Source organism: Globicephala melas, chromosome 12, assembly GCF_963455315.2.
Source record: "Globicephala melas chromosome 12, mGloMel1.2, whole genome shotgun sequence".
NCBI classification, from domain to species: domain Eukaryota; kingdom Metazoa; phylum Chordata; class Mammalia; order Artiodactyla; family Delphinidae; genus Globicephala; species Globicephala melas.
This window is the reverse complement of record NC_083325.1, coordinates 30,573,610-30,690,737: the sequence shown is the minus strand read 5'-3', so window position 1 is coordinate 30,690,737 and position 117,128 is coordinate 30,573,610. Positions and strand designations below refer to the sequence as shown.

General features: G+C 39.8%; 3 protein-coding genes, 1 non-coding gene and 1 pseudogene across 16 annotated transcripts; 2 read left to right on the top strand and 3 right to left on the bottom strand.

Annotated features, from left to right (window-relative positions):
- Positions 1 to 18,270: 18,270 nt before the first annotated feature.
- On the bottom strand, positions 18,271 to 60,703 carry C12H2orf42 (chromosome 12 C2orf42 homolog). Of its 4 annotated transcripts, XM_060309285.1 has the most exons (11): positions 60,652 to 60,672; positions 47,751 to 48,046; positions 42,739 to 43,014; positions 41,111 to 41,945; positions 40,286 to 40,396; positions 38,220 to 38,324; positions 35,497 to 35,601; positions 32,445 to 32,552; positions 28,757 to 28,857; positions 27,261 to 27,423; positions 18,271 to 19,388 (listed from the first exon to the last, which is right to left on the bottom strand). In XM_060309285.1, exons 4-11 carry the CDS (start codon positions 41,931 to 41,933, stop codon positions 19,180 to 19,182), a joined length of 1,725 nt encoding a protein of 574 aa, XP_060165268.1. In that variant the 5' UTR covers positions 41,934 to 41,945; positions 42,739 to 43,014; positions 47,751 to 48,046; positions 60,652 to 60,672; the 3' UTR covers positions 18,271 to 19,179. The 4 variants fall into 4 exon arrangements, with proteins under 4 accessions (XP_060165268.1, XP_030733332.1, XP_030733333.1 ...); XM_030877472.2 differs by lacking the exon at positions 47,751 to 48,046 and having other exon boundaries at positions 60,652 to 60,703; XM_030877473.2 differs by lacking the exon at positions 38,220 to 38,324.
- Positions 45,503 to 45,912, top strand: LOC132598236 (small ubiquitin-related modifier 1-like). The gene is made up of 2 exons (XM_060309528.2): positions 45,503 to 45,764; positions 45,827 to 45,912. Exons 1-2 carry the CDS (start codon positions 45,602 to 45,604, stop codon positions 45,895 to 45,897), a joined length of 234 nt encoding a protein of 77 aa, XP_060165511.1. The 5' UTR covers positions 45,503 to 45,601; the 3' UTR covers positions 45,898 to 45,912.
- Positions 60,704 to 70,858: 10,155 nt separating the features above from the next.
- TIA1 (TIA1 cytotoxic granule associated RNA binding protein) lies at positions 70,859 to 100,008 on the bottom strand. 10 transcript variants are annotated; one of them, XM_030877476.2, is made up of 13 exons: positions 99,707 to 99,987; positions 91,795 to 91,891; positions 88,474 to 88,572; positions 87,698 to 87,752; positions 87,495 to 87,527; positions 86,263 to 86,350; positions 82,963 to 83,038; positions 77,459 to 77,567; positions 76,976 to 77,071; positions 76,783 to 76,867; positions 76,195 to 76,318; positions 74,481 to 74,623; positions 70,859 to 73,547 (listed from the first exon to the last, which is right to left on the bottom strand). In XM_030877476.2, the coding sequence occupies exons 1-13, from the start codon at positions 99,730 to 99,732 to the stop codon at positions 73,421 to 73,423; spliced, it is 1,158 nt and encodes a 385-aa protein (XP_030733336.1). In that variant the 5' UTR covers positions 99,733 to 99,987; the 3' UTR covers positions 70,859 to 73,420. The 10 variants fall into 10 exon arrangements, 8 of the variants coding, with proteins under 8 accessions (XP_030733336.1, XP_030733335.1, XP_030733339.1 ...); XM_030877475.3 differs by having other exon boundaries at positions 74,481 to 74,626; positions 99,707 to 99,985; XM_030877479.3 differs by lacking the exon at positions 87,495 to 87,527 and having other exon boundaries at positions 99,707 to 99,986.
- Positions 100,009 to 100,267: 259 nt separating this feature from the next.
- TRNAG-CCC (transfer RNA glycine (anticodon CCC)) lies at positions 100,268 to 100,338 on the bottom strand. The gene has a single exon. It is a non-coding gene; the product is annotated as a tRNA-Gly (tRNA).
- A 1,982-nt stretch (positions 100,339 to 102,320) lies between these two features.
- LOC115864181 (phagosome assembly factor 1 pseudogene) lies at positions 102,321 to 103,490 on the top strand (annotated as a pseudogene).
- The last annotated feature ends 13,638 nt before the right edge of the window (positions 103,491 to 117,128 follow it).

The window sequence follows — 117,128 nt, the reverse complement described above, 5'->3', positions numbered from 1 at the left end:
TGTGGCTAAGGTAAGGATCCTGAGTGGGGGGATCATCTTTGTGGGCCCAATGTAATCACAAGGGTCCTTATGAGGAGAAGGCAGGAAGGTCAGAGAGAGAAAGATAGATTGGAAGATTATACATCACTGGCTTTGAATATGGAGGATGGGGCCATAAGCCAAGAAATACAAGTGGCCTTTAGAAGCTAGAAAAGGCAAGGAAACAGATTCTCCTCTAGAGCTTCCAGAAGGAACCGAGACCAGCTGACACCTCAGTTTTAGGACTTCTGATCTCCAGAACTGTAGGATAATAAACTTGTGTTGTTTTAAGCCATTAAATTTGCGGTAATTTGTTACAGCCGCAATAGGAAACTAATACTCCTGCTAGCTGAGAAGGATCCAACAATTAATTTGTTTTTTCTCATAATAAAGTGGTCTGTTCCTCATATCTTCCCTGAACCCCAAAGCAATCTTCCAACACAGAGGCACACAACCCACAACCTTCAGAGCATCTGGATGCAATCCCCTTTTGTGTTGAGGACACAGGTTAACAGGTGGAGAAGAGTGTTTCCAAAGGCCTGAATACAGTTAGTCATAAGAGTAGGTGTTTAGGGTTATGAGAGGGACTGGACTGGAACTGAATACAGGATCCTGAGTGACAGAGATTCCTGTGAGTTCTTTAAATAATTTATTATTTTATGTGTTTGTGATACATGGGGTCCTCTAAAGTATAGGTTACAGAGTAGGCACTTCTTGCTTTAGTCTAAGCTCTAAAAGTAACAATTTGTTACAATTCAGTAACAAAGCAGGAAAGAGTGAATTAGTTGGGTTTTGTTTGTTTAGCACTGGTCTAATTAATTTCAAATCTAGAAGCAAAGGTATTGACAGAAGACCTCTTTTTTATGCCTGAAAGATCATAGAATTGTCTTGTAAAAGTTTGCAAACCAATAGTTTGATGATACTCAATGGAGTAATTCTAGAGTTATTCCTTTAAAGGCTAGAACAAGGAAAGAATGCTCACTATTTTAAAACACTGTTCTAGAAATTCTAGCCACTGCAGTAAGAAAAAGAAATAAGATATTTGAAAGAAGACAGAAGTGTCAATATTTTCAGATGATATGCTACTTTACCTGAAAATATTAGAAAAATTTCTGAAAAACCACTAGCATTAATAGGCAAATTCTTGATTATGTATATCCCAATTACAAAATATCTACAAAATAAACATACACAAGTGATAGATTTTCTATATGCCAATAATATAGTTAGAAAATATAATGGTAAAAAAAACCCCAAAACCCTCAGAAACTTGCAGAGCCTATGTGAAGAAAACTATCAAACATTACCTAAAGACTTAAAAGAATAACTAGAGAAACATTCTGATTTGCATGGAAAAACTAAATATTATTCCAATGTGTGTGTTTCCAATACCACCAAATACTTCTCTAATTCTTAGTGGACACTGACTACAATTTAACTCAATTCTGACACTATCTTCCTGGAGGTGGTATCAGATCCCTCAGGTTAAGGGCTCAGTCCCACAAGACTGCTCCCACTTCAGACACCAATTGCAAGTCCAGGTTGCTACCTGTGCTTCTGAGTGACCAGCTATAAATTGGGAGGCTCTCATGACCCCCTCCTTGGGTTCAATTAGTTTGCTACAGTGGGTCACAGAATGCAGGAAAACAATTCACTTACTAGATTACTAGTTTATTACAAAGGATATTAAAGGATAGGAATGAACAGTCAGATGAAGAGATGCATGGGGCAAGGTTTGGAAGGGTCCAGAACACAGAAACTTCTGTGCCCGTGGAGTTTGGCATATGCCACCCTCCTGGCAAATAGATACATTCTGATTAAGCAAATTGGAAGCTCTCTAAATCTCATCCTTTTGGACTTTTTATGGAGGTTTCATTACATAGGTATGACTGATTAAATCATTGGCCATTGGTGATTGACTTAACCTCCAGCCCCTCTCCCCTTCCTGGTGGGTGGGACTGAAAGTTCCAACCTTCTAATAACTTGGTTGGTTCCCCTGGCAACCAGCCCTCATCCTTAGATGCTTTCCAAAAGTCACCTCATTAACATAAACTCCAGGGGACTTCCCTAGTAGTCCAGTGGTTAAGACTTCTCCTTCCAATGCAGGGGGTGTGGGTTCGATCCCCTGTCGGGGAGCTAAGATCCCGCATGCCTCACAGCCAAAAAAAACAAACAAACCAACCGAAACATAAAACAGAAGCAATATTGTAACAAACTCAATAAAGACTTTAAAAATGGTCTACATCAAAAAAATCTTAAAAAAAAAAAAAACAAATACACATAAACTCCAGTGTGGTTCAAAGGGGATTGTTATGAATAACAAGACACTTTTTTGCTCTTATCATTTAGAAAAAAATTCCAAGCATTTTAGAAATGGGATGAAGACAAATATATTTTTTTATTATAAATCACAATAACCCAATTACAAAGATGTCAATTTTTCTCTGTGGTAAACTGAGAAATGGTGCCCTCAAAGGATATACACGTCCTAATCTCTGGAACTTGTAAATGTTACCTTATTTGGAAAAACAGTCCTTGCAGATGTGATTAAATTAAGGATTTTGAGATGAGGGGACTGTCCTGGATTATCCAAGTGAGCCCCAAATGCCATCGCAGGTGCCCTTATGACATAGAGGCAGAGGGAGATTTGACACACACTGAGGAGGGGATGATGTGACCACGGAGATCAGGGTGATGCAGAATTTTATGTTATATGTACATCTGGTTAGAGAAATAACTTGAAAGACAGATCAAAAGTTAGCAGTAATTTTTTGCAGTGGGACGAGTATGGGCTATCTATATTTTCTTCTTTTTACTTACCTGGATTTTTTTTAAAAACAATAAACATGCATTGGTTCTAAAAAAAAGTATTTAAATTTATGTGATTATTCTATTTAATTAGGAGCAATCAAAGTATCTTCAAAGTCAAGGAAGGCCAGTAGCCACCAGAAACAAGAGGCAATGAATGGACTGATTCTCCTCTACAGCCTCCAGATGGAGTGTGGTATTGTTGACACCTTCAGTTCTACCCAGTGACACTGATTTCAGACTTCTGGCCTCCAGAACGATGAGAATTAATTTCTCATCGTTGTTGTTAAGCCATAAAGTCTGTGGTAATTTGTTATAGCAGCCATAGGAAACAAATACATCCTCAAATGGATGTATAAATTAAATATAATTCAATTTTTCATCCAATTCCATTTTTCTGGAATCTGGAAAAATTATTCTAACATTCTGAGAGAATAAGAAAATCAAAATGGCCAATACATTCTTGAAAAAAGAACTGTAATGAAGAAGGACTTATACCAGTAGATATTTAAGCGTACGTTAATGAAATTGTGATTACTACATGAGAATAGAGAAGCCAATCCGCAGAACAGAATAAAGTCTAAAGTCAAATCCATCTATATATATATAAGGATTCAGAATATGATTAAGACAGCATTTCAAACTGGTGGGGTAAGTGTGGCTTGTTCAGTAAAGGATGTGACGCTGGGCAATTTGCTAACTACCCATTTGTAAAAAAAAAATAATAATTTAGATTACTTACCTCATACCATGTATCACCATTAATTCCAGAAAGACTAAATATTTATGTGTAAAAATATCTACCCAGAGAGAATTTTTAATAAATTATTGTAAATCCAAAGGATGACATACTAGGCAGTCATTTAAAACAATGAGAAAAATATTTTATGACACAGAGAGATGATTGCAACAAAAAAGCATGTACGGTACCATTCCATTCAGAATTGTATATTATATGCACATTTGGTTAGAGAAATAACTTGAAAGACAGATCAAAAGTTAGCAGTAATTTTTTTCAGTGGTACAATTATAGGCTATCTATATTTTCTTCTTTTTACTCATCTGGATTTTTTTTAAACAATAAACGTGCATTGGTTCTGAAAAACAGTATTTAAATTTATGTGATTATTTAATTAGGAACAATCAAAGTATCTTCTTTTTCAAGATTAAATTCTAATATGCCCAGTTGTAAGGTATATTTTTTCACTGAGCACCTACTATCTCTCAAGTTCTTTGTATATTATTTAATCTTTCACAATAATGTTATGGGACAGGTAATAAAAATATAAAATAATCCCCATTTTATGGATGAGGCATTGAAGGCCTAAAATCAAGCATCAGACTAGGATTTGAAGGCACATCTGGTTTTTTTGCTTTTAAAAAATTAATTAATTAATTTTTGCCTGCGTTGGGTCTTCATTGCTGCTCACGGGCTTTCTCTAGTTGCGGAGAGCAGGGGCTACTCTTCGTTGCGGAGCTTCTTATTGTGGTGGCTTCTCTTGTAGCGGAGCACAGGCTCTAGGTGTGCAGGCTTCAGTAGTTGTGGCACGCGAGCTCAGTAGTTGTGTCTCGTGGGCTCTAGAGCGCAGGCTCAGTAGTTGTGGTGCACGGGCTTAGTTGCTCCGCAGCATGTGGGATCTTCCTGGACTAGGGCTCAAACCCGTTTCCCCTGAATTGGCAGGCTGATTCTTAACCACTGTGCCACCAGGGAAGCCCGGTACATCTGTTTTTAAGGTCCATGCCGTCATTTGTAATACCAAAAGACTGGAAATAACCTAACTGTCCATCAGGTGAACCAGTTAAATTACAGTACATTCATACAATGTAAAACTCTGCAGCCATAAAAATAAAAATGCGAATGCTCTCTATACACTTATAAGGAAATGTTTCCAAGACATAAGTGTTAAGTCAGGGGAAAACCCAGCAAGGTGCAGGAGGTGTGCACAGCATGGCACCATTTATGTTAGAATGGAGTAAAGAAGAGTATATGCCTGTTTTAGATTGTATATGCATAAAAACATCATTAGAGGGATCAACAAAAACCTAGTAACAGAGTTATCTATTTGGGATGGGGGAAATGGACAGATGGGGCACAGGAACAGGAGAGAGACTTTTCACTATTTACCTTTTTATACTATTTTAGTTTTGAGCCATGTATATGAATTACCAATCCAAAAAAGTAAATACATATAAACATTTTAAAAGCAGAATAAAATTTTAAAAAACTCCTGTCCTTTCTGCTCTTCCACATGCCTTAGACATCTTTGGAAGGCAGTCTGCATCCGCTTTTCAATGAGACACGCAGGGCAGCAGGCCTCTGCACTCCTCCGGTGGCTAGAACAACAGCGTCAGCACACAGACCAGGAAGACCGCCTGGCCAGCAAACTGCGCCAAGCCAAGCACAACCTCTTTCCTTATCCCTGACTTAGAAAAACAAAACCAATACACAAATCCTCTCATCAGCATTTCTGTAGCCAGCTGTTAACCAATCCTCTTCCTGCCCTTTACTCTTTCTTTTCTTCCTTTTTCCAGAAAAACCTGGAAAGCTCTGCAAAACTTTGTAAAAGGACTTACTAGCTCTGGCTGCCTTGTTGTTTTCCTTCTCTCCTTTGGCCTGTGTCATCCTCTCAGGCAAGGGCTGCAGTCTGACTTCCTGCCAGTTCGCCTGCTGGGTTCATTTCAGTGTCTTAAAAAAAAAAACAAAACCAAAAAAAAACCCACTATATTTTCCTGAACCTACAAACCTCAAGTTAGAGGTCATTATGTTCAACTTCATCCAAAGTAGAACATCCCAGTTGTAAAATTTAGCAGAGTAAATGTATTTGGTTTTAAAAACACAATCCCTTGGTTCCACTTTGTCTATCCAATCAACTCGGAGCGACAGCTCTCATAAAATATCTGCTCTTGCTAAGAATCCCACGGGGCAGGTCTATTTGTGTGTGGAGTTTAGCAGAGCAGAGGGCCCCAGTAAATTTCCATTTAGTAATTCAGTGACTGTCAATCGACACCTAATATGTATCCATGGCTGTCCGAGGCCCTGGGCTGGGGACAAAAACAAACATGACACTCAGCTCCAGCCCTCAATCTCTAATAACCCTGTTAGGGCACCTTCAGTTCATTAATGTGTCTGGACTCATTCGTTTTGTTCTTTAAATCCATTTGCAAGGTAACGAGTATACCACTAAGTTGTGGACATTTTCATGGTTAGCTGTGTGTCAGAAATATGATGTACAAGAATGGCTTTCTCCAGCCTCTCCCTTTTTTAAGATTTTGGGGAAATAGCTTTTACATTACAAAGATCAGAGTCAGAGTTCAAACTCTAGGTAATGTACTCCACACAAGATTCTCTAACCTTTTAGGGTGTTAATTAGTTGTAACAGTGTCAGAGCGTTCAGCTTTCATTAGCTATAATTCCTTGGCTCATATGCAGGAAATTTGAGACATATGTCAGGTGCATTCAATGAAAGGTTCTGCTCAAATCAAATGTGAGTCTAAAAGCAAGTCATTCTCAGTGACACTGAGCTTGGCAGGGAGTCAGGTGTCTAGAACCATACCATATACCTCCCCTGAGGGTGCTGGGCCAGAACGCTGCCATCGAGCGAGTGATGCTAAATTTGCTGGGAACACGGGGCAGAAGGCCCTACGGAGACTGCAGGACCGCTCCCTATTACACGGTGTACAGCATCACCACGAATGCTACCATGAGATTCATTCTGTGCTAGCTTATTCTCAGAGGAAAACCCCAACCAGATTGAGAATAAGGAACGCCACAGACTGAAAGCAGCAGCCAGAAGCTACTGCACCACTGTGGCTTCCACAGATACATACAAAACACACTGGCAGGAAGGAGTGTTGTGTTTCTCAGGTTTCCTGTCAGGACATCCTGGCTTGAAACACAGTTTGTCACTGAAAAATATAAGCTAATCGACAGATGGGAAACTGCCAGATTGTGTCCTTGAGAATCTCAGAAATCTGTCAGCTTGCAAAAGACAGCTCAAAAGCACGTATGAAAATCACCCATTTCCATTAATAACAGGTAGATTTTCTTCCAGGTAAAGAAGAACATGGGAACATGGGGGGTATGAATTGATTCAAGGAATATGGCTTGGGGAAGGTTCCATGTATGGATCCTGAGCAGCAGGGCCCTGTCAGTTTTTTTTTTTTTTGGCTGTGCCTCAAGGCTTCTGGGATCTTAGTTCCCCGACCAGGGATCGAACCTGCGCCCCCTGCAGTGGAAGCAGAGAGTCCCAACTACTGAACCACCAGGGAATTCCCAGGGCCCTGACTTAAACAGCCTTGGACCAAATTTACAATAATATTTGACAAACTCGGGACTTCCCTGGTGGTCCAGTGGTAAAGAATCTGCCTTCCAATGCAGGGGACGTGGGTTTGATCCTTGGTTGGGGAACTAAGATCCCACATGCTGCAGGGAAACCAAGCCCAAGCGCCACAACTACTGAGCCCACACGTCCTGAAGCCCACATGCCACAACTAGAGAGAAGCCTATGTACCACAACAAAAGATCCCACACGCCTCAACAAAGATCCTGTGTGCTGCAACTAAGACCGGACGCAGTCAAAAAGGTAAAAAGAAAAAAAGAAAAGAAATTGTTAAAAAATAAAAAAGATTTGACAAACTCAGGGTACAAGCATTACAGCACAAGGTGGTAGGCCCCATTTTGCTTGTGATTCTGAAGATCACCTGTGAATTCCCCATTGCCCCATGGACTTTGCTACCCGCATTGAACAGTTCAGTTCAGCATAACAGTATAAGGCTATATATTGAACACTATAAGCCATCTCCCTGGGAGAACTGCAAGATAAAAAAGGATCCATTAAAAGGAGAGCGTAGGCCAGGGCCCTGTACTCCAGGTTTGTCAAGCTCCGGATTACACAGGGCACTCATACATTAATTAATTTATTCAGTTACTCATTCAACAAACATTTATAGAACTCCTCTGAGGTTGCAAGCACTATGCTAGGTACTGGGAATGCAAAGGTGCATAAGACCCAGATCCCTGTCTTTGAGAAGTTTACGGTTAAACGGTGGAGAGCCAAGAACACCAACACTTAACAGTAAGGCAGTATGTGGATGTTTGCACAGAGTGTGCCTGCCCTGTTCCAAACGTGGTGGCACAAAGAGAGTTAGGAAAGAGTGATCAGAGACTGCGATGCTTGAGCTGAAAACCTGAAGAGTAAATACGAGCCAGCCGTGGGAAGCAAGGGAAGGAAAGAATGTTCAGGCAGTGAGACCAACATGTGCAAAGGTAGAAGAGAGAGAGTAGGCATGGCTGTGTGCAAGGAGAAGAGAGGGTGGGGTGGAAGAGACGAGGGTGGATGAGGAAATTAGAACCAGGTGACCAAGGCTCTTGCTGTCATGCTTAGGCAGAGGCTGGGTCTCACGTCTGTTTTGTCCCCCATGGGGCTCAGAGACACTGGTAGATACATATTAGTTGCCAATAAATATCTGAAGACAATGAGGGGCCGCTGATGGGTTTTAAGCAGGGGAGTAACATGACCAGGTCTGCATAGGAGACAGGCATCTCCGGGGAAGACCTGAAGAGGCTTAGAGTGGAGGCAGGAAGACCATGGACGCACCTGCAGTGACTGAGGTAAGAGACGAAAATGGGCTGAACTAAGGTAATACCAGTGGGAGTGGAAAGAAATGGGTGGACACAGGATGGGTACATCATACAGGAGAGAGGGGGCTGCCGGTTTTAGATCAAAGAGTATGGATATATTTATCATGTCTCATGGGCACTGCCAGACCACATGCAGAAATCATTGGTCAACCTGAAGATTCTTCAAAACCAGAGACTGAGACTATAAAGCTGGTGGTGTCCACTGCCCATTACTGTGTCTGGGTGAGATGCCACTTCTCAGGTCCCCACAGAACTTCTCTTGTGCTTATACCCACTGCCTCTTCTGTGCAGAGGAAGCAAAAAGGGAAAACACTGTTCAGAAAAGAAGGACACCTAATTATCTTTAAGTGATCAACCTCTGTCCACATGAAGAGGTTGGGTTATAAATGAAGAGGCCTCCATCTCTTTACAGAATGTCTAAGGGAACAACAGGGATCAATTCAAGTCCTTCTCGCACAGAAGAGGAAGCCAGAACTCCAAGAGGGAGAGAGACTTGCCCAAGGCCAGAGCTAGAGAAGAACAGAGATAGCCAAGAACACAAGTGTCATCCCCATTCCCCCCCCCCCCGCCCCAACAGAGGAAGTCCTTTAACTTTCCCCCAACCTTATCATTAACAGAGGGGGGAAGAGGAGGGGAGAGGTGAAGCCAGGAACGTAAGCTGAGCCAAGTTCAGTTACGGGCCACACCCACTTCCCCAGCTTCAAAGAGAACAGAGATGACTACGGACTTTGACACTTGCAGGTCGGTGCAGACTTTTGAGGCCCTGTTGTGCATCCCTCAGCCTTGTTCCAGTGGGTACTGTCTGTTAACACTTGTAGTCACACTATCCACCTTTGAGCTCTCCCTCCTCAACCACAAGCTTCTACTTCCTTGACTATTCTGTCTTATCATGCTCATCAAAACATTCTCAGAATGCCAATATTTTCGTCCCAATTTCACATGTGGCACCGAGAAGGAGTATGATAAACTTTATAGCTCTGAAAGCCTCGGTCAGAAAACAGTGCTGTGACACACAAGGTGGGCAGGCTGAGATCCCTCCTCGACTTCGTATCTCCAGCCTCACAGCCCCATCTGTGAACAAGGAACCTCCTGAGGAAACACATGTGGTCTCTGCAGATTCCACAGCCACCCTGTCTCAAGACCTGACTTCCCCCCCTCCCTTCCCCCAACCCCCGAGCAGGAAAAGGAGCAGAGAAGGTGCTTCTTTAGCTCTTTCCTCTTCCCCGCTTAGCTCTATCACATCTCACGAGGTCAACACCTATGTTCTTAGAACCATATTTAGGGGTTTAGGGTACAATTCTGTTTTCCTCTATCATTGCACCTGGTTTTTCTGGCTTTCAGAAGAAGTGTCCCATTCACAGATCATGGCTTATTTTTCCGCAGGCGGTGGGTCATATTCACAGACAAATTTTATCTCCTCGGTCACAACTTGGTCAGCTCCCCCAACTCACAGAAAATGATCAAAGACTATGTGTACTTTTACTTTTATATTAGCTTGCACATAATTCATTAAAAATTTAGAAGAAAAACACCTCAGCACATCCTCCAACCTCCCCACCCCTTGCTTTAATTTTCTCCACAGCACATCTGACATACTGTATAGCCCTTCATCTAACCCTCCTTCTTTCCCTCCCTCCTTCCTTCTCTTCTTTCCTTCCTTCCTTTCAGAGTCTTTCTTTCTCCTCACTAGAATGTAAACTTTTTGAAGGTAGGGCTTTTGTCTGTTTTGTTCATTTCTATATCCCTAGGACACAGCTCAGCGCCTGGCACATAGTAGAAACTCGATGAATGTTGAACGAACAAACTGTTGAATGAACAGTTGATTTTCCTTCCTTTTCTCTGGAGCCTACCACTCCCTCTTCTGCCACAACAGTGTTTTTTATCTAACAGCTAAGAGATCAGATGGCCATGTATTTTATATCAGCTCTAGGGGAACTTCACTGAAACGGCAGGGGGTATTTCTTCTCCACCTCCAACATCTCCACCTATTGAAATCGTATCCATTTGTCAAGTCCTACCGAACTCTTCTGTAGCACCATCCTTTAACCTCCTACAGTAATCTCCCCTACCTCTGAAACCACAGCACTCAATGCCTGCATCACTCATCTAGAATTTAGCACCTTCTGCCTTATGCTGATAATATAATTTTCCTGAATGTGACTGCAACAGGAAGGTCAACAATAAGACAAGGGTAGTATTTCCTTGGCAAAGCTGGCTTCCTGCCCCTGCTCCCCTTCCTTCTACCCTCTTTCCCACAGATCCCCACTTAGCAGTGCTTATCTTGCTGAATTGAACAAGGACCCAGATCTGGGCCTTACACTTTCAGGCTGGCCCATGTGAAGGGACCCACCTCTCAAACACCTATTAACCAAGTTCACACAGAGGTCGCAGGGCATATAAACCAAATGCCAGTGTACTGATGCATACCAAGGAACAGTGGACATTCTATGGACTAGAATGCTTGAATTAGCCTGACTAGCTGATCTTTTCCTCATGGGCTAAAGAATGCTTGGTTAACAGGGACTCAGAACAAAAGTAACCGACCTAAAGTCACCTCTCTCCTTTACGGCAGGGCCCCCCTTCCCTGCTACAGGAGCAGTCTGACCAAGGCAATCACAGCGCTCAAGTCCCCTTAGTCAAGATCTGCCCTTCCTCAGGCAGTACCAGGTCCACTTCTTTACTTCAGAGGATGGCCAAGTCCCTTCTGCTCAGTTCTCCAAACTGCTTCATAACTTAACCTAAATTACAACCACTTTCCAGCCCTTCTTTCCTGAGATTGCTCCCAGACACCTGATTAGTGTTCAGAGTGTCCTCCAACATTTGGGCAACAAATTTAGACACGTTCTAGGTTTACTTTCATGGAGAGCTAATCATCCATTACATGTGGGTTTTACTGGTCTGAAAGCAAACTTATTTCCTTTCACTTAGGTATACAAGCTACATTGACAAAATAGAAGACATTTCTCCAAATAAGCACCTGAGGGCCCATGCCTTGTAGATTTCAGTAAGTTCCTGTGACAGTATAGAAAGGACTGCTTTGGCAGCAAAAAGGAAGAAAAAAAACACCCTCCATTTAAAGTGGCCCAGGGTGAACTAACAAGGCGCATCTGCTTTTTTTTTAAAAATTAATTAATTAATTAATTTATTTATGGCTATGTTGGGTCTTCGTTTCTGTACAAGGGCTTTCTCTAGTTGTGGCAAGCGGGGACCACCCTTCATCACTGTGCACGGGCCTCTCACTATCGCGGCCTCTCTTGTTGCGGAGCACAGGCTCCAGCCGCGCAGGCTCAGTCATTGTGCCTCACGGGCCCAGTTGCTCCGCAGCATGTGGGATCTTCCCAGACCAGGGCTCGAACCCGTGTCCCCTGCATTGGCAGGCAGATTCTCAGCCACTGCGCCACCAGGGAAGCCCCCATCTGCTCTCTTGATCTAAAACACAAAAGCTATCTGCCTTGCTCAAAACCAAAGAGTATTTACCTACAAAGCGCTGGGTTTTGAGGAATGACTCCAAAATACCTGGGCCCTTATTAGTTTACCTTATCTTGGGAATTTCTCTATCTTTTGCTCTAGCCAAGTTCAAGAATTTACAAAAAGAAAGAAAAGAAAAGAAAATGGAAAGGGGACTTCCGTGTTTGTTGTCTTTCTTTTGTCTCTTGCAGTTCCACATACAACTTAGCAGTGAGTATGGGCTGCCATTCTCAGGACATAACACAGAGAACACAGACCCCCCTGGAGGTAACAGTGAATCTAACTTACACAGGCACCACATTTCTGCCTTTCGCACCATTGACTGGCAAATGAGCAATGGTTTGTAGATAGAGCAGGTGCAGGAGAGGTGGCTCCTGCCAGATGGTGCTAAAAAAAGGCCCAAGTCTGATACACAAGAGTCCTTCCATTAACCCATCCATGACCAAGGCAAAGTGTGTGGGTGGGGTTGGTCTTTCTCTGACTTTTGGGGCTTCTAGAGTCTCAAAGGGTACCTTAAGTGTTCCATCGCTTAACCTGGTTTTGCCTTGATACAAATGGCAGGGGTGGCCAAGAGACAGGGGATATAGAGGGGAAGCCTTTAGTGTAATATGCCTTCACTCATACCTTCTAGATGGTCCTGAGCTTCTCATACCCCAGAAAAGGGCTGACTAGGTACTGCCGCTTTCCTGCCGGAGTCCTGCAGTGGAACTTTAGTATGGCCTCTGAGAGCACTTCGTCTACCATATTCTTGCTGTAAGACGTGATGCATTCTTGCTGTAAGATGTGATGCCATTTACCCCGCTGAACCTCCTCTATATAAAGGGATAATTCCACCTAGCTCACACGACCAGCTGTGGGAATCTAATGAGATAACTTGTGTGAAAAGGCAAATACAGTCTCCGATACATGCTAAATAAGCACTCCAGGATACATTAGTTTTCTTCTTTCCAGGAGATAGTCTTGCATTCTGTTTACTCAGACCAACTTCCTATAAACTACTGGAGGCTAGCTTGTCCCCAGGGCTCGGGCCATTCCAGGAAAGATGTCTTGACCATAGCAGTGTAACACGAGATGAAAAATTCCAGGAAGGGGCAGCTAGAGGAGAAAGACAACTGAAGGGTGCCACAAGGCAGAGTGTGCCCTAGACAGGGCTCCCAGCAGGAAATCCTGCGGCTTCTCACTTCAGCAGTATCACAGATGCTTGGGCCCAGAGAAAATCCCTCCAACCACCCTTCCCTAAATTCTGACCAGACCCCAGGTTCAACTCATCAGATCATGGATGAACCCTCTGCCTTTTCCTCCAAACGCACTGGGCAGGCTGTGGAGCTCATGCTAGGAAAAGGGAAGCTTCTGTCCATTAAAAATCAGTACCGGGAACCACACAAAGCCTTTTGTTTTAAGGACGACCCTGGGATTAATGCCCCTGAAAAGTGGCTCTAAGGATCCGGTGAGAAAAAGTGGAAAAGCAATTTTTATATTTTGACTGACCGACTACCCCGTGCTAGACCAGACTAGTGAGTCTGTGGAGTGGATATTTTGCAAAGGAGAAAACCGACAGAGATATGAACGACTCGCTCAGGGCAAACAGGCTGGCTAGGGCCCACGCTCCCTCTCGTTCCCCACCTGGCAAGACAGCCAGGGTGAGGCTCGGCCAATACCGGGAAAACGGGAGGGGCCCGGATCCCCGGGCGCAGCTGCTCGTTCCCCGCAGAGCCGCGCGGTCTGCAGCTCAGGGTGCGGCCCGGCCCCACGTGCCCCGCCGCCCCGGCGGACCCGTGGGCAGGAGTCCAGGATCGGCCCCGCCCGCGCGAGGGTGCCAGGAAGTCGGTGCCCGACCTCAGAGCTGATCTGAAGGCACCTGGGGCACGCCTGGGGGCCCGGCCGCCTAACGACCTCGGGAAGGCCTCGCGCCGGACCGCCGGCACCCCTCCCCTCCCAGCTCGCCTCGTCAGCACCTTTCCCGCAGCCCGGCCCACCCCAGCCCCACAGTGGGTCACGAGGCAGCGCCTGAGCTTCGTCGCCGGGTGCGGCCCGGTCAGTCCCGGCCGGGCCAGCGCTCGGCGCCAACCCCCGCCCGCGCCGCCGCCCGGCGCGCGCCACGTCCCCGGCCCCGCCCCCGCGAGCCACGCGGGGAACCCCGGTGACGTCACCGTCCTCCAGCTCTCGCCTTCCCGCGCTCTCCAGAAAAGACGCGAAGGTGGTGACGTGTCCTGGGGTTTAATGCGGCTGCGCAAGAGACGTCCGCAACAGAACGTCCTGCGGCGCCGCCTGGTGGAAGAAAAGCACCAAACCCGCCGGAAAAGGCGGAGCGGGCGAGAGGAGAACGTGACTGACATCAGCTCGCGGAGCCGAGGGGGCGGCTGCCGCGTGACCAGCCCCCGCCCTCGGCGCCGGGAGCCTTTCTCTTCCTCTTTTTTTTTAGTACAGTGTGGAAGCTTGATTATTATGCCCCTTCTTTTAAGGTTAAAACCTCGCCTTTTCTCAAACTTATCAACATAAGTTATATTGCTATAGAAAATTTGTGGGGGAAAAATAAAGGAAAAGATATGAAGATAAGGAATAGCAGTACCCCTTTTCATATTTACTCCCAGACTTTCTTTTACTTTAATCTTGCTGTATGTCAGTGTAAGTACAAAAGCTCTTAAGGAGGGACAAAAAGCAGCAAAGCCAAGTTAGAAAAACACGGTAGAGACTTCTCTGGTGGGGGCAGTGGTTAAGAATCCACCTGCCAATGCAGGGGACACGGGTTCGAGCCCTGATCCGGGAAGATCCCACATGCTGCGGAGCAACTAAGCCTGTGCGCCACGACTAAGCCTGCCAGCCACAACTACTGAGCCTGCCTTACCTACAGTCTGTGCTCCGCAACAAGAGAAGCTACTGCAGTGAGAAGCCCGCGCATGGCTACAGAGTAGCGCCCGCTCACCACAACTAGAAAAAACCTGCGCACAGCAATGGAGACCCAACGCAGCCAAAAGTAAATAAATAAGAAAACACGGTAGAAGAGAGAAGTGCAGAATAGGCGAGACGAAAGGGTAATAGTATTCAATAAGCGTTTAACAGACTATCTTATTTACTCTGCACATCATCCAGACGAGGAAACTGGGGCTCAGAGAGTTAAATAATTTGCCCAAGGTTGCACTGTTAATAAGCGGGTAGCAGAGTGGGAGTTTGAACCCAGGGGTTAAAATCTGAACCTTAAGATGGTGGTCTAGGGAGAAGGGCGAAAAACGGCAGGGAACATATATGGTAGCAGACTGGCTTTGTACTTCTGTAACTGTCGATGGGAACTAGTTCCTAGGAACATGGCTACTGCCTCCATCAGTTGGATCAGGTTTGCAGGAGCGTGCCATAAAGCAGCCCAGACTAATATGCTGCCTTGAAACACCTGGCTATATGCAAGGGCCACTAGTTGCAGAGTGTCACCGACCTCCAGCACTGCCAATGAAAGGTGGGGGTCAGCACCTGCTCAGGTATTAGGTCCTGCAACTCAAAGTGAGGCTTGCAGTCCAGCAGTGTTTCTTCAGTCCATCAACTTTCTTTATTCAGCTTGATGTTACAAATGCGGAGTCTTGGACCCTACCCTGGAACTTCTGAATGAGAATATGCTTTCTAACTAGATCCCTGGGTGATTCCTATGCACACTAAAGAACTGTTGTTATCATGTCACCCTGCTCCCTTGGTGATACAGGTGGGATGGTAGAAAGATGTGAAGGGAGCTTGTGGCGCTGGATGGTGGGAGGGCTGGGATAGGGAGGAGGTTTTGGTTTTCTGTTTTGGCTGTGCCACGTGCCCTGTGGGATCTCAGTTCTCCGACCAGGGATTGAACCCAAGGCACGGCAGTGAAAACCTGGAATCCTAACCACTAGGCCACCAGGGAACTCCCTGTAAGGAGGTCTAAAAAGAGGATCAAATACGGAGTATCAGCAAATCTCACAAGATGTGAAGGAAGAAAACTAGGAAATCAGAATCTGGGAGATTAAAAAACAAAAAAGAGTATGTTGAGGGGGGAAGCAGGTCCATCTTGGGAAAATGCACCAAAAAAATAGACACAAGGGCTGTTCTCTGTGACTGACTTTTCTATGTTGTCTGTGACTTTTGCCTGAGAGGGTCCATTCACTCGAAGGGCTGGAGGAGGGCAGTCCCTGCCCATTCCCTCACCTTCAGCACATAGAGTGGGATTTCTCTGAATTCTAGTGGAGGGCAAATTTTGGCCTGTTTCTGACATGGGACACCAGGCAGTGACAGCAGAGTGCTTCTTGGATGACATATACAGGTTGTACTCTGTAAGCGGCCAGGCCTGGGGGCTGGTGTGGGTGCATGTGTATGCACATGTGGGCTGGAGGGAAGGGAAGTGATTGGCAGATCAGACATGACAAGAATCAGTGAAAGATGGGGTGGACATATGCGACTGGAAATTGCTAGGCCCAGAGAGTCACAGAGCTGATGACATCTGGTACCTTGAGAGAGCCAGGTGGCAGGCCTACAGAACTCCACTTGGGTGCTTCTTGGAGTCAGATTTTCTGGAGGCCTCTGAGTGGCCTATCGCTCCTCTAAATAGTAAGTAGCAAGCTGTTGAGATGATAGCAGTTCTGGTAGAGGCAGGTGTGAACCAAAGTGTTCTGGGTGTAGGAATAGCAAGCTGTTCTCATGATGCCCATCATGTTAGGGCCCCCCGCCATGTTGCCTGGAGGGGGAGTTAAGATGCCATCCATCTCAGACCCATCAATACACTCAGTCTGAGGACGGTCCGTCTGTCTGTGCAGTAGACAGGAGGCTGTGTGGACCTGGAGGGTCTTGCGCTGCTCACTCCAGAACACAAATAGTGGCTGCAGCGTGGGAAAGCAGCAGGTGGGCAGCCCTCAGAGCTGGGAGATTCCAACGCCTAATGGAGGTGTGCAGTGGATGGTACAGATGGGAGCATGTATGGGTGGGTGCAGGGTTTGAAGAACACTGGACTGTTGGGAGTAGCTAGGACCACTCTACTCTTCTGGCATGGGGCAAGTCTGAAATGAGGTCAATACTGATGGTGTCCCAAAGGTGTCTGGATGCTGGGAGTGGGTGTAGCGACCCTACTGGTACTCCTAGGACCATGCTTGACCTGGTAGAGAGGGTATCAATGTAGAAAAGGTCAATGTAACTCTGAACCCCATTTCAGATTTTGATGAACTGTGTTGGTGGGCTGGGGTGGTCCTGGGTGGAAGATCTTGGCGCTTGAGCGGGGGCCTCTTTTGGTGAATTATTTGCCCCAGGCATGTGTCTTATGGCTCCTGTGGTTCTTCTGGCCCCTGTGGTTGGAGTCAAGTACTGCTAGACCCAGCCAGGATTTGCCTGTCACTCACAGGTTTGGCTTGATCAAGTGACTGATGTCCTCAAAGTACTGAGGTTGAAAGACTTCTCAGAATAGGCCAACCACTGTGTTTCCTCGGGTGTTTTTGCTTTTAAAGCAAACACTCTGCCGCACCTAGTTTTAATTTCTCCTCTTCTCTATACCTATCCAAGCCCTTCCTCTCCTTTATTTTATTTTATTTTGTCCGTGTGGCACGGTTTGTGGGATCTTAGTTCCCCGACCAGGGATCAAACCCATGCCCCCTGCAATGGAAGCGTGGAGTCCTAACCACTGGACTGCCAGGGAATCCCCACCTTCCTCTCCTTTAAAGCCCAGCACAGGTCGAATTCTCCATGGACCTCCGGACTCTCCTCAAGGATTTTCCCCATTGTCAGAAGCACTTGGGAGCTCTCCACACAAGCTAGCTCTTCAATCGTAGATAGACAACCCTTAATTTGCCTACCCATCCCCCTCTTGTAGGGGCACAGCTCCCCCTTTCACCAAAAATGATCACAGACTCCCCCACCCCCACCCCAGTTAGGCCCAGCAGAGCCTTTCTTTTGGGGATTTTGGACGTTGGATCAGGGAGAGTAGAGCAGTCAGTCCTGCTCTATAGTGTGGAAGTGAAAGCCATACTTTCAGGTGCATTAGGAGCCAGAATTCCTACCAGAAGGAGATGCTCTGTGCTGAGAGTGAAGCCTCAGGAGAGGTGGAGATGGGTCAGATAGACCCTGGCTGCAGGGGTTCTGAGGCCTAGCCACACCCCAGCTCCACCCCAGGATGGTTGTCCAGCCCTATTTTAATGTCCATGAACCGGTCATTCGTTCGCATTTTGCCTGAGCTGGTTAGAGTTGGGTTTTTGTTATGTGCAAACAAAAAGCCTACCTAAGGACTTTTCTTGTCTTCCCAAGGACAGTGAATTATAAGGAATTTATATTATAAGGCAACATGACACAGTGGAAAGAACATGCACTTTGGAATAAAATGAAACATTTTTAATGCTGTTTCCAGCAAGATACTTAATCTCAAAGAGACTGTTTAAATTCATAAAAGAAGGGGTGATGGCTAAACTCAAAGAATGATGAGGACTAAATGAGAAAAATGATCAAATGAGAATCTAAATGAAAATGCCTGGGATGTAGTAGGCAAACAGGAAATGTTCATTCCCTTCTTTTCTCCTTAAAGGCAGGCTTTCATTCTGTGTCTTTCAGTGTATCTCCATTCTGTGATCAATGAATTAAAAAAATAGGAATTGAATTTTACCACCTGTTAAACTTTTTGGAGAGTAAAGAAGGAAAGAAATATCAAGAAAGCAAGCAATTACAAGCATTAGTTTGAAATGTCAAATACTGCCTTGACACCTGGATCTCTTTTTCCTGTTTTACTATCACCTGAATCTCCCAAAAGGTTTATAAGTTTATAATTAGGCCAACATGAGATATAATTTGGAAAAACTAGTGACACTGTGCTTTGAGAAGAGAATAAAAGGGCATGACTGGAATTCTGCCAGGATGATCATCAACATTCTGCCCTAACCAGGGTACTATTAACTTTCCAACACTGTTGGTGTTAAGGCAAGTGCTGCTAACTTCTTAGAGAATTAGGAAAAGGTTGAAACAAACTCTAAAGGTGAGTCCTTCGAGAAGGTATGTGGGCTGGTTTTCTTTTTGTTCCTTCAAAAACTAGCCAGGAATACCACCCAATTTATAATGAAGCCTATACACAGCAGCACCAAAAGGGCTATATGTACAAGAAGAGTTTTTCTTCAACAGAACCCACTTGAATGTGTTGAGAAACCGTATCTTAGCTAAGAGTAGTTCACTAAGGAACAGAGCCATCTAAGTGCCTAACTAGTATTTAAAGTTGTCAAAGGGTGGGGATGTGCAAATTTAGCAGCGAAAGACTCTTTTGTTTTGCCTCAAGGGAAAGTGATGGTGGTCAGAGGGGCCAGTTCCAAGGGCTGGTCCAGGGGGGGCCGCTGTTCTTGGTACTCCGCCACATGCCCATTGCGGTGGTGACCATACTCAAACTTGATCCGCAGCTCGCCAATCTTGGATTGGGGAAGAATATCTGGAATCCACTCAATGATGAAAGGTGTTGGCTCCTTTTGATCTGGGGAAGTGTTGCCTGAAGAAAAAAAAAAAAAGAAAAGAAAAAAGACTGATTAGTACAATTCCAAAATAAATTTGAGTCTGGACAGGACTTCCCTGGTGGCACAATGGTTAAGAATCTGCCTGCCAATGCAGGGGACATGGGTTCGAGCCCTGGTCCGGGAAGGTCCCACATGCCATGGAGCAACTAAGCCCGTGTGCCACAACTACTTAAGCCCTCGTGCCACAAATACTGAAGCCCGTGTGCCTAGAGCCCGTGTTCCGCCACAAGAGAAGCTACCACAACGAGAAGCCCGCGCACTGCAATGAAGAGTAGCCCCCGCTCGCCACAACTACAGAAAGCCTGCGCGTAGCAACAAAGACCCAATGCAGCCAAAAATAAATAAATAAAATTTTTAAAAAATTGAGTCTGGACAGATCTTACCCTGTTCACAAATTTTAAAAGGAAATGAAAAAGAAGTTAAAAAAAAAAACTATATGAGGAAAAAAAAGGCGCGGGGGGCCAACAAGAAGAATCAAGGGAAGGGAAAAGTGACCACTGCTGTACCTATCCAAAACAAAGTTTCAGGGAACTGTCTGGCATCCTCAAATAAAATAAGACCCAGCTTTTATGAGAATAGGGCCAAAAGAATCACAAGGAGAGCCCAGCCAGACTAAGAGGAAAAGACAGCTGGATGAGGTTAAAAAGGGAGACTATCAAGAAAAGGTCAAGGTTTCAAGGAAACTAGAAAGAAACAGACTTAAAATCTACATGGTTCTAAAACATATTACAAATCCATAGTAACAAAAGAGTGTGGGGCTTCCCTGGTGGCGCAGTGGTTGAGAGTCCGCCTGCCGATGCAGGGGATGCGGGTTCGTGCCCCGATCCGGGAAGATCCCACATGCTGCGGAGCGGCTAGGCCCGTGAGCCATGGCCGCTGAGTCTGCGCGTCCGGAGCCTGTGCTCCGCAGCGGGAGAGGCCACAACAGTGAGAGGCCCGCGTACCGCTAAAAAAAAAAAAAAAAAAAAAAAAAAAAAAGTATGGTACTGGCATATGTCTACACAGATTAACAGAACAAAACAGAAAGATCCAAAATGGATACAAAAAGAACAGGAATTTAAAATAAGGTAAAAATGGCATTTTCAATTAGTACAAGAAATACAAGTGTTTTTGTTTGTTTGTTTTGCGGTACGCGGGACTCTCACTGCCGTGGCCTCTCTCGCCGCGGAGCACAGGCTCCGGACCCGCAAGCTCAGCAGCCATGGCTCAACGGGCCCAGCCGCTCCGCGGCATGTGGGATCCTCCCGGACCGGGGCATGAACCTGCGTCCCCTGCATCGGCAGGCGGACCCTCAACCACTGCGCCACCAGGGAAACCCACGAGTGTTTCTTATAACAAATGGTGTGCATCAACTACATAATTATCTGGAAGAAAATAAAAGGCAGAATCTTACCTCATAACTTACATCAAGATAAAGTCCAGAAGATCAAAGATTTAAACGTGAAAAACTCAGGTTAAAGAATGCTTTTGAAAAAATGTAAAATACTAGCAGAATTAAAAATAAGCATACGGTATCACCTTCAAAACTATGGAGACAATTAAGCATAGAAAACATAGTCCATTTAGCAAAAAACAGAAGAGCAAAACAAGGAGACAGAAGACCAACTCTATCAATTATAATAAAGGGGAAAAACTATTGAAATTGGAGAAAAATCAAAACCAACAATATAATATTGATAAGAGATTCAATAAGAACAAAGTGTCACAAAAAAGTTAAAAGGATGGCAAACATCAGAAAAATGTAAAACAAAAGAAAGCTGGTGTCACTGTTGTAATATTGAACAAAGATGAATTTAGGGCAAATGTTATTTTTACATTGATAAAGTATTGCTATATACTGAATCTACATTCTCCCAAAATTTCTCCCAAATTTTGTATCCTCCCAAGATTCATAAATTGAAAACCTAATCCCTGATGTGATAGTACTTGGAGGTGGGGGCTTTGAGAGGTGATTAGGTCATGAGGGCAGATGAATGAGATGAGTGCCCTTATTTTAGACCCCAGAGACATCCTTGCCCTTTCTGTAATGTGAGGACACAAAGTGAAGACTGCTGATGGCCGTCTTTGAGCCGGGAAGCAGGCCCTCACCAGACATCGAATCTGTTGGTGCCTTTATCTTGGATTTCCCACCCCGCAGAACTGTGAGAAATAAATTTCTGTTGTTTGTAAGCCACCCAGTTTATGGTATTCTGTTATAGCAGCCCAAATGGACTAGACAATATATTTACATTGACATCTGTCAATAACTCTGATGTACCAAAAACACTGCATTACAATACTCAAAGTCTTTTTGCAATATCAGAAGACATTTAGAGAAACATAACTGTAGTAGGAAACTGTCTCACAACTCTGCTAAGTTGTATAAGTCTTAAAGCTATATAAGACTTTACATTGGATAAATAATAACATCTTTGCTAGCACAAATTAATATCATACATTAGGTTAGTGAGAAAATATTTTTAAATCCCTAAAATAAATAGAAATTGAAAGGCACATCTTCTCAAAATAATAAAAGTAGAAATTTATAGCTAAGAATATAAAAATCAAACCAATTCAACCAACTGGAAATTTTAAATACAAAGTGTTGGGGACACAGAGAAACTAAACTACGATTAGAGACTATTTAGATATTAATAATAAGAAGAACCTTAAATGTTCTTATTATCAAATATGAATTTTAAAAATTAACTGATAACTTCAAAAGGTATAAAAATTTAAAAATTCCAAAAAAGTGTTAGAAAAAAATTTTAAAGAGTTGGGAGAAATTTTTACAGACAAAAGCATAAAATAGTTCAAAACAGACATTCAGATAAATACAAGAGCCAGTTCCTTGAAAAAGACAAAAAATTCTTGGAGTATATAACTATAGACCTAGGTTTTAAAAGTTATGTGATTATCCTCTATACCAAAAATTATAAAAATGTACACAATTTAAATTTTGGATGAAAACAGGAGAATTTTTTGGGAAAAAAACAATTAAAATTGACTAAAGAAGAGGTAGAGACTGTGAGTACAAATATAAATCAGAAGAAATTAAACAAGTTTTTAGAGAACTGCCTGCAAGTAAAGTTTAGGTCCAAGAGAATAAATTCTTTCAAACATTCAAGGAACAGATATTTCCTAAGCTATTTTTTAAAATTAATTTTTATTGGAGTATAGTTGATTTACAATGTTGTGTTAGTTTCTGCTGTACAGCAAAGTGAATCAGTTATACATATACACATATCCACTCTTTTTTAGGTTCTTTTCCCATATAGGTCATTACAGAGAATTGAGTAGAGTTCCCTGTGCTATACAGTAGGTTCTTATTCGTTATCTATTTTATATATAGTAGTGTGTATATGTCAATCCCCAAATCCCAATTTACCCTTCCCCCCAAGATATTTAATTTGGTCCAAAGCTTTCTAAAATCATTTTCTATATAACTATTACAAAACCCCAAAAAAGATAGCCTCCAAAAAAGAAACTGTAGGCAGTTAATACTTATGAATCAATAATAAAAAATCCTAAATAAAGTATTAGCAAATAGACTCTACATAATACATATCAAAATAAAAAAGACCACACAGGATTTATTCCAGAAAGGCAAGATTACTTCAATATTAGACATTTATTCATAAAACTCACATTGTAAATCAATTATACTTAAATAAAATAAATAAATTTCATTGCACTTGGGTCAAAACAGTTCATCTTTTGAGGTTTCTCAAAAGATGGTAAAAAGGTATTTCAAGGGACTTCCCCAGTGGTCCAGTGGTTAAGACTCCCCCTTCCAATGCAGGGATACAGGTTTGATCCCTGGTCGGGGAACTAAGTTCCCACGTGCTGCGGGGTGTGGCCAAAAATTAAAAAAAAAAAAGGTATTTCAAAAAATTAAATTCTAGGGAGTTCCCTGGTGGTCTAGTGGTTAGGATTCGGTGCTTTCACTGCTGTGGCCCAGGTCTGATCTCTGGTTGGGGAACTCCCGTAAGCCATGTGGTGAGGCCAAAAAATAATACATAAATAAATAAAAATAATTTAAAAAACAACTACATTAAAAAAAATCAATTCTATTTCCTAATAAAAATACTTAATAAACCAAGAATATGATATGCTGTTATAATAAAAAATTTTATCTGAAATCAATAACCAATAGTTCATTATTTAATAGTGAAACACAGAGCAGCTTTTCCCAGAAAAATTCTATGAAATGCTAATGGTATTCCCCTGAAAAGTGTTGACCGGTCAAATAAACCGGGGAAAACTTAAGTTAAATGAAGTTCAACGGTATTTTAATTTCAGGATCTTTTTAATATGCAAATTTATAGGATGAGTTACTAAGAGGGATACATTATATTCTAAGACACTTCTCCCTACTGCCTCCCTACTCCAGTTGTAACATTATCTGCAATCTGAGTATATCATACAACCAGGGAAGTTCTCATGTGGCAAAGTTTCTTTTCCCAGCAAAAAAGTTATTACAAAATTGACTGAACAAGGTTCAGGGAGTCTTAGAATCAAGGGTCTTAGAATCAAAGAAATACAGTATGTAGCATTTCTCAAACTTATCAGATCATGGAACACTTTTTTCACAGCATACTTATCACTATCTCTTCTTCAAGACAGAGTTGGAAAATCCTATGCTGGAGGAGTTTTTACTATAGTAAAAATGATAGTTTTACTATAGTAAAATGAAAATCTCAGCTGCTAGCTTTACTATTATTCATTGTTGCTCTTGAAGTTGTAGCTAATTTAACAAGAAAAAAACAATGAGATATAAACATTTGATAGGAAACAAAATTATCATTATTTTTCAAGTGATATAATTGATTTCCCAGAAACAACAGGTAAACAACTATCATCGCTACTAGGAACTCATTAAGGAGGGCAACTTGATAGTAATTATATCAAAATCAAGAGCTTTCCATACACTGGCAGTAACAAGTTAAACACATGATAAATACCTTATTCCCAAGAGCGGCCAAAAATATATTTCACAAGAATTTGACAAAATAATTATAAATTCTAAATTTCTTGGTGACACAGTTCACTGCCCTGACAGTGCTTATAGCCTAGTCAGTGGAAAGACAGGTGAATGTTGGATGGCTAGGAGTGAAGGCTCTGGAGTCTAAAACTGCCTGGAATTGAGGACCAGCTCCACCACTTTACTAGCTGTGTAACTCTGGACAGGTTACTGCACCTATCTTCACCTCAGTTTATTCATCTGTAAATGGGGATCACAGAATCTACCTCTGAGTGGGCTGATGAGCATTAAATGGATTAATCTAGGTAAAGAACTTAAAATAACAGCTGGCACAGAGTAGGTGCTCATTAAGTGCTACTTGTTATAGTTGTCATTATTATTATTAAATTATTATACCCAAGTTAAAAATAGACAAAGAAAAAGCAATTCATCAAATACAAATGACTAATATGAAAATTTACTCTCATTAACATTTGAGGGTAATGCAAATTAAAAGAATGATAGAACATTTTTTGGCTATCAAGTCAATAAAGATTAAAAAAAGAAACTCTTGGGGATTTCCCTGGTGATGCAGTGGTTAAGAATCCGCCTGCCAATGCAAGGGACATGGGTTCGATCCCTGGTCCGGGAAGATCCCACATGCCACGGAGCAACTAAGCCCGTGCACCACAACTACTGAGCCCACATGCCACAACTACTGAAGCCCGCGCACCTAGAGCCCATGCTCCACAACAAGAGAAGTCACTGCAATGATAAGCCCATGCACCGCAATGAAGGGTAGCCCCCTGCAATGAAGAATAGCCCCCTGCTTGCCACAACTAGAGAAAGCACATGGGCAGCAATGAAGACCCAACACAGACAAAAGTAAAAAATAAAAAAGAGAAACTCTTTCATGCATGGCTAGCAGGAGTAAACTGCAGAAATATTACAATCTTTCTGGAGGGCAGTGTGACAAAAACAATCAAAAGTCCTAAAAATGTACATAATCTTTGACCCTCCAGTTTAACTTTTAAGAATTTACCCGAAAGAATATCCTAAATAAATTAGGAAATAATTAAGGCTATAAAAGGTTTGTCTAAAAGGAAGTTAATTATAAAAGGAAGCATTGTTCATAATAGCAAAAAGTTTGAAACAACTTAAATTCAGGATTGACTAGAGTGAGATAACTTAATGAATGAATTTTATGAAGCTGTTTAAAAATGTTGTATTCACAATAGCCAAAAGGTTGAAGCAATCCAAGTATCCAAACAGATGAATGGATACACAAAATGTAGTAGATACATATAATGAAATATTGTTCAGCCTTAGAAAGGAAAGAAAATTTGTCACATGCTACAACGTGGATGAACCTTGAAGAGATTATGCTAAGTGAAATAAGCCAGTCACAAAAGGACAAAGATTGTATGATTCTAATTTGAGTCGTCAAATTCATACAGACAGAAAGTAGAATGGCACCAAGGTCTGGGGGGAGGCAGGAATGCAGAGCTAGTATTTGATGGGTAGTTTCAGTTGAGAAAGATGAAAACGTTCTGGAGATGGACGGTGGTGATGGTTGCACAACAATGCAAAAGTACTTAATGCCAGAAAACCTTATGCTTAAAAATGGTTAAAATGTTAAGTTTTATACTACATGTTTTATAATAATAAAAAAAGTTTAAAAAATAATGTTGAAGACAGACATGGAAAGCTGTTCATGATGTATTTTTAAGTGAAAAAAGCTGCTAAGATATGATCCCATGTTTTAGAAACTCTTTATCTTTTCTTTTCTTTTTTAAATTTATTTATTTGTTTGTTTTCAGTTTTGGCTGTGTTGGGTCTTTGTTGCTGTGCATAGGCTTTCTCTAGTTGCGGTGAGTGGGGGCTACTCTTCGCTGCGGTGCGCAGGCTTCTCATTGCAGTAGCTTCTCTTGTTGCAGAGCATGGGCTCTAGGCACGCAGGCTTCAGCAGTTGTGGCACGTGGGCTCAGCAGTTGTGGCTTGCGGGCTCTAGAGTGCAGGCTCAGTAGTTGTGGTGCACGGGCTCAGTTGCTCTGCGGCATGTGGGATCTTCCCGGGCCAGGGCTCAATCCCGTGTCCCTTGCATTGGCAGGCAGATTCTTAACCACTGCGCCACAAGGAAAGCCCCTAGAAACCCTTTTCATGCACAGAAAAAAAAGTCTGAAAGGGTATACACCAAAATCTTAATGATGATGTCATCTATAGTGGGTGGGATTACAGGTGGTTTTTATTTTTCTCCTCCTTTATGCTCTATAATGAAATCTATGATTTCTGTATAATGAACAGGTATTACTTCTCTAATTTTATTTTTTTAAAAATAAATTTATTTATTTTTGGCTGTGTTGGGTCTTCGTTGCTGTGCACGGGCTTCCTCTAGTTGTGGCGAGTGGGGGCTACTCTTCATTGCTGCGCGTGGGCTTCCTCTAGTTGCGGCGAGCTGGGGCTACTCTTCGTTGCGGTGCATGGGCTTCTCATAGCGGTGGCTTCTCTTGTTGCGGAGCACGGGCTCTAGGTGTGCAGGCTTCAGTAGTTGTGGCACATGGCCTCAATAGTTGTGGTTTGCGGGTTCTAGAGCTCAGGCTCAGTAGTTGTGGCGCATGGGCTTAGCTGCTCTGTGGCATGTGGCATCTTCCAGGCCAGGGCTTGAACCCATGTCCCTTGCATTGGCAGGCAGATTCTTAACCACTGTGCCACCGGGGAAGCCCTCTAATTTTATTTTTAAAGTACTGGCTCAGATGAAACAAAACAACTTATCCCATGACTGCCTTTACAAAATGTGTGAATGTGTCTTCTTTGTTCAAGGTCAAGCCCCAAAGTTGAGGACAGCGTAATACACACAGGTGACCCTCAAAGGAAGGTGTGCTGTTGAAACCACCAATTTACTTACCAACTTTGAGAAAAGTTTTTAGTTCCAAGGGTCGCAGCACTGGCTGCTTTTCTATACGGCCATAGGTTTCTGCTATGCTCTCTACTTCTACTTTAGGGCATTTAAACAGCTCATAAGTCCCATCCCGGTTCTGGATAAAACTCCGGGTGATTTCCAAAGGCATCTGCATGTGGAGACAATACCAAGAAAGGTGAGAAAGGAAAAACTTTCAAAGTAGACGAACATTGGATGACAACAGATTGTATTCATTCTTTTCTAAGTACACTCAAATTAACTAAAATTTCCCCTTGTATTTTCAAGTAAATTTTTTCAACAGTTCTGCCTTTCCTTTTCTCTCTGTAACTTTCATTTGAACCCTTACCAAACCATACTGAACTGAATGCCTAATACCTTCATGGCTACCTGACTGCTACTGGCACAGACCTGCTCTAAAATCAGTTTTATTCCCTCCCCTACTGCTCTGCTAGCAGCAATCTTCTTCTAAAAACCCTACCAACAGCACCTATAGCTGACCTCACATCCTGTGTGTTTCCACCATCCTTGAGACTAAGCCAGAGCTTGAACTGAATTTTGCCTTTGCCACTAAACAGCAGGCTGAGCTTCTCATAGCCTGTTTCTCGTCTGCAAAATACTGTTAATACCAGTGCATGGTTGTGAGATTGAATGGGGTGATACAGGTAAGTAACGTGCAACACAGAAGCTCCACGACTTGACTTTGCTCTGGGGCTGCTGCAGTGCCTCCCTGAACCCCGCCCTTTTCAGGCTAGAAGCTGTTTCTGCGACATCCTCCATTTAAAGAAGTTCCTCAGGTGTCTTTAGTGCGAACATAGGCCTTTCCTAAAGTTCCCATGTAAGTTCTATAGTTACCAAACAATTTATTTTTCTGAACATAACAGTGCCTTGCAATTCAGCTAATCTTAATGTATTAAATCACATGATGCTGAGTCTTCCACACTATTCCATTATCATAGGAAGGGAAAATCCTCACATTTTTAGGATCTGCTTGAAAAAAATGTCTAATATTGCCCCTGTGAGAAAGGACACAAACTACTTAAGAATCATTTCTCTAGTGAGAGCTAAATTGCAGTTTGGAGAGGAACACTGAATTGTGCTGGACCCATGGACTTCACAAACAGTATATCATCTCAAATTATATATATACTTTCTAGCTGCTTGCCAGTTAACCTAGGGCTCACCATGGCTAGTAGGGCATCATTATTTAATTTACAAGAAAGAGCATCCCTGTTTTCTGATCCCAAAGGCAAAGAAAAAAGGATACTCCAATTTAAGATACATCCTCAAGCTACAGGGAATACCTATTAAAATCAGAGTTGGAACAATAAAGCCATGAATATTTCTGAATAATCTCTTAGTATGAAAAAAAGGAATTCTCTTTGGTGTCCATGACTCAAGGAGCTGGTGCAAACATACTTCCTGCACTTGCTTCCCTCTCTTCCCCTCTCTGCCCTCCCACTACTGTAGAAATAAACTCTTACCTCTGGGGTATCTAAGATTTGTTTAACTTGCAGGATATTCGTGATATGCCAGGTATACTTGGAAAAGGTTCCCAGTGGCAAAGCATCTTTGCGAACAAAAGCTTCAAGGTAAAAAGGGGGTAAAATTAGACTATCGAAAAATAACATGCTCTTTCGCTGAATTTGTTATCCAGTTTCTGGAGAGTTCAGTGAAGTGATATTCCTGCCTTATAGAATCTCAGTCCTCTAAAAAAGGTATTTTATACACACACACACACACACACACACACACACACACACACACACACAGTTTTGGGTTGGCCAAAAGGTTTGTTCGTTTTTTTCCATAAGATGGCTCTAGTATTGCTTAGTGGTCTTTTTTTTTGCGGTACACGGGCCTCTCACTGCTGCAGCCTCTCCCTTTGCGGAGCACAGGCTCCGGACGCGCAGGCTCAGCAGCCCTGGCCCACGGGCCCAGCCGCTTTGCGGCACGTGGGATCCTCCCGGACTGGGGCATGAACCCGCGTCCCCTGCATTAGCAGGCGGACTCTCAACCACTGGGCCACCAGGGAAGCCCTGCTTAGTGGTCTTTAACTTCATTTGAAACAATCTTGTTAGATTGTATTGTGACAACTGTCCTATCAGTTGCATTTAAAAAAAACTTATCAAAATTGGTGAATTTCTGTGTATCCATTTTAATATTGAAGATGGAAGAAAAAAAGCAACATTTTCCTTATATTACGCTTTATTATTTCAAGAAAGGTAAACATGCAACTGAAACACAAAAAAAGATTTGTGCAGTGTATGGAGAAGGTGCTGTGACTGATTGAATGTGTCAGGAGTGATTTGTGGAGTTCTGTGCTGGAGATCTCTTGCTGGACGATGCTCCACAGTTGGGTAGACCAGTTGAAGTTGATAGCGATCAAATCGAGACATTAATTGAGAACAATCAACATTATACCACGCGGGAGATAGTCGACATACTCAAAATATCTAAATGAAGCGTTGAAAATCATTTGCAGCAGCTTGGTTATGTTAATTGCTTTGATGTTTGGGTTCCACATAAGTTAAGTGAAAACAACCTTCTTGACTGTGTTTCCTCATGCAATTCTCTACTGAAACGTAATGAAAATGTTCTGTTTTTAAAACAAATTGTGATGGGTGATGAGAAGTGGGTAGTGTACAATAATGTGGAATGGAAGAGATCATGGGGCAAGTGAAATGAACCACCACCAACGACACCAAAGGCCGGTCTTCATCCAAAGAAGGTGACGTTGTGTATGTGATGGAATTGGAAGGGAGTCCTCTATTATGAACTCCTTCTGGAAAACCAGACAATTAATTCCAACAAGTACTGCTCCCAATTAGACCAACTGAAAGCAGCACTCAGTGAAAAGTGTCTGGAATTAGTCAACAGAAAACGCTTCATCTTCCATCAGGATAACGCAAGACCGCACGTTTCTTTGATGACCAGGCAAGAACTGTTAGAGCTGGGCTGGGAAGTTCTGACTCATCTGCCGTATTCACCAGACATTGCACCTTCGGATTTCCATTTATTTCGGTCTTTACAGAATTCTCTTAATGGAAAAAATTTCAATTCCCTGGAAGACTGTAAAAGACACCTAGAACAGTTCTTTGCTCAAAAAGATAAAAAGTTTTGGGAAGATGTGGGATTATGAAGTTGCCTGAAAAATGGCAGAAGGTAGTGGAACAAAAGGGTGAATATGTTGTTCAATAAAGTTCTTGGTGAAAATGAAAAATGTGTCTTTTATTTTTATTTTAAAAACGAAGGAACTTTTTGGCCAACCCAATATATATATTTTTTGGCCGTGCCGCGCAGCCTGAGGGATCTTAGTTACCCCACCAGGGATCGAACCTAGCCCCGGCAGTGAAAGTGCTGAGTCCTAACCAATGGACCGCCAGGGAATTCCCTAAAAAAGGAATTCTAAAAGCAAATCTATGATAGAGTTTTGGCAGAAATGTGATGAATCAAATGATAAGGATTTCTGCTATAAAAAGTCTCTGATGCTTCTTTTGAGATACTACTGATTTTTGACATCTTGGCAACTTGTTTGTTTGGTAAGTCTACACACAGAGGACTCTATTATAAAACAGCCTCTTCCAACTTTAGATAAGTCAGAGGTCAAATCATAGTCCTTAAAATAACTACATAGAGTTTAAGCCTGCTCACGTGGTTGCCAATCTATTGCCCTGCAATAGATCCCAGATTATAAAGGGGTTCCACTGAAGGACCCCAAAAGATCTAAGCAATAGGTTAAAATTAATGTATTAGGCCTAAAATGGTTTGTTTTTGTTTTTGTTTTGGCTGCACTACTCAGCATGCAGGATCTTAGTTCCCCGACCAGGGATCGAACCCATGCCCCTTCAGTGGAAGTGTGGAGTCCTAACCACTGGACTGCTAGGAAATTCCAGGCCTAAAGTTTAACCTGGAAGCATCAACACTGTCTCAAGGGACTTCCCTGGTGGCACAGTGGTTAAGAATCCGCCTGCCAACGCAGGGGATACGGGTTCGAACCCTAGTCCGGGAAGATCTCACATGCTGCGGAGCAACCAAGCCCGTGCACCACAACTTCTGAACCTGTGCTCTAGACCCTGTGAGCCACAACTATTGAGCCCACGTGTCACAACTAATGAAGCCCACGCGCCTAGGGCCCATGCTCGGCAACAAGAGAAGCCACCAGGCCCTGCTCGCCACAACTAGAGAAAGCCCGTGTGCAGCAACGAAGACCCAACATAGTCCAAAAAATAAATAAATAAATAAATAAATTTATTTTAAAAAAAATTCTGTCTCAAAAGTCAGATAGATAAGATAAGGTGTAAAGACAGAGATTTTTATGGCCCTAAACAGAGAGAGTCACAGCTTATACTATTAAAAGACACAATTAAACATCAGTCCTGGGAATTCCCTGGAGGTTCCGTGGTTAGGTCTCTGAGCTTCCACTGCAGGGGCACAGCTTCGATCCCTGGTCAAACACTAAGATCCCGCATGCTGAATGGCTCAGCCAAAAAACAAACAAACAGAGACACTTCAGTCCCTATTACATCATCAAATAACAATTTACTGAAGAAATAGCTCTGATTTCTAGCTGTAGTTACTCTTGGGCTATTTGTCCCTGAGCAATCTTTTCCTTCTCCTTTTCTCTCCCTTATTTCTTTATACTACCAAATAAGTATCTTGAGATCTCTAGTAGAAAGATATTATATAAAACCAAGAAATAAGTATCAGAATACTGTAATTATAAAATGTTCCAAGCCTGAGAATCACTCTAAAAATAAAATCTCCCTTCATCATAAATGGGGAATCATGAAAAACAAGTTTTAGTTTTTGACACATACTGTAATATGCTTCCAAGAAGCCAGCCCAAACAACAACTGGAGACTGCAATGCTTTTGTTGAAATTGGTTCATATCTAGAAAACATCCAACTTCTTGGTGGGCACCTTCATTGTGCTTCATCAGTGATTCTTTTACCAACATTGTGCTTTCGGAATCTTTCCATCAACTCTTACTCGCATAAGCATGGGGCCTTTGAAGAGTGTGATCATTATTCTAAGAGCTGATGGGCTAAGGCTTCATGCTCTGAGCCTGTAACTAGAAGTCCTAATCATGAAAATTCCACACAATTTTTCCAAACATTATTCTCTAAGGTCAAGACATCTGTTGCTATTCCGGAGGAAAAATCCCATACCTGTGGTAGAGTTGGGAAGCCGTTTTTTTGCACTTCCTATGGATATTCTCTGTTGCAGGGCATCAAAAAAGGACTGAGGAATGTGGAACACCAGTGGCTCTGGTTTGCCTATAGGAAATAAGAAGCAGCTCATTTAAAGAAACTCAGTGGGCTTTCTGGTGTGTAGGGGAAGGTGGAAGAAATGGAATTGATGGGTAGTAATAACTAAAGATACCACTGAGATTTCTTTCTTTTTTTTTTTTTTTTGCGGTACGCGGGCCTCTCACTGTTGTGGCCTCTCCCGTTGCGCAGCACAGGCTCCAGACGCGCAGGCTCAGCGGCCATGGCTCACGGGCCCAGCCGCTCTGCGGCATGTGGGATCCTCCCGGACCAGGGCACGAACCCGCGTCCCCTGCATCGGCAGGCGGACTCTCAACCACTGCGCCACCAGGGAAGCCCTGAGATTTCTTTATACAGAGGCAAAAAGAAGGCTTTGATTGACCTTTATGAGTCAAGCACTGTCGCCTGCCCTACTCTTGATCCCTTGCAATTATAACAAATACAGCACACTCTTGTCATCTACCAAAGATAACTTTTCAAATCCCTAATTTTGTAAACACTGCCACAGCACAGACTTCTCCCTTTAAAGAGGACATGAAACGAGATGAGAACATTGAGGCTGAGATGAGAAGGTAAACTTGATTCACTGCTGCTCACTATCCCAGGCACCTGCTGTTTGCATTCATTTTCTCAGATGGTCAGGACTGCCAATGCCAGAGACTGCAAAGTTAGGACACTTTATCCAATAAGCATCAGTCTCCTCTCTGATGTGAAGACAGGCAAATTGTTTGAAAATACGTAACAAATCTCTTTTAAAAAGTTGCAAGACACTAGGTCAACAGAAAGAGTGTTCAGGGGAGAGGGTGAAAGAGTTCAGTTTTCCTTAAAAACTCTGCCCAAGAAGCAAGCTCCAACAGAGGGAAAACATCCAGAACCACATGGCTTAACATGTAACTTCCACCTGCGTGTAGAAGGTGTAGTTCTTAAAGACAGTTCACCTGCCTTTCTGAAATAAAGATCAAGCCAAGAAAAATGAAAATGAAAGGCTTTCTAGAATTCCATATTAAGGTTTGACATTCTATCAATTGATTTTACCTACTTAATTGAATGCAGAATGCCAATGACAAAACTGTCACTGCTTTTGAGCCACTAAATTTTTTTTTTTTAATTTTTATTTATTTAATTTTGACTGCATCGGGTCTTAGTTGCGGCGCGCGGGCTCTTCATTGTGGTGTGCAGGCTTCTCTCTAGTGGTGACGTGTGGGTTTTCTCTCTCTAGTTGTGGCGCATGGGTTCCAGAGAGCGTGGGATCTGTAGTTGTGGCGCCTGGGATCCAGAGCGTGTGGGCTCTCTAGTTGAGGGGCTCGGGCCTTAGTTGCCTCACGGCATGTGGGTTCTTAGTTCCCCGACCAGGGATCGAACCAGCATCCCCTGCATTGGAAGGCAGATTCTTTACCACTGGACTACCAGGGAAGTCCCAAGCCACTAAAATATTAATATCGGGGCAGTTTAGAGAAGTCACTACAGAAAGGTTTTTAAAATCTTTCATCTTGAAATTATATTATGGGCTATCTGCAGAGATCATTACAACTCTAAAACTGCTAACTTACCACAACTCAGCTGATGGGATGCTAGGGTTTAGGTAAATTAATCTTGAAAAGCCCTTGTAAAAGACACAGGATCACAGTCCAGGAGAGAGCTGATGGTGACTTTGACAAAGGTGGTGGTAATGGAGATGGTGAGAGGGGGTGTTACAAGGAATGGGATGAAAAAGGACCACAGTTTATAGCTTACATTATTGTCAATGTTCTATTTTAAGTTCTGGGAGGTGGGTTAGTAGGTATTTATTATATTATTTAAAACAATATATAAATAAATTTTGAAAAGAAAAGAAAAACATAGACTTTCTCTTTAACCTTCCCTAGCTTATTTTGTTTTTCTAAATAGTAACTTCTGAAGTTTTATTTATTCTGAATTAATATAAATAAAACTAAGCATGTATTTCAACACCTCCATGCTTGTCCCTTTCTTCACCATGAAGCCACAACTGATCTAATCCTTCAAAACTCATGTCCTCCTACTGAGTGTCTGCTGTTGGGCTACTATTCAGTTTGGGGTGCTTTATTTTTAAAATGATATTCATAAACTTCAACATATTCAGCAAAGAACATCAAAATGATGTGAGGTTAGTAAATATGCCACGAGGAGTGTTTGAAGACCTGAGATGTATCACTTGGAAAACAGAAGACCTGTCAGGCAGAGCAAAGGGTGTGTGCAGGGGCAGGGACTGTTATTTGAAAACAGGAACAGACTTATTCCGTGTGACTGGAGCACAGAACTAGAACCAACAGGAAGTATTATCAGCAAACATTTCCACTTAGTATGAGGAAGACCTTCCTCACAGTTCTCACTGTCTAACAATGTCATGAGCTGCCTCCAAAAGCAGTGAGCTGTTCATCACTGCACAAAGCCTGGAAAACCACCCATCAGGGATGCTTTTAAGGCAATGGGCAAGGCTTGGGTGGATGGTCCACCTCTGAAACTGCTGAGGTTCTATGAGGCTATCACGATCAACCCAAATCCAGCTTGTGTTCTCCAATCTTCCGTAGCATGTCTGTGTAATTTTATATGACTGTCTTAGTCTCACAGGCTTAGATTTTTTCTAAACTATTTCCTCCCTTGCTTTAAGTTTGAGGATTAGAATGATCTTCTAAGGCTTTGGTATCTCCCTTACCAAATACACACCCATGCATACCCCAAGACCAAGGCTCTCTACCTTTACTTATTATTTGCTGTGGTTTTTCTCTTCCATCTCTAAATTCATTTTGCTGTTCCTGCATTTTGATTATGTGATTATTCCTTTATTTCATTTCGATTTCTACTCTCTTGCGGCCCAGTGCACTCTAGACTAAAGCCCAATTACTTTTTCTATCAAAACAGAGTAGAACTATAACGCAATTACTTTAATTTCTCCGACTTTCAGCAATAGCCCAGTTGGATGACCAATACTTACCATCAAACTGATAGTGCATGGTTTGATGGATGCGTTCTGTGACACTGGCCAGCCAGTCTTGGAAGGATAAGGTCACTTGTGCCTCATCTAACAGCTGACTACAGCCTAGGGAAAAACAAAACAAAACTCTTCATTAACGTTTTTCTTACAGAACTTAACAGTTAATTGAAGTTTGAAAAAGCTAAGGAGTTTATACATAAAAGAGGAACAAGCTGAAATTCAAAGAAAGTAGATACAATAAGTGAAATGGAATATCGCAGGATTCTTTTAAAGAATCCAACTAGAAAAAAAAAGGAATAGAAAGCTCTGAGAGACTAATGGGTTTAAGATTATTAACCACAAAAAATTTGCAGCCTTTCACATCAAACTGCAAATTGAAGAATGGCCTTGTATAATGGCTGTTTTAGAGCCATTAATTGGCCCTATTCCTGATGAATATGTCTATATACCCAATGACCTACCATTCTATTCTATTTCTTCTCCTGAAATGTTTTCATATGACTGAAGTATATATCCGCTTTTATTATTATTTTTTTAAAAATAAATTTATTTATTTTATTTTTGGCTGCGTTGGGTCTTTGTTGTGGTGCGTGGGCTTCTCATTGAGGGGGCCTCTCTTGTGGCGGAGCACAGGCGCTAGGCGCACAGGCTTTAGTAGTTGTGGCTCGCAGGCTCTAGAGCGCAGCCTCAGTAGTTGTGGCATATAAGCTTAGTTGCTCCGCGGCATGTGGGATCTTCCCAGACCAGGGCTCAAACCCGTGTCCCCTGCATTGGCAGGTGGATTCTTAACTACTGTGTCACCAGGGAAGCCCTATCCCTTTTTATGAAGAGCTAATGATGCCAAAACTACTATTCATTTAAGTTACAATTCTAACTGTCTGTAAATAAATGCATATAGTGCTAATTTGGATTAAAAGCTATTTTCTTTTTTCTTTACACCAAAGTGATAAAAATTTGTTTAAAATCTTCTACCAGATACTTTTTTTTTTTTTTGCGGTATGCGGGCCTCTCACTGTTGTGGCCTCTCCCGCTGCGGAGCACAGGCTCCGGACGCACGGGCTCAGCGGCCATGGCTCACGGGCCCAGCTGCTCTGCGGCATGTGGGACCCTCCCGAACCGGGGCACGAACCCGCGTCCTCTGCATCGGCAGGCAGACTCTCAACCACTGCGCCACCACGGAAGCCCTACCAGATACTTTTGATTTGTTTACTTCCTGACCTTCCAAAAACATTTATTCTTGAACTGTGTAAGTTCTTAATTAATTAATTAAGATTTGGTCTTGTATTGTTTGCTATTTATGTATCGGTCTTGTCTTCAAAACCAGAGTATGAGGGCAGGGATAATGTCTAATTTTTAATCACCCAGCCATATTATATGAAAGTTAAGAAAATGTCGACCCCCAAACATACAAGCTTAACTATTCTGAGTAGAAAATTGACATATATAAATTTATAAGTTATATTCAAATTAAGTCATTCTGTCTCTTAAATGTTACTGCTTTTAGGTGTTTTCAAAGTTCACTAACTTTGGAGAACAGACTATATTTGTCTTTCTCAACAAATATTTATCAGTATAATCGTAAGATATGTTTCTTCTTCAATTTGGAACCCCTATACCAAATTGCATATGCGTAATCAGCAACAAAAGGAAAATATTTTACAAAATACGTGCTGCCAAAATATGTCAGTAACTTTTGTTGCATTTGTTATTTAAAGACAATTTGGGGCGGGGGGGGGCTTCCCTTGTGGCGCAGTGGTTAAGAATCCGCCTGCCAATGCAGGGGACACAGGTTCCAGCCCGGGTCCGGGAAGATCCCACATGCCGCGGAGCAGCTAAGCCCGTGCACCACAACTCCTGAAGCCCGTGCGCCTAGAGCCTGTGCTCTGCAACAAGAGAAGCCACCGCAATGAGAAGCTCGCGCACCAAAATGAAGAGTAGCCCCGCTCGCCGCAACTAGGGAAAGCCTGTGTGCAGCAACGAAGACCTAATACAGCAAAAAAAATTTTTTTAAAAAATTAAAAAATTGGGGGACTTCCCTGGTGGTCCAGTGGTAAAGAAATCACCTTACAATGGAGCAGACGCAGGTTTGGTCCCTGGTTGGGGAACTAAGATACCCCATGCCACGGGGCAACTAAGACCAGGTGCCACAACTACTGACTTCGCGAGCGTCAACTAGGGAGCCCGTGCGCCGCAAACTACAGAGCCCATGCATTCTGGAACCTACATGCCACAACTACAGAGCCCACGCGCCCTGGAGCCTGTGCGCCACAGATAGAGAGAAGCCTGCACACCACAACGAAGAGCCCGCGCGCTGCCACGAAAGATCCGCACACCTCAACGAAGATCCCAGGTGCCGCAACTAAGGCCCGATGCAGCCAAAAATAAATAAAATAAGTAAATCTTTAAAAAAAAAGACAATTTGGTTTTGAGACTGATTTGAGACCAGTGGGACTGACAGCACAGATCTTGGCCTCAGTGCCTGCTAGTATTTATCTAGGGGGACAATATGCAGCATTTCTTTTGATTATATTGCTTTGGGCATCATTTTTTTTTTTTTTTTGCCACTCTGCTCAGCCTGTGGGATCTGACCAGGGATCCAACCCATGTCCCTTGCATTGGTAGCGCAGAGTCTTAACCACTGGACCACCAGGGAAGTCCCCTCTTTGGGCTTCTTCAGGATGATTTTCCAACTCTTTAGCCTATCCTGGGGAAGAGAAACTTACCCTGCCTTTTTAATGAAGAAGCAACCACAGGCTTTTTCAGGCCACTTTTCCTTAGATTACTGCTCACTGCATCTTGAGGCAGCAGTGAACTGTTCGTCTGTGCACCTAAACCACAAATCATTATAGTGTTTAATAAAATGTCTGCAGAATATAAATCGATTCAATATTAATTTCTGAAGTCTAAAACATATAAAAAGTCTTTGCTAATTTCTAAGTTAGCTTCAGTTTCTAGAAAGAATTAGCATTAGCCTTTATACATAACATTTTAAATGTCTCACACTCTTTACAGGAAGTTGGTGGGGGGACTAGAAGTGAAAGGAAGAAAAAACTTCACCCTTTGTTCCCACCTTTCAGACAATCACTATTAATTTTCTGGTGAACTACTGTCCATTTTCTTGTTTGTAAATAGTTTATTTTGCTGGTTTTGTGCTTTAAGTAGCTCTAAATATACTGGGATTGTCAGATTTAGCAAAAAAAATTTTTTTTGAACTTGAAACAAACAAATAATTTTTTAGTATAAATATGTTGCAAAGATTGCATGGGAAGTACTGATACCAAAAAATTATTCACTGTTTATCTGAAATTCAAATTGAACTGGGCATTATGTACTCTATCTGGCTACCCGAGTGAGCTAACATTTCTCCAAACTCTTCAGAGTCCTTTTTCATGGCTGCCTGGTATTCTATCAAGTGGTTTATCACGGGTCATTTAACTATCCCCAGTGGCTGGCCCTTAGTTGTTTCTAATTTTTCAATATTATAAATAACTACACAATAGGCATCTCTGGACAAAATGCTTTTCCTGTACAATGGATTATTTCCTTAAAAAAAAGATTATTTAGAAGTGGGATTACTGAGTTAGAGGGTAAAAAAAAATTTTTTTTAATTTCAAATTTTCCTGGGAAAGACCCATAATCAAACATTTAACCATGATCTCTGCTCTTTATTGCTGCCAGAATTACCCCTCAAAAACACAGAAATAACCACGTCGCTTCGTTTCTCCATCTTTCTCCAGCTTCCCAGCACCTGAACGCCTGTGCCTGACCATCTGGCCCACCTGCAGCAATACTCCCTCTATGGGTAGGAACATTTTGTAAGGTTCTTAACAGATACTACAAATGATTAAAGCAACTTACACTACACTAGCCATGCTGAAGAACACCGATTTTACCTTTGCCTGTGGTCTCATCGCTTAAATATCTTTGCTGATTTGGTATCCCAAAGTATCTTGTTTTAACTCTGCATTTATAAAATGCTTGCATTTCTCTCTTCACTAGTATATTTGGAGTTTGGTCCTCAGGTGCGGACTGGTAATGTTTTCCTTTTGTTTACAGCCTAGGTCGTTTTTTAAAATTATTTTTTAAAAGATTTATTTATTTGGTTGCGCTGGGTCTTAGTTGTGGCATGTGGGATCTTCGTTGCCACGTGTGGGATCTTTAGCTGTGGCATGCTAATTCTTAGTTGAGGCATGTGGGATCTAGTTCCCTGACCAGGGATCGAACTCAGGGCCCCTGCATTGAGAGCGTGAAGGCTTAGCCACTGGACCACCAGAGAAGTCCCTAGAGCCTAGGTCTTTTAACACTTACCGACTAGGACACGTCAGCATTTTCATACTGATTTATATGAGTCTTTAACTGACACTGATATATTTGAATTTAAAAAGAAAAAAGATACATATATGGAGCGACCTGCTGAAGATGCAGATAACAAACTATATTGCTAAACTATCGTGGAAAATATAATTAACCATTGTCACAAATTTAAAAAAATATATCTATTGATGAAAATTTCATAACACTGTCCTAAGGCAGAGTAAGGTGTAAGACTAGTCTGATTGATTAAGGGATGAGCAAACTAAAAGTGGAGTTTGGTCAGATCTTATACTTGGCCAGTAGAACCGACTCTTAGCTTCACTTGAGAAAGAATCATCAAGGGAGAGTAAAACTTTTTTCAGGAAACAACAACATTATTTCTTATACTTGCTGAGATTCAGTGAAACACATAAAACACAGCAAAACCACCTCTAAAGGTAACACCACCAAACAAACAAACCAAACAGCTTCTCACCAGATACTTCCTCCTTCCTCCTCTTCTTTGGCTTAGAGGCAGAAGACTCACAAGCTGATACTGTTGGTTCTGAGTGGCAACCTAGCTGGGGCACAATAACCTCCTTTAGACCTAAAATATAAGAAAATATCTGAATTATTAATACTACCCAAGAGTAAGTATGGGTCCCTATCTAGAGAAAATTAATTTCTAAAAATCCAAATCCCCAAAACAAATTATAGAGTGACTGTCTGCTTTAAAATCAGTTCCTTTAAAGAACTCTCCCAAACATATGTTTTTGTTCATAGACCATTAATACGATAAAAGGCTCTACAGAGAAATGTAAAACTAAAAAGTTGGGAGCTGCTGCCAACTAAAGATCGTTCAGAAATGAAAACGAAAAGCATCTACAAGATAAAAATGTTAAAAACATAAGATGATGTAGAAACATTTAAAGATCTTTTGAGCAAGGTACTAGTTTTCCCCATCTTCAAAGATAAGAAACAAGCAAGCAAGACAAAATAAAAGGGATTTTGTTTGTTTTTTCTTTGTTTTTACTAACATGGGGCATCTGTGGAGTAAAAAAATCAAAGCAAAGCTAACTTTGCTAGATTCATTGTTTCAATGAAAATGCACAAGTAGTCTCTTGATCATTAATTTCAACTAACCAACCAACCAAACTTTATGCAAGTATGCTCACTGGGATTAAAAGAAGGAATGCTTTTCATTTGATTTATCTAGCAACTGCTTCTGAAGGTTGCTAGGACAATCTCCAAATGCCACCAGTGGGACACTTTCATTGCCATTTTAGAAAAACAGAGTAACTGTGTCAACGACACCACCTACCGCTGGAATCAAAATTTAGGAAGTCTGAGAATTCCTGAGCCAATGTCTCGTCACTGGCAAAGGCACAGATGCAAGCAAAGAAATGAATGCATCTCTGGACCGCCTCATCCTTGGAGGCATTCGACTTCTGTGATTTCAGAGTCTGGCAGGAGCAGAAGAAACGGCGCTCAGGCAAGCTTTTGGCACTGATTTTCTGCACAAACGATGTATGCAAATACCCCAAACTATGCTTCTGGCTTGCCTTGCATTTCACCACCAAAATGTTTTTAGTAATCCTCTGTACAAGGGGACCTGTGGGTTCCGTGGCCAACTGCCAGATGGTTTGCTTGGTTTCTGGGGAGGCCTGCACTGCATTCAGGACCGAGCTCTTTAGCGTCAGAGGGGTGGCCTCTGCCTGGCAGTTCACAGCCAGCTTGATGTGCTGGCACTGGTTTTCCACAACACCCTGGGTGGCAGCTTTCAAGCATGCGGGGACGTAACACCGTCCAGAGCTCAGCTGAGTGATCAGCGTCCCATCCACTGTCTGGATGGTCGTCTCTGAAACACCTAGCTCCACAAAGCATCGGTAATCAGGGCCCCGGTCTCTTTGCCGCACCGAGTAGACTTGCAGATCAGAGCCTGTTATGATTTTGACAGCTTCAACACTAGGCTGCTTCCGTGCGCCATACCGGAATATGGTTCCACATGTCTTGTTCTTACAGCTCAGTCCCCGGGTTCCATTGTATGTGCCACAGCGGGGACACTTCCTGATTCCCCTCAATGTGGCCTTCCCCAAGTCAGATAAGAAAGCTGGGACCTTTGTCCTTAGAGAGTTTGGTTCCATTTTTCACAGGTCCTAGAAAAGGCAATAAGCCCATCAGCATGAGTATACATGCACACACACACATGAAGTTAAAATCACTTATGATATTTAGTATACAAAGTAAAATGTAAGAAGATATCCACTATTCTCAAATTGTACCCTCAAAGAGAACATCCACTTAAACCCTCAAGCAAAATAAAAATGGGAAGAGATACGGGGATATATGTATATGTATAGCTGATACACTCTGTTATAAAAGCAGAAACTAACACACCATTGTAAAGCAATTATACTCCAATAAAGTTGTTTAAAAAAAAAAAAGTGGAGGAAACTTTGCCTTTCACATTTCACATCGCTCTCTCTCTCTCTCTCCATATATATATATATATATATATATATATAAAATTTTTTTTTGGGGGGCCACATCTCATGGCATGTGGAACTTTCCTGACCAGGGATTGAACTTGCGCTGCCCCTGCAGTGGAAGCACGGAGTCTTAACCACTGGACCACCAGGGAAGCCCTCTCTCTCTATTTTTTAAGTCCTAATGTAATAACTGAAGCATTTTTCTAGATTCAGTCCTGTTCTATACAACAACCTAGATTAGTTAACCTACATCTTTTTTTTTTTTTTTTGGCCACGCCACGTGTCTTGCGGGGATCCTCAGCGGTGAAAGCGCAGAGTCCTAACCACTGGACCACCAGGGAATTCCCTAGTTAACCTAATCTTTACATGCACAGATGTTTGACTTGAGCAAAGACTGGAGAATGGGAAAGATGAGTTCTTTCCCTTCCACCATTCCCCACAAAACCCGGCCCAATCCTACCTCTATCAGTTGCCCGAGCATCCAGAAAAAGTGTGAGCTGAATTCATAAGACCTAAAAGGTGTTTCATTAGTTTGTGATGGTCATATAGGACAGACGAAGACATAATCATGTGCATGGTAAATGACACTGCTTAACTCAGTCTTCTGAAGTTTGAGCTCTGTGTTGTAACAGTGCAGACATTCTGCCTTCTCCTTCTCAACCAGCCAATGGCAAAGCTCATGTCCAATGTTCCACAGTCAAAGATTCTCACTGCCCTAAGTGGAGACCTTGGCAGTCTATAAGTAAAACAGGAAAAAAATATTAAAGTTATACAAAGACAGGATGATTCTTTCCTCCCAGAAAAGGAATCTAAGTCTTTCAAGAATACTTGAGAAATATTTGATAGAAATTGTTATAGTTGCTTTATACTTTGAATCGCAAGAAGGTAAAACAGTGTTAATGTCATTACACAGGGAGTTGTCAAGAACACCTAGAGCCATGGTATATAATTGGTTGAACACTCATCCTTCCTAATAGTAATGCACTGCATTTTTAGAGTACTTTATGCTTTTCAAAGTGATTTCACATTCATTATTTCATTTGAATCTCGCCATATTAGTATCTTATTTGAGCCAAACAATTGCTCTTCAGATGAAAATCAAAAAGTTAAGTAACTTGCCTGAGGCCACCCAGCAAAATCAGCAATGTGGTTCCTACTAACCCAGTGTCTGCTAAAAAGAGTGCGAATCTGTTTTTGATTTCCCCCAATATTACGAAAATTTTCAAACATATAAAAAAATTGAATTATACAACCTTCATATACCCACCCACTAGATTCTACAATTAACATTTTACTATATTTGCTTTATTACATACCTATCCAACCCTTTCTCCATCTATCAATCCCTTTCATATTTTAATGCCTTTCAAAGTAAGTTACAGGTATCAGATCGACATGCATATTATTAACTAAAGTTTAATAGTTTTAATGCTTTTTAGAAAGGTAAATCTGCTTGTGATTTTGAAGTAGGGAAAAGCTTTGCTTTTCCTCCCTGACCCCAAAGAATGGTCTTTTTTTTTTTTTTTTTCCGCTGCGTTGGGTCTTCGTTGCTGCACGCGAGCTTTCTCTAGTTGCGGAGAGTGGGGGCTACTCATCGTTGTGATGCGCGGGCTTCGCATGGCGGTGGCTTCTCTCGTTGCGGAGCATGGGCTCTAGGCATGTGGGCTTCAGTAGTTGCAGCACGCGGGCTCAGCAGCGGTGGTGCACGGGCTTAGTTGCTCCGCGGCATGTGGGATCTTCCAGGACCCGGGCTCGAACTTGCATTGGCAGGCGGATTCCATTCATTCATTCATTCATTCATTTATTCATTTACCTATGGCTGCGTTGGGTCTTCGTTGCTGCGCACGGGCTTTCTCTGGTTGCGGTGAGCAGGCGCTACTCTCCGTTGCGGCGTGTAGGTTTCTCATTGTGGTGGCTTCTCTTGCTGGGGACATGGGTTCGCGCCCCGGTCCGTGAGGATCCCACGTGCCGCGGAGCGGCTGGGCCCGTGAGCCATGGCCGCTGAGCCTGCGCGTCCGGAGCCTGTGCTCCGCAACGGGAGAGGCCAAAACACTGAGGCCGCGTACCGCAAAAAAAACCACAACAAAACCCTTGTCCCCTGCATTGGCAGGCAGATTCTTAACCACTGCGCCACCAGGGAAGTCCCAAGAATGGTCTTGATAAAAGACTCTCCCTTCACGTCTTCTATAGTCCACTGATTAACAAACTGGAAAGTACAAATAAAAAAAGCCTAAGAAGGCCCACCTTCTCATTGGCTATGAACTAATCCCCCAACTGTAATATCTGCTGAGTGAATAAAGCTTTGTGAAATACGATTTACAGCAGGGTTCTGCACCGTGGCACTACAGACATGTAGGGCTGGGTAACTCTTTGTTGCAGGGGGCTATCCTATGCATCACAGGATGTTTAGTAGCATCCCGGGTCTCCACCACCAGATGCCAGTAGCAGTCAACACACTTTCCCCAAGTTGTAAAAAAACAAAAATGTCTCCAAATATTGCTAAATGTCCTCCTGGGGGCAAAATCACCTGTTAAAAACCACTGACCTAGAGACATTAGCCTGTTTACACAGCATTTCCTTCTTAGGTCAATAAACTTCTTTGATAGGTACTGTCACTCAGCCAAACATGAGTTCTTAGAAGAAAATGCTGTTCCAAAGTCAATTATCTCTGTGACCAAGTCTTTTAACTTCTGAGCTTCAGATTGTTTTATATATAAATCAATTTTTTAAAACCCTTTTTATTTTTAATATTTATTTTATTTTGGCCGAGTCGGGTCTTTGTCGTGGCACATGGGATCTTCGTTGTGGCATGTGGGATCTTTCGTTGCGGCACACGGGCTTCTCTCTCGTTACGGCGTTTTCTCTTTTCAAGTTGTGGCGCGGGCTCCAGAGTGCACGGGCTCTGTAGTTTGCGGCACAGCAGGCTCTCTAGTTGAGGCACACGAGTTCAGTAGTTGTGGCGCGTGGGCTTAGTTGCCCTGTGGCATGTGGGATCTTAGTTCACCGACCAGGGATTGAAGCCACGTCCCCTGCATTGTAAGGCAGATTCTTTACCACTGGACTATGAGGGAAGTCCATATAATTCAATTTTAAAATTACACTGATGATGATGATGTCATATTATCATTAAAGTGTAAAAACAGAACAACTTTGCTCATTAAGGGAGGAATTATTTGCCAGTTATAGTTTATTTTGTAAATAAATCATGTAGAGCCGCTGTGTTGTGCTGTGGGGAAGGGAGACGGATTTGTAGACCCCAGAGTGAGGTTCTGCCTACCCGAGGCCGCTGCTGTGCGGAGACCCCAGGGGAAACCACAGTCACCATGTCTGACCAGGAGGCAAAACCTTCAACTGAGGACTTGGGGGATAAGAAGGAAGGAGAATATATTAAACTCAAAGTCATCAGACAGGATAGCTGTGAGATTCACTTCAAAGTGAAAATGACAACACATCTCAAGAAACTCAAAGAATCATACTGTCAAAGACAGGGAGTTCCCATGAATTCACTCAGGTTTCTCTTTGAATTGCTGATAATAACACTCCAAAAGAACTGGGAATGGAGGAAGAAGATGTGATTGAAGTTTATCAGGAACAAGCAGGGGGTCGTTCAATGATTTAGATATTTTTATTTTTTTTCTTTTCCCTTAATCCTTTTTATTTTTAACAATAGTTCGTTTGTAATGTGGTGTTCAAAACAGAATTGAAAACTGGCACCCCATCTCTTTAGAACATCTGGTAATTTGAATTCTAGTGCCCATTATTCGTTATTGTTTGTTTTCATTGTGCTGATTTTTGGTGATCAAACCTCAGCCCAGTTCATATCGCCCTCTCCTTTTTAAAAATTACATGTGTGCACAGAGAGCCCGCCTTTTCCAGGACTGTGCATTTACAGGCTTGTGATAAATAAGATTGACTAATGCGAGTGCTCATAATGACTTTCCAATTGGCCCTGAAGTTCTAGCATGTGATCGCTTCACTCCTGGACTGTGACTTTCTGTGGGAGATGGAAGTTTTTCAGAGAACTGAACTGTGGAAAAATGACCTTTCCTTAACTTGAAGCTACTTTTAAAATCTGAGGGTCTGGATCAAAAGAAGAGGAATAGCAGGTTGGAGTCAAGGTGGTGAAAATAATGACTAACTCCAAAGATGGCTTCACTGAAGAGAAAGCATTTTAAGATGAAAGAAAAATCTTGTCAGAAGATCCCAGAAAAGTTCTAATTTTCATTAGGAGTTAAAGTTATTCATGCAGAAGTGTATACAGCAGAGTGCTGCTCTTTTTGGCTTTATTTATACTTTTTGGCCTGGGATATGGGTTTTAAATGGACATTGTACCAGCTTCATTAAAATAAATAAAGTATTTGTAAAAAAACAACAAAAAAAATCATGTAAATCTATGATCTTTTCAAAAATGCAAATTGAAAAAAATGTTAAAAGACAAGTCATCTTACAAAATAACGGTGCAAAAGCAAACTAAAAAGCTAAAGACCCTTTTATGCCCCACTATTATCACTACCACTATCCCTACATGCCCCCCAAAATCCTCACTTTTCAAGAGTAAATACAGTTATTTGGCAGTAATACAGGCTGCCATATATCCATCAGATTATTTTCTTTATAAATAAATAAATACATATATGTATGGATGTGGGTTTTTGTTTTTATAAAAATTGAATTATATTATACTCATTGTTCTGAAGTTTGCCTTCTTAACATTTTTCCATAGATTTCTTCCCATGTCAGCACAAATGGCTTTAACACCATCTTTAGCTGCTGAACAGTAATCTGTAGTGTGAATAGACCATAGTTGAACCAGCTCTACCAGTGGGTTTTTAGTTCTAGACAATGCTGCAATGAACATCCTAAACATTGACCTCAGTACATAGATGCAAATATTTCAGTAGAAAAGATTCTGAACATTGTTTTTAGTTTTCTTAATTTATTGGGTACAGAATAAGATTTTATTGGGAGAAAAAAGTTCTACTTCTAAAAATATTATCATCATTAAATATATCTTCTTCATCCTATCTCACTTTCTACACTCAAATACATTCCAGGCAGATAAAACATTCAACTACAAAAGATGGAACTGCTAAAGCAGTAGAACAAAAAAAAGGAGAGAATTTTTTTCTTAAAATATTTTTTAAGGATATCAGATTGAGGATGGCCTAAATGACACAAAACCCAGAATCCAGAAAATATTAAATCCAGAAATGATTAATTTTTTCCTATTTATTTCAGTGGTTTTATTTTAAACTTCTTTTTTGAGGTATATTTTACATACAATAAAATTCACCCATTTTAAGTGTATAATTCAATAATATTTATAAAATTTACAGAGTTAGGTATCCATCCCCACAATTAAGTTTTAGAACACTTCCATCACCCCAGAAAGATCCCTCTTGCCTTCTGGAGTCAATCACCATGCCCACCCTTAGGCAATCACTAATCTACTTTCTGTTGCTATAGATTTACCTTTTCTGGACACTTCATATAGATGGAATCATACGATATGTGGCCTTTTATGTCTGCCTTCTTTCATTCAACATGATGTTTTCAAGGTGCGACCACATTGTAGCATATATCAGTACTGCATTCCTTTATATTGCTGAACAGTATTCCACTGTATGGTTATATCATTTTGTTTATCCATTTACCACCTTATAGATACTTGGATTGTTTCCACTTCAGGGCTATCACGAACACTGTTGAGAACATTAACATGCAAGTCTTTGTGTAGACAAATGTCTTCATTTCTCTTGGGTAGATACCTAGAATTAGAATTACTGGGTGGTAGGGTAAGTTTACGTACAAGATTTTAAGAAACCGCCAAACTGTTTTCCAAAGTGATTGTGCCATTATACATTTACACCAGCAACACATGAGGGTTCCTTTCTCCATTTCCTGGCCAACACGTGTTACTGTCTCCTTGGTTATAGCCATTTGCCTATAGTGGGTGTGAAGTGGTATCTCACTTGGTTTTTATTGCATTTCCCTAATGAATAATGATGTTGGCAAAATTTCACGTGCTTACTTAGCCATATGTCTATCTCTTTGGGGAAATAACTATTCAAATATTTGGCCCATTTAAAAATTATGACTCATTATATTTGATTACATAAAAATGAAATTTTTCTGCATGGAAAAAGGTACCTTAAACTAAGTCTGAAGATGAAAAGAAACTAAGCAACAAAAGCAGTGCAACACTTGTATGATGAAAACTACAAACCATAATTGAAAGAAATTAAAGACCTAAAAAATGGAAAAACATCTTTTCATGTTCATGAACCAGAAGACTTGATATTGTTAAGAGGCACTATTCCTCAAATTGATCTACAGATACAATGTAATGTATCCCTATCAAAAGCCCAGATACCTTTTTTTGCAGAAATTGACAAGATGATTCTAAAATTCATAGGGAAATGCAAGGGACCTGGAAGAGCCAGAACAATCTTGAGAAAGAACAAAGTAGAAGGAGTTACACTTCCTGATTTCAAAATGTACTACAAAGCAAATTAAGACAATGTGGACAGAGAAGGACAAATACTGTATTACATCACTTATATGTAGGACCTAAAAAAGCCAAACTCATAGAAGCAGAATAGAATGGTAGTTGCCAGGGGACTAGGGGATTGGAGAAATGGGGAGATGTTAGTGAAAGGGTACAAACTCTTCTAGTTATAAGATGAATAAGTTCTGGGGATCTAATATACAGCATAGTTATTATAGTTAGCAATACTGCATTTATACTTGAAAGTTGCTAAGAGTAGATCTTACATGTTCTTACCACAAACAAGAAATGGTAATTATGTGATGTGATGGAAGCGTTAGTTAATGCTATGGTGGTAATCATTTTGCAATATAAGCATATCACACTTTAAACTTTACACAATGTTATATGTCAATTACATCTCAAAAAAGCTGGAGGAAAAAAAGACAATGTGACTTAGACATACAGATATACAAATCAGTGAAAGAGAACTGAGAGTTCAAAAGTGAACCCTCACATTTATGGTCAATTGATGTTCAACAAGGACACCAAGATCATTTAATGGGAAAATAACAGTCCTGTCAACAAATGGTGCTGGAACAACTGAATAGCCACCTGCAAAAAAATGAAGTTGGACCCCTGCCTCACACTGTATATAAAAATTAACAAAGTGGATCATAGACATCAATGTAAGAGCTAAAACTCTTAGGGAGAAACACAGGCATAAATCTTCGTGACTGGGACTTCCTTGGTAATCCAGTGGGGAGGACTCCACGCTCCCCATGTGGGGGGCCCGAGTTCAATCCCTGGTTGGGGAACTAGATCCTGCACGCATGCCACAACTGGGAGTTCACATGCCACAACTAAAAACAGTGCCGCAACTAAAGGATCCCGCATGCCGCACCTGACACCCAGTGCAGCCAAAATGTATAAACAAATTAAAAAAAATTTTTTTAAATAAATAAATAAACAAATAAACCTCGAGACCTTGGATTAGGCAATGGTTTCTTAGATATAACACCAAAAGCATAAGTCGCAAAAGAAAAAAAATAGAAAAATTGGTCTTCGTCAAAATTAAAAACATTTGTGTTTCAAAGTACACATCAAGAAAGTGAAAAGATAGGGACTTCCCTGGTGGCACCGTGGTTAAGAATCTGCCTGCCAATGCAGGGGACATGGGTTTGATCCCTGGTCTGGGAAGATCCCACATGCCGTGGAGCAACTAATCCCGTAAGCCGCAACTACTGAGCACAAGCACCACAACTACTGAAGCCCGCACACTCTAGGGCCCACATGCCACAACTACTGAGCCTGCGTGCTGCAACTACTGGAGCCTGCGTGCCTAGAGCCTATGCTCCGAAACAAGAGAAGCCTCCGCAATGAGAATCCTGTGCATTGCAACAAAGAGTAGCCCCCGCTCGCCACAACTAGAGAAAGCCCGCACATAGTAATGAAGACCTAATGCAACCAAAAAATAAATAAAATTAAAAAAAAAGAAAAGAAACTGAAAAGATAACCTACAGAATGGGAGAAAATATTTGCAAGTCATATATATGATAAGGGACTTATAAGTTAACAATAAAAAGACAAACAACCCAATTTAAAAATGGGCCAATGAGACTCCCCCTCACGAGAGCACCAGATTCACAACTAACTGCTGAACAATCATCGAAAGGAAGACGCTGGAACTCACCATAAAAGATACCCCACATCCAAAGACAAAGGAGAAGCCACAGTGAGACGGTAGGAGGGGCGCAATCACAATAAAATCAAATCCTGTAACTGCTGGGGGGGTGACTTACAAACTAGAGAACACTTATACCACAGAAGTCCACCAACTGGAGTGAAGGTTCTCAGCCCCACGTCAGGGGTCCCAACCAGGGGGTCTGGCAATGGGAGGAAGAATTCCTAGAGGATCAGACTTTGAAGGCTAATGGGATTCAATTGCAGGACTTTGACAGGACTGCAGGAAACAGAAACTCCACTCTTGGAGGGCACACACAAAGTAGTGTGAGCTTCAGGACCCAGGGGAAGGAACAGTGACCCCATAAGAGACTGAACCAGACCTACCTGCTAGTGTTGGAGGGTCTCCTGCTGAGGCGGGAGGTGGCTGTGGCTCACCGTGAGGACAAGGACACTGGCAGCAGAAGTTCTGGGAAGTACTCCTTGGCATGAGCCCTCCCAGAGTCCGCCATTAGCCCCACCAAAGAGCCCGGGTAGGCTCCAGTGGCCAAACCAACCAACTGGGAGGGAACCCAGACCCACCTATTAGCAGACAAGCAGATTAAAGTTTTACTGAGCTCTGTCCACCAGAGCAACACCCAGATCTACCACCACCAGTCCCTCCCATCAGGAAACTTGCACAAGCCTCTTAGCTCCATCCAACATAGGGCAGACAGTAGAAGCAAGAAGAGCTACAATCCTGCCGCCTGTGGAACAAAACCCACATTCACAGAAAGATAGACAAGATGAAAAGGCAGAGGGCTATGTACCAGATAAAGGAACAAGATAAAACCCCAGAAAAACAACTAATTGAAGTGGAGATAGGCAATCTTCCAGAAAAAGAATTCAGAATGATAGTGAAGATGATCCAGGACCTCGGAAAAAGAATGGACGCAAAGATCGAGAAGATGCAAGAAATGTTTAACAAAGACCTAGAAGAATTAAAGAACAGATACCAGAAGAATTAAAGAACAGAGATGAAAAATACAATAACTGAAATGAAAAATACACTAGAAGGAATCAATAGCAGAATAACTGAGGCAGAAGAACAGATAAGTGACCTGGAAGACAGAATGGTGGAATTCACTGCCATGGAACAGAATAAAGAAAAAAGAACGAGAAGAAATGAAGACAGCCTAAGAGATCTCTGGGACAACATTAAACACAACAACATTCGCATTATAGGGGTCCCAGAAGGAGAAGAGAGAGAGAAAGGACCCGAGAAAATATTTGAAGAGATTATAGTCGAAAACTTCCCTAACATGGGAAAGGAAATAGCCACCCAAGTCCAGGAAGTGCAGAGAGTACCAGGCAGGATAAATCCAAGGAGAAACACACCGAGACACAGAGTAATCAAATTGACAAAAATTAAAGACAAAGAAAAATGATTGAAAGCAACAAGGGAAAAACAACAAATAACATACAAGGGAACTCCCATATGTTAACAGCTTATCTCTCAGCAGAAACTCTACAAGCCAGAAGGGAGTGGCATGATACATTTAAAGTGATGAAAGGGAAGAACCTACAACCAAGATTACTCTACCTGGCAAAGATCTCATTCAGATTTGACGGAAAAGCTAAGAGAATTCAGCACCACCAAACTAGCTCTACAACAAATGCTAAAGGAACTTCTCTAAGTGGGAAACACAAGAGAAGAAAAGGACCTACAAAAACAAACCCATAACAATTAAGAAAATGGTAATAGGGACATACATATCGATAATTACCTTAAATGTGAATGGATTAAATGCTCCAACCAAAAGACACAGGCTCGCTGAATGGATACAAAATCAAGACCCATATATATGCTGTCTACAAGAGACCCACCTCAGACCTAGGGACACATATAGACTGAAAGTGAGGAGATGGAAAAAGATATTCCATGCAAATGGAAATCAAAAAAAAGCTGGAGTAGCAATACTCATATCAGATAAAATAGACTTTAAAATAAAGAATGTTACAAGATGGGCTTCCCTGGTGGCACAGTGGTTGAGAGTCTGCCTGCTAATGCAGGGGACATGGGTTCGAGCCCTGGTCTGGGAGGATCCCACATGCCGTGGAGCAACTAGGCCCGTGAGCCACAACTACTCAGCCTGTGCATCTGGAGCCTGTGCTCCGCAACAAGAGAGGCCGCAATAGTGAGAGGCCTGTGCACCACGATGAAGAGTGACCCCTGCTTGCCACAACTAGAGAAAGCCCTCGCACAGAAACGAAGACCCCACAGCAAAAATTAATTAATTAATTAATAAACTCCTACCCCCAACATCTTCTTTAAAAAACAAAAAAGAATGTTACAAAAGACAAGGAAGGACACTACATAATGAATGATCAAGGGATCAATCCAAGAAGAAGATATAACAATTATAAATATATATGCACCCAACATAGGAGCACCTCAATACATAAGGCAACAGCTAACAGCTATAAAAGAGGAAATCGACAGTAACATAATAATAGTGGGTAACTTTAACAGCTCACTTACACAAATGGACAGAGCATCCAAACAGAAAATTAATAAGGAAACACAATCTTTAAATGACACAATAGACCAGATAGATTTATTTGATATCTATAGGACATTCCATCCAAAAACAGCAGATTACAATTTCTTCTCAAGCGTGCACGGAACATTCTCCAGGATAGATCACATCTTGGGCCACAAATCAAGCCTCAGTAAATTTAAGAAAATTGAAATCATATCAAGCATCTTTTCTCACCATAACGCTATGAGATTAGAAATCAATTACAGGGAGAAAAACATAAAAAACATAAATACATGTAGTCTAAACAGTACATTCTAAATAACCAAGAGATCACTGAAGAAAACAAAGAGGAAATAAAAAAATACCTAGAGACAAATTACAACGAAAACACAAAGATCCAAAACCTATGGGATGCAGCAAAAGCAGTTCTAAGAGTGAAGTTTATAGCAATACAAGCCTACCTCAAGAAACAAGAAAAATCTCAAATAAACAATCTAACCTTACAGCTAAAGGAACTAGAAAAAGAAGAACAAACAAAACCCAAAGTTAGTGGAAGGAAAGAAATCATAATGATCAGAGTAGAAATAAATGAAACAGAAACAAAGAAAACAATAGCAAGGATCAATAAAACTAAAAGTTGGTTTTTTGAGAAGATAAACAAAATTAACCATTAACCAGACTCATCAAGAAAAAGAGGGAGAGGGCTCAAATCAATAAAATTAGAAATGAAAAAAAGAAAAGTTACAACAGACACTGCAGAAATACAAAGCATCCTAAGAGACTACTACAAGCAACTCTATGCCAATAAAATGGACAACCTGGAAGAAATGGACAAATTCTTAGAAAGGCAAAATCTTCCAAGACTGAACCAGGAAGAAATAGAAAATATGAACAGACCAATCACAAGTAATGGAATTAAAACTGTGATTAAAAATATTCCAACAAACAAAAGTCCAGGACAAGATGCCTTCGCAGGTGAATTTTAACAAACATTTAGAGAAGAGCTAACACCCATCCTTCTCAAACTCTTCCAAAAAACTGCAGAGGAAGGCACAATCCCAGACTCATTCTATGAGGCCACCATCACCCTGATACCAAAACCAGACAAAGATACTACAAAAAAAGAAAATTACAGACCAATATCACTGATGAACATAGATGTAAAAATCCTCAACAAAATACTAGCAAAGAGAATCCAACAGCACATTAAAAAGATCATACACCATGATCAAGTGGGATTTACCCCAGGGATTCAAGGATTCTTCAATATACACAAATCAATCAATGTGATACACCATATTAACAAATTGAAGAATAAAAACCATATGATGATCTCAATAGATGCAGAAAAAGCTTTTGACAAAATTCAACACCCATTTATGATAAAATCTCTCCAGAAAGTGGGCATAGAGGGAACCTACCTCAACATTATAAAGGCCAGATATGACAAACCACAGAAAACATCATTCTCAATGGTGAAAAACTGAAACCATTTCCTCTAAGATGAGGAAAAAGACAAGGATGTCCACTCTTACCACTGTTATTCAACACAGTTTTGGAAGTCCTAGCCACAGCAATCAGAGAAGAAAAAGAAATAAAAGGAATAGAAATTGGAAAAGAAGAAGTAAAACTGTCACTGTTTGCAGATGACATGATACTATACATAGAGAATCCTAAAGATGCCACCAGAAAACTACTAGAGCTAATCAATGAATTTGGTGAAGTTGCAGGATACAAAATTAATGCACAGAAATCTCTTGCATTCCTATACACTAATGATGAAAAATCTGAAAGAGAAATTAAGGAAACACTCCCATTTACCATTGCAACAAAAAGAATAAAATACCTAGGAATAAACCTACCTAGGGAGACAAAAGACCTGTATGCAGAAAAGTATAAGACACTGATGAAAGAAATTAAAGATGATACAAACAGGTGGAGAGATATACCATGTTCTTGGATTGGAAGAATCAATATTGTGAAAATGACTATACTACCCAAATCAATCAACAGATTCAATGCAATCCCTATCAAATTACCAATGGTGTTTTATTTACAGAACTAGAACAAAATATCTTTTTTTAAACATCTTTATTGGAGTATAATTGCTTTACAGTGGTGTGTTAGTTTCTGCTTTATAACAAAGTGAATCAGCTATACATATATATATGTCCTCATATCTCTTCCATCTTGCGTCTCCCTCCCTCCCACCCTCCCTATCCCACCCCTCTAGGTCATCACAAAGCACTGAGCTGATCTGCCTGTGCTATGCGGTTGCTTCCCACTAGCTATTTATTTTAGGTTTGGTAATATATATATGTCCATGCTATTCTCTCACTTTGTCCCAGCTTACCGTTCCTCCCCCCATATCCTCAAGTCCATTCTCTAGTAGGTCTGTGTCTTAAAAAAATCTTAAAATTTATATGGAGACACAAAAGACCCCGAATAGTCAAAGCAGTCTTGAGGGAAAAAAATGGAGCTGGAGGAATCAGACTTCCTGACTTTAGACTATACTACAAAGCTACACTAATCAAGACAATATGGACTTCCCTGGTGGCACAGTGGTTAAGAATCCCCCTGCCAATGCAGGGGACACGGGTTTGAGCCCTGGTCCGGGAAGATCCCAGATGCCTCGGAGCAACTAAGCCCGTGAGCCACAACTACTGAGCCTGTGCTCTAGAGCCCGTGCTCCACAACGAGAAGCCACCGCAATGAGAAAGAGTAGCCCCCGCTCGCCACTACTAGAGAAAGCTGGTGCGCAGCAATGAAGATCCAACACAGTCAAAAATAAATAAACAAATGAATAAATTTTTTAAAACAAGACAACATGGTACTGGCACAAAAAAAAGAAATATCGATCAATGGAACAGGATAAAAAGCCCAGAGATAAAACCACGCACCTACGGTCAACTAATCTATAACAAAAGAGGCAAGGATATACAATGGAGAAAAGACAGTCTCTTCAATAAGTGGTGCTGGGAAAACTGGACAGCTACATGTTAAAGAATGAAATTAGAACACTCCCTAACACCATACACAAAAGTAAACTCAAAATAGATTAGAGACCTAAATGTAAAACTGGACACTATAAAAAAAAAAAAGAGGAAAACATAGGAAGAACACTCTTTGACATAAATCACAGCAAGATCTTTTTTCATCCACCTCCTAGAGTAATGGAAATAAAAACAAAAATAAACAAATGGGGCCTAATGAAAATTAAAAGCTTTTGCAAAGCAAAGGAGACTACAAACAAGATGAAAAGACAACCCTCAGAATGGGAGAAAATATTTGCAAGTGAATCAACAAAGGATTAATCTCCAAAATATATAAACAGCTCATGCAGCTCAATATTAAAAAAACAAACAACCCAATCAAAAAATGGGCAGAAGACCTAAATAGACATTTCTCCAAAGAAGACATACAGATGGCCAAGAAGCACATGAAAAGCTGCTCAACATCACTAATTATTAGAGAAATGTAAATCAAAACTGCAATGAGGTATCACCTCACACCAGTTAGAATGGCCATCATCAGAAAATCTACAAACAACAAATGTTGGAGAGGGTGTGGAGAAAAGGGAACCCTCTTGCACTGTTGGTGGGAATGTAAATTGATACAGCCACTATGGAGAACAGTATGGAGGTTCCTTAAAAAACTAAAAATAGAATTACCATATGACCCAGCAGTCTCACTACTGGGCATATACCCAGAGAAAACCATAATTCAAAAAGACACATGCACTCCAGTGTTCATTGCAGCACTATTTACAATAGCCAGGTCATGGAAGCAACCTAAATGCCCAACGACAGATGAATGGATAAAGAAGATGTGGTACATATATACAATGGAATATTACTCACCCATAGAAAGGAATGAAATTGGGTCATTTGTAGAGACGCGGATGGATCTAGAGACTGTCATACAGAGTGAAGTAAGTCAGAAAGAGAAAAGCAAATATCGTATATTAATGCATATATGTGGAACCTACAAAAATGGTACAGATGAACCGGTTTGCAGGACAGAAATAGAGACACAGATGCAGAGAACAAACGTATGGACACCAAGGGGGGAAAGTGGCGGGGGTGGTGGTGGTGGTGTGATGAATTGGGCGACTGGGATTTACATGTATACAGTAATATGTATAAAATGGATAACTAACAAGAACCTGCTGTATAAAAAAATAAAATAAAATTCAAAAAAATAAAAATGGGCCAATGATCTGAATGGATACGTCTCCAAAGAAGATATACAGATAGCCAATAAACACACGAAAAGATATTCAATATCACGTCACTAAGGAAATGCAAATCAAAATGTCAGTGAGATGCCACTTCACAGCCACTAAGATGACTAAGAAAAGATAGACAATAACAAGGGTATAGAAAAACTGGAACCTTCATACATTGTTGATGGTATTACAAAATGGTGCAGCCACTTTGGAAAACTGATCGTTCTTCAAAATGTCAGAGTTACCATATGACTCCCAAGAGAATCTTTATCTATATCTATCTATATCTATATTTATATCTATATATGCCCAATGGAATTGAAAACATACAAAAATTTGTACTGGTGTTCACTGTAGTAGTATTCATAAAAGTCAGAAAGTAGAATCAATCCAAATGTCCAACAACTGATGAATGGGTAAACAAAATATGATATATCCATACAATGAAATATTATTTGGCCATAAAAGGGAATGAAGTTCTGACACATGCTACAGCATGGATGAATGAGCCTTGATATATTAGGCTAAGTGAAAGAAGCCAGACATAAAAAGCCTTACCTTCCATTTAAATGAAACATCTAGGATAAGCAAATGCACAGAGACAGAAAGAGGAGTGGTTGCTAGGGTTGAAAGGCGGGACTGGGAGTGACTGCCATTGAGTGTGATGTTTCTTTCTGGGGTAATGAAAGGTTGCACTACTCTGTGAATATACTAAAAATCGCTGAATTGTAACATTTTAAAAGGGTGAATTTTATGTTATGTGATTTATGTTTCAATAAATCTGTCATTAAAAATAAAGGGAAAATATTTGGAACACAAATAACAAAGGGTTAATTTCCTAAAATAAGAATTTTTACAATAAGAAAAAAGCAAACCCACTAGAAAAAATGAGCAAAGTGCATAAAAAGACAGCTTATGAAAAAGAAAAAAAATGATTTTTTTGGCGATGTGGCTTGTGAGATATTTCCCCAACCAGGGATCAAACCCAGGCCCCCAGCAATGGAAGAACGGAGTCCTAACCACTGGACTCCCAGGGAATTCCCGAAAAATGATTTTAAACGTCCCAAATTCAACCTTACAATAAGCAAGAGGCAAATGAAAACAAGACTTCAGCAAAGTGACACAAAAGATAAATGTTATCACATGAGGATGTGGAGAAATAGGCAGTGTACACTATTGTGGGCGTGTAAACTGCAATATCGTCTTTAAAAGGATGTAAATAAACTTAAAACACACTTTGACTTAGCAATTCCACTTTTAAGATTTCATGAGTTCTAGTCTCACATGAACACAAAATATGTACAGGGGTACTCCATGCAAGGCTGTCCATAACTGCACAAGAACAGAAGCAGCCTAAGAGCTAACTAAATAAATCATGGTGTAACCATACAATATGCTACTATAGAGCCCCTAAAACGAATCAGATTTATATGTATTGATAAGGAACCAATATCAAGATATATTGTGGAGTAAAAAAAGGTATAATACTTCGTGTACAATGTGATACTCTTGATTTAAAAAAGAAAAAAGACAGGGGAGATACACACATATAGAATATGTTGCCTCAGAAGAAGGGACTGGGGACTTGAGAAACAGAAAGTGGGAAGGAGATATACATTTCACTGTTCCATACGATTTGAATTTTAAACTTGTACTAGTATCACTTATTACAGATTCTATATTGAAAGCATACATAAACAAGTAACACAATTTGTAAATGACAGGGATAGAGTAGGATTAGTTAGTTTAGAAATCCCACTAGGGGATTAAAGAGAGAAAGGGAATTTTAAGGGAGTTTGGGAGACTGATGTAAGCTAATGACCACTCAAGAAAAGAATCCAGTAACCTAGCAACAGTCCACACTATCTTGAAGGAAGACCAGGTGCATCCAAACACCAGACACACTCAAGCCACAAATCCTGGTAGTTACAACACAAGACAATAGATATGGGGTCTGAATCTTGTTACATGAAGTCAGGGAGTTAATGATCCTTGAAGAGTAGCATTTCTGCATGTAGCCAAGACAGGAATATAGATGAAAGGGGAAAGAAACTAGGTGAGAGGGGACATTATACAAAAACTTGAGATGGATTACCATATCTTAGTATAATTTACCACCCTTTTGCTAATATACATATGATTTAAATAGCGCCAAGGCAGTCCGGGTTAGACCAGATAGGGTCAAAGGAGGAACCGATGATGTAAGCCTTGACGTCTGCCCAAGACTGAGGAAGAAGGTGGTGTTCTCCTCTCCCCACTTTTTCTTTGATTATAAAAATATAGCCCTCTTTGTTCTCAGGGCTGTGCTCCCCTGCTGTCCAGCTCGTATCTCTCACAAGCCTCCTATGCTAATAAACTCACTCTTCACCTGCCACTTTGCCTCACGCTGAATTCTCTGAGCTTCAGTAAGTCCTGACACCAGGTGAGCAGTTTCAACTAAAAGACAGTGGGTTCGAGTCCCCTCCTAAGTCAGGGATTGTGGGTTCAATTCCCAATGTGAGGTGCAGGGGGGTTGGAGTCCTGGTCTGAGTTTTGGTTGGGTCCCACCCAAGAAGGAGTGCAGTTTCATAAAGAACCTGTATTTTTGAATCCTGCCTAGGAAAGCGTCTCCTCTCCCTGGCAAGTTTACTCAACAGCCTCCTCAGATGGTGTAAACGGACTGGTGCTGGAAGAGCTACCCCACGAACACTCCCTGTACTGCTGGGTTTTCAGCCCCGTACTATTCGGCTGTAGAGCTATATACAGTTTGGTGAATGCTGTTTAAGGCTTGTGAAGCACAGTAAGTGAAGAGAACGATCACCATAAATAAAACATAAACTTGCTAACGTTTACTGAGTACAAGTAAGCTTTTCCCATGCATTTACTCATGTATGCTCACCACGATCCTGTGAAGTAGGTATTATTTTATCTTAGAGATGAAGAAACTGGCTCAGAGAAAGTAGTGATTTGATTAATGTCCCTCAGCCGGCCTCTAGATAATCTAACGTGAGTTTGGAATCTGCTGGATTCCGTCAAACCACAAGTGAGAGGAAGGGGCAGGACTAGAAGCCAGGACTCTCAACTCCAGGTCCAGGGTGCTTCCATTGCCCCGCACTGCCTCGGAAGAGTGGAGAAAGGCCTTCGGGGCCACGCAGACAAGACCCCTGTCATCCGGCCTGCGGGACCCGCACCTCCCACCTGGCTTCCGGGATGCGGCCAGCCCCCGGACGCACCCACCCGGGGACCTGCTTCCCGGCATCCTCCCCGCGCGACCGCTCACTTCCGGTCCTAAGTAGGCCCAAGCAGAAGCATCACCTGCCTGGCACCCTGCTCTTGGGAAACGCTATCCGCCGGGATTCCCAGCTCTACGCCCTTGTCCCATTGCCGCCCCCGCCTTCTGTCAACACAGCCCCCTTACCTGCCCTGCGCCCCCCACCCCGCCGTCCCAGGCCCCCAGCTGATGACCGCCCTCACCTCCTCTCTCTTCGCCTGCCACGGCCTTTTACAAACGCGGCCAAACTGTTCGCTGTAACGACAGTCGTTATTGGTCAGAGCCGCCCACGCGCGGCGAGAGCCCGCCCACCTCAGCTAGCGTTGTCTGACGGGAGTTGTAGTTTCCTCCTCCTGGAGGCGGCTGACAATTGGGGAATCCCGTGGTGGAATCTGCCCCTACCTGGCGGTAGTACTACTTAGGTTCTTTGCTGTGGAAAGAGTGCTTCTGGCCAACCCTGCTGGTACTGGAAGGCACAGACAACTCTAGGGCTGGTCATGACTGTTTCAGGCCTGAGTGAGTCCTATTTCTGAGTAGAATTCCATTGGTCATTGATGCAAAAATCAACTTAGATTTTCTACATTATTAGCAGATGCCGGCTGCGATTTAGTGTTTTGTCAAGGGGATCTTGTCCACCAAAGTATTTGCTGCTTCTATCACTTGTGTGTTTGCATCAAGTTATCTTTTTCTCCCTTAATTATACTCTGACATATTACTTGAACGTTTTCCCGTATTAGGCGTTGGAATTGGGTTCTGGTATGACCTAGTTTTGGTCCTTGGAATCGCACAGAATAAGTCTAATAAATAAGTCTAATCAAATAAATAAATTCGTGCTCCTGAGTACAAATATGTTAAGGGTGAGGCCTGTGTGTGTGTGTTGGAAAACTCTGGAATGAGATTTCCTGCACCTTTAGCTTTCATCCTGATACTTATTAGTGGTGGCACTGTGGGCCGGTTGCCTGAGAACTGTCAACGGAAATAATAAAAATATTTAAAATAAAAAAAATGTGAGAGCTGTGAGTTTCAGTTTTATTCAGGGACTTACTTAGGACTATAGTCAGGGAGACAACCTCTCAGATAGCTTTGAAGAAGTGATCTGAAGAGGTATGGGGAGAGGTTAGTACATCTGTGATTTTGGAGAAGGGGTATGTGTAATCAAGCACACAGCTTGGTAGAAGATTGCTGCTGGTCACAAGGCACAGATAATGATTTCAGTGTTTTTCTAAGTATGGGAAGATGCAAGAAACTGGGTTCATAAAATCCCCCGAAAATATCTATATGAAGTCCTATTCTGCCAGTTTTCCCAGAGCATGGAGTGCCCCATTTCTGATCTCCACCCTGAACTCCTTTCAGGGTGTGTTGAAGGTCAGTGACTGCAGTGGCTAATGACTTAATCCTTGTTGAGCCAGAAGGTGAGTGACATTCTTTAGCTGGTAGAACCGTAGTCTTCTCAACTGTTAATAAGAGAAGTGGTCCCTTTCATGATTAAGGTTTGCTATGTTGTTTCTTAAACTGGAGGTAGGGGGAGACGGGCACATTTTTTTCCAGAAAATTTTTCCAATTTTGTCTTTCCATTTCAATTATAAGGTTTTAAATGATCATCAGTATATCCTGTATCATCTAGATGATCACCTAGTAATACTGTGGGGTTTCAATGCCTGGTTGTGTTTATGATTGTATAAGTACCAAGTGATTATCTAAAGCAGTTGTTCTCAACTGGTAGCACTGCTACACATCTAGTAGATGCCATGGAAGATCCTGCAATGCACAGGACAGCCCTTACAACAAAGAATTATCTGGACCAAAATGTCAGTAGTGCCACAATTGAGAGACCCTGTTGTAAAGAGTGTTTAAATTTTTTTCAGTGGAATTGCCCAAATGTGTCCTAAGAGATCTGTGGGTTTTCTGCTGAGACACATTATCTGTTCCAGCCAGAAAGGAAGCTATCAAGCAACCCCATTCTAAAAGAGGTTTCTTTCTTCCAAGCCAGACACTCAGGGTTCTTCCATTCCTCCTTCAAAGAAGGGTCTTTGAAGAAACATTGCCATCATCGAAGTCCTTTCTGAGCCCTCTTCTCATAAATAGGATTCTCAGAATTGCACAATATTCTCAAGTTATGGTTCATTATGGTATGTTAATTTTCAGTATGTTAATATTTTTTACCCAGTCACTTTACTTAATTCTCTCATTGTTTTTTTTGTTTTTAATATATATAGACTATTTTTTTAAAGTTTACTTTTGTCCGCGTCGGGTCTCAGTTGCAGCACGCAGGCTTTCTAGTGGCACACAGGCTCCAGAGTATGCAGGCTCTGTAGTTTGTGGTGCGTGGGCTCAGTTGCCCCGTGGCATGTGGGATCTTAGTTCCCCAACCAGGGATCAAACCCACATCCCCTGCATTGGAAGGCGGATTCTTAACCACTGGACCACCAGGGAAGTCCCTGCCCATTAATTTCTAACCTTTCTTTTCTAATATAAGCATTTAAGGGTATACATTACTTTCAAAGGGCCATTTTATTTGCATTCCACAAATTTTGATAGACAATATTTTTATTTTCTTTAAATTTTAAATAATTTAAAATTTTCACTATGGAGTCTTCTTTGACTCATAAGTTATTTATACATGCGTTTTCGTAACTGATTTCTAACCTAACTTCTTTATGGTCAGAAAACATGATAGGCTACTTTTTTTGATCTCATAGAAACTCTGCTTTATTTATTTATTTGTTAATAGATGAATAATAGCTTCTGATATTTAAAGGCATTTCCAATAAAAAGAATTTGTGTGGTATTGGCACATTAGAACAATTATTCACAGTTCTTTGATTTTTGCCAATTGGCAATAATTATTCTTCAACTTCCCTTACCCTTCTAACTCCTGTGACCTTTAAAAACCAATATTTTCTTAAGTATTCCATGTGTGCTTGAGAACAGATGTGTATATATTTTCTTTGCTATTAATTTGGCTACATCAGCTTCATTTACGGTTTCCTGGTATATATCTTTCTGCATACTTTTGTTTTAGATGTTGCTTCTAAGCAGTGCATCTAGATTTTAAAAATCCAATTAGACAATCTCTTTTATTAGCTTCGTACATGTATTATGCTTGTTAATCCATTTGGAATTATTTCTACCATCTAAGATTGGTTTGTCTGGCTTTCTCTGTTTCTTTTCTTCTTCTGCCTTCTTTTGGATTTTTTTGTTACCTCCTCTTTTGGGAAGTTATATGCTCTATTTTTATTATTTTAGTGACGATCCTTTACATTTTAACTCAAGGCCAAAGCTAATACATTTTTCTGCTATTCTCCTGAAAAAAAATACAGTGATCTTAGAACACTTTAACCACCTCCTGTCATATATATTATTATTATCCAGTATTTTATTTTAGTTCTCCCTTAGAAGAAGGCACTATTATTGTTGCTTTAGATTAAACTACATATGTATAAATTTCTTTGCTTACCATTTCTTTTTGCAGCTCAGACGTTTGTTTGGGGATTTTTTTCTCCCTGAAATATACGCTTTAGAAGTTCATTTAGTATTGGATTTATTGTTGGCAAATTCTCTTGGCTTTTCTTTTTCTATTTCATCCTCATTCTTGTATGATTGCTTTAAGTTGGTTGTTTCTTTCAGCACATTGAAGATACCCCTCTGAATTCTGGCCCATCGTCTTGCTGTTGAAACATTTGATGTCAATCTAATTGTCATATCATTGTAGTAGTCTTTTTTCTCCCCCTCTCTGCTGCTTTTAAAATCTGTCTTTGATAATCTGCAATTTGACTATATATGTAAGCATGGACTTCATTTTATTTATCTTCCTTGGGATTCATTGTGGATCTTGTCTGAGAATTCCTACCCTTCAATAATTCGGGAAAATTCTCAGCCCTATCTCTTCGAATACTTCCCATCCCAAATTGTTTTCTCTCTTTATGGAACTCCAGTTTAAATATATTTTAGATTTCCCATTCTATTCTCCATGCTCTCTTCATATTTTCTACCTCTTTGTCTCTGCACTGTTGTACTGTTCCAATTCACAGATGTCTTCAGCTGTATCTAATTTGGTTTTGCCAGTCCATTGAATTTTTAATTTTAGCTTTTGTGTTTTTAATTTCTACAGGATCTATTAGTTTCTTTAAAAATTCTGCCTAATCATTCAATAGTTACTTCTTGCTCATATTTTTACTGCATCTTTTACTTCTAAAGACATATGATATATAGTTATCACATATTCAACATGTGATTATTATAATGTCTTAAAGTCCTTGGAGGTCAAATGGACAAAGGATACAGACAGGTCACAGAAAAGAAACACAAACAGCCAACTATCATGGGAACAAATCACTAACTTTACTTACAATTAGGGAAATAAAAGAGATCATTTTACATGCATCAGATTGGCAAAAATAAAGGCTTAATAACAACCAGCACTGGTAAAAGTAGGGGGGCAAACGAGTGCTTTCGGACATTATTGGTTGGAGTGTAAAATGGTACAGCTTTTAAGAGCTGTACCATTATAACTGTACCATTATAAAGAGCTGAACGTTATAAAGTACCAATATAATTTGACAATATATATCATACAGTTTTTGCAATTTACATTCTTTAATCCATCATTCAATTGAGTATCCTAGAAAAACAGTACACACATGCACACAAACGCATTCTTTAACTGTTGTTCCGATTTTCTGTGTAAACGGAGGTGAATGTTTTTTGTTGTGTATTTCCGAATGAAGAGTGGGGTTGTTTTTTTGGTGGTCATTTACTTATCTTTGTGATTTATTCATAGTTTATTGTATTGAGATTTTAAAAAATTATTGCTTTTTAAAACCCATCTCCTCTTTCCTCTCTCCTTCCGTCTATAGCCCACTTAATCGGGAAGGCAGAGGCTGCACTAGTTAACTATCCCCACCTCCCACTCCTTTACAGTCCACATTTTGCTCCTACTTCTTCACTGAAAATGATTTTTTTTTTTTTTTTTTGCGGTACGCAGGCGTCTCACTGTTGTGGCCTCTCCCGCTGCGGAGCACCGGCTCCGGACGCGCAGGCTCAGCGGCCATGGCTCACGGGCCCAACCGCTCCGCGGCATGTGGGATCTTCCCAAACCGGGACACGAACCCGTGTCCGCTGCATTGGCAGGCGGACTCTCAACCACTGCGCCACCAGGGAAGCCCAAAATGCTCATTTTTAAAGTCACCAATTACTCCCTCATTGCTAAATCTAGTGGACTTTTTTTCACAACTTGTATTTTTCCCCTCTGCCAAATTTGACTCATCACTACTTGAATGTTTTCCTCCTTGATTTCTGCAACATCATGGACCCGCAGTATTTCTCCCACCTGTCTGGCAGCTCTTCATCATTCTCCTCTGCAAGCTTCTCTGTCTCTGTCCCCTTCAATACTGATAGACCTAAGAGTTCTGTCCTCAGTCCTCTTCTCACTCTAGTGTCTCTCTGGGTGATTGCCACTCCATGGGTTGAACTACCACCTAAATGCTGATGACTCCCATCTCTATTTCAGCCTGGACCTCCCTTCCAAATTCCATATCATTACCTACTGGCTATTTCTACCTGAATGTCACACATGTCCAAGCACCACATTTTGAAAGGCAGACCTCATTAGCTTTCATCTTCTGCCCTGTAACTAGCATCTATCCTTACTCACCCCCGCAAACTGCGCTTCTTCCTTTTCCTACCCCAGTAACTAGTCCCAACCATCCATCTAATTGCTCATGCCAGGAACCTGGAAGACATCTTGACTAAAAACAAATTAGATCAATGGCTCCCTAGGACCTTTAAGTTAAAAAAAAGTTCAAATTACTTGGCATGGCATAAAGAATTGGCCCTGGTTTGGTCCTTTAGTTTTAGCTCTCATCACCTCATACCCAGTACTCTAGCTGGTAGTACTATCAGCACATGGTAGAAATCCATTTGGTTAAAACAAGATTGAGATAAATTGATTGATTTACTACCTACTGGGTATATACAGCACTGAAGAAAAGTCACCAGCTTTTAGTGGGCAACACAGGTTTTAATGATATAATCGCACAAATACATAATTTAAAATGATGACAAATGCTATAAAGGAAAAGTAAACATAAGATGGCTTGAGAGCTACTGATTTAGATTGTGGGTAAAGAAAGGAAGGCATTTTAGAGGAAGGGACATTTAAGTGGAGAGTTGAAGACAAAGAGCAGACAAAAGGCATGCACATGGCAGGGCTCTGCAATGGGAGTCTCGGTCCCCAGTCCACTCTTCTTGGCCTTGCTTTGTGAAACATTTCTTCTTTGCCAGTTGGCTCAATGTTAGGCTTTGTCAATAGAGGGCACTGGGGGAACATGGCAAGGTGATGGTGACAGGAAGGCACATTCCTTATGGGTTCTGGTTCTCTTTCTTTTCAGCGTGCAAGCCAATGGATCAGTGTACAGAAGACCCAGTGGCGCTCGCATCAGTGGTTCTCTGGACCTGCCCCGGCTGCACCCTCAGGCCACACTTTACTTACCTGCAGCTGCTTCCATGGCAGCTTTGGCTGCACCACTCTCGAGGACTGACAGATAAAATACAGGACACCCAGTTAAACAACAAATGACTTTTAGTATGTTTCTTGCAATATTTGCGATTGTGCTTTCACTTGCTAATTCTGGCAACCCTATAGCTCCCCCACATGGTGGACCATTTCTAAAGATTATCTCCAGCCCACCCACCTCTGGCCAATGGCAGGCAGCTTCTAAGGACCAGGCCTGGCCCACGCCCTCTGGCATGTTTGTTCAGCAGGTGGCACGTTCCTATGATAATCAAGCCCACTTTGAAGAGGTGAGAAACTCAGTGCTCTCCTAAACCCTTAGTTTCTGCATTGTCCCCTCTGTCCATAAATAGTAGCTGCTTTTTTTTGCGCCTGCAATTTCTGGATCCCTTTTAGTAGTTAACCACTTTTTATTATTTAACAACTATTCACATTAAAATTTCCCTTTTCAAAATTTAGTGTTGGCTTCTGTCTCCTTGACTGGACCTTAACTGATACAAAGTGTTTACTTATTCAGGAAACTGAAAGATGAGTGTGGAGTGGAAGGGCTTATGGGAGACTGGAGAATGGCTTGCTGTGAAGTTGGGTAAGCACAGATTGCATTTGTAGAAGGCTCTGCGGGCCACCTTAAAGATGTTAGATTACTGCTAAATACAATTTGAAACAAAGACTTTCAAGCAGGGGAGTGTCATGATCAGATTTACATCTGTTAAAAGATTCCTTTGGTCTTCTGATTCTGGTAGAAATGTTAGCAGCCTGGTTCTGGATCTTTCCACTTCTGGAAACCACAGGGAGCGACAAGGAAAACATGACCAACTGACTCCCACAAACAGTTATCTTAAGTGAAACTAGGGATGCAAAGAAAACGTATACATTCCACATTGAGTGGAAGTGTGGTACTGGATGGGAGGCCAACTGAGTGCCATGGGGGAAGGACAGGGAGTGAGGAGGGGGCTGGTAGTGGCAGACCTCAGAAATCACTCGCAAATATTCACTCTGAGAAGAGAGCCAAACCCTGAGTGGAGCCTGCTGTGGGGAGGACTGAACAAGCATATGAGTGTGGGAGAGGCAGGGAGGGAAGGTGTGTGAAGTGCCTAAGGGCTCCAGAGGTGATGTCTTTCAGAAAGCAAGTTAGGGGATCTCATTGAAGACATGAGTTAGGTCCCTTAATGTAGCAGATGAAGGAACCAAGGGAGCTCAGAGCTGGCAGAGAACTTCTGAACAAGATCACATCCCAGAGAAGACCCATGGCTACACTTTTAAGGAGACAATTCATTGTAGCCACAGAGGGAGGTGAGAAACCTCGACAAGGTCTTTCCCCTTCATCCTCCTGCTGGTACTTGGTCTAGGAAAAACCAACTGTTTCAAATATGAACAAATAGGAATAAGCACAGCATTTGTATCAAGATACTGTAATTAAAAATAAGACGGCAAAACTTACCTAGAGTTTCCCTGGAGAAGACTCACAGGAAAAATGTTCCCACAAAGCAGTTGAAAATAATATAGACATTCCAATATGAATTTTAAAAATCTAATGAAGTGAATGCAGCTAAGAAAAACAAGAATTCAGGGAAGAGACATCCCTGAAGTCAAACAAAAATTGGTGGAATTTAGAAAACAGAAAAAAATTTTTTTTCAGAAATGAAGATTACATTAAAAGGAACACAAGTGAGTCTGGATACCACAGGAAGCATATTAAGGAACGGAGATTAGAAGTGAAAAACGCCAACAAAAAGGTAAAAATAATTAAGAACAAATGATAGAAATCATGTCAGGCAGAGGAAATCCAACACACAATTGGAATTGCCAAAGAAAACCAAAGCAGTGGAATAGTATTGATACAAATATTTGTGAATATAATTCAGGAAAACATGAAATATTATCTTGATGCATGTACTTGGCTCAGGGAATGTTTCCTTTCTTATAGAATGCTTTCCCTGACAACTGTCTCTTTCCATTTGCTTTTCTTCCAGTATTTAGTCTTTTCACATGCTCCATAGTTCCATAAAACATCTCACAATACACAGGCTGGCATCTCAGATAACCTTAAGTCTAGCCCTCTGACCATCAGTCTGGATTGGCTGCCAGGTCGCTTCACAGCTGCAATCCTGGGACTTCCCGTTATCTCACTCGTGTTTGATCCTGTTTCTAGACGCTACATCATATTTTTTCTTTGATTTACTCTTATTTTGATGGAGTTTATCCAGTAACTGAGAATCAGTGAACAGGAAGAAAATCTTTTGAGAACTTGCATGTCTAAAAATGTCTTTATTCTATTGTCACCCAAGACATAATTCATTCAAACTTTTGAAGACAGCACCCCATTGATCACTAGGTTCCAATGTTGCCGTTGAGTATTTTCCTTGATCCTTTTTTTACCTGGTAAATTTCTGAATATTCTCTTTATAGGTCTGGCATCCTAAAATTTCATAGTGGTATGGCTTCATATGGGTCTTTTATATTTATTGTGCAAATTCAACATTAGCTTTTTTTTAATCTTGAAACTCAAAATTTCATCAGGGAAATTTTCCTTTATTTAATAAATTCTACTCAATCCTCTATTTTCTTCCTGGAACTCCTATTGATTTAATATTAAACCTCCTGAATTGATCCATATTTATTTTTTTCCCTACACTTTTGATTTGTTATAGAACATCTCTTTTAATATTCTCACTGAATTTATTCATATTCTAATTTCTTATTGTGACATTTTATTAGTATCCTGTTCTAATTTCTTGAGTACAGTATCTTATTTGAGGATATGATAGTTGTTGAAGTTTTCTGATTCTTGAGAGTTGCTTTTATTTAGCTCTACCTTTTACAATCAAGGTTTTTCTCAATTTCTGGTGATCTTTGGCTGTCTTTATTTAGAAGTGAAGCACTAAAAACCTATTTGGAAGGTTTGTGTACGTGGGCAGGGCTTACTGATTGGTACGCTCCACTGTAAGGGGACTCTTGGCCAGTTGCTTTTTGGCGGGGACCCTCAAATGTCAGCATCTGTCTTTTCACTCAAGAGTTGCTTATTTTTCCACAGTAGGAGCCACCAAATCTTGCCTGGTGTGTTCAAGTGTGGCTGTTGGTTTTCTAGAGCTGAACACAAATAAGGAGCTAGGGATCTCATTTATCTAGTATATAAAACTGCTTAATAACTATTTTCTGCACAGCGTCTCACCCGAGCTTATTAACCCTGAGTAAGAAATCTACTTTTCCCTTTTTTAGGTGAATTACTATCAGAATAACTTAGCCTTCAACTTCAGAGACCACAGTGTAAAGTCCTATTCAACTCAGAAACATTCAAATACATTTTATCAAGGCTCTTAAATTAAAATTTGTTGTTTTGGAGGTATGCCCTTCAAGTTCTAAATAGTCAAATGCAGTGACTGGAAAAAACGTAACAACCCCCTACAAAAAGATTTTGTTTTTAGAAATCATCACTCTTTCATTGAAAGGGTTTGTTCTTTATTTCCTACAAACACATTTTATTTTTCCAATTCAACTGTAACCTCAAGAGCACCCTGTAGCTCTTGGTAAACTTAACTCTCTTTGTGTATGCAAACTAGTCCTTATCAACTGCCTTCTCAAAAGTAATAGAACTCTAACACATACAAAAGGAAGCTGAGTAAGCACAGGAACAAAACAGGAGAAGAATAAAACTAGAATGTGAATCTCATTTCAACAGGGAGAGAATATTAACAAGGAAAATGAGATCCTGATTTCATAGTGAGTTAAATCTACAGCAATTCTTTGTGGTATCAAACTAACCCGATGCAAACCATGGTTTCTGAAATAAGATTAAAAAGAAATCTAACAAATACCAGAGTGAATATAACAATATGACTAGACCAAAAAGAAAAAAAAGTCTCTCACACACAATAATCACTGCAAGAAGATCCCAAAGGTTATAGAAAACATAAAGGAACTTTAATATCCAAACAGTCAGGGCAAAGAATACTGGATTAATGACCCATTAAGTGTGAACCACTTTAGGTTCTTTACAGTACCAGATGTATTTTAAAGTAAAATCTGAATGCATATTGCAGAGAATGAATCCATTTAAAAAACTTTAATTTCCTTACCTGATACTAATACCAGTATGATTTTTAGACTGTAAATTTTTAAAATGATTTAACACTGAGAGTAAGATTTAAAGCAAAGTTAGCAATGTTCCTGAATTGCAAATTTGTTCAGTAGTAATAAGCCTTTGAGTAATGCTACTTTCTTCTCAAAAAGTAGTCAATGTACATTTTAGAATTGTGCAATAAGAAAATATTGGCTAATAAAAAGTGTTATTTCTTGAGATAGTCAAGATGAAAGAAGAACTATACTTTTGCTTGGATTATTTATGCCCAAATAATTTACCCTGCAATCCACAGATGTATAGGACATAAAATACTTTTGAATAAGAGAAAAGTGAGGGTCCTAAAATAGGAACACAAACCAGAAGAATCTAAAAACAGCATCCTGTTACTTTTTTTTGAGTATTTAAGCTGCTTTTGGTTGCATGCCCTGATCTGTAGAAGGTTAATTAACAAGGAAATAAAATTTCCAAGTGTTTAAAAAATTTACTCATCTTCCATAAAGCAACTTTTAATGTATCAACACTTAGAAAATACACAGTGACTTGATGAAACATCAGTACAACTGCATAGAATTGAGCTCCAGAGAATTATACATTTATGAGCTGTCTTTCCTGGGCTCTGGTTTACAGGAGTATTGGCTTAGAGACCAGCTTAGAGTAATCTGCTCCTACCTGGAGGATACAGGCCAGGAAACTCTTAGGATTCCATGGGCCTTTTCTGTTCCTAAATAAAACACCAGGAGCTCTCTGGTCTTAAAAACAACCAAGCATCCAAATATGTATACTGGGGACCCTTCCCCTTTGTGAGTCAAAGAAGAGGAGAGTTTGTGACTTTCGCTGAAAACAAAACAAAACAAAATCTCCCACAATTCTTCTAAGAGACTGAAATATACTAGAAATTTCAAAACTAGAACAATGCCATCAAAGATTAAACCTCTTAATGCTCGGAGCCACCCCAAAATAATAAAATTGGGAACTCCAGGAAAACAGGTACCAAAAGAATCAAAGTAATGATTGCACTGAGGATTCTCCTCTTTGAAGGCTGGTTAAGGAGGTAGGATTTCACGGTTTGTTTGTTTGTTTAACTTTTGGCCTCTGAACATTTAAAAAATGCTTTGCCCGGCGGTCATTCAGGCTAATTTTGGAGTTCACAAGAAACCCCAAGCCTGACATAAGGATATTCTACAGTTTCACAGCTATCATTTGTACATATTAAAATCAAGTTGATTTACTCTTTTTGAGTAAATATAACTAGGATATGGCAAATTAATATATTTCTTTACATACAACTTTGTGTCTCAAAGTTCTTGAAAAACAAGAGCAGATGACTTTGTATTCAAAGACTACCAAAGTGTGTATTTGATATTCACATGCAAACAAAACCTTATAAATCTCCTGTCAACTCTGCATGATGCCTTTAAGGAGGAAATGACATACAAAGTTTGCTAACTGTGCAAAATATTAAATTGCTAAAACATTTTACATAATGAAATGATACATGTAAATGTAGAAGTTGACACATGAAATTAACATGGGTCCATAAGAACTTATCACATTTCAGAGATTTTCTTTAGTAACAAGTTTTTGTTTTTATATTTCCTGGTACACAGCAAAGTTTATCACAGAAGATAAAAACCCTTTTAAACAAATTCAACAGGGAATTCTTGAGGCACCTTCTCATATAAAACACAAGATGAATGCAATTATCAATCCATCTGAGAAAAGTTTTCAATCTAAAGATCATTTTTTTCCATTTAAGTATATTTCATAGAACTTTAATAAGGCAAGACAAATTTGTGAAAAAAATGTAGATACAAAAATGATGTAAACTAATAACTTATATTAAAAAACCCCAAAGGGAAAACAGTGGAGATGGGACAGCTCAAACAATGCCTATTTCAAAAAAACCTAAAATAGAATTGTGCATAAGCTGAAGATTACAAAGAACTTCTAGACTCTGCACAGTTTTGGTTTTCCTTTTTTCTTTTTTTTTTACATCTTTATATTACATGTTTTAAATCATATCAGGAATGCAAACTAGAACTGCACACTACTTCAGTGGAAAAAAGTTCAACATTGTGCAATTTTCTGCCTCAATTTTAAAAAAGTGGCAGCAATCCCTGCATTTGTATTTGAAACAAGGATTTGAGAAACTTTATCAAAAAAGGTAATGAAGGCAAAAATTGGCAGACATCCAGCATATTGTTTCTTTTTAAAACAATGCGGATGGTAAGTAATTTCATGATTAAAAAATGAATCTTTTAAATAAATACATTGTATCTGACATTTGCACTGACTGATTTGATAAATCTTTAAGTAAACAACGGCTTTACTACACTCCCTGTAGCCTTAAGCCACTGGCTTTAGATTCTGGAGTCCTTTTTCACTGGGTTTCATACCCTGCGACTCGATACCCTGCAGGCTGATTAGGCATCATGCTGCCATTCTGTCCTGGAGGCGGCTGCACTCCATAATTTGGTCCCATCCACGGTGCAGAAGACTGTGTCTGACTGGTGCAGAACGTGAAAGAAGCAGAGGGGAGGGGAAATCCACTGGTTAAAATAAAATGTAATGCCAAGAATAAATAATGCCAAGAATAAATAACACATACGTGGGAAATATCCTTTTTCTTAAGCCCAAATATAAGAATAACTGTTATGCCAGAGAAAGCAAAGGCAAAAGCTTTTTTCTTTTAAAAACAAGCATCCTTGTAGCTTTAATTTGTACAGTTTAATTCTGTTAGTTTAATTATAGCTAAGAAAATATCCTTTATCTATAAACATTTATTCCCTTGAACTCAGAAAAACTCATCTCTAATCTCAGAAAACTGTCCATCTGGAGTTTGACATATGTTGAACAAGCCACTACTTGAAGGAAACGTGATCATTTGGCATGATACGGACTTGTATTTATATTACTCAAAGAAGAAATTAAGGTAATTATTAGTATATGTAAACTCATAAATTTTCTCAACATTACAAGATTCTTTTTAATAAAAATGGCAAAGCGTTTTAATTTCCAGTTTGTTTTTCAGAAATTTAAGTAAAATTGTAATTCAGGATGTATAAAGAAGCTTTCATATAACAATGTATGAATAAACCCTCTTGCACAAAAAAAAAGCATAATGAATAAAGCAATTAGGATCAAAATAACTGTATCCAATAAGCCTAGCAACTATTAAGTTATTTCCTTACTTAAATATTTGTTGATTCATTGCCAAGCATTACCAAAATTCTCATAACGCTGGTTATAAATCAAGACAACACATTTCTAGGCAAAATTTTAGATATTCACTTAAAACTATAAAGTAAAAACCTCTCTAAGTCTTTCAAAGGCGATGCTTTAGAAAGAAGGCACATTATCTACTAATTACTTAAAATCTCTTCCCAAGTTCTTGACATTTTCAAAGGCTAATAATAAAGGAAAAGAACAAGTATGCTTACTTAAATCCCTGCTGGTTCCATGGCTGGCCATACATTCCATATGCAGGTACCTGCCAACCATTAGGCATATATTGGCCAATTTGTTGTGCATTCCCATACCACTGGCCCCACTGGCCATAAGCTTGTGGATATCCAATTTGATTCTGCTATTAAGTAAAATTGTAACAGATAATTTAATATTATTTAAAGTTATAGGGGCATATACAGTCCTAATACACCACAAATACATAGCCATAACACATAGGGCCATAATTACAATTAAAACTAAAGGACAGGGCTTCCCTGGTGGCGCAGTGGTTGAGAATCCGCCTGCCAATGCAGGGGATGTGGGTTTGATCCCTGGTCTGGGAAGATCCCACATGATGCAGAGCAACTAAGCCCCGGGCGCTACAACTACTGAGCCTGTGCTCTAGAGCCTGTGAGCCACAACTACTGAGCCCGTGTGCTGCAACTACTGAAGCCTGCGTGCCTAGAGCCCGTGCTCTGCAACAAGAGAAGCCACCGCAATGAGAAGCCCGCGCACCTCAACAGAGTAGCCCCCACTTGTGGCAACTAGAGAAACCCCGTGCACAGCAACAAAGACCCAACACAACCAAAAATAAATAAATAAAATAAATAAATTTATATATATATTAAAAAGAAAACACTAAAGGACAAAGAAAAGTTTATAAAGTCACGGCTAATAAAAAAAAAGTGAGGTTATACTGCTTTAACTCTACAATGATGCTCTAAATGGCATACTCTTTGTAAGGCTGCAGGTTAGGGTTAGGGTTATTAAACTCAGGATAATGTTTGGGTGTTTTGTAAATTATACATATGACCGTTTCCTTTAGCTAGGGAAGATAGGGAAGATAAGGACTATTTATTCCTATATTCAGTTTACTTAAGAAAGTTATATAGTTTAGGATTTTCTTACTCCTATCTTGATGCTCCATTTCCTCATAGAAATGTTTGTGGGATCAAGTTTGAACCACTAGAACTGCCTGGAAAAACAAAGGCAGCAAAATCTGGAAGAAAATGCCAAGGTCCTAAATATATTCATAGCTTTTGTTTCAACTGAATCAAACATGCTTGTGAGGACTTCCCTGGTTGCGCAGTGGTTAAGAATCTGCCTGCCAATGCCGGGGACACGGGTTCAAGCTCTGGTTCGGGAAGATCCCACATGCCGCGGATCAACTAAGCCCATGTGCCACAACTACTGAAGCCCCCGCGCCTAGAGCCCATGCTCTGCAACAAGAGAAGCCACTGCAGTGAGAAGCCCGTGCATGCAACGAAGAGTAGCCCCCGCTCGCCGCAACTAGAGAAAGCCCACGCGCAGCAACAAGGACCCAATGCAAACAAAAATGGATGGATGGATGGATGGATGGATGGATAGATAGATAAATAAATAAATAAATAATAATTTTAAAAAAACATGCTTGTGAGTCCTCCAAATAGTATGTGAATAAATCTACTAAGTATTAGAAAAAATTTAATACCCTGTTAAGTTTGTTGCAGCATTTTAAAATCCACTGTGTGAGCATGAGTCAATCGAGGTGGTCACATTCATCATGTCACCCCTGCATCCATGAACCACTACTCTGGAACTATAATACATGAAGAGCCCTTATATGCTATCATTTTAGCTAGAAGCATTAATGACGATTATCAACAATTTCATTTAAAAATACCTATTAGCCCAGCAATTACTCTGCAAAGTCAAGAACCTTCTCACCTGTTGCACGGGATTTATCATATCAAGAGTTTCTTTGCCCCAGTAGCATTTCACAACATGGCCTTCAATGGTAGTTCCATTAACAGAAACAATTGCATGTGCTGCACTTTCATGGGAATTGAACCTATTGAAAATAATATTAAGAATTACCAATATAAATTGTTTAGTATACATATAGCTGATTCACTTTGTTATACAGCAGAAACTAACACAACATTGTAAAGCAATTATACTCCAATAAAGATGTTAAAAATAAATAGTTTAAAGTGCTTATGAATAAAACCTATTTTTAAAAATCAAACTAAGCCTGAAATATAACAGGAAGTTAATATAAAAGAATCAATAAAATGGCATATTTTCATTTTTTTTTCCCCCTCAAAGATCTTATAGTTCTGGGGAAATTTCTTTTAACAGAATGTTTTATTTGCCTTGTGTTGGAAGGAGGGAGCTATTAAAAAAGTGGCAAATATGATAAACACTAGAGAAATTTTTATTTCTTTATAACCAAAGTAAATTTTAAAGAAAACCACTAAGTTAAATGTTCAAAAATGATCTGGGGGGAAACATTTTTTTAAAAGCCACCCCTACCGAACAAAAGAATATCCTTTATCTGGAAAGACTCGAATTTCCATTATTTGTCCAAATGGCGAAAAAGTCTGACGCATTAGTTGTTCTGTTAGACAAAAAAAAAAAAAAAAAACCCGCATTAAAATCCTACAAATACCAAGCCTTTTAGCTTAAAAATTAATCTCAAGATGCCACATAGGTAAAGCCCCCATACCTGTTAGCCCAGAAGTGACACCTCCACAATACACAGTACAGTTGCTTGGACTAGACTGATTTACGACCTCATCATATGATAGCTGTTTGGTGTTTGCTGGAGAGGAAAAATTTAATATTTTTAATTCATTAAATAAAATGTTCAGAAAGAGTAAAGCAACATTAACTACACTACTGTAATGGTAATATTTACCTTGATCAAAATGCTTATTTAATACATATTACATTTGACTGAGGATTAAACCTCCCCCAAGAATGTCTAAAAATTACTCAATATTCTCTATTTAACAGGAGACTTGACATTAGAGATATAATTTATTATTTATAATTACAAAAATGAAAACTAAGTACATTTTTGAACAGTAGTCTTGATTTGCTTCTCATCTATTTCTGCAATAAGTCTCCGGGAACAGCTCTAACATTTAAAATCTAGTGTATTTTCCTCCAAAATTCCACATTTCCTTTTCTTCTCCAATTCACCTACACTCATATGTACTCTTTGGAGCTGGAGGCTTTCGGGTTGCCCAGTTAGTTCTGATTTGTCTTCCACCAAGCCACTGGCCACCCATCTGTTGAATGGCGTTTTCAGCATCCTGTTCCACACAACATTAGAAATGACAAAGAAGCCACTATTAGTTGACGTTAAACAATGGTTAGCAATAGAGAAAACTCATGGTTGCTTTTCACAAATGTTTTTTGAATGAAATGCTTTGTGAAATACACAATATATGACAGCTTTCCTAAAACACAATGGTGCTTTTAAACTATCTTTCTTTTACTTGGGTATCAGACTTTGGGAATGTTAATCACCTGAAAGACTCGAGCCCAAAAGCCCTTATTGAGGTAGCCATTGTAAAGTGCATGGAACAACCCATACTATTATGGATGAAAATTGCACTTTATACAATCCAACATGCTTTTAATGACAGTGTTTGGTTTCTCATTCATCTTACAAGTAAATACTGAACAGCTGTCATGTCCTAGACAGCAGGTTAAGTGCTAGGGAAACGTTGGTCAATGAGGTAGACATGGTCTCTGCTGCCACAGAACTTACATTCTTTTGCGGGGGACAAATAAAGTAATTACAGATTGTGGTAAATGCCATGACAGAAACAAAAGGTTGAGAGAGAGAATATCCCATGCTGAGATACAGGCATGGGAATCTACTTTAGAGCAGCATGATTAGGGAAGGTCTCTGAAATGACATTTAAGCTGAAATAGAGAGGAAGAGGAGCTAGAAAAGTCCAAACACCAGGGTGTTCCTGATAGAGGGAAAAGCACTGCAAGGTGTGTTAAGGCAGGAAAGTGTTTGGTACGCATCTTAAAGAAGCATGTGAAAGATGACTAGTTTTAATGGAATCTAGTGTGCAAAAAAGGAAAAGTGCCAGAGGAAAAAACTGATTATTTTAAGAAAGATTATCATGATCGATTTATGTTTTAAGAAGGCCATTCTTATGTTTTAAGAAGGAGAACAGTTTGGGGAGATAGTAAAAGGAAAAAGACTCTTTATGAGACTAATGCAATATCCAAATTAAAAAAACAGTCGGTAACCAGGACTAATGCAGTAGCAGTGGATGTAATCTAAAGGAAGAGTCAAGAGAATTGGTGGGGAGGGATGGGCACAGTAAGCCAAAGGGCAGGAATCAAAGATAATTCCTAGGTTTTGCCTGGGCAGTAGGGAGGATAGTGCTAGCATTAATGGAAATGAGAAGACTGGGAGGGAGGAGGGCAACAAGTTTGAGGAAGAAACAAAGATGATTTAAGACACATTAAGTTTGAGATATCTGTAAGACATCTAAATGAAGACCATTTGTTAGTAAGTGTGAAGTAAACGGAGCTGGAGATATAAGATTCAGAGTCATGAAGAAAGACTAGAGAGAAGAACGCATCCTGGGATAGAGTCCTGAAAAACAGCAAAATCTGAAATCTGGGTAAAGGAGAGATCAATAGCTAAGGTGACTAAGAAGGAATAGCCAGTGATGAAGGAAGAAACCCTCAAAAATCTACTGTCAGGGGCTTCCCTGGTGGCACAGTGGTTGAGAGTCCGCCTGCCGATGCAGGGGACACGGGTTCGTGCCCCGGTCCGGGAAGATCCCACATGCCATGGAGCGGCTGGGCCTGTGAGCCATGGCCGCTGAGCCTGCGCGTCCGGAGCCTGTGCTCCGCAACGGGAGAGGCCACAACAGTGAGAGGCCCGCGTACCACACAAAAAAACAAAAAAACAAAAAAACAAACTACTGTCAGGGTCAAGCAAGCAGAAGTCAAGAGGTGAACTTGAAAAGGGTAGTGCTGGTATAGAGTAAGAACAAAAGCCAGCTTAAGAGCAGACTGAAAGGGACTCCCCTGGCAGCGCAGTGGTTAAGAATCTGCCTGCCAATGCAGGGGACATGGGTTCGAGCCCTGGTCCGGGAAGATCCCACATGCCACGGAGCAACTAAGCCTGTATGCCACAACTACTGAGGCTGCGCTCTAGAGCCTGCACACCTAGAGCCTGCAAGCCACAACTACTGAGCCCGCGCACCTCCAGCCCATGCTCTGCAACAAGAGAAGCCACCGCAATGAAAAGCCCGTGCACCGCAATGAAGACCCAACGCAGCCAAAAATAAATAAATATACAAAAAAATAAACTTACTAAAAAAAAAGAGTACAGTGAAAAGTAGATGGGGTTCAGCTTTGTTTTGCATATGTCAAATGTCAGCTTAAACTAGCACAAAAGAACAGGCAAACTAAAAGCTGTTGAGACACATAAAAAGGAAATGCATATTCTTAAAAAAAAACAAATATTGCTTACCACACTAACAAGTCTGAGCTCCATACGATGTTTAATTACTGTTGTGGGTTGAACTGTGTCTCTTAAATTTATTTGAAGTCCTATCTACCCTGCCCATAACTGTGAATGTGACCTTATTTGGAAATAGGGTCTTTGCAGATGTATTAGTTAAGATGAGGTCAATACAAATTAGGGTGGGCCCTTTAAGAAGGGCCGTTGTAAGAAGAGGAGAAGCTAATGTGGACACACACAGAGGGAAGAAGGCCATGTGGAGACCAAGGCAGAGACTGGAGTGATGCAGCTATAAGCCAAGGATACCAAGACTGCCAGTCACCACCAGAAACTAAGAAGAGGGAAAGAAGGATTCTTCCACAGTCTTCTGATGGAACATGGCCGTGATGACAACTTGATTTTGGACTTCTATCCTTCAGAACTTTGAAAGAATAAATTTTTGTTGTTTTAAGTCATTCAGCTACTTTGATACAGCAGCCCTAGAAAACAAATACAATTACTTGCTCACAGAAGAGGGAAAATTTTTTCTGTGGGGGGTATGCGTATTGTGAGTGGGAGACAAAGAAGTGGAAGAATGTGCAAACAACTCTTTTGAGAAGTTGGAGTCTGAATTATTAAGAGAAATAGGGATACAGATAAGGAAGGGATATGGGGTTAAGTTTATTAAGAGACATCAGAACATGTTTTTTTGGTTGATGGGAATGATTCAGTGAAGAGGGAAAGACTGATGACATAGGACAAAAGAACAAGCAGAGCACATATTATACAATTCCATTTATAAAAAATGTTTGGATCAGGGAAATCTATATAGACAGAAGGTAGATTTAATAGTTGCTCAAGGCTGAGGGGAGAGGGTGTAGAAGAAAAAAGCTAGTGACTGCTAATGAGTATGTAGTTTCTTTTCAGGGTCATGAAAGTATTCTAAAATTGTGGTGATAGCTGCATAACTGTGAATATTCTAAAAACCAATGAGGTATATACCTTAAATGAGTGGATTTTATGGTATGTGAATTATATCTCAATAAACCTTTAGTCGGGAAAAAAACCCAGAATAACCACGTGATCAAAGTCCTTAAAAAGGACGGAGTGGTGGGACCCCAATCATAAGTGATTTGGTCTTTTACAGGACCTTTCCTCCACTGTAATAGGAGGAAGAGGGAGAAGGTGAGTGCATTTAATGTAGGTTTGGTGGTTGAAAGCTCAGGGAATTCCTGTATGATAGCTTCTATTTTCTCAGCTGAAGCTCAGGGTGGTGATGGAGAAAAGTGAGGAATATCCGAGGAGAAATGAGGGGGCATGAAGTAGTTATCAAAGAACAGGAAATCATATTTACTAGAGAAACACAGGTTTGCAAAGACAGTAACATGTACTCATCTATCTAATGTGTGACCATTAAATTAGAAGCAAAACCATTGACTCAGTTTTTCTCTATCAATACTCAATTACTTCAGAGTAAGCAGAGAGGTTATGTTCAACCAGTACTGGAGTTTGCCTAGCACACACAACACAGGAAGAGGCAAGGAAGCCAGGGGTAATGTCAGTCGGTGCTGTGGCACTGAGAATGCCTGCCAATCACATATCCCAAATGTACAGAGAGTGAAATATAAATTTGGGAAGATCACATTAAATCACTTACTCTAAGTTACACCTATCATATGATGATTGTCAGGATTACAATCCATCTCTGGCTAACTCCAGAGGCCACACACAGACATCGTTTGCTATCCGACTTTCATACTAAATATGCATTAAATAGTGACTTTCATATAGCAGGGGTATATATTCCATAATCTCAAATGGAAAAAATGAGCTCTTAGTCAACCCAAAGCCCTCAACCTATTTCCCCAAGTAGCACAAGACACTAATATCCTATTTATCAATCCTTTAAGGAACTCATACTAATTGTGGCTATCAATCCATTGTATGAGGTATTTTTCTACCTTTCCTAAATATTATGCTGTGATTAACAGTAAAGCTTTGAGAACCAGCTACATTCTCATAGTTTTTATTTCCTTATCTCATCTTATACTTGGTAGATGGGACACATACATGATGGAGCTCTTACCCCTTCACCTCTCAATATGCTTTATCATGTGCAACTTTTCTTCTAATATACAGATTTTTCCTGACCTCTTAGGCTAACCTACTCCTTAGAAGACATTTTCACTTCATGAGAGGAAGATGATAGCTATACATTTAAACAATGTGATTGCAAGATATGATGTTACTGTGCAAACAGCGGACATACCATTACAGTGCATTCTACCCTCTTTTGCCTTAACTTATAAGCCATGTAAACATTTTTAGGGCAGACTTTTTTATTTGAAAAGTAGATTTGGGGCAAAATGGTTGCAAGCTGGCTGCTATAGCAAGCATCTGGATAGTAAGAGTTCATAGGGAGGAATAACCAAACAGTTTCAATGTAAGCAGACAGGAACTAGAAAAAAACAAGACAATTTGACACTATTTGGCATAACTGCGAACGGGTGTATTTTTTTTTTTATGGGTGTATTTTTAAAAGACTCAGAATGATGCTCATAAATTTGACCTGAAGTCATCAAGAAATGATATCTATTTCAAATACTCTATTTACTAAAGTAAGAAAATCCTTTCTAAAATAATTTTATATTATCAAAAATTTTAATGGCTCATTCTAAGGCACTCTTACACAGAAAGTACAATATTTTTGTAGTAATCGTTGGCAAACAACAGTCGTAACATAGAGGCAATACAATAAAATCTAAGGTTAATGAAACCTTAGTGTATACTCCAGGATTAGTGCATTAAATTCTCCTACCATCCATCCCTATATTTTTAGAAATGTGATTATCTCTGCATTTAATTGTTTGGAACCTTGAGTTATCACACTAGCTATGTTTGAATTACCATGGGAATATGAAACAGGGACATAATGAATTAAATATATAAATGAGATAGTCAATATCTAACTTTGGCTGGTGATTTAAACAACTCTACTTTCTATATTCTGAAAACATTTTATCAGTAGTTTGCATGCATCAGGCGCTAAATAAATGCTGACTAAATGACCAAACAGGAGAAAAAAGATATCCTCTAGTAAGGGTATTAATTATCAGTGAAATGAACAAATGGCAGATGAGGAAAATGATTAACAATCGAAACAAATGAATATTTTTATCCTTTACTCTTAAAGCACCACACATGCACTTTTTATTTATTTAGCTCACCCATTTGTTGAAAAAGGAGACAAAGCCATATCCCTTAGACTTTCCTGTTGCCATGTCTTTTACCACTCGGGCATCTCTGAAATCAGAAACAATCGGAAGTTTAGGTTTGCAAACTCTCCTCTGGATATCAAGTGAGAATTTCATACACAACTCATTTTCATGTTTCATCTTCATTAAAATGAACCTTTAATGCAAATTCACCTTTTATTCTATAAAATTTATCATGTATTAGCAAATGAAGCTTAATTTTATAAACATGCAAATCAATAACTTCTTAAATATATATGTATACATTGTACAGAAACTGCCTCCCACTTTAAAAAGTTTTTAAATTTTTAAATATTAAGCATGGTAAAAGCAGCTATTCACATGAATTTTACTTAACTTATAGGGTTCACAGGTACACTAAATGAATGGCTTTCTTTAACCATGCAATTTATAATTTGCTATTTGACACTATATACTTACTACCTAATCATTAAAAAATTAAAATAGAAAACTGGAAACTAAAAGAATGGAAAAGTTGTATATTCCCTAAATTAATTAAATTTTTTCATTTTCTCAGATCAGTTCATACCCCCCTTCCGGACTATGGGTAAATTTTGAGAACTTGACTTTTCAGAAATGTTAAATCATTGAAGAAAAATACTAGACACACACTTTAGTTTTATACTAAACTATATTTAGTTTTATATAAGAGAAGATTTTACACTAAATTCTAAAATAGCAATCATATAAGATTGATTGGAAACTATAAGATATAAAAGCAAAATTTTAAAAAGTCAGAAAGTAAAAAAGCACGCCAACATTTATCCACTGTGAACCGTAGCTTGTAGTTAGCCAGGGCAATTCTGTCCATTCTTCAGAGATACTCTGCAAAATAACCAGAGCCCTATTATTTGAGATTGAGTAAAAAACCCAGCCATGATAGCTAAAACTCCATACCTCAAAAAATTGGACTCAAATTGTGCTTCACAGGCAATCTGCTTTTAAGTTAGCCAGGTATGTCACAATGCTTGTTCTCTCAGGACACATGAACAAAACAGGCACTTTTACAACAAAAACCCAAGTCAGAAAGCCATGCAATATAATTTTATATTAAAGTATACATAAGCATATTTTGATCAATTTAGGAGTGATTTATTAAGTGTTTAGGGTCAAAATGACAAAGAGGTGATGGTGAAAGGGGAAAACTAATGCAAGCCACTTCTCAATATGTAAAAATACTTATTAAAATTATCTGTATGGTACACATGCATTTAATTTGTAGCTGATTCATTTCTATAGCAAAATTTGTTAGACTACCCTAAATTCAAGGAACAGGAAAAGTTTAAGCTATGTAAATTAGGGAAAGAAAGTACTATATTTTATATACTAAATATTTTAATAGGCCAACATTTACTACACACCTTTTATAAATCAAGCACTGTTGTAGGATCTCTACGGGGAATACTTGACTATCATGAGAACCTTTCAATATATATATTTATCAACGTATCTCCTTTAATTGAAAAAAATCAGGAAATGATGCTACCAACTGAAAATGGTTCCTTCAAATTTAGAAACACTAACTCTCTGGGTAGCCTAAAGCTTAGACATTATCTCGACTGAAAATTATAAAACTTAAAGGCCTTACCAAGGAAAAATGATATATACATCAGTAATCATAGTTGACTCTAAGAAAATCTAGACTATAATTATGATACCAACATATTTAACAAAAAGAAATTATTGATCCTTGATTAAAAAGTAATGAAATTACTAAAATTTGAATGTCATTTAACTTAAACTCACCAATTGTTAAACAATCTTTATCTAATGCCAAACTAAAATTCCCATGCTTTCAGAAAAGCTACTGCAATCAAAATCGAAACATTTAATAAAATAGCATTTAATCTGTTAAAATGTTAGAAAAGCCTTTTCTTTTTAAAGGTAAGTTTCAGGAAATGTTAGCCTTGAAATATATTTAATGCTTACTTATATCTGAAAGGATTCTCTAAGGAAGAAGCAGCAAAGATCTATATCAGAGTTCTTTAATCTTTTATGGCCCTGTGACTAATCTGAAAATAGGATAAAACTTACAAAGATACTCCACACCAAAATGAAAGCAAGCATAAAATTTTGCATACAGAGATTTACAGAAACTTTGAGAGGCCAAAGGTTAAGACCTTTCCAATCTAGATATTTGAAAGCCAGCTAGAAAGCCAGATAACCATAATCAAAGCCCTAAAACAGATTAAAAGGAACAGTCACGAAATTAGAACTTTATTTTCCTAAAGTCAGTTCTAAGAGACAAAGAAAAATGTCACCTAACAGAAGAGTCTATTTGTAAACCCTAATCGTGTGACTGCCTTTAAAGTTGGCCCCTTACTTATGGTCATTCCTTGGTCACTATGCATTTTCATCCTCCTACCAATGAACTAAAACTCTTCAAACGAAAACTTCCAAAATTCAACACCAATACCACCAGCTTTTACTGTCCAGTCTCCTTCTCATCTCTGCTGTTGGTCTGTTCATCAAACCAAACCAAAGCTAACATTTCCTTTTTCCTACTCTTCTAGCTGGAATAACAATAATAAAGCAACGAGAAACTCTAAAAATTTTGTTTTCTAAATTCAACGATTACTTCTAAGAAAGTGCAATCATCAACTTATTATTCTTACTCTATTACAGGCATGCTTTTCAAAATATAAAGTTCTTTTATGATGAATACTCCTTGAGTGACCTTTTTATAAAAGGCCTAAACTATACAATTAATAACAAATGCAAGCAAGACAGTGCTTCACAAAACACTAAAAGGCATTATTATTATTGTTAATAGCAACAACAAAAGGATAGATACCTGGGAATTAACATTTAATAACTGCGTTTTGGGTTGAATTGTTAAGGTTTCTTTTTGTTAAAATATATTAACAGAAAATGCATGGTATCATAGAAGTGCCAAAGGGTCTAAATTCCTTAGTCATAGCACAAGTTCACTAAAGATTATGACCAAGCTAGCAAGACACTCAAATAAGAAACAATATGCACAACAGCACATTTGTCTCTTAAAAGCTAACGCTAATTGAAAAAGAGTTCTAAGATAATTGAAGACCAAAGATTTATTTATCAATGGGAAAATAATCTTTGGCTGTTAACTGCTTGAATAGTCTCTAAACAATACACTTATTCAAGTGAATATTAATACATCACATTCAAGTGTTAAAATTAATGTCCAAAATTCACAATAGATTTTCAAATTACTTCTATGTAAGATTGTTTCTAATATAAAGCATTTTAAATTTATCTTCTGTTACTTACGATATTCTTCCAAATGGTGCAAAAGCAGCTTTTATATCTTCAGTTGTAATTTCTGGACTGAGATCACCAACAAAGACATGGAAATGATCTTATAAGGGGAAGGAAGGGGAAGTGAAAAGAAAAATATAATTTTAGAATTTAAAAAAATGCTAAAATCTATTCAGTAAAGTATTCTTAAAATAATTTATGGATTATAGTAAAGTATAACACTATCCTATACCTAGACAAATCCTATCAGTTTTAAACATAATGAATCAAGGTGACAATACAGGAAAGATTCTCCTAGGGACTATGATATATCTAATGGGAAACTGACAGTTATATTTCTACTTATAGCCAATTATTATACTGGTCTAAGAAAATAAACTAATAATAATAAGTTTTGCAAAAAAAAATATATATATATATTTATGACTTCATTACCATTCTAATAGTACTTATTTACATTTATTCAGTTTACCTATGTGATATACTTGGTTTAACCATATTTTGTGAAGAACAATCAAAGAAATACCTTGCATTGCAACAGTTTGATGTTAAAGTATTTGACAGTTTTCTCAAAAGCCAACAGTTTTGGTTGCCCAGACATTACACCATTCAGTTTATGTGAATCCATGTGCAAGTGAACTAAGACTGAAGGCAACAGAATGAAAACAGTAATCCCTTCACTTTATATCAGAGCCATTAAAAAAGCACTGGAGAGAAAAAACGTTCCCATATGTGAAGTTTTCTTAAAAAGACAATGCTCAAAAAAAAAGAAACACTTTAAAAATACAAAATAGTTGGATCAACACTTTAAATGGACATATATATCAATTCTGACAAAGTATATTTGGAAAGAAAAGTTACCCCTATTTGGCAGGCCTTAAGCAACATATTGGGTTGCCATTTGGGAAACACAGTTTCAGGAGCAACTCAAGCAATCAGAAGATCTGGTATGAAGCACAGATCATGACCTCAAGGAAAAAGGGTATCTTGCCCTTCAGTGGTGAAAGTATTTCTAAGGCATCAGCTGCTATCAATGGGGATCAGAGAACTTAAAATACCACCAAAGTAGTGGACAAACCACAATTGGTCAACAGTGGGAAAAAGGGGGAAAAATATTGCCAGAGAGACAAATAGAAATACGACCCCTCCCTCCCCGCTCCCCCAATATCAAACAAAAAAACTTCAGGTGGTTAGTGAATACCCTTTCAAGAGATTTCATTTTATGTTTAAGAAGATACAATTACCTTGTGAACGCTGTGTGCTGACAACGGTACTACCTGATGACAAAGATTAGATTTGTTCTTAAATTTATTAACACAAACACATTCAATCATATCTTAGGATAACGATCAAAACATTACTGCAAATGTATGATGTTTATATGCTTTACAATAAAACTACTATGTACAATAAACACAAAAGTTCAAAGAGTATAAAATATACTTACTGCTTGTATCTTTCTTTTGACTGCTGGGGGTTGTTGCCCAATTCACTTTGACTTCCTAAAAAAATTTTTCTACATTTATACTCCATAAAAATAAAGGTAATAATCAGATATTACAAGATTTGCATCTATGAACACATACGTATATGTTTGAGATGAAGCATTCAAACTTTCTGGTCAAAATTTCAATACTCTTTTTGTTTTTCAGTATGCGGGCTTCTCACTGTTGTGGCCTTTCCCATTGCGGAGCACAGGCTCTGGACGCGCAGGCTCAGCAGCCATGGCTCACGGGCCCAGCCGCTCCGCAGCATGTGGGATCTTCCCGGACTGGGGCACGAACCCGTGTCCCCTGCATCGGCAGGCGGACTCTCTACCACTGTGCCACCAGGGAAGCCCTCAATACTTATTTTTTAACGTACACTTACGCAAATAATGTTAACAAATCCTAACCATACATACTTCTTTGTTAACATTCAACTAACCTTTCTAAAGTACCAATAAATTTTTTTTCTTTTATTCTTCCCCATTAGTATCCAATGTTCCTAGATCTTTCATCAAAGCTTGAATAATTCAACAAATATCTTAGTATTTACCATGTGCAAGGCACCATGAAGAACACTAACATAAACATACCCTCTAATTTGCTTTATCCCAGCTTCTTAATATTAAATGTGATCATTTTCTGTAAAGTGAATATAATGCTTCTAAAAAGGAAACAAAACCATATACAACTTAGAATTCTCCAGTGCAAGTCACCTTCTTTAATTATGACAGCTTACCTTACCCATTATCTTCCGCCCATTCATAGCAGCTAGTGCTGCAGCTGCATGACGATGCTCATAAAACTCCACAAAACAATATGGATCATTTCCAGCTGTCTGTTGAAGAAGAAACACAAAAGCCAATTTTAAGTTTTATACATCTCAGTATCAGGCCATGGAGAACGAAGGGTCTTTTCTGCAAGTAAATGTTTCGATAAGGCAGTAAACACTAAAAAATGAACTATTTTTATAGAAAGCTATCTTCTTCAACAGCTTATACTATACTACTATATATAATTTAATCTTTTATTAATGACTAAGTGTTCTAATTAACTTTCTTAAACCTGTTACTAAAATGTAAGTAAACAGGCTCTGAAAACTGAAGAGGTTCTCTGGTAAGCAAAGTTTTAGAATATGTGTTAGAATGTGGACTTTCTGACATCAAAATTTTTGCCTGCTTAGAAATCTTTTAAAAATAAAAATTCTTGGGAATTCCCTGGCAGTCCAATGGTTAGGACTCCACGCTTCCACTGCAGGGGACACAGGTTCAATCCCTGGTCAGGGAACTAAGATCCCACAAGCCGTGATGCGGCCAAAAAAGAAAAAAAAAACCTCTCTCCTCTTTTCTACTGGTGTTCCAAGTAGTTGAGGTCTGATGACAGGTGAAGCCTGGATGTTTTCTTTTAAATTAAAGAAGCAGAAAAAACACCCAATATTTTACACCTATCAGTACAAAATACCAAATGACTTTTTAATTCTTTCCATAATCTCCTAAGCAGAACTATTAAAATAAGAAACTAATTCAAAAGACTAGAATGATAACAGAAGAAATAAATATGCCATTTTGTTTCAAGCACAATTAACAGTTAAAAAAAGTCACTGGCAATGATTTTAAAGAATTTTAGAGCAAGGAGGCAACCACAAAATTGATGACATTGAAACTATCCATTATTTTACTTTAAAAACATTAGAGAATATAAAAATGTTTTTAAAAATGTATAATCAAACTAATGTTATATTTAATGGGAATTCTATTACCAAGATCTATGTTGACAGGCATCAGAATGTGGTTAGAAAAGTGGCTTACACCTAAGAGTAAGACAATCAAATAAATAAGAATGTTCATTTTACTTAATTTGTACCCAGAAAAAAAACAACAACTACTTTTTAGATTAAAAAAAAATTCTAAGCATATACATTATCAGCCTTTATACTCTAGGGAGTATAAAATTCCTAAATATGAACATCAGTGCATCAGTGTGAAAAGACTAGGATTTAGACTTTAATAATAATAAAATAATGATAAGGAGGAGGAGAAGGAATAGTTAATCTAAGCCTTTGAGTGACGAAAATCCAAAATTTATACAAAGTGGCAGAGGTAACCTAGCTAGCCTTTTCTGTAGGTCCAGCAGTCATTAACATTTTGCCTAGTGATCTTTAACAGGCAAATATCTAGAAAGACCCAGACACAGAGAGAATAGCAGCCTACAGACCTATGGAGAGAACAGATCAATCTGGGTTTACATCCTTGCTTTGCCCCATTTCTGTGTATATTAAATAGGAAGGGCTCCTCTGGTGGCAGAGTGGTTAAGAATCTGCCTGCCAATGCAGGGGACACGGGTTCAAGCCCTGGTCCGGGAAGATCCCACATGCCACGGAGTAACTAAGTCCCTGCGCCACAACTACTGAGCCTGCACTCTAGAGCCCGTGAGCCACAACTACTGAAGCCCGTGTGCCTAGAGCCCATGCTCCGCAAGAAGAGAAGCCACCGCAATGAGAAGCCCATGCACTGCAACGAAGAGTAGCCCCCACTTGCCTTGACTAGAGAAAGCCACGCACAGCAACAAAGAACCAAAGCAGCCAAAAGTAAATAAATAAAATAATAAAAAAAAGGAATAACAGCTGCTTTGTAATGTTTCTATTGAGCATGTGATAAGGCATCAGCATTAAAATAACAGGCAGTAGGCATTCCATAAATACTATCCCTAAGATAAGGAAGGAGCCCCAGATGAAAGACTGGTTTTAAATTCTCCATCATAGTCCCCTATCTCTCCCTCTTATCTTTCTCTAAGGGTACAGAAATCTTTTCTTCTTTATCCAAAGGCATACAGATATTAAATGTGATAAGAAAACACTTTAGGGGCTTCCCTGGTGGCGCAGTGGTTGAGGGTCCGCCTGCCGATGCAGGGGACACGGGTTCGTGCCCCGGTCCTGGAGGATCCCACGTGCCGTGGAGCGGCTGGGCCCGTGAGCCATGGCCGCTGAGCCTGCGCGTCCGGAGCCTGTGCTCCGCAACGGGAGGGGCTACAACAGTGAGAGGCCCGCGTACCGCCAAAAAAACCCCAAAAAACAAAAAAAACAACACTTTAGAAGAGTGTAAAGGACAAAAAACATCTGTTGAATCCATCTATATTATATGTAGGTGACCCTACCACATTAGGAGAAAGTTTTTTTTTTTCGTTTTTGGCTGCACCCCGCGCCAGATGAGATCTTAATTCCCTGACCAGGGATCGAACCGGCATTGGAAGGCAGAGTCTTAACCACTGGACCACTGGGGAAATCCCAGGAGAAAGGTTTGACATTTTAAAATATGAGACAGCAAACCAAAGCCAACTGGCTAAATAATTATTTTTAAAAATACCAAGTAAAAAAAAGTTAAATTGAAATACAATAGAAGAGAAAGTAGTAGATACAGACACATACATGATTTTCTTTCCTGGAAAAAAGAAAACCAAAAGTTTAAAGGTAGGTGAGACCAGGGATAAAAGGATTTCTCTTTAGCACTGTTTTTCTCATCAAAAGAATTTTAAGGTGCCTTTTAACACACATTATGACTCAGGATTAATACCAATTAGATGAGTGAATTCTATGTTTTTTCTATACATTAAGGTCTGATGGATGGGCACTGCCACAATACAAGAAAAACTTGAATCATGACCTTTAAAATTAAGTTAAAAACACTTTCACAGTATCAAAGTCTATTATTTTTTTTACCCAATTTCCCATTTTAATTGTAATAACTGAATTTCTAGTTTAGCCAATCAACTGATACCACATATAAAACAAACAATTCTGATGCCTCAATACACTTTAAAACAAGAGCCCACATATAGTTGTCACCTGCTTTAGGCATGATTAGTACCATTCTCTTCTTTCTTTACTTACTAAAACAAACTTCATGGCCAAAACGGGTTCATTACAAATTTACTAAAACCCCTATGAATTTAGACTGTATAAAGCAATTTAAGAGTTCCTGGAAGTAATGGATTTAAATAATGTATCATGGACAACCTCAGAGAAAAGAAAAAAAAGAAAGTTAACTAAGTAAAATACCCTTACATCCATAATCATTTTGCAGTTTTTACAAGGTCCAATCTGGCTAAAGAGCTGGAGAATTAAAGCTTCTGTCACATCTCGGGAAAGGTTACCGACATATCTGAAACACAAAGAAAAACAATTCATCATTTTAAATTTGCTTCTTTTGCATCAGTTCCTAAAGTTGATTACTGGAGAGTGAATATGGGGAATAGGTAGATCTTTGGGATCTACTATTTGGGAACTTTTTAAAAGTTTGTGAAAACTTCAAAATCTCTTTCAAAACATATGGAAGATACGTTACTTGCAAATATATTAATGACACACTGTTAGTAGAGGGGAAGCTAGTGTGTGTGTGTTTTTATTCAAGGTTGTACAAATAAAACCTGTTGCTTGTTTCTAAGTTTCTAGGCTTACCTTAGGAAGATATGCTTAAAATCACTCAAATGAATCATTAAATATGTAGAACATTTTATACAATCAATCCTGGAAAGCTTTGCAATTATTTCTACTTCTACAGTATTACTGAGAACATTAATTTTCTTCAATTTTTAATTCACAGGATTTCCCTAAAACTGTCCAATTTAGGTATACTTTGGCTTACACAGTAAACATATTTTTGAAAAATCATGGATAAATCACTTATCAGGTGTTGTACATGCTCACAAAAGAATCGGAAACCTTTCAATGGGAAACCTTCCACTGATCAGTGATAGTAGAAAGGGAGTAGAAAGAGTCTAGGAGAGACTTTTAACAGATAATATGAAGTGGTGGCTAACAAACTTAATTAGTGTAAATAATGTATTATAAGACCACATGACTGGGATGATCCTTACTTTTTCTGGGGGAAGGGGGATGATCCTTATTTAAAGGGTTTATAAATTAATTTTCAAAAGGGGATTTTAAAATGAGATTACCTCCAGACATGTTAGAGTTAGAGGTTTATTACTTCTGAAATCAGAGAATGTTGTCTCCCAACAACTGTAGTTTCTCATTCTTCTGCTAAGAATCCTTCAGGGAATGTGATGAAAGGTATGGACTCTCTCCCCCCAAAGATAAACATCTATACATGCCAGAAAGTGTGGATTCAATTCCTTCCTTCCATTTACCCATTCAACAGAATATTGAATGCTTACTGTGAAGGCACAGGTATAGGTTAAAATGGCAAAGGGAGAAGTGCTGAGTCTTAAGGAACAATGAACAGTTCCTTTATAGAAAAATGCTAGTCAGTAAATGTAGACAGAGAGCATTAAATTAGCAATGTGTAAGCCTGACTGAAAAACTGACTCAGGCATGAACCATTAATGGATATAAAACTATTAGGTGAAAGGTTGGTAAGAAAATGGATATTTGCAGGGTGCCTAAATTATCACATAGATCACTTAACAACTGCAAAGGGAAAACCCACCTTAAAAGTGAGAGCTTTTGGCCACTTTGACCCAGTGTTCAAACTTTAAATCATTTTATGGATAAACAATGAGACATTGTATGTACTATATGAATTATATAATATCAATCTATGAAGTATTCAAATCAGAAAGATCTAATTGAATCTAGCTAAGCTTAAATTTAGATCTAAGTTTACAGGATATTGGGCATATAAAACAATTACACAAATTACACATATATATATGTGTATTATGGCGACTTATTTGATTATTATATGGCGACTTATTTGATTATCTTCAAAAGATTATTGTTCTAAAAAAGACTGTGTTTGATTAAGAGGGACTTAAAAGACTGACAACCTAATACAATGAATAATCCTTGACTGAATTCTAGATTAAGGTGTGGGGGGGGCAAGAGCTTTTTCTTACAGAATTCTAATTAATAAATGTAGAAGAAATGAGAGAAATCACCATTAAAACACCTTAGTAATAATCGCTACTGACAAGAATTCTTTGATACACTTCCCTCTCTGAAGTGAAGCTTAATTTCCCTCTACTTGAGGGTCGGCTACCTTAGTGACTCAATTCTAACTGACAGAGTATGTCGAGAAAAACAGTAGTCATTGTACAGTGGAGAAACAGTACCCTTCAAAAGTGCCACAGTAATGAAAGATATCTCCTTACATATTACAGGATAGAGACATGACAACTGAACACAATGTGGTATCTTGGATTAGATCCTGGAATAGAAAAAGGACATTAGTGGCATGGGGAAATGGTAATAAAATTTGTAGTTAACAGTACTGTACCAATGTTAATTTCTTAGTTGTGATAATTACATCATGGTTATATAAGTAAGATGTTAACATTAAGAGAAGCTGGGTGAAAGTCAAACGAGAACTCTGTACTATCTCTGCAACTCTTCTGTATCTATTCTTACCCGACTCTTGTGCCTATAAGAAATCCTAAGGGTTGCATATGTCTAAATGAAAAAAATGGCTCTTCTGAAAATTTAATTCTAACATCTGCTTTGCTAAAGGTAGATAATCCAGTGACAAGCTGAACAGTATTTAGGGAACCCGGAGTCTATCATTTACTCTTTGCAAAACTTTAAGATTTTCTCAGAAATATTTTCCAAGTGATTTACGTAGTTTGAAGATAGCTAATAATAATAATAAAACATACTTTAAAAAGCACTAAGGTCTGTATTGCCTTTATATTTGTTTATTTAATGTGGCCTGCTGTATACTATATGTTCCAGGAGGCTTTATCAATTAACTCTACACACAGCTGTTCGAGAAAGTCTCTTCAGAGGAAGTTACACAACAACTTGCTCTCAACCTTCGACACCAATACAATAAACTACAAGTAACATATATACTTGTAGTTCATTCCCATTTTTATATAAAAATGTTTCTTAATTGTCCCATACTTTGTCACACACTATTCTGTTTCTGAAGTGAAAGGATTTCCTCTTAACAGCATGGATTTAAGTTACCTGTGTAACAGATTTTTTTTTTAGGCTGCCAAATATCTTCCTGTTTTTAGAGAAATCCTCACTCTGTGGCAAAGCCTGACTCCTCTTCAGAAGATGAAAAGGCTAAATATGGTTATATAGTCTCCCTTGCATGTGATCTGGGCTAGCGCAATTACAGATACCAGTCCTGAACATAGAAGACAAAGATCGGGGTGAAAGAAGCAGAGACTGAAGAGAATCCACTTTGGTGGCAAACAGCCGCAGAGTCCCATGCCCAGTGAAAGTGGAAGCTGTAGTATCAGGTCCTCAGTAGGTGTGGCAGTAGTATCCTTTCTGGGATGATCTGTGGCTTGATTAGGACTGTAGGCCTGACAGTTAGTTGTCTCTTTCCTGAACATTTTCTAAGCCAGGTTCCATAACCTTCCTGCAAATTCTGGGAGTGTCCAATATCTTTTTAAACAAATTCCTTGTATGCCTGAATTTTTTTGCAGCTTGCGTTTAAGAAAATACTGAGTGATACAAAAATTGATACTGGAGCAGTTGTAAGCCAAATTCCCTGTCACAATGTCAACTGGACTACTAAACAAAAATGTAAATTTCTTACATTTATGTAGTTTTAATTTTTCAAGATGCTTTTTATTCAAGAACGTTAAATATCCCTTTCTATGTGTTCCATGAACTTTTTGTTAACAGCATAGACTGAAGTATCCCATGTTGATATTTATTATATCACCTCTGAGAACATGTACCAATCTTGTGCAGAACTGGAAAGTAAACATCCTCCTTGGGCAACTGGATAAAATATGAGCATAAACTGTGTATTAGTTAACAATGCTGACTCAGTGTAGCCTCCTTAATATGAAAATTATATTGCCGTTACATAAGAGAATGCCCCTATTCTTAGACGTATTTAGCCCCTAAGTGTCATGATGTCTTCTCAAATGGTTCAGCAAATTTGGCTAACTATTAGCAATTGGTAAAGCCACATGAAAGTTATCAAAGTCTACAACGTACTATTTTTGCTACTTTTCCATAGGTTTTAAATTTTTCAAAATAAAAAGCTTCCTGAGGGACTTCCTTGGTGGTCCAGTGGGTAAGACTCCATGCTCCCAGTGCAGGCACCCCAGGTTCAATCCCTGGTCCAGGAACTAGATCCCACGTGCATCCGCAACTAAGAAATCTACATGCTACAACAAAGATCCTGTGTACAGTAAAAATAAATAAATCTAAAAAAAAAAAAGCCTCCTGAGAAAATTCAATGGAAAAAGTCATCAATGCTAGTGAAAACTTGACAGTTCTGGGATAGGATTTCATGTCAATTTAATATATACTTTTAAAGCTGATATTAAGTTCAAACAGTTATAACATTGGAATCCAAAACATTTTAAATATTCATTTTGATTAGTACAGGTCTAGAAAATTTAAGCTACAAAGAAAAATTTACAAGGCAGAATGCTGTATTGGGTTTGTTATGAGCCACAATCGTATAAAAATGCAGACTTTGATATGAGGCCTCTGAAAATCTGAGTGAAAAACATGAATACGTTTTAATCTAATGATAAATTTCATAAGAACAGAGATTTTTTTTCATTCATACTATATATCTACTATCTAGAACCCTGCCTGGAATATTTAAGTGCTCTATAAATATTTGTCAAAGAGATAACTGTACTCTCTCAGAATTACTTTTGAACATTTGCAATTTGCTAGGGAATTAACCCATTCTGCCTGAGTCCCTCTAGTTCAGGGGGGAAAGGTATATGTCTCCTACTAATTACGAAATTATGACAAGAGTATATTATACGTTACAGGGAATACAGTCAATAATTTATAAAATAACTATAAATGGAGTATAACCTTTAAGAATTGTGAATCACTATACTGTACACCTGTAACTTATAAAATATTGTACATCAACTATATTCAATTTAAAAAAAGAAATTATGTATGACAGTAAATGCTCGTTGTACATAATACAAATACTATATACCAGCATCATAACCTTACTATTATTTAACAACTGTCTACTCTTCACAAAGGACACTCTGTTGCGTGATAGCTGAAACCCTCTTATTTTATCAGCTAGCACCTCCTTCACTTGGAGAACAGACCATATGCAGCCAGCCATCTCTTGGTACTCCCAGGGGATTGTTTCCTGGACCTGCCCCCTCCCATGGTTACCAAAACCCATGGATGCTCAGGTTTCTTACAACTGGCCCACCATATCTGAGGGTTCCACTTCAGTGGATACAGAGGGCCAACTGTACATAAACCAGTCTGAACAAAAGTATCTAACACTATGCCCAGAAGACTTATTAATAAGATATCCATGCTCTCAGGACAGTTCTCGTTTTAAATTATATTTTACAACAAACTAACATTCTAGATGGCTGATAATTACGCGTTTGCAAATTAAAGTTATTGCTGACTTCACTCTCACATTCAACATCCAAACCACTGGCAATTCCCACAGCTCTGTTTTCAAAACATTTCCAGAATCAAACCACTTCTCACAATACGGTTGACCCTTGAACAACATGTGTTTGAACTGTGTGGATCCACTTATACACATGGAATTTTTTCACTAAATATGTACTACATGATCCACAGTTGGTTGAATCCGCAGAAGCTGAGGTCTGACTGTAAAAGTTATACATGGATTTTTGACTGCTTGAGGGCTGGAGCTCCTAACCCTTGCATTGCCCAAGGGTCAACTGTACATTTCCAGAGTAGTGCTGACAAGAAATCGAACAGTCTCTAACAAGGCACTGCCGAACACTCGTTTGTGGCAAAGGAAGGCACTTCCTCTGAGCCATTCAGGTACACAGGCAATACGGAAATTCAGACTGTATCTTACCCTCAAGAATGACTAAAATCTTGATTCACTGCTTGAAACTGTACCAGTTTTTAAAACAAATTTAATGATCACTTACCATGGACCAGACATTGCTAAGAACATATTAAAAGCCTCTGACTCCCAAGGTTATTCAAACAAACATTTTATATTAAAAATAAAAAACACTGCTGGGAAAAATCAGGGATGAGCACCTACTCATATTTAATCAAGATTGGTCTGACTGGAAGAATGGGAGTTTTGGTTGAGAAAGGCAGAAGCGAGGGAGGGGATAATAGGAAATGTTAAAGCATGGACTACTTTGGGGAAAAGATTCTTGGATGGGGTGTTCTAGTAAAGCATACAAGGCAAAATTAGTCATAAATGTAAGTGTCAAGAGTTGAGGACAGTAGAGTTGCAGGATGATGAACAAAAGGGTATATGACTTGGGATGAGTTACTTTAATTCTAAGCTTAGCTTTTCCTCAGCTGTAAAATGGACCCATTTACTGCAGAATTCTGATGAGGATTACACAAGCTCATAAAGCACTTAACAGAGAACACATGGCAAACGATAAGTATTCAATAAATAAATAATAAATTAAATAATAAATAAAACTTCATTAATTCTCCTGCAATGGTTGGTCCCCTGTCCCCAAGCTAGTACTGCTTGCTTTTGTAGACTGGCCTAGGAAAGCTTAAGTTGTCTTCATTATTTGATATTCCCAAATCAACGTACTAAATAGGTTAAATTCTCAGATTATTTTTGGCAGTTTCTGAAATTAAAAACTTCAAAATAAGATTCTTAAAGACATTATAAAAGATGAGCCGTTCTTAATCCAATATGCTGCTGGCTATCATACTTCCAGCGAAGAGGCAAGAGGGAAAAAAGGTTTCCATAAACTCTATGGGGCTAATGATGTTTTAGGGAGTATTCATCTACAGATATAATCTTTCAAAAGACAAAAGTCATGGGCTAATTGCTGCATCCTATTAAAAAGACACATAACGTAACTAACAGATTATGAGACAAACTATCAAAAAAGTTTACCTATTCATTAAGAAAACAAGCGTAACTATATTTCTCATATAGATTACAAAACGTAAACTATTTTGTTGGCGAAAAAAATAATTGATTACGTTGTACTTCATAACAACTGTGATATCCAGAGAGTTGCAAAAAGAAACCTGAGCGTATTTTTATTGCCTTGAGTTCTCAAACTGCCAGTATTCTAAGAATAAAAACAAAAAAGCTACGTCAAAAACTCATCGGGCTTTTTCTTCTTTTCGAGAAAAGCAACAAAGGCAGGATCACCTCAGCGGATAATATTTCGAAAAAAACAAAGGAGAGGGGGCGGGGAGAGCAACACGACAAAGAAAAGATCCCAAACTAAGATCACTTAACACTAAGTCTAAAAATTCTCAGAGGTGACTAAATATGTTAAGGTACTTATCAATTGTTGCTTCATTAAAAACTCCCCGCTGCTTCAACGACATGTCAATCAGAAAAGTAGCAAGCGACGATAAAAATGCATTATATTCACTTCCCCTCAGTTAATATATACCTCCGGGGGAGAGTTCCATTTTTAAAAAGCAGTTTCAAGATCCTTAAGGGGTCCGATTTGGGGCTTTTTGATCAGGGGAGGGGGTGCCACGGAAGGAAAGCCACAGAGAAGTTCAAGAAAAAACATTTGGCGTTTTTCCAGTTGGCAACTGCGAGAATAAAGTTTAAGTCCCTGAAAATCAGTATAAGCATTTTCAAGACAAAAATTCTTATCAACGAAAGACACTGAAAGGAAGAGTTTCTAGAGAAAATCAAAGTAAAATGAAAGGGAGACGGCTGTAAAAATCAAAAGAGGTTAATCGAGACGCGGGGGAGGGGGATGGGAGGAGAGAAGGAAAGCGTAGAACAAAAAGGCTAGCCGAGTTCTAAAAACAGGTTTGAATGAAAATCTTTTCTCCACGCCTAAGACCACAGAGCGCCCGGGACGAAGCCAAACGCGACGCTGTGGGGTAGTTACGCGGCAGGGACTAATTTAGAGGTTTGAGCCCCGTCTCCGTCCATCTCGTCCCCTCACAGCCCGGGTCTTGGTCCCTAGGCATCCCGGTGAGCGCTAGGGAGAGGAACCATGATATCGCGGCGTCCGCGGGGAACAATAGGCTGGGGAGCGGCGCAGAGCCGAAGCTTCGCTCCGGGACCAACACCATCCCGCCCCCCTCATCGCTGCCCCAGACTCACAGAGTCTTAGGCATTTCGTCCTCCATGGCTGCTGCTGTCGCGGCGGCGCCTCCGGGTCCAGCTCTCTACCCTTTACTACCTCACAAATCTTTTGAGCTGCTATGTCTGTGAAATAGCTGGGTTTCTCGGCCGACCGGAGGTTACTCCGCCCCCTCCTTCGGCGGCAATTACACTAAACCACCCGGCCCAGCGCGAACAATGAAGCCCCAACACAAGATGGCGGCGAGCCGGGAGCCTTGAAGCGGCCAGCGAAGTGACCCGGACCGCGCAGGCGCAGAATAATCTTGCACTTTCAACCTCCTGGCCGCCAGGCTGCACCTCAGTCCTTATATTCACTCGTTGCGCAGCCGCTCTTCCAGCGACGCTCGGGGATGTCTCAGACTGCGCAGGCGTAAAGGTTAACTAGTTCATGACTTGAGGAAACTCTTTTGAATTCCACTCCAGATTCGAATGTGTCAACAGTAATTTATAGTGAAATATAAATCTTCATGGAAATGAAAAATTGTGTTTCCAGAAGAAGAAAGATTATAAAAATTATTTAAGGCAAGGACAAAAGTTGGATGCGCCGCCCGGGAATCGAACCCGGGTCGCAAGAATGGGAATCTTGCATGATACCACTACACCAGCGGCGCTCACGATATTTTTGTCTCGCTGAAATGCTTTAGGTTGACGTACAAGCAAACGTGTATTCCCGGAAGATTTGTTTATTTATTCAAAAATAAAAGTTTATTGAGAGTCCATATAATCTGTTACTTTTCATATAAGAAATGATTTCTTTTCTCTCATTCCGATACAGTTGAATAGATGTTCCCGCTTTTTCTGTACGGAAAAAAATCTCATTAAAAAAATTTTTATTTTTAGCTTAAAAGAGTTTCAAGGGACTTCCCTGGAGGTGCAGTGGCGGGACTCGGCGCTTCCACTGCAGGGGGCTTGGGTTTCATCCCTGATCAGGGAAATAAAACCCGCAAGCCACACAGCGCGGCCAAAAAACAAAAAGTTTCATTAAGAATTTGTCTTCTTCATATATACACTACCAAATGTAAAACCGATAGCTAGTGGGAAGCAGCCGAATAGCACAGGGAGATCAGCTCGGTGCTTTTTTGTGACCACCTAGAGGGGTGGGATAGGGAGGGCGGGAGGGAGGGAGAAGCAAGAGGGAAGAGATATGGAGATATATGTATATGTATAGCTGATTCACTTTATTATAAAGCAGAAAGTACACACCATTGTAAAGCAATTATACTCCAATAAAGATGTTAAAAAAAAAAGAATGTCTTCTTGGTATTAACCAAATTTTTGAGAGCCTGGAATGTATTTCTAGATCTTAGCGGAATTTTTCTTTATATTTGAATTTCCTTGGTATATTCAATGTATACTGAAAAATATTTAAGAAATAGTTCTTTAATGCAAATAGGTCCCAAGAATTCTAAAACCAACTGACTCAGAATATATACAAATTTCAGCCCTCTTCCAGGGAAGCAGAAAAATTAGGGCTCTGAAATGTACTTCAGTATACTCATTATGTGTTTTGTATTGCATTTCATAAGTTATGTAAAAGTTTTTAAACATTGGGAAATGTACATGCCCCAAAATGTGGTGTTTTCTTTGGACTAGTTCCTTTAGACTTCGATACTTTTGGATAACCATTTTTAGAATTGTCTTTAGAATCTGGTGCACATTCTTGGGATTTTATTCAAAGATATCAAATATTAGTCTTTTGGGGATGAATAAGACAAATGTTAATAGTGGATAGTATTTTTAAACAACGTTTTGAGATGTAATTCACATAACATACATTTCTTCCATTTAAAATGTACAGTTTGGGAGTTCCCTGGTTGCCTAATGGTTAGGATTCCGGGCTTTCATTACCACAGCCTGGGGTTAACCCCTGGTCGCGGAATTGAAATACCCCAGGCTGGCAGCCAAAAAAAAAAAAAAAAAAGGAAAAAAATGTATAAAGATAGAATGCACAGTTCAGTGTTTTTGTTTTGTTTTTTCAGTACACGGGCCTCTCACTGTTGTGGTCTCTCCCGTTGCGGAGCACAGGCTCCGGACGCGCAGGCTCCGGACGCGCAGGCTCAGCGGCCATGGCTCACGGGCCCAGCCGCTGCGCGGCATGTGGGATCTTCCCGAACCGGGGCACGAACCCGTGTCCCCTACATCGGGAGGCGGACTCTCTACCACTGCGCCACCAGGGAAGCCCCAGTGTTTTTTTTTTAGTGTAATCACAGAGATGTGCAACCATCTCTATAATCAATGGTAGAACGTTCACCGCCGAAAAAATGAAACCCTTACCAATTAGAAGTCACTTCCTATTCCCCATTCCACCCCCCGCCACAACCCACTAATCTTCTGTCTCTATAGATTTGTCTATTCTGGACATTATATTGTCCACGAAAAATTTGATTAATAGTCAATCTAAGAAAGCAATAGAGAATTTTATTTGAGCCAACCTGAGGATTATAGCCCGGGAGACAATCTTTCAGAAAGCTCTGAGGACTTTTCTGCCCATTAGAAGTTAATGCACAGGGCCTCCCGAGGCTGCTGCCAGTCAGGTGAGCTCCGGTCTGTCTGCGCTGCGGCAGGGAGGCTGCCGGATCAGCGAACCAAACCAATGCTGGGCGTGGAGGTGGTGCCTCAGTGTTCTCTGGGAAACAAGCAATGGGAAGGTGCACTGGTCTCCTCTAAGCCATCACCTCATCTTTAACCTGGCTCAGGATGGGATGAAACTATCAGAGACTTAAGGTGATCGAAATATATGACTTGACTAAAGTAAAGTTAAAATATTGTGGTGTGCATTTCAATTCTCAAGCCATAGCTCCCACCATTGAGCAGATTGACCGGTCTTTCGATGCAACCCATCCTGGAGTGTACAACTCCACTGAGCAGCTCTTCCACCTCAACTTCAGAGGACTGTCTTTTTCTCTTTTCAGCTAGATTCATGGACCGAGGCTCCCAAGTGCGAACCCAGTTTTGCCCATGGTCTGGCTTCTCTCCAGACAACACACGAAGCAATCGTGAAACGAATGCACATCTACAGTGGAAACAGCCTACAGGATACCAAGGTTCCCATGATGCCCCGAGCTGTTTCCTGGGCAATGTGTGTGCTGAGAGTATAGATGTTCTTTGAGATGGAACTGGACCCTCAGGTTTATGACTTCGCCTACTTGCCGCAGGTTGCGGACCCAGCCTATTAACAGATGCCAAGATGTGGGTATTTGAATTCTTAGTGTATTTTGGCAGTTCCTGCCAAGATGTTCTTAGCATGCTTACCTCTCCACACAAGGTCTTCTACAAGTCAGAAGACAAAATGAAGATTTATTCTCCTTCTCCTGATAAGCAAGTTCCATCCAAGTGCGATGACTACTTTTTTAACTACTTCACTCTTGGAGTGGACATCCTCTTTGACGCGAATACACTCAAAGTGAAGAACTTTGTCCTATACACCAATTACCCTGGACATTATAATTTTAACATTTATCACCACTGTGAGTTCAAGAATCCACTAACTGTAAAGAGAGAAAACACAGATAGTCAGACAGAAACGTGCATGACCTACAGCAAGGGGGACAACATCCAAGAGCTTCTGGGCCATCCTGTGGAGAGGCCTGTTGCTCTGCACAGGTCCTGCTCCCCAGACAACACCAACCCATTTGGCTCCACATTCTGCTTTGGTCTTCAGCGGATGATCTTTGAGGTCATGCAGAACAACCACATTGCCTCGGTGATCATTTATGGCCCTCCCAGGCCTGATGCAGACCTGAGGGCCACGGAGCTCCACTAGGATCATCACCACCCATGCCCCTCTGCCCCATGGAACTGTGCATCGCATCCTATTCGGCAGGCCACCCTGTGGGTTTTCTTGGACACCTTGTCAGTGTGGAAGGGCTGTTGTGATATTTTGAGCTCAGGCTGGGTGCTCTGCCATGGGGTGAGAGGCCCAGATATTCCTCTGTCCATTCTTAGCCTGCTGGTGCCAACAGGGGGCACAGACTACAAAGAGAAGCACAAACTCTGAGCCTTGATACCTGGACCCAGGAGCTCTCGGCTAACGTGTAAGGGGAGAGTGTTCTGTCTCCCCTGACCCACACACATTGGGAAAACTTGAGGCTCTTTCTGTGGCTGAGGACCCAGGCACCCAGGACAAGGACAGGGTCCTGCCTTTGGCCCAACATTGCCACATGACCCTTAAGGCAAGCAGGTAGCATGTCCATAGTACTTGGCTGCAACTTTTGTACTACATCCACTTTAGTTACTGGATGAGCTGGCTGTGGCCAAGGTGGCCCACCTGCCCTTCCCTGTTTCTTTCATGCATGCGCTCCCTGCCAGGCCCAGTAGGCACACCCAACTGGTTGAAACACAACTTTCTCCCATCAGGGTATGTGCCCAGGCCTGCTTCCCACCTTTCTTGGAGCCAGGCTTCAAGGCCGCCTGTTCCTCTACTCTGCCCCAACCTGGCTGACAGGGCTGCATGTTTCCATCCTGTTTGCCTCTTTTATTTAATGCCAGAGTTGTAGCCAGAGACAACTTCCTCCTTTTTTGTGTTTCAGCATTCTGCTCTGTACTGTGGGCTTGACTCCCCTTCCCTGACTCTGGGCCGTGTCCCCTGGCCAGGCCCATTCATAGCTCAGGTCCTCTGGGGCTCAAGGAGGGCTGGGCTGCTCAGTCTCTTTGTGGAATTTGCTAAGGAAAGTAGTATATGTGCTTTAAAAATATTAATCCTTTTGAAAAGAATTGAGAAAAGAAATGTATAATTTTATTCCATTTTAAGTTATTTTCATTTAGCAACTTGTGATACATAGATGACAATTTTGTGAGTTTTTCAAATGTGTGTACAGATTTTTGTAAGTATAGCTCTTTTGTAATTAACTCATGTACAGCCTCATCCTGTATAGTTTAACATCCTGTATAGTTTAGCCCAGGGGACCTGCCTTGGGCTCCCGTGTAGTGCCTGGGCCCACTCCCAGGCTTGTGTGGCATTCCCATGACTTTGGGACTGATTGGTGTCTTCCCATGTGGACTGTGGCCTGGCCAGAGACCCCCCCCACCACACAACCCACTGTGGGGCAGCCAGGACTGTTCCCATCCTCTTAGAATGGGGGAACCTTCCTCATGCCCTGCCTGTACCCCTCCTCCAATAAAGACCTATGCCCTTAGCAACAGCTCACCATGTGCTGTTGCTGGGATGTTTGTACTTAAAAAATAAATAAATAAAAGAGAATACACAGTTATATACATTTTGAAGACAAAGAGTTATATATCAAATGATGTATTGACAGTTTACATAGTCCAGATCTGCATGTACAAGGCAAGTAGCGAGTCATCTTGATTAAGGATTAAGAAAGGAATATGGGGATTCCCTGGCGGTCCAGTGGTTAGGACTCGGCACTTTCACTGCCCAGGCTGTGTTCAATCCCTGGTCGGGGAACTAAGATCCTGCAAGCTGTGTGCTGCAGCCAAAAAATAATAGCAATAAATAAAATAAAATAAAATACACTTGAGCTGGAAATGAAAACCCTCTTTAGTTGAGAAGGAAAAGAAATAAAACAGCCCCATGTTCAATGCTGCCTCATCCCTCATGTTATGTCTCATCCCTCATGTTATAGCCTAAGGAATTACCTTTCTGGTGCCAGGAAGAATTGCTCTTTACCATCAAGCAGGCATTCCTGTGTCTTTTAAGGAGATCTGGTTTATGTATAATTGTAGAAGCACAGTGCACACTAAAAAGGAGGATTGGCCCAAATGGGCAGAGAGAAAGTTTTATGTTTAAATGTTTTTGTCCTCCCTTAAAAATAGTTTTATTTCATCAGTTCCCTCTTTTGATCATTAATGTTTTGATAGAAAGCATTAAGTGATCAAATATTTGGTCCCTTGATGCCACCTGTGGTTGCTTACCTACCCTGGGTCTGTCATGTCCCTCCATTGCCAGTTCTAAAAGCCTGGTTCTTTCTTTCCTTTTAGGGGGACTGTAGTGGTATAATGTCTGTCAAGCACTGACAGTGAATTCCAAGTTGCCCAGTAGGACTTATGTCAATTTTACATTGCATGTGCATTGTGCATGTTCATTATTTTATAGAGAACTATAGATGTAATCAATAGTTTCAATCAGTTTAGATATTATTATTTTAGTAGAAGTTGGTGACACATAGCACGAAATGCAAGAAACCATCACTTTATAAGTTATATAAACTGTCATCAAAATTACCAACAGGAGTAAGAATGCCATTAGTAAAGATTTAAAGCAGGACCCCCCCCCCACCCCGAACCAAACCTTTTTCCTAGTGTTTCTCCTAAACTGGGAAGAAGATCACTTACAGTGGAAATTTGCGTTTTCATATGTGTCACAATATGGGTTATATTAGAAGACTCTTGGGAAGCAGTTAAAATATCTAGGGCCATGTGATTTTTTATTTTTTATTTTATTTATTTTTTGGTGGCACGCGGGCTCCTCACTGTTGTGGCCTCTCCCGCCACAGAGCACAGGCTCCGGATGCACAGGCCCAGCAGCCATGGCCCACGGGCCCAGCCGCTCCGCGGCATGTGGGATCTTCCCGGACCAGGGGCACGAACCCGTGTCCCCTGCATCGGCAGGCAGACTCCCAACCACTGCACCACCAGGGAGGCCCAGGCCATGTGATTTTATAGGACCTCTTTTCTCATCATGGAAACTTCTGAATTGAGCAAGCTAATGGCTTGGTTACTATCATTTAAGGCTTGCTGGGTGAATTTTGTTAAAGTCTCTGTGAATAATGACAACTTCTATTCCAAGTGAAGGAATAAATATTGTGACCAAACGATCATACCAATGCAAGACTGATTGATCCCAGTGTGTTCACATTAAAGGCAGATTGGCAGGGACAGTTTCAAAGGCTACCTGTAGGTGACCTTGCGCATGAGTAAAACCAAATGTGCATCTTCCTAACCAACCTGGGGAGAGGCAAGGCCATAAAATTGTTCAATAAATCCATTGGATCCTGGTAGGAGCTAAGTAATATATATATATATATATTTATATCCATTATCTCTTTTTTAAATTAATTATTTTTATTATATTTTTGGCTGCATTGGGTCTTCGTTGCTGCGCACGGGCTTTCTCTAGTTGCGGCGAGCGGGGGCTACTCTTCTTTGCGGTATGCGGGCTTCTCATTGTGGTGGCCTCTCCCGCTGCGGAGCATAGGCTCCAGGCGCCCAGGCCTCAGTAGTTGTGGCACGCGGGCTCAGTAGTTGTGGTGCACGGGCTTAGCTGCTCCGCGGCACGTGGGATCTTCCCGGACCAGGGCTCGACCTCGTGTCCTCTGCATTGGCAGGCGGACCCCCAGCCACTGTGTCATCAGGGAAGCCCTAAGTAATATATTTAATATCTAGTGAAAAGGAGTATTTATAGTCAGGTTCTGAACAAATGTCATTCATTGGCTGAATAAGAGGGTCCCACTTAGTGATATCAGTGGTAGCTGGCACAGTCCTAGTGTATCTTTCTTCTAAAATAAAATTTCTAAGGGCCATCCAGTTAGAGCCTTGGAGAGAAGAAATCCACCAAGGTACACCCGGAAGAATCTGTCATAGATTACTCACTGTAAAGCCAACAATTGAATTAATTTTAAACCCTACTTAGGTTTTGTGCCCATGATAGAAAAAATTGATATATGCAAAAGTCCACGAAATCAATAAAACACTATAAATAATCATATAAGTCAGGTCCAGCATCTCAAGATAGCTTTCTACTTCTGATGTCATTGTCTTCTTGTCCTAGTGTGGGTGTAGTTTCTCTTCTATTTGAGCACTGTTTTAAAGTGAGTTGAGGTCAGCAGTCTTCTCTATAGACCAGCCCAGTGCAGGACCCTTCTAAAGTGGGACATAAGGATCCAAAAGTCAATTTCCTTTAGTTTTACTGTGTATGAGCTAGTCAAGTGTACCTGGTAAGGGTCTTTCTATCTAGGTTGGAGATGGACCTTTAAATAATGTCTTTCCCAGTATGCATAATCTGCCTGGTTGCAGGTCACGGGACAACTGATCTTTGCCCAAAGACAGACTACTGGGATAAGCTTCAGAAAGAAACTTAGAATGTCCTTTAAAAAGTTAATTAAACTTTACAATAATATAACATAGTAATGAGGAGCCCTTCAGGAAGTGAGTCCTAGGTAGTATATATAAAACTCCAAAGACACGAACAACGCTAGAATTGAATATCCACAAGTAATTTTTCTCTCTAAAATTATCCTCATTGCCACCAAATATAGCCAAATTAAGACTAATTTGTTTGTAAAATAAGCCTGGCTTCAATAAACTTATCTTAATTATTTACATAAGTGTAATTGATTATATAGGCTCTTTAAATTGGCTTTGCTGGAAGTTTTCGTAAGGAATCTCAGGTTAAACTTTTAAAAGGCCTGTCAAGGGTGGGCAAGCCACATCAAGGGCTTGCTATCAGATTCTGCCTGTGGTATCGATAGATTTGGGTGAATTCCTCTCTTCTCAAGGTCCCCAAAATATCACCAGCCAGCAGGTGGACTTCTTTATTTACCTGGCAAGGCTGCTGAGAACACTGAAAGCAGGGTACCAGGTTGTTTTCCCAGGGGCTTTATAGCTCCATAAAGTTCACCTTAGTTCTTTAAAGTTATTTGGTCATATCTGATTCTATCATATTCTGTAATACAACATTCCAGTCAAAGCCATGTTAATATAACCAATGTTTCCAATTATGTCCTGTTATAAGGAGAACAGATTCTTATTGAACTTATACAAATAACTATATTGCCTAAAAATAAGAATATTCACTAAGAGTTTCCAAATTCTGAAGTAATTAAGTTGAGAGAAAGGATAAATATTTCAATTCTGCTTAAAAACGTACAATTTACCAAGTTGCTCTAAGTCATTCTTAGCTTAAGAGGAAACATTTCCTTAAAACTGGAAAACAAAGGTTAAAAGCCAAAAATATTTCAGACAAAAAGCCATAAAAATTATAACCATATTCATCAGTTCACTCAGTCCTATGTAGCTAATCCTTGTTGATCTTGATCATCTGTTAACAGTTTATGAAGCCATTTTGTTTTCCATTAGAACTCTTTAACTTCTTACCCAGATTTGTGGTATGATTTGAACGATATCAGAAACCTGTACTTGTCAAAAGTTTCTTTCTATGAATATTCTTGAAGATGAAGCATTTTTTTTCAAAAACATCAGAGTACAACAATAGCTGTCCATAAATGGTAAAACGACTTTAGGGCTTCCCTGGTGGCGCAGTGATTGAGAGTCCGCCTACCGATGCAGGGAACATGGGTTCGTGCCCCGGTCCGGGATGATCCCACATGCCGCGGAGCGGCTGGGCCCGTGGGCCATGGCTGCTGGGGCTGCGCGTCCGGAGCCTGTGCTCCGCAACGGGAGAGGCCACAACAGTGAGAGGCCCGCGTACCGCAAAAAAAACAAAAACAAAAGACTTTAAAAGGTATGGTTAAAGATCTAATTACAATGCAATTGACAAAGAAACTTGGTCTCATCAAATCACGTTCTTTTTCTTGCTGACAAATTTTTTAACAGAGATTGTAAGATCTTATTTGACTTCTAGCAAACCTAGTACTTAATGTTGATGGTTCCACAGACACATCTGTATCAGTTAAACCAAAAAATTTAAACTAATTTTGATACCAAATATTAATTTAACATTGAATACTTTCCAGTGAACCTGAAATTCATTTGGGTTAGTTTCTTTTATATTTCTGAGTATTTACATAAGAGCTTAGTTTTATTTAAGCCAATTAAATAGAGCTAATTTACATTAATTGGCATTTAATTTTGGTAAAGCCATCCGAACGTAAAGATATATCATATCTATAACGTACACATGCATAGACAGACACAACCAAAGATCTCATAGCTTCATTTTCAAGTCTAGTCATGAATCAGGTATTACAATATAAACTCACTAGTTTGTAAATAACAATTGGAGTAAGTTAAGTTTATCTGCATGAGTTTAAAAAAGCCTCTTTTCCACCTTTTTTTCCTCTCAGTCTCAGGAATTGGAGATGGTTTAGGTAAGAGTAAGGTAAGAGTTCCTGAGAGTCCTGGTAGACCACTTACATCTCAAGGCATAGGGAGAGAAAAGCAAGTCCCTCCTAGAAGATCTTGTTCCCTTAGGGTCTGAATTCTGAAAAGATGTTTATCAAGCTGGCATTATATAACTGCATATGCAAAGCCAGTTTGGGAATGTCAGAAAGAGCCCCATCTTGGTCATTTTCAGGGCGTGACTTTCCACAGTTCCCAACTAAGTAAGCTCTTGCAGGTATCAGTTCCATAAATGTAATACGTAAGCCCAGCTGGGGTTCCCATAGGTGCCTGTCTGTCAGGGAGCTGTTTGGCCTTTGAGGAACAATTTCCCATTATTAATTTGGTAGCCTAATTCAACAACTTTCTGAGAACAGTGTGGTGTATCGAATGTGTGCTGCTTCTGAGTCTAGCTCCTCAGAGAGTTAACCTTGGATTGGTTTGACTCTTTTACATGTCTCTGTTCTTCCCTCTGATAGTCTAAAACTGCTTTGGGTGCTCAGAGCACTAGATGATCAGTCTTTACATCATGTGTCTCAGGAAGAGCAGAAATGACTTAATAGTACTGGGATTTCCTGTGAGACTGCTCCATGTCACAAGGATTAATCCTCAGACATTTCCACTAAGTTCTCAGTTGCCTGAGGACACCTTGTGGCCAGAAGGAGCAAATGTCCCTTTTCTTCGGAGTGGAATAATTCAGCCTCTCATTTCACTAGCCGTTTGTTCAGACCATATATCTACTTGTTTTTCAATTAAGCCAAATTTAACAAAAACCTGACCACCTATCTGGGTTTCCCTGAGCCTCCCACCCAGATCCCCCTAAGTCCCTAAGAAATGTACCAGTGCTCTTTAAGACTCCAAGTCTTAAGTAAAATCAGCTTGAATAAAATTTGTAGGACCATCACCTAAAACAATAAGATCTGGATATCAGGAGAACTTACAGGAACACCTGAAAAGTACTGAGAAGCCAGTGGAACTCAAAGGACCTGAGCTGGTACTGAACAACAACCAGTTCAGGTAGTCTCCAGGTGTCCTCTGATGGGTATCTCTGATATCCTGCTGGCTATGCTATGCAAATGTCTATGAAAAGTTATTAGTAGTCAATCTAAGAAGGAAATAATTTTATTCGAGCCAATAGAAGACAGTCTTTCAGAAAGCCCTGAGGACTGTTTTGCCCATTAGAAGTTAAAGCACAGTTATATACATTTTGGAGACAAAAGGTTATATATCAAATGATGTATTGACAGTCTACGTAGTTCAGACCTCCTTGTATAAGGCAAGAAGTGGGTAATTGGTGACCCCTTACAAGATTAAAAAGTAAATGTTATATCCTAAGAAGCTACCTTGCTGGCACCAGGAAAAAATTGTTTTTATGGTTGAGCAGGCATTCCTACATCTGCTAAAGAGATCTGGTTAATATATCATACAGATGTACAGTGCAACAAGGGTAGTAGCCCAAACAGGCAGAGAGAGAATTTTATGTTTAAAATTTTTCTTGTCCTGCCTTAAAAATAATATTATTTCATCAGTATAAACAGAAACATAAAATATGCAGTCCTTTGTGACAGGCTTATTTCACTTAGCATTATGCTTTTATGGTTCGTCTATGTTATAGCATGTATCAATACTTCATTCCTCGGGTTCCCTGGTGGCGCAGTGGTTAAGAATCCGCCTGCCAATGCAGGGGACACGGATTCGAGCCCTGGTCCAGGAAGATCCCACATACCGTGGAGCAACTAAGCCCGTGTGCCACAACTACTGAGCCCATGCGCCACAACTTCTGAGCCTGTGCTCTAGAGCCCGCGAGCCACAACTACTGAAGCCCGCACGCCTAGAGCCCGTGCTCTGGAACAAGGGAAGCCACTGCAATGAGAAGCCTGCTCACCCAACAAAGAGTAGGCCTCGCTCGATGCAACTAAAAAAGCCCGCGTGCAACAACGAAGACCCAACGCAACCAAAATTAAAAGAAAATACTTCATTCCTTTATCTTGTTCCAAATAAAATTCCTTCCAATGGATACAGCAGAAGTATTTTTTTAAGCTTTGAAAAGTTTGTTAAAACTTTATTATTTTATTATATATTATATATATTTTTAAAGCTTTATTAAAAACTTTAATGAAGTATTAAAGTTACAACTATGTTGTCCTAAATTAGAAATAACATCCAGAAAAGAATCAGGGTTATCTTGAAGCAAAAAGACAGCTTTACTGTTCACAAGGTTTGCAAACTGGGGATACACAGCCCTCAGCTGAAACTGAAATTGTGTTCTCAGTGGGGGAAAGGGGTGAGGGATTTTTAAAAGTGAAACCCTCAGAAGCCATAGCTGGGAGACTTGTAAGGGGATTGGATGGCCCTTGCAGACTGACTACAAGTCCTCCCATCATGATCAATGATTGGCTGTCATTGGAGCTTCTTGATTGGGGCTTTTCTACGTAGGACCCTTAGCAGAATAAAAGTCTTTAAAGTTTTTGTTCGTGGTTTTTCTACGAACACAGAGTATGTGACTGAACCCCAGGTCTGTCATGACTGCCTGCCCCATTTTATTTTTGGCCCCCGTTAGCCACACTGGTCCATTTTCTATGTTCTTCCTTGGGAGATTTCTCTTATTTTTTTACTTTTTCTTAAAGGACCTTATTTTATTTTCAGAAAAGTAGTACATGCTCACTGTCACAAGTGAAACAATGTAGATAAATAAGGAAATGATTAATAATCACCTTATCCTCCCCCCATGAGTTTGTAAGCTTCCACATCTTACTTTGCTTGCATACAGATGCACATGTCTGTAAGTACTTTGGGGTTTTGTTATTTTTAAAAATGTGGTTACACCATGGATATTACTTGCAGCTTTCTTTTCTCGCTTAAACTTGCATCATAGATATTCTCCAGTTCAACTAATATGGATCTAATTAATTGTTATTTTAAAAGCAGCAAAGAGTCCACAGAATATGCCACAATTTTTTCAGTGGCAAATTGAATAAGTGATAAATGGCATTCATTGACATACATTCAGGTTTCACCTATTTTTTATTTGTTTGTTTTTGTAACTTTTAATCTCTCTCACCTATTTCACTCCTTCCCATGACCTTCTCTCCTCTGACAATTACCTGTTCATTCTCTGTAACTATGATTCTGTTTTGTTATGTGTGTTCATTTGTTTTGTTTTTTAGTTTCCACATATATGTGAAATCGCACAGTGTTTATCTTTCACTGTCTGATTTATTTCAGTTAGCATAATACCCTCTGGGTCCATCCATGATGTCACAAATGTCATGATTACATTCTTTTTTCTGGCTCAGTAATATTCCTTTTTATATATTATGTATAATATATTCCTTGCTACGTAATATATAGGAAGGAATATCTAATATATAATTTTATATATATCTAATATATTTCTTTCTATATATTTTTTCTCTATATATTTATTTTATATATTCATTATATATAGTAAATATATATATATCTATATGTATGTATATTTATTTACTTCTCTATCCATTCATCTATTGATGGGCACTTAAAATGCTTCCAAGCTAAACATCCATCAACAGAGGAATGAATGAAGAAGATATGGTACATATATACAATGGAATATTACTCAGCCATTAAAAAGAATGGAATAATGCCATTTGCAGCAACATGGATGGACCTAGAGATCGTCATACTGAGTGAAGTAAGTCAGAGAAAGACAAATATCATATGATATCACTTATATGTGGAATCTAAGAAAAGGGTACAAATGAACTTATCTACGAAACAGAAATAGAGTCACAGATGCAGAAAACAAACTTACAGTTACCAGGGGGTAATGTGGCTTACCCTCTGACAATGGCTTTTGCTGGGTCCCATATCTTTTGGGTCATTGCATTTTTGTTTTCTCATTTGTCTTCAGCTATTTCTTGATTTCCTCTTTGATTTCTTCAGTGACCCATTGGTTGTCCAGTAGCATATTGTTTAGCCTCCACATGTTTGTACTGTGTTTTTTGCACTTTTTTGTTTCTTGTAGTTGATTTCTAGTCTCATAGTGTTGTGGTTGGAAAAGATGTTTGACATGATTTCAATCTTTTAAACTTTACTGAGATTTATTTTGTGGACTATCATGTGATCTATCCTGGAGAATGTTCCTGGTGTACTTGAAAAGAATGTGTATTCTGCTGTTTTGAATGCAATTTTGTTTATATATCTATTAAGTCAAACCGGTTTGCTGTGTTGTTTAAGAACAGTGTTTCTATATTGATTTTCTGTCTGGAGATCTGTCCATTGATGTGATATTGGTGTTTAATTCCCCAATATTTTTGTGTTCCAGTGAATGTCTCCCTTATGTCTTCTAGTATTTTACACCTGTTCCCCCCACCACCACTACAAACAATGTTGCAGTAAGCATCCTGGTACATATACCTTTATGACTAATTATTTTATCTCTGTAGATTTCCAAACATGGGATTTATAAATTAAATATTGGGCTGGGCAAAAAGTTCATTCAGTTTTTTTCCATACCATCTTATGGAAAAACCCAAATGAACTTTTTGGCCAACCCAATATTATCTTTTTATGTATCTTAATAAATAATTGTTTTTAAAAGGTTTTAGTCATTCACACCCCCACCAACAAAGTCAGTACCTGAGATCTATGTCTACTCCACCTTTTTTTCTGCATTAAGATGTTATTATTCTTATTAGTTTCCCCCAGTATGATTGATGAAAACTGGTATCTCCTTGTTTGCAGTTACATTCATTTAAACTACTACTGGAGTTGAGAATTTCTTCATCTTGTCTTTTTGACCAACGGCACTTGCTTTCTCTTTTGTGATTTACCTAATTATGTACTTTGTCTGTATTTATATTGAGTTGTTTACCTCTTCTTATCCATTTGTAGAGTTCTTTGTATGTTTGTGATATAAACCACCATCTTGTCTGTCATTTTAGTGGCAAATATTCATTGTTTTTTTAAACTTTTAAAATTTTATCTCTGGTCATCTGAAAATGTTTATGTTTTATGTAATCAAATATGTTTATCTTTTCTCATATTACCTCTAAATTTCCTATCTTGCCTAGGACAGAATAAATATCATTTACACTATTTAGAATAAGAAAGAAATGAGATGTTTGGAAGTAACAGCATATGCAAATGAATTTCTTAAGGTAGTTCCAATGAAGAAAAAAAACCTGGAGACATAGCAGAATTATTGATTTCAGCGTTGTCATAGACAAAAAAAGCCATACACTTGTTAAGTTTTAACTTTTATCAGTAATTTAGTATTTCACTGGGGAAAAGTCCAGTGTGAATACAAAGCTGGACACCTGTCAACATTTAAGTTTTAATCAATGATATACTGTTGCAATAGGGAAATGTTCAAATCAACTTCGATTTGTACTTAGGTGATCTCATGTTTTAAAAGGAGAATGAGAGAATGGGGGTGGGGGCATGAGTAGGGGACCAGTAAAGTCAGGGAAATGAAAGATTACAAAAATTGAGAAGCAGCTGTTAGGCAAGTGAAATCCCTCTGCTTTCGTTAACTGCTGCTTATCAAATTTAGTCTCCAGTCCTTCCACAAAGACTAGAAGATAGGGACTCTATCTTCATTTGTTAGCTGGAACTAACACTACATTTTTTTGGCAGCCTTGAGTTTTTTCAGATAGGCACTTTAAGGGAAGTTGGGCTCATTCCAAGGATGCGGCTTTGAGCTGTTGTAAACTATGTTAGTCTCTATATGCTAAAGCTGAGGCCCTGTTGAGAAGAGGTCTCAGAAGAACCTGGCTAGAGTTTGGTCAAGGAGAGGATCTTAGTGTCTAGGTTCTTAAGGAGACTGCTTTCTTGAACACTTCTTTGAATAAATATTTCTTATATTACTTTATTATTACACTTCATATACATGGTAACATTTTCCACCAACGACTTAAAAAAAATCTTTTTGAGTTTTAGTGACAGTATTCTTTTGAAAAGTTAAGAGTGCAGAATGAGAAAGCCTTCAATCCACCTCCACTTTGCAAGTCTTTTTTACTGTCTCTTCATCAAGGGTCCTTTCAGCAGAATCTTTCCTAATGTTTCAGAAGCAGAAATGAAAGTTTCCACTTAGGACAGGTGTGTGAAGTTCACTGACATGGTAAATTCTAATCAACCAACATATACTTATTGAAGGGCTTTTAGGCTTAATGTACTTAGGTGTTGTGGGCATAATGTAGTTTGGAAAAAGAAAAGTAAAAAACACATAATTTAGTTCTTTCTTTGTAACTTGTAGAAAAAGGAGACTTAATCTTCATATTTTTATGTTCTTTCTGTTTTTTTTTTAAAGACTTTATTTCTTTTTTTCATTGCAGTGCGTGGGCTTCTCATTGCGGTGGCTTCTCTTGTTGTGGAGCTTGGGCTCTAGGTACGTGGGCTTCAGTAGTCGTGGCACACAGGCTCAGTAGTTGTGGCTCACGGGCTTAGCTGCTCTGTGGCATGTGGGATCTTCCTGGACCAGGGCTTGAATCTGTGTTCCCTGCATTGGCAGGCAGATTCTTAACTGCTGCACCACCAGCAAAGTCCCTATTTTTATGTTCTTACATGGAAGTGTTTATTTCTTGTGTGACTTGCATCTTGTTCCATTAACACCTCCATTTCCCCCTTTCTTACTGTGCTCTACTGGCTGTTCCACAAACATGCCAGGCATTTTCCTTGCCTAGAAAGCTCTTTCCCTAGATATTCACCTGGCCCACTCTCTCACTTACTGCAAACTTTTGCTCAAATGCCATCCTGCTCAAAGAGGCTTGATCTGACCATCCTATTTAAAATTGCAAGCCATTCCCCTTTCCTCTTTCCCCACCCTACATCATTTACTTGTTTACTCTAATTGTCATCTGTCTCCCTCCACTAGAATGTCTGTGTCATTAGAATCAATATTTTAAAAAATCAATATTTTCTACTGATTTTTCTCAAGTTCCTGGAACACTGCATGCCACTTGGAAGGAACTCAATAAATATTTGTCCAATAAATGAGTCCTTTTTTGTAGTGGATCTTCTGCTTCCTTTCTCCAAGCTTATCCTTTTTTTAAACCATAATTTTATTTATTTATTTATTTGGTTGCTCCGGGTCTTAGTTGTGGCATGCATGTGGGATCTAGTTCCCTGACCAGGGATCGAACCCAGGACCCCTGCATTGGGAGCTCGGAGTCTTATCCACAGGGGATAAGACTCTCTTATCCACAGAGACCTTTCTTTTTATCCAACTTGTTTTCCTTCCATCCATACTGTTCTTCATGTTCATGTACTAGTTTTTTCTTTTCCTTTTTTTTTTGACTGGGTGGGGGCGGGTATTTTAATTACAGAAATGAGATCATATAATACCTATCACTCAGTCAGCAGATTTTCTCACCTAACAATACTAGGACAATAGACACTGATG

Bases quoted from the DNA above. Each gene is read 5' to 3' on its own strand.
- C12H2orf42 (XM_030877472.2), bottom strand. From the start codon at position 41,933: ATGGAACCAAACTCTCTAAGGACAAAGGTCCCAGCTTTCTTATCTGAC. The intron at 40,397-41,110 runs GTAGGTGGTGTC...CTTATATTTTAG, and splicing joins CCTAAATTTTGATTCCAGCG to GTCTAAAGGAGGTTATTGTG. The intron at 32,553-35,496 runs GTAAGTATTGGT...TATTTCCTATAG, and splicing joins CATGCACTATCAGTTTGATG to GCAAACCAGAGCCACTGGTG.
- LOC132598236 (XM_060309528.2), top strand. From the start codon at position 45,602: ATGTCTGACCAGGAGGCAAAACCTTCAACTGAGGACTTGGGGGATAAG. The intron at 45,765-45,826 runs AGGGAGTTCCCA...ACACTCCAAAAG, and splicing joins AGAATCATACTGTCAAAGAC to AACTGGGAATGGAGGAAGAA.
- TIA1 (XM_030877475.3), bottom strand. From the start codon at position 99,732: ATGGAGGACGAAATGCCTAAGACTCT. The intron at 86,351-87,494 runs GTAATTGTATCT...TCCCCTTATAAG, and splicing joins CAGCACACAGCGTTCACAAG to ATCATTTCCATGTCTTTGTT. The intron at 77,568-82,962 runs GTGAGCTAAATA...TGTGTGGAACAG, and splicing joins TCTCCTTTTTCAACAAATGG to GATGCTGAAAACGCCATTCA.